Raw genomic sequence first — 144,179 nt, forward strand, 5'->3', positions numbered from 1 at the left:
TCAACAGCGTGAGCCAACGGACACGGTCGTCAAAATGACTGGCCGACGTCCGAAAATCGCGTTGCAACATGTTAAACAGCACACAGCTTGAAGCCTGACAAGATGGACAATTGTGTGATCTTGTGACCTCACAAATCTCAAGGAAATCTATCTGCCTCATAAGGTAATTGCTGAAAGTGATTACACTGATAGAATAGCTTTACACCACATTTTGCTTTGCCCCCTCTCTTCGTGTGAGTGCTTGTGTTCTGATCCAAGATGTCCAAACCAACTCAATTCTCTTTCTCTAATCACACTTTATATGAATAACTCAAATGATATTAACGAAATAAGATTAAAGATTAACGATCCCTGTCAGTGAATAAAACCATGCTGTAAATTCATTATATTGGCCAGTTAAATACACTTACGCTGCAAAGCAACATGGATTTAATGAGCAACAACAGGGTTATAGTGGAAAGTTGCTTCAGCAGCTTAATGTTTTGTTATCAGCCACGATACGCTCACTACTAAATTACTACTACAGGACAGATCCACATGAGCGGTTTTTCTGGAGAGTTTTATTTCCAAAAAGCAGTCAGAGAAAAATAAAACAAGCCAGTCAAGTACGACAAAACAAATCTCCCAAAGGGAAGAAAAAAAATAAAAGCTGATAACGACAGAAGGCCTGATGATATATACAACAGCAGACATCATTTTGGTGTTGCAGTACCAGTGAATCACTTGACAGACTCATGGTTTTCATCAAAACAAATAACAAAATAATGACTTTCTTTTAATGGACAGAGAAGGTTCTAAAAGTCAGCTAAGGCACACAGAGCCTCCCCGGAAAAAGAAATAACAGGGGAAACGTCAGTCAGAGAAATTTGTGCAACAGTTGCTCAACAATACATTCCAGCAAGAACAACAACAATCTGGCATGTGATTTTTCTCTGAGAGGCAAACAGGACAAGGTTGTTGTCACATCTGTCCAAAACACTGAAACAGGTTATGTTACTTTGATCAATAAACACCATCAATTCACTCTTTGTGGCCAGTTATCGGCACTCATTTTCATTTTACCACATTTGTATTTACATGTACAATACCTTTTAAACAATAATTTCAATACAAAATACCTATGTACATTTTCTTCATTTGTTAATAATCTTGTTACAAAATAGGACTTTCACATTTAGTTACATTTAATTAATTCACCTTTTTCCAAAACTGTCATTGATCTTACATCATAATAATATGTCTTGTGAGAAGTAATTGTTCAGAGCACAGTGGCACTATAAGTTCAAAGATGGCAGCAGAAGCCGGCCGGAGGAAAACAACCTAATCCCAGAAGCGCTGCAGACGTGAGAGGGAAGGAGAGATATCAGCTATAATACACACGTCTGACAAGAGAGGCAAGGTGAACTTGACATTAATGAACAGTAATGTCTCTTAATTAGACTGTGCAAAAACACTCCTTTAGCTCGTGTGGTCACTAAACAATGTTGACAATCACAGATGGAAACCTAATTGGCTTCAGATGAAACTTATTTCGAGGTAAAACAAATATGTGACCATACCTCTTGTTCAGGAAGTGCTGTGGTGCGCAGCTACCCTCGGCGTAATTAATTTGTCTCAAATGTTCGGAGATTGTCTTGATGGCACACTTCAAATGTAATTAGGGGTGAAAAGGTGCCATGGACCCGATCTAATAAATAGGCATTTTGCAATCAAGATACAACATAATATTCACTCGAAATTGTACATTATTGTCACAGCATGAAGATCACTTCCACTCACTATCATTCTGAAACTGACAGGAACCATGAAACACCAAGAAGAAGTTTCCTCTTCAATCCAGACGCTGTCCAGTGTGTTCGCTTGTGAACAGTGTTTTTGTTCACCTTCTCTGTTTGGTGAGGTTGTTAGTAGAGCTGACCTCTGACCCCACAGGTCAGGGTGGCTTTTTCTAGTGATGCACTTGGCACACAGCCATGTAAGAAACCAAGACAAGAAGATCTATTCAGACAGGACAACACTGAGTAACACACAGGTGCGGGCCATAAAAAGATACAGTATAGGTTCGGGGTGTTGGCCTTTGTAAATAAAGGCGGCTTTCTTTACAAAAAAATATTTATCATGCTGCCAAGGCAGCGTCGCAGTTATTTAGTCACTGACTAAAAATATCAGTATTAATATAAACTTATAAATAAATAGCGACTCATGGACTCACACCCCCGTCATTCACACAATTTTTGAGACTTTGTGTATAATTATGTACAACATAAAGCGTCGTTGAAATGACTGGAATAAAAAAATAGGCGACAGCTGAAACAAGGACAGGAATTTTAAGGTCAGCTTGAGATCATTTTGTTTTTGAGGCAAGTTGGCTAAAAAAAAAAAAATCCAAGATGTGCGAAACAGTTCCATTTTTCTCCTCTGCCTGACGCAACATCTGGGTGTTATTTAAGAAATCTACACTATGTGAATGTTACGTCTTAGAATACTATTGTACAACAACCACAAACATAGCATCTATGAATTTCATCAAATGTTAAATGTCTACATGGAGTTTCTATTATAATCCAAACTGTTGTTTATGCGTTCCTCTTTCTCCTTTTTGACACAATGTGACTGCTGCACACGGTTAGTGGAGCCACGACAGTTCCACAACCTGATCAGGCACTGAACTGAAGTTAATTATTCTGATCTACAAACATCACTGAACTATCTAGACATATCTAGAAAGTAACTGGCTTTAAGTTCTTCATTATTAATGGTGTTGCATTTGAGTCGTATCAAAATTAGTTTGGGGGTGTCTGAATACTTTTGTTGATGCTCATGATAAACCTTAAGAGGCACGTTTAATTCAGTACCTGGCTGCCTCCACACTAAGGTCTTACTGCAGCACAACCTGATCTGCTAGCAGGGTTGACAGTCGATACTCATGTGACCACTGTGCCCCATGGAGGGCGTTTAAAAACTGACTTCGTAAATTCATTCAGCGGCAAACTAAATGCTTGAAAATTGCAAACGGTTGATCACAGTAAAACTCAGCCATGAGAGGAAAAATAAATACACTGAGAGACTGAAATAGCAAAGCCAGCATAATCTCCTAAAAGAAGGAACCCAGTGGGAGATCTGAAAATCACTCCCCCTCGCTTTCTGTCCAGACACCCTCAACATCTCCTCCATGTTCTTTCTTTGCATTTCCTTCCACCTGCATCAAACCCCTAAAATAAATAAAAATAAACAGTGCCAGGGCCTCCTGTCCAGCTGGAGGCCTCGCTGCTACCTGATGCGACCGTCAGCGCGCGGTGCTCCCAATTTGGATTTGGGGTCTGGGCTCAGGGAGCTCCACGGGTTCTTGAGGCAGGCCTGCATGACGGGACAGGCAGTGGGGCCCACAGCGCAGACGTTGGCTGCCTCCCACAGCTCGCCCACCAGGCTGTCTAACCAGCGGTCGAGGTCCGGGCCGGTAAGGGCCGCGTTCCTTTTGGCCTGCTCCACGTAACCCAGGCTGACAGGGATGTTGAGCACCGGGTTGAGGCCGTGGAAACTCTGCTCCATGTAGCTGTTCTTCTCTGGCCCGTTGTGGAGCTTCAAAGTATCCTCTGGAGAAATGTGGGAAGGAAGAAAGAGACAGTGAGTCAGATAATCAGTGGTCAGGGAGACAGATGTATTGTAGAGGCGTGAAAAGGCGGGGAGATCAGTCAGCATGAGGAAAGAGAGGAGAAAATATCAAAGGAGAGAACGTGATTTGCAGTCTTATTAAATTAAAAAGTTAGAATTGGTAGCTAATTTTACTTGGATTGATTTGGACAACCGGACTGCGGTATATCAAGCTACTGCAATGCTGACATTTTGGAACATTAAGAACATCCAAGACGTGCCCTCATTCTTTCTTCCCATGACGGTCAAGCCCTGAAGGAAGACAGTAAACACAGACACGACTTCTCCTTAAAACACCTTCTCCACCCTGAGCTCCAGTGAAGCTTTAAATTCCTCACTGGTCCTCTAACTGGGTCGCTAGCCATCAGTTCTAAGCGTGGCCGTGGAACACAAACTCCCTCTCACCCAGATGTTAGCAGACATCAGCGCTTTTCACACACTGGTGAAAGGAAGACACAGTCAGACATGAGGTGCTCCTTCCAGGCAAAGCCGATGTTCAGCCAAAGCCTGCTACCGTAGCTCTGTGGTAGCAGTGTGCGCTATGCTTGCCTACTGCATCTGTGTAGAGCTTTTGTGCAGAAAAGCGTGTAGTCATGGCTGCGTGTGTGCATGCATGCGTCCGCTGCTGCCAGTGTGCCGCATAGAAGGCCACATCATAAAGTTTTACTGGCACTGCATGTAGGAGCAAAAACTGGTGCCAGACAAGGCAGTAAATTACAGGCGGGTGGATGGAACAGCTAAGACCAAAGCACACATTACAACACACATGGAGCAAGCCAAGCATACATAAGATTATTACATAATACCTATAATCTGCATTTAAACACAAAGAAGTAAATAATTCAGTGGAACTAATAATTATATATCCTTACATAATATATATGTAAAATATATTGATATGACATAACTCAGACATTTCTTATGATGAGAGAATTTAAATGCACGATCACTGTTTCAAATGTAAACCAAAGCGGAGCCCCTGACACCCAAGGCGACAACCCACACCTAACTAATTAACGATTTTGATGCAGGAAAACAGCGACCTCTGTGGCAACACGCGATAATTACACCAAACCAGAACACTGAACCTCCACTAATCTCCTTTGAGGTAGATAGCTTTACACCTGAAATGCAGTGTAACAAGAGCACATACCAGAAAACGTACCAGCTATAGCAGAATATCCTTGCTAGTCATCACACCAGACCAAGTGAGGCTGTTGTAGAAATGATTCCCTGAGCGCACTGAACTCAATAAGAGTACATTTTTATTGCTTTATGAACGCATCTTCTGATGTATAAGTGGAAGACCATGCTATTCGAATATCAAACACTCTTTAATTATGTATGAAGTGTACCTCAGATTTATACAGTGAAAATGTTCAATGCTGTCTGATGTAAATACACAGAAGGGGCCTACAGATCAGTGGCTGGTTTCTAAAGTAAAGTTAACTCAAATTAGTGCTCAGAGCAAACTGGATAAAAATCACTGCCCTGCATTTAACTTAAAAACAAAACCAAATATGATTATAACATGATCCGTTGTTGTAGAGTTGGGACCGTTTAAAGAGTCGCCAGCTTATGGCTCAAGGGTCACTGAAGTATTCTTGTTCTTATTTTTACCTTGAGGTAAGTAGAAGTAGAATAATTGATCTTCAAGACTTTAAAAAATAAGTGAAAATTGACATTACTTTGATAATATTTTTATTTTTTTCCCCTGCATAAATCAGTTAGTTTCAAGGAGACTGTACAATCTATATTCTTTTGTCTGCATACTAGGGCAGCAACCTGTTGTCCTTTTTCAAGGCTCAAGCTCATACATAGTAAACTACTCCTCTGCTTTAAGAAATGTAGGGTTTTAAGGTTTCATTATAGACATATACAACATCAAGAAATGATTTATTCTAGGAAAGATGCGATTTATTTTTTTCATTTTAGGGCATTAGGACAGCGTTGTTTGCTGTTATTAGAGGTGCTGTATAGAAGTTACAGTGACAGCATGCCAGTGTAAGGAAGCACTTTCTTACGAAAAATGTACTGAGCTGACACAGGAAACCTTCTCCAACTGCCAAATACCAATCAACTTAAACAACCATAAACCAGCAATTAATATTTAACACACGCTGTCGCACAACCGCCCCACTGTGGCTCAGGTCAGAGACAAAAGCTGCAACTTTATTTGTTGTTTCTCTTCACCATTGAAACAGCTCTGGGCGATTATTAAACTGAGAAAGACGTGATTATGCCGAGGCAGACTGGCTGCTTATGGATTAGAACAATGCAGTCGTACCCCTTATCCACGCTGACTGATTGATTTAATTGTGTCATTGTTTTTGGAGGGCTAAGTGTGCTGTTGTTTAACACTCTGTTTAGTATGTATGAGCAGCTTGCTGGGTTATTAGGGGTGACTTGATGACAAATAACCAGGGTGTGCGGAGGCCCAGAGGCTTGATTAGAAAGGGCATCGCTGCAAATACAAGCCTGTATGTGTGCGCACGTGTGTGTGTGTGTGTCAGCAGACATTTTGAAACACCTAAATCAGCAATCATTTAGGTGTTCACAGTGAATGTTAGTCTGTGGCACAACGCTGTTGCCAGTGGAATGGCAATTCAGTGTAGAATACAGACTGCGGTAAATTCAAGAAGAAGACAACACATTTAAGTAAATTAATTGGCAATTTCAGAGGCAGAACATGAGACTACATCTAAAAAAATGTTCACCATAAAATCATACTTTTGGACAAGCGCTATGTTCTGAAATGTGGAGTAGAAAAGCATAAAATAGAGGTACAGTACCTCAAAACTATACTCAAGCAGTATTAGAGTGAATGTTACTTTCCACCCTACTGCACTTGACAGTACAATGATACAAAACCCACAAAATACAGCTTCGTAAGTTACAATCCAAGTCGACTAGGACACAGTGTCAACAATGACTCAATGATATGAGGATCACAAACTGTGCTGCTGTATTAGATTGCACTCTGAAGGTCTACCCACAATACATGCAGTGTGAGGCTAAACCCAGAAGTGCAGAAAAGTGTTCATTCAGAATAATATCTATCTGTACTTTTTTGACGAATGATCATCTGTGGTTGAGAAACAGCACAGCTGTGCAATAAGCTTAGCAAGGCTATTTGTACAAATAACACAATCAATAGTAATTTTGTGTTATGCTAAGACTGAAACAAATGGGAAGTGCTAGTTACAAATAAGCCTCATTACATCCACGGAGTATCTCTTTCTCACCTTGTCGTATGGGCTGGTGCTTGTTAAAAGCCAACGGTGCAATAAGAAAGTGCATTTCAGCCACAGGGCTCCAGTGATGCAGGATGCGGACGCTCCACACACCAGGTCGCAGAGGCTGGTTGAGAGGAGGGCGATAGTGGGTGAACTCTGCACTGGCATCAATCAGAATGTCGTAGGTGGCCGCGATGACGTTCGTGGGGTCGATCCACACGACCGTGACGGTGACGTTAGGCCCTTTAGCCCACTTCTGCATGCCCACTGTCTCATCCATGGGACCCATTAGGCCGCCAAAATTTCTGAACATACGTTCTTTGGCGTCCCACTCTGTACCGATCTGAAAGTGGAGAGAAAAAATAAGAGAGAGGAGAGTGAGTGACGGAATGGGGTAAGAACAGAGACAAGCAGAGAAACAACAGCACAAAGCACAAGAGATGTTCGTATAGAAATTCACTCCAAGAACTGCATATAGCACACGGTGATTATAAATAAGTAATACACCGTGCACGCATCAGTCAACCATAGTATTCAAACAAACCAATATCTGCACTAAATTATCATGGGGTGTAATCCTCAGCATGCATTTTTCATCAAACAGCGCCACAATCCAGCCCCACCCTCAACACAGCCCTTATATAATGTTGTAATATGCAGAAGCTGACAAGCCTGATTGTATGGTCCGGCACATTTGACTATATTTGTTCACTCGCTGGTATGCCCAAGTGTATCTTTAACAAAGAATGCGAGAGACAGGCTGAAGAAAGCGTATGGCTACACCCCAACCACATCCCCAAGGGGTGAAGATCAAATGCATCCCTGTTTGCTCTCTGAACACATTTTATAGTGATGGGAAGAGAGAAGCAGAAGGCAATGAACACCAGCATCCAGTGTGAACAGTATGTGTCCTAAACAGAATCTACAGTAGAAAGGATTACAGCCTGAGAAAAAAAAACAAAAAAACAGTGGAACTCACTGATTATATGCAGACACAGCGACCACAGGCTTTCGACTGAAAAAAAAAGGGGAGTCTAGGGAGGAGAGCTCATAAAATGAGGTTTCAACGCTTCCACAGAGACTAGAAAGATGCATCCTCCGCATCAATTTTGAGATAAATAGACTGAATATAAAAATGTAAAAGACGGTACCAGTAATTCAAATATGTCTTTGGCGAATTATAAGATATACAGCTCTATTGGCTGTAGAACATGGAAGGAGCTGCCAGCACACAACCCACTGGAAGACTGCCAGTGAGCAACAATGAGACATTTTAAGGGACTGTAAGTTTACATAATTAACACTGGGTATACACGTGTTTGCAGGTTATTGGTTATGTCTTATGTCAGCTTATGACATGACAATAAGAATTAGTCTATATCAGCTTATATATTTCAGAATTTTAGGGAAAAAATGAAAAGAAGGCAGAACAAAGGCAGGAAGACAATCTGCCACAACAGGAAAGGCGCATGATTACAGCTCATTGCCTTTAATGTCTTCATAGTGGTCGACACTGTAACTGGAGAGATCTGTGCGAAGCTGTGCGGTATGCAAAAAAGAGAGACGCGGAGAGATCGAGATTGATGAGGGCGACAGAGTGATAGAGAGGGAGGCAACACACACACACACACACATGCACGGAAAGGAATAAATGTCTGAGGTGTTGGCGGAAATGTGAGAGGGATGGCGGCTTTGGGAAGCGCTCATCCTTACAATGGCAGCTGATTAACACAGCCTCACCCGGGTGGACGATCAATGGCTGACTGGAATTGACTCTGTATTACATCCTCTGAGATTGCCATGTACAGTATAAATAGACGCTGCGTGCATAAATGAGACGCACAGAGAAGGTGTGCGTGTCTTGAACATCCGCCGAAGTCACCTCGCTTTCATCTGAATTATTGGACTGACCTCTGCCACACATGCCCCTTGGACCTTGATTCTTTTCTCTTTAAATGACTAATCAACTCTCTTGTATGTCACCTGAGTAGCTAATTATTTTATTCAAGGCTGACTCGCTGGCACACACTGCACCCTCAAATTGATTGTCAGCACTCTCCTTTTAAGCCACAGAAAGAAAAAGGCGAGAGTATTGACAGTGGACTCTCAGTGTATTCCACTAGGAGAGAGCCTGCAGACGACTGTCTAAACACTGAGTTGTGAGAGGGAGATTGGGATGTTTACATGTGACATGTGAACATCCCAATCTCCCGCCTTGTAAAAAGACCCTTAGGACTTGCTTCTGATTCTGGCCTGTAGTCTGTTTGGCAACAAACATCAGCTAAGTGCAACATGAATTATGCACAGCTGGTGCTGCAGTCCAAGTTGGGCAGCTTCCCTTTGTCACTCCAGAGACTACACCAATACACACATACAGTGTATACGCACAGGCTAATAAGGTGCACATGCAACTTGTCTGACTGTTTGTCTGCCTCATGACCAAGCTCAATCAATGCCCCGTTGACCACAGAAATACTGAGTAGAGGAAGGTGATTTTCTCCTACATATATGTATTGACCTATACCATTGTTGTCACAACAGCTAAAAGTTTGCAAAGGCATTTATAAAGTTTGACCTTTTAAATACTACCGGTATCACTCTCGCCGTGATTAAAGTCAAAGTATCTATAGGTAATAGAGGAACCCACCAGTAACAAGAAACTCTTTCCTCCAGTATGAAAGTGGGTCAAACACGGATTAACTTCTGTCCCATTTCAGTTTCAGCCTATAGTTTACGATGACCTCCACACTCAACCTGTCCCTTGCTGATTCTGCCCATTAAGCTTTGGCTTAAGACCAAAACCCAATAAGGCCTTAGGGCCGTTCACCAAGTCGCTGGCTTATTACCTCCTTTCACTTCTAGCTGTACTTAGAAGAATATTCTTTTGTGGAACTAGTGCTGCGTTGGCAAACTCATCATGACTCAAACCCGTGTTGTCAATTATTCTATTTCTTTACCAGTCTGGCATTCTGTTTACTCACACTTTCCACTCACTTGGACTAATTAGTCAGAATTTCCACTCCTAACCTGCAATTACTAATAGCCACTGCTAATTTCAAGAAGATGTAACCCTCATTTATTGGCTGCTGTTGTCCTGACAAAATGAAGGAGAGACTGAGTCTGATAATGACTCGTACATTATACATTTCTGTCTTATTGCTTTTGTCCACATATGTCTCATCATTCACGTCTATTACCTGTATTACTTTCATCCTCTGCTCAATTCTGCGCCTGACTTAATAGAAATCATAAAACACTCCCACCTCATAATACAGCTCTATTCCATTGCTTTTCAGTGACCTGGCAACGCTGCAAACCTTTGCTCCACGTCACCGGCTGGCCGGCGCCTACTGTCTGACACTTCCATTAAATAAGGCAGGTCAATTTGATCAGCCAAGGTCACGGACAGTCCCACTTTACATCTGGCCCTGCTTAAAATCACAGCCCACGGATGTCCCTTGAGGGTTCATTCAGTGGCTTATTAGTGCCCCTTTTGGTGAAGGGGGGTGTAATTAAACACAGGTGTACACCAGGAGCACCAGACAACACCCCAGGGGCACCGACTGAACTAGCACTATGGGTAAGATGGATGGACGCTAATAAAGATACACAGAGGAGTGATGGGTGAGGAAGGGGAGACGGAGCGCAAAGAGACAGGAAATTACATTTTCTGTAATAAGCACACAAGCTCAGAGAGTTGTGTGACGCATCAAAACAGATTTAAATGAACAATTTAAGATCTTGGGAAATTTACTTTACATTTTCTTTCTTGCTCCAAGCTTGATGAGAAGATTGATAACACATTCATGTCTGTGCACAAGATGTAAAGCTACAGTCAAACACGATGACTTAGCTTAGTATAAATATTCCATAAAGTGGAAATAAGCAGTCTTTGTCAAATGTAGGAAAAAATATCTATTGACTGATACTGCTTAAGCTCACAGGTGAACGCGGTATATTTACTGTATAAATGAGGACACACTGCATGATTTTTTTTGCCAGATTTTACCCACAATTCCCAGTTGCATCAGTCTGCACTAGCTGGGGACAGTTGGTATGGATATCTGGCACAAAAATCTGTTAGTGTGTGACGGGAACCGACCTGAACTGACTTCAGTCTGAGTCAAACAAACATGTTTAAACATTGTGAACTGAATCTGGATGCCAACAGCCAATGAAAAAGAGAGGGTGGGACACAGGAAATAGTTGGAAGACCTCTCCTGTTTGTGGTCTTTGTCCAGGGCATTGCAATGATGTTTATTGAAATTCAGTGAGTTGTAGCCATGCCGGACAAAAAAACAACGCGAAGTGGGCAGGTACAAGGTTAATCTCAACTTTGAGGTGACACAACTGACACAACGGACAATGGGACCAACTGATCTAGTTGACTGACATATAACCCAAGCAAAGGGTCCATGACAACCAAGTACACCATGCTGAGTGAGCTTGGAGCATCGGCTGAACCCAGATGGGCATCGTCTTTTTTTTTTTCAAACACAGAGCGGTGACGGCAGTAAGGGCTAGTTCTTGACAATCCATAATGACAATTTATGGTCTTATTATTTCACCCATTTCCCACCATTTTAGGTGGGAAATATACAAGTGGTATTCCTTAATGTATATAGATGGGGTTTGACAAAATTAAAACCAAAATCCAAACCAGAAGTCCTCTAATGTTTCCAGTTTGGACTATAAAAAATGAATGTTAATTCCAATCATTGTAATTTCTCAGGCTGAACTTTATGGAGTTAAATGACATTACATCATAATACATTCTACCTACCGTGGTGTGTGTGTGCATGTACAGTGCAATACTGGACACACTGTGTTAGAACTAGAACAAAACCATAGGTAAAAAGTCCTTCTACTGTATAAGGTTTATCCAGCAGAGCATAAAATATACTTCTCAATGTCAAGTGTGACTTGAGGTGAAACACTAATTTTAACTGTGTGGGCTTTTAGTGGTCCTCTACTAAATCGTGCGTTAAAAAGGCCCATGAAGGGAGCTGGCAGACAGCAACGGGGGAGTGAAAAGAAAGACATATCCGTTTTATTTTTTATATTTAAAGATGGACAGGGAACACAATGTTAAGCCAACCATGGTTTATCTAGCATATTCCAGTGTATAGCCTTGGTATAAATGGTATCTACCAAGTTGACAAAAGGCACCAAGCTGAAGGAGTCTTAAATAAGCTCTTTCTGCTCATGTTTTGAATGACAGATGGACGAACTGAGTGACTGACAGCCACCGCACAGTGCTAGACAGCGAATGCTTTCTAAGGCTGAGCATCCAGATAAAAGCCACAGCTCACATCACTTCTCTGTCACTCGCTGTTTCATAGACCAGACACACAAACGGGGCTTAGCAAGGGGGAGCAGCATGGCAGCTGGGTGTCTGGATTTCTTTGTATTCGCTCAGGAAAAAAAAAAAAAGGTCAAACAGGGTCAAAGTGTGTCCAGGTGTATGGGTGTTCTACATGCACAAACAAAGTGAACAAATTAATTCACAAATGTGTTGACATTTCTGCTTCATACGTCACCGTGCATGATAAAGCAGAGAGAAAGGTCAATTTACATTCACTCAGTTAATTTTGTCCTTTTTAAAAAGACACTCTGCCGCTGTCACATCACAGCCGAGTGGTTATGGCCTAAACAGGCGTTGTGGTAAACAGAAACACAGATTAACATAACAAGACAATCAGGGGAGGCATTCCAGTGTGAAGGTGAGAAGACGTTCTATTAGAAAACAACAAATAAGCAGCACATGAAGCACTCATCCCTATAAACGTGGATGAATTTAATCAATTTAAATTTTACAAGGCCATTACAGGCACCAGTCTAATTGTGTGGAGATGCGGTGCTATGAGTTTTGGCAAGGGTGCCATTGCAGTGAATATAAGGTCACCATGGCAATGAGCTGTATATCTCACCCCTAATTATATGCCGAAGAGCTGTGTGTTTCCTGTATGGTGCTCAGAGTTTTAATGGAACTCATTTTCTGACGCTGACAATGGCTGACTGATTGTTTTGTAATTCATGCCAACAAAGTGACTTAAATGCAAATTAATAATGAGCGCTAAGACACACACGCCAATACGCTGACTCACCTCTGCGAACTGCAACCTGCTGAATGTGCTGGTGGGAGGGGTGGTTAGCTTAAAGTTCTTCTTGGGCGCCACCCAAGTTTCCATAGTCTCCAGCTTGCTCGTTGCCAGGTTGGTGGCATGGTGTTTGACCAGGTAGCCCTGAAACTGGTCGGCCAGAAAGTAGAGATGCACTGACACCGGGTGGCCCATGGGGAAGTACCTGGCACAGCATTGAGAAAGTGAGAATCCATTAGCAAACTTGATACGTGCTGACCTACCTACTGTGCTTCTTTTTCAGGGCTAATACTGTAAGAAGAGAAAGAATATCAAGATTAATCTAGATAGCGTCTGCAGGGAGGCCACCTTGGTCATGCTAATGTGGCTGAATGCTAATTTATGCTTGCAGTGAAGGTTAGCGGAGAGTCAATGTGCTCTGTGATTGTGTGACAAGGTGAACATTAATTCAATGACCTTTAACAAAAATCCAATTGGTCAAAGACATGTGTCGACTATGATTATTCGCATAAAGGGCTGCTGGCGGTTTCCTATGCCCACACTTGTGTAACTTCACTTTTCTTGTCTGTACGTGACTATTACAGTCGATCAAATATAAGTTATGGACTGGTGAACATTTAATTAAGGCCTTAGGACCTTCGAAAACCTCTGGGTTAGTAAATAACAGACCTCTCCTGTGCTAATTATTGCTTTACAATGTGCTGGTCGCTTCAACATGTGCTGCAGTTCTGAAGTGGAAAGGATGGATAAAGATGACATGTGACAGTCAGGACCACAGCAGCCTGAAAAAATTATAGAATAGTCATGGGCCGTGTTGGCAGCAGGATCAGATTAGTCAGAGTTCTGAACACACACAGACACACAAAGCCCAACCAAACACGCTATTAGTCTGCTGAACAAAGTTGAACTGGGTCATCCAGCCAGCTGAAGCCAAATGAAGGTCTTGCCCTTCTGATTAGTCTGTTGTTTATTTGTGTGTCGCTTCATATGTGGCAGAGGGTCGGCCCTCGGGGCGGCCAGCCGGAGTGACTTCTGGAAAAATAAAAAAGGGGCCAGGGTGGGCACTACTGGGGAACACTCCACAGCTGCTCTCTGCACACGTCCTGACTCCTTCTCGCCCACATTTCTTATCCTTCTGCTTCCTTAAACTCCTCTTTATTCTTCCTCTTTTACGCACACACAGCTTAACACACATGTTTTTTCTCCCTGCTCCCCCGTGCCCATGGCCTCATCAGTATTCCACTAAAGGACCAGGAGTCAACCCGTCCTGGTAAACGCTACCCTGACAAGCAGAACAGCAAATATTTACACCCACACGGATAGCATTGCACACTCCCTCCTCTCTTGCTCCCTTTTTCCTCTGTCATTCTTTTCTTTATTTTCCCACCTGCCTTCTCTTCACTGCTCCTCTCTCCTCCTTTCATTCCCTCCTTTCTGTCCTCATCCCTCAGCTCTCATTCCCCTCTGCCCCGTCTTTCCCATAAGAGCTGAGGCTGCCAGTGTGAGAGGGAGTGAGAAGGGGCCGGGGCGTAGCCTGCACAGAAGCTCTATTCAGGCTTTTACTCCACACTCTCTCCAATTGAGTCACAGCGGGCTGCTAAAAGAGCCAAATCGCTCTCTGTGTCCCTTTTCTCTCTCTCGCCGCAGTCACACACTGAGGTTGACCCATCCGTCTGTTTGTTGCACATCTGAAGTCTACAGGCATACAAAATATGTGGCCACACACACACCATATGTGGGCAGAATTGAGACATCAGAGGAGCACTTAAATAAGACTGTATTTCCACATGCAACTTTGCTGCGACTTGCTCTAAGCAAAGTCTTGATAGGTTTTAATTACTCGGCTTGTTGAGTAAAATTCCAGATCAATAAAACATAAATAAGGCAGCTCCAGGCAGGCCCTGCATAGCCTCACCACACACATTGTGCATTTAATTATTACACTAATAAACCAGAGTGAGGCTGAATTATAAAAATCACAAGGCAATTTAGTTTTTATTTCTCCTTTTTGTTCGGCTTGATGTAAGTACTGCCTTACTGCAGCAGTGTGACTCATTGTGGCTCACATTATTTATGTGCTATACTTAATTTTTCCTTATATACTACTTAAAAGTTCACATATTTATCTAGCACCATCTTCAAAGTTATCATCAATTCCTTTATACCTGACTCAGATAACACGATTTATTATTCATGGCTTCCATCCAGCAATGCTTTTGACATAAGTTAAACACATCAGGCAGGACTATTATGATTGTGTGACATTGTGCGTTAGAATATGACACCCTATTAAACCTTGTAAAACGTAGACCATGGTGTTAGACTACAATATTATATCACAATATACATAATATTGCATGGATATTGGTTAGCCCCAGTTTTAGTCGCCCATGTGTTATGATTATGTTCACTTCACAGACATGACGTTAATCAGAAAAGAAAATAATTACCAAGATGAAAACAATGTTCCAGATGGAAATGATATGTTTTTGGACTTTTTATGAATCAAAATGACAAATATGATGATGTATGGACAACACTGTAGGGAAATATTCCTAATTATTATTTTGGGTTATATTTTACAAATTGAGAAATTTTGTTAATGAGCAGACAGAATCCTCAGTCTTGTTAAACAACATACTGGGATTTTTCAAAGTATTAATCTTTTGGAAAACCAGGCACTTATCTGCTTGACTCCACTCGAGATGCACAACCTGAGACAGGTGTTGGCTAAGCTACCAGGCTTATTTTGCTCTAATCGTGACAGTCATTGCGGTAATATACTGTATGTACGTAGTGGAGGTTGCTGTTCAGCCGGGCCCAGCAGAATAAAAATGTGATTCACAATTTGGACTAAGACGTGCAAACACCGGCTGTAATGGAAATCCTCGATAAGTGCCAGCGTTCAGACATTTATGTAAACTACATTTTGAATTTTTGTTTGCATATGGGGACTTTAAACATGACATGACATGTCCTGCACTAAATCCTCCTTCATGACTCTTCTAATTTTCAGGTTTTGTTGAAACAGCATCAGAAAGGTGTTAATTCAACTGGATGATCATTCTGGAGGATATAGTTTGTGAAGCTATTAAACCGGATCAAATTAAATACAGTGTTTCTGTTATTTATTCTAGCCCACTGACTAAAATGGGGTTGTCAAAATAACAGAGACATGTGTCAGTACCACACATTAAAATTCAATAGAAGTACAAACCACCGCCTCCAAAATGGAACACAAATGAATTAGCTCTCTCAGTTATTTGAAACAAATGCTGAATACCATAACCTTTGTGAACGTTTGGTGCAGGACTGTTATACTAGTACTAGGATATATTCATTTTCACTAGTGAACTAATGAACTTGCAAGTGAGTGCATATTTACATACACACACCACACTGGCACAAGCAAAACCAGAATACTAATGCTCTAGTTATACATACAGACATGTAGATATTTACAGTAGTTCTAAAAGTTTCCTTGATTTGTGACCTTTACCTTCCTAAAAAACTGCTGCATGTTGCTTGATTTACCTGCAAGACTTTACAGAACACCCACAATGCATCAGGGATGAGGTTTAGAGGGGAGTTCTGGCACCGGATGCCTTGATGTACTGGAGCCCTGCTTACAAGGATCAAACCATCTCAGCGCTCAAGCAGTGCGCTCCAACTGAGGCAATCGCTTTTGTGTTGCATCCGGGATTTGCTCTACAACAGTAAAACTCACTCCGTTTCAACTGATGGCTTTTGAAACTTTGGCGACAAGAGTTTTCTGGAATCGCAGCTTGGATGACTACGAACAAAAGCTGCGGCAGGTCAGATCACAGTTTGTCTCCATATATTGTTAATACAACTCTTTCCCCTCATGCTGTTTTCCATTTAGTTTCTTTTATCCTGACTCACGGGGAAAAGTCATCTTAATGTCTGCCGAAGTCATTACGATGAACATAAAGATGCCAGAACATCTAAAGATGTATATTTAAAATAGTAGGTGTGTTTTCTTGATCTCGTCTTTGGAGAGAGGGCACACTGGGATGTGTGGTCCTTTCTGTCACACTTACATGAATTAGCAATTTACACCTCAGCACTCTGTTTTGAACGTGCGTATTTAATTTGTCACTGTTTTTTTTTAATCGCTTTGTGTCTGGGTCTTGTCACTGTGCAAATAAACAAAAGGAAAACTAAAATCATCCTGCACCAGATGCTACTGAAGACATATGCTGATGAAACCATTTCTTAGTCGTGTACACAAAGCTAAAATGTTCCATTTGCCCATTAAATATGAAACCATGGTTTGGTTTTCCTTTTTCATTTTAACCACATACAGTATGTTAACAGCACTTTGGAATTCATACATTTCCACTAATAATACGCTAGCCTAAAGGCCAGCTTTCAATGATATGACCTATATAGCCTCATTATCTCAGGGATAAATTGACAGAGTGTCATATTGTGTTACACAATGAATAGCATTACCAAGAGCCTAGCTGCTGATTGGTACTGTCTATTGTTATCCTATTTCCATGACATGTGATCTATGTGAGACGATGCATCGGCAGAGAGAAACAAAAGACTTTCAGGGACAGCATGTTGTGGTTTCTTATGCTAATATGGGTGTGCCTGGCTTTTGAGAGTAAGCACAAACTCGAGTGCACCTGTTGGATGTAGGTGCAGGTGTGTGATGATAATAATGTGTTTGTGTGGACAGAGAGCAGAACAAATGCATGAGAACTATTTGCATTTATATAGGTGAATGTAAGCAGGGACTGTGTGTGTCCATATTGGCATGCATGCACGTTTTTGTACAAACCTGCAGCTGTGATCTCTGGGGTTCCCCTGCAGCGAGGCGGCAGCCCTCGCCAGGCCCAGCCGAGAGAAGGAGTGGTAGTACGTGAGCTGTGCGTCCGACAGGCTTGCCACGCCATCTGGCTCGTCGTACACGTTCTCCCAGTAGGAGCGTAGAGCCGGCGTTCCCTGGGGAAATGGTCCAAACAGGTAGGCATCCAGCTGGTTCACAATCTCCTGGTTCACGCTGGCTTCAAACTTCCTGGCAAAGAAGGTGGGCCGCACCGTTTGCTGCAGAGGCAGGAGGAAGGGAGGGAGGGAGGGAGGGAGGCAGGGAGGCAGGGAGGCAGGGGAACAGAACAGCAAAGCAGGGATGGATGAGATAAAGAGAAGAAAAAAAAAGAAGCAGATTAAGAAATGGTGGTGCACGAGGATGTCAGGGGAACAAATGAGATGTGTGTGGAAGTGACATGTTGGCAGAGAAGAGGAAAAAAACGCAGATAGGAGGTGGAGTAGCGGTTGTAGCAGATTAAAATTAGGATCTTTCATAGGTGAATTAATTATATGTACTGAATGGTATGTATTACATCAAAGCTACTCTCTCCTCACTCTCGCACTCTTTTTTTTTTCTTTTGCGGCTCAAACTGTGTCCTGTGCGTCTACGGTCTCCAACCTCCAGTGTTCATTTTAAAACACTACGGTTGCAAAATAAAGTGTGAGGTGACATCATAATCTGCAGCTCCGTCTACAGCCACAAAAGGCTTTACGTGACTATTTTTTCCATTGGTAAAGTAAGCTAGTACTTCTCAAGACCTGTAAACGGATTTTGGTATGTAAACTGAGTGCAACTGCTTTTAGGAAAGTTTAGTTTAGGAAAATTTTGTTCTTGGTAACTTACTGGATAAATAAGCAAGAGAAAAGATAAAACTAGTAGGCATACAGTACACTGATGAGCTAAAACAGTATGATGATCCTATCTGATATGCTGTTGGTTCTTTGTACTGAGGAAAATACTCTACAAGACCTCTTAAGGTGGCATTTGACACCAAGACTTTAGCAGCAGGTCAAGCAAGGACGAGGTGAGGTGGAGCAGCCTTGCATCGGACTTGTTCCAGCACAGCCCCAATGAGCTGGATCTCAGTGAGGTTAATCAAATCACGACGCAATTACTATTGATGAAAGGATTTTGGGTGCATCACTGAATCTGCAAGCCGCTCATTGCCTCAGCTTTCGACAGCTCCATTACAGGAGGGACACTCGGTATTAGCAGGCAAGGGTATTTGTCTAAGAAACCGAAGAGAGCGACACAAGCCTATACCTCGCAGCGGTATGATTTCACAGGCCTGTCCTTTTCTGTATTTATCCATTCATTCATCATCCCCTTTTCTTAACAGTTCTTTCAATCACCCTCTTTGTCCCTGCCGCGCTGTTGCTTGTGCGGTTGATGGGTGCATCATGAAATCTGCCGCCTCCACAGCTTGGCTTACGCACAAAGACATCTTTTCAGTTCCAGACACCAAGCTATTTATCAATAGTCACCCGGCACCAAACACATCAGTGTTACCTGCTAAAAGAAATGGGAGACCTAATCATTTCGCGGAGTTCAGCCTTTTTCACGCTGCAACAGCAACTGTGGGATGCTGGTGCGGCTTCACACAGCACCAGGTGATGCATTAACCCCTCGATATCAACTGAAATGCAAAGGAGGGAGCCTCGTTGTTCATACATTGTCAGATTTTGTGTTCGGACGTGCCCTCCGCGCAGTCATTTGAAAGCACCAACCTGTCACAGCCCATCTTTCAAACAGACTTCCCTTTGTTTTGTAATGTGTTTAAGAGTAAGGTGCATTATTCTTAAATGCTTTACTAAACAATGATGCACTGAGACAAAAGGCACAGCAACCCCTCCTCTGGTGAGTGCACTTAAAAGTCACTATGCTGGCAAACATGACAGTTGTACCTCGGATAATTATTCTGGAAACTAAATTCTACTTTACATGAATGCACCATCCCATTTGCTAAGGCTCTGTTAAATGCTGGGACCTGGCTGGCTTCTGGAAAGGCTGCTTTGTTCCCAGGGTTGGACTTGACTGATACCAGGGTGCCAACCAGACCCAGCGGCAGTGCCAAGGAACCTAGGGTAATGCGTTGGCACTGAGCTGCCAGAGACTGAGGCGAGACAGACGGCCTCCGACGGGTTTGGCGAATGGAGAGCTGAGGTCAGTGCGCCGGCTGGTATGTGAAGAACAGGAGAGATGAAGTGACTCACTGTGCTTCAAGGATATGACTTAAAGTGATATTTACCCGAGGCAGAAATATTTGCAGTCACTCTGTACTGCAACCTTCAGTTTTCAGGAGTGCATTAAAAGTCCAACTGCAACACCAACTTTCTCTGGGGTCCTGGAGTCACTTCCACTAATTCACTTTCATTTTAAAACACTAGCCAACCCTCATCTCACTCATATACCCAAGGCAAAGAGGATCTAATTACTAGTTGTTTTTTCCCCCTCCTTTCAGGGTCATACTAATCGAGACATCATTTTGCACATATTGACTGTGAAAGCTGTGAGGGCCCACTGGATGCTGAGGTTGAGAGGACAGACCTTGAGGGCAGAGAATTTAGAGGTTGACTGTTGCTGATTTCCCACAGTGGTGTGTGCCCTGCAAAACATCCACTGATGGTGAGGCATTTGTTTCACAGTCATTTTGTCTATGTTTGAGGGTTTGTCTGTGATTGATCTATCTGGTGTAGATCAGCTGCATTGTTTTCTTAAACCTTTTTTTGTTCCTTCACTTTTACCAATATCGTCCGTTGTGTTAATAGCTGTAGAAAAAAAATAATCTCATGAATCTTTCTTCTGCTGCAGTGAGCATACAGTATGTGTGATTAATTATGTCATCCCTTGAGAGCTGCTCTCCACCCTTCTTTACCAGTAAAGAGTAAATCCCCTAATAAATGTTTCACATTTAGAGAAGAACCCTTTTACCCCAAAGATGGATATTTGGAGAATTAATTTTTGAGGCTTTTAAGCTAAATGTGTATGTTGCAATAACAACACGATATTTCAATACTCAGTTACATCGGGTAAGGACACACCGAACCGGCTTTGACGTTCCCTCACGTCACCTTTGTCTGGGCTAAAAAGTAGCTCTTGAACACACCGCAAAGGCTGCAGCCACTGGCCAGCTGGAATATACATTCTGCACCCGAGTGAGAGGAAATAACTCTTCTGGAAGAGCTTCTATGGGCTGAGAGGCTAGCAAGAGCTACAAAACGTCGTACAGTGAAGGCCTCTCCGGAATCAGGCTGATCGGCTGGTCCATATTTTAGTCATTCCAGATGATCATGTTGCTGTGGGAATATTTCTGGATTTGAATGTTCAGATAAGATGACTGGTGCCAACACTGCAGGACAGGCCAAAACACTAGGGCTACAGTGTGAAGGTCCTCAGAGGCATCCTTATACAGATATAGTCCGTTTTTCCCAGTTTAACATAAATAGTTAATATATATCACAGCCCACCTAGTTTTTTATTAATCTCTTTAAAAAACAACAACAACATTTTATTAAAAAATGAAGAGACCAGCCCTGAACATATGAAAAGCAATGATTTTCCACAAATTTCTCTCTTAGCATTCTCGGTGATGGATCACAAAAGGCTGCCAGAGAAATGTCAGTACGTTAGTGTTGCGTTTTATCGTTACCTGGAAGCGATGGAAATCTGCGGGCTTGAAGTCGTTGGGAGAGCATCCGCACCAGTCCACGATGTGCTTGTACTGACACTTACAGCCCAGCTTACGGTTCCAGTTGGTGATGCGCAGGTTGTTATCAACCATGCTCTCACAGTGGGCGCTGTTCTCCAGCACAGTGTGGAAGAACGACTGGGAAATGAGAAACAGAAATGGATCGGGAGGAGGAGGGGGCAGAGGGGTGAGGCGAAGACAGAGAGACGAAATTAGAAAATTGTATACCTTTATTTTTTTTGAGCCATCCAATTCACGAGAGGAAATAGAGTAGGAAAAGAAACACCCAGCAGCTCATGATAAACATTCAATTTCCCCAGAGATCATTCGATTCTCATCCAATCCTTGTACCCGGCTGGAAAGTCAGCCTTTACATCTTCGCTTCACTTTATGATTTTATGTTCGCCTTTGACTTATTTTTTCTTCCCTGCACATCTAACACAGCAATGAAAAGAGAGCGGTGTATATAGTCTCTCTAAACGATGCAGTGAAAGAGCAAAGCAGTGCTTACCTGTCAGTCAGATTAAGAAACACTTGAACCTGTGAGTGTGGAGTCTGTGCGGTGGTTACCTCAGCAGGCAGCAGTGTGTAGGCGTAGAAGCGCTTCATGTTGGTGACCAGGTCGTCCTTGGAGTTGATTACGTATTCCACGAACATGCGGTTGAGAAGGAACCAGTCGGACCCGCCATCCACGGAGATGCCTTCTGGGATTTTACGGTCACCCAGCCTCCACATGTGGGTGTCGCACTCAAAGAACAGGCGATCAAGACCCTGCTTCCGGATAAACCTAACAAACACACAAAGGTGTGGTCACAACCCTGACTACTGAATGTATTCAAATATACAAAGCCGCTTATCATGGTTTTGAATTCATCTTTGGTTGTAAAAATATGAAAATTCGAGTGGCAGTCTTTTTAAGAAATAAACACACACACACAAAAAAAACACTATTTACATAAAAACAAGCTCCATAATATACAGTTCTACATAATCAGCGGCTCATTTATATGTTCTCCCATTTTTTGGGGGGGCTTTTTGTAAACGGGATTCTTTTTAGCTTTGCTTGTCAAAAGAAGTCCTTGTTTATTGTGAACTGCAGTGAACATTACTTTCTTGAAGGAGGAAAAACAACTTGCAATAAGATCTTTTAAATCTGCTCTTGAATTTACATTTATTACAGAGTGCACCTGAGCAGTACTGCCGTATTACAAAAGTTGTAATTTGCACATTTTTTTGCATTACGGCACAATCTGTCTGTCGTGCTTGGCTCCGAGCAGCTTGACAAATGTGCAGTTCGCACTTGTCACTGCACAGTTCACGGCGAGAAGAGTGACACCACTGCATACACAATGGATGGTGTTACTCCTGTGAACATATCAAGTGGTAGATGGAAGGAGTCAGATTCAGGACAGCCGGGTCACACTGTTCCCTCAGTTCTCTGAAAGGTGACAAAGGCTGTTGACACACTGAAATAGCGGTCACTGGCACACACATACGTATGCTATACTGCGCATAACTGTGCTAAAGAAATTTTCGAAATGTACTTCTTTGTCTTAACCAATGCATACACTGCTGGATATTCTTGTTAATAAAAGTTTGAACCAAGAACAAAAAAGCGTCACCGCTATCACTCAGCACTCAATAAAATTCCATGACTGCAAACACAAAAAGGTAGCGCTGAGTCACGCTGACTCATCCATCCATGTGGGCCTTTTTTTTTTTCATGTGCTTTGGGGTATTTTTGCCGAAAGTGTTGGGTGACAACTGGGCGGCAAGGCTGGTGTCAGCAGAGGTGGGTGTTCTCTGGCAGTGACCTCGCTAGCTCACCCCACCAAGAAGGTTAATTAATGAAGCCACAGATGGGAGCTAATTGTATTATGATTCAGTGGCCACGCTGTGCTGGCAGGAGTCCGCCGTGTCTGCACATAGGTGATGATGAGTGCACGTGTGAGTAAGACAGAGAAACACAAACAGAGCTAGCGAGAGGGAAGTCCACACAGTGTGGGAAAGATGAAGTCAGAAAATGTGCATCTTACCTAGCATTGTCCCTGCCATGGGACTTAATGAAGTTCATGTCTCTGTATTTGGACAGGAAGGCCACCAGCTGGTTATTGGTCCTGAAACGGAAGAAAATGACTTTATGTTTGACAGGAAATCATCTGAAGTCGAACACTGAGTTTGCAGCACGGTTTATAATATGACTTTTAGAGGAGAACTGAGCACACTACAACTGTCCCTGAGTTAATCACTGTTATTATGCCAAATGAAGTACATACGGTATATTAAAATAAAATTATAGTATACTGTATTTCGTTTTCAGACATTAATACTGACCAAAAAAAACAATAACAAGTGCTTATTTCATTTGTTTCCTGACTTTTTCATGGTCATAAATAACATTTAACCAGCTCTGAGTTCACTTTAAAGCTACCACAAATCCTAGCAAGGAATGCTTCAGGATTTCAAAGCAAAGAAAGGCATGAGTTTTCATTTCCATTATTTACAATGAGGAAACAGAACAATGTCTGTTCATTAAAAAAATGAAAGGACAGCAAATGGAGTACATCTAAAAAGCATATCCCCACAGTGCTGCTTAAGCGGGTCCATAACCACTTGAAGACAAGATGAAATTAAATTTATCCTTTTCTGGTGATTGTATTTTTTGTTGTTCGAAATAGAATTTGTTTTCTCCCTTTGAGACCTAAAAAAAGAAAACTGGTTTGCATTTTAAAATAATTTTAAAATCTTTTGTTTATATTGCGGTGTTATTAATAACCATTTCCGAAACAGCGAAAGACAAATAAAGCTGTATCATTACATGAAAAACCCTCTTGAACTCATACATGAATCCACTCCGCTGTGATTTGGGGTGATTGGCTAGCTTCGCCCATCATATAAAGTTGCTCTTGAAAGATGGGTGAGTGGATGGCAGCCTGCAAAATCTTACAATTTATTCCTCTCCTGATCAAACAAAGCCAAGCGAGCGAGCTGGAAGTGCAGGAATACATTTGGCTGTATTTGATTTGATTGAAATCCTCCTCCCCGCAAATTCAGTCTCACTCGGAAATGCTGTATGTCACTTTACAAAGGCAAAAGCCACACGTCTGCTTCACTGTGACTTTAAGGGCTGGGAACCTGTGGTTTTCAGATCTTGTGAGTGATTGGAGTCTTTTATAAACACACAGTTTTCTGTTCAAACTTGGTTATTTCACATATAAGAGCTCAATGGAACTGGAACTGAAATAAAAAAAAAAAAATTGATATACACTCTACCACTGTCCCAGAATCTGATCGTGCCAAACCCACAGACATAATTAGGGTTGGTTTAGTGTTTATGGGATAGACTTAATTAAAATAATAACTAAGGATGTTTAACATTCCAGACTATAACTTTGATAGTTGTGCGTTTAGTCAGACAAGATTTGGGACACATGGAATGCAACAGTTACATAATTTATGCAACAATTAACTTGTTAAGATAGATTCTCCAGCGTCTATGAATCACCACCAGTACAGTGCTGTGAATTCTCTTTGCAGCGTGCTCGGATGTTTGGAGTTTCCGCGTCACACATGTGCTAGCTGCATGCTGGATCACCACTGGCTTCCAGAGCATCTGTATTGTAACAAAACCGCACTTGTTAAACTGAGATTTAAGATGAGAGCAGAGAAACTTCCCTCTCAGCCTTCCAGGGTTAAAGTCTGCACATTCATCATTCCACGCAGAGAAGCTCAAACATGTGAGGGAAGCAACAATAAACACATTTTATATTTTTTCAGTTTAGGGGGGCTGTAAGTTATAGAGAATTACTTGTTCAAGGGCTTTAAGTCACATACTAATCAACTGAAGACCTCGACTGCTCTCAGTATCAAACCCTCGACCCCTTCGCTCTGTTAAAGCTATTTAGGATTATACAAAAGATTGTGCTATCCATGATTTTGATGAATGACTTCACGCTGCTCATACATTGTAGAGCAGTCTACTCCCTCATACACAGGCCAGACAGGCTAAAAGCTTTGCTCTGCAGGCTATGCCCTAGTCAATGGTTCTAACATTTCATCTGTGGTGGAGCCTTTCTTGATGGCTTGGCTTGCCTTTCTAAAAGAGCAGCGAGGCTCAAGGATCAGGAGGGGGAGGGACAAGCGCATATTAATGTCATTTTCTCTTGAAGGAGCAATTTCACAGCCTGGGGGGCTTATCTTAGGAGGTCCTGAGCCATAAAGCCTAACTGATGATGTGCCGTACAGACACATGCAGTTCTCTCTGTCTCCACTTCCCACACAAACGCACTCATGCTGGCCGTGTATGCGCTAGCATGCGCACTGACAACACCATATACATGCACACAGACACACAAATGCTTGCAGGCATACACACATACACAGAGTGGGGGGAATTCATGTCGAGCTCTAGATTTGCCACCTGAGTGGTCACCCCGTCCACTGGGTCTAGTTTGCTTACTGTCGGCCCTGTGGCTGCTCCGTCTCACAGAGGTATTCGCACACACACACTCGCACCAACACTGCTGTGAGTTGTATCACATCCACGGTCTTACTGTCATATTCATAATGTTCTGTTCACTAATCTCTTCCACAGGGAAATGGTTGAATGCCATAGCTGAGAGTGAATCCACATGGTGAGATCATACACTAATCATCGATGTTCTCGGAAAGACTACAAATTGTCCAGTAACTTAGTAAATTATAGTCCCACTAGAATTTTTCAGCAAGATGTCGGATGTGCTGGCTTAGTTGTACTGTGTTACAAAAGCTTTTTTCTCAGCGGGAAATGGCACGTCTCACTAATGGAACAAAGAAATAATATGAGATGCAACACTTTTTCTCTCAGACACAGATGACAAAGTGAGAGAGATTAGAAGATACGACGCCTGCAGCCAGTCACCACCTCACAAAGCTAAGACTTCTTAAAAGCTGCTGTAAAGTCTATGAAAGGGTCTTTAAAGAAAGGAAGGGAAGGTAAAAGGCAAGGAGGCTGTGTAGATAAAAGCTGGGAAAGAGGGCTGTGCTCTCTGACAAAGCAAGCGTGTAACTCATCCTCTGGCCTCTCTGGAAACACACACACACACCCACATATACGCAAACACACACATCTACCCCTCAACACACAGCCCCTCTGCTGGTGTGAGGGGCTCCGTGATTGCCTTTGAGAGCCATCCATGCGGCAGGATGGACATTATCAGGGAATTAGAGGGGAAATAATGCTTGTCTCCAGTCCCACTGATAACAACAGCAATAGTCAGGGCAGCACAGAGCAGGGGAGCCCCCCACATTCCTGCCTGCAACAACGCAGCGCAGTCACAATGGGAAGACAAGTCCTATTCTGTGACCAAAATTACTGCATCTTAAGTATGTGCTAGTGCAGCTTGTACAGCCAGACACATTTAATAGATTCTTGATAAATAATGGGGTTTGGCTTGTAATAAATTAACAAAGGAACTGGAAAAGTAACTCGTGTGGTTGTAGGGATTTGCAGTTTGGCAACAGCAGGGCATCTGCTTACTCCAACATGTTTTTCTGTGCTAGTCCATAACGATAATGTAATGCTGATGTGTTTACTTCTGAGGAAGAATGTCTCTTTTTGCTGGATTCTCTTCCTTAAGAGATGAGAAAGGATTGTCAGCTAAAAAAAAAAAAAAACAACAACAAAAAAAAAAACAGCTGAATGGGTTTCAGTTTGCTGCTTGAAGACATTAGAGGAGCAAGGGTGCTCACCCACTCAAGGGCTTGAACCCTGACTTGCCACTTGAAAGGAGCACATTTGCAAGTTCAACTCTGTAAATCTGCACTGCACAGACCTGGTCAAACCCAAGCTGTGGTTAAAAATGCACTTGCTAAGCAAAGATACAAGAGGGCAATTTAAATATTTCCATATTGCATGGAACCAGAACCTGCAATTCCTCCCGTTTCCCTTCCCAAACTGCTTATTCTCGCTCCTTCGCCTCTCCCTGTCATTTCTGCCTCCCGGCTCCCTCTTTCGCTCCATCAATCGTTTCGTTTCCCAACAGATGGGGCTTAAAACCTCCACTGTCAGCCTTTTTCTCAACAACATCACCCTCATGCAAATGAAGAAGGCAAAAGACGGGGAAGAAAACAGTGTCTCGGTGCACGCACCCGCAAATACCTTTAATCATGCACTGACACACAGACAGGCACACAGCCAGGATAAATATGCACAACTGTACACAGACAGGTGGGGAAAAACACTGAACCATCCAGACGGCAAGCCACAAACTCAGATGTGCATACACTGGTGCAGAGACACTTTCAGGAAAACAGACATGGACAGCATGTCAGCAGAATTCATCGATACGGTGAATACGACTAACGCAACAAGACTGAACCCGCCCGCGAACAAAATCCACATTTGCTCCAGCATCTTAGCTCCAGCTGTGGAGACATCAGATCCAGCTTCTTTTCACCCAGTGGCCATTACAGCTTGTGTAAATTCAACTGGTGGACATCTGGCTGTGCAGACGAAATAACTCTCTCCTTAATAGGAGGATTTTAATTGGCTGCCGCAGAGCTACATCAAAAACCCAGCAGACCCTCAACTCCCACAAGGACCATAAGCTCACATAAAAAACTACAAGTTGAGAAATTTCTTTTCCAAGGGGCTATTTTCATGACTTCACGTCTATCTTTTAATTACATTTTACGGCCTCTTAAGTGGGATGTTTTCAAGTAAAAAGATGACTTTCAGACCATACTGTACACAACAGGCCTTGAAAGTCAATAGGTATTGACCCTGGGCAATTAAACTGTAATCAGTTCACAATGTAACCCATTCAATGGAGTGCAAGCAGGAAAGCATGCACTTGGAAGAGAAGGTGTGAATGAATAGCATTTCAGAAAGCAAGGCTTCTACTTTATTGATCTGTTTGGTTTGGAGTGACTCCGTATTTAAACCACACAGTTAACCACAGAAGCTCAGACTAGTGTGTATTGGATTTCTTCCGCTATTGTGGTGACTGACTTCTTAAAGAGAAACCATGTCCAAAGAAGCTTGTGGCCTACACCTCTAAACTGCACATACACCGTCACTCTTAAACCTTGCATTACTGAACTCCCCTTGGTGTGTGGGTCTCCTCTGTTACCTGATGGGGTAGTCAGCAGCACTGAGATTGATGAAGAAATCCCAGCTCCAGTCCCTCATTGCCAGCAGGTCAGCCATGCTGCGAAGATACATGGTCAGCAAACTGGCTCCACCCCAGATGGTGGCCATGCGCCAGGGTGTCACCCTCACATTGGGATACTGGCTTGCAAAGGACTGTATCTGCCTATGCAGGTAGTTGGAGCGCTGAAACAAAGAGATAGATCCAAAAAGGTAATGTAATAGACGAATATAAAAAAAGCTTTATAAAATGGACATCATGTTTGCAGGCTCTGTGTGGCTCACCTGATCAACATGTATGTAGTAGTAGTGGGAGGTGTGGTAGATGGCTTTGAAGAGGCGCTGGAACTGGCGGGAGGCTCGTCCATGGACCACCAGGACAAACGCTATTCTCACTGGCTTCGATGGAATGCGCTCAGCAGAGTCCTCATCCCACTGGACATTCACATTGGCTTTACCTGCGCGGGTATAAACACAGCGATGTCTACATTTAGGCACCCACAAATGTGAATGTCAACCTGTTTTTCACTGCGTTTAATTAACGTGCTGCTGCGTGGAAACTTCATCAGTAATATATTCAGGGGTCGTTTACATGTTTGATTACTAAATCAAATCTGCCGTTTAATGGAAGCAACGAGAGGCTGCACAAACAGTGCTATTAGTCACTATATGATTGGGGGCTCCTGTAAGTATCTTAGGAGAACAAAGGAAGCAAATGAAAAAGCATAATGATTACAGTTAATAATGATAATTAAATGTTATTCTTTTATTAAAAAATAAATGGAAATAGCTAAACAACAAGGTTGCTAGGCAACACAGTGAATACCAGTTTGAGCTGTGATTAGCATATTCATTCTAATTAACTCACTGGGTATTTTACATTGTGTCTAAGCGTGACAGTCTGAACAGAGGACTGGTGTGTTTGATAACTACAAATTAATATGATCTCTTCAGAATATACAGCAGGACTATAATGAAGGCAATATGCCTTGAAAAATACAGACGGCAACAGGAGGTTGATGACTTCCTTTCCCACATTAGGTGTTCCCTGGAGACCAAATTTATCAGTATGGCACACAGCTACAAGAAAGCTGCTCTACATCTGAGTTTTTGATCAATAATATAAAAAATAATCATAATAATAACTACACAAGAACAGAAATAGCTAGCTAATCCGCCATAAGGGAAAGAACCACAACGTTGTGAGTCAGTCATCCATTCAGTATGTGACTGGATTGGAACTGTGACCATCTAAACCACACAACACCCACTGTAACTACTATCCTCCCTCTGACAGGAATCCTATGAGCCATTCCGCTGGGGTTTTCAGGGTGGAGCATGGCTTGACAATGTGCCATTATTCCTTCCAGGCAAAACTCCCAGAAGATGCCTTGGATTTCGCACAAACGACAACAAGAAGAATACAGGCTGGCTCTGGTCGCGGCCTGCCAGGCCACTGCAAGAAGAAATAATTCCAGCAATCTCTGGAGAGCCATCGCTTAGCTTACATAGCCCCATTGTGTGGTTTTGTACCACCCTCAACCACTAAAAACACTTCAGTCTTTAAAAAAATAAAAACTTCCTCCCTGAGCCGTCAAGTCCACCGACATTATCATAGACATTGTTTGTTTTTTGAATCTTCAGTTATTCCAGCAAATGTGCCCACATAGCTTATGAGACATGTTTGTTAACAGAACGTGCCTTAAAGAGATTAATGACTATAATTTGGGACTTCAGTTCCCAAGAGTCTGTCTGTGGTGCTGGAGAGGAAGCAGCGGGAATATTGAAGTGGAGGCTGTTTATTCCCCTGAGGTGACATTTTCTAGAAGAAGAAGAAAAAAAAAAAGAAGCCCTTCCCAGCTCCTCTATACGTCTGGCCCTGAGGTCCTGTAATTACTCAAAACTTAAGGACAAATGTCCAGCATGACTTCTCTTTATGAGCCGGGCTAAGAACGCATGGTCCCTCCCATTCAACTAATCTCATTCTTTCAAATTTAAGGGCAGGTGTCCAACATGGCTTTGGGTGAGGGTGAGGTTAATAACACACCCTCTTAGCTTCAATTGGCCGTGGCTCCTGTCATTCACTCACACTTATTTCTTGTGGCTTTTTCTCTCTCGCTGCATGTGTGTGTGTGTGTGTGTGTGACAGCTCAGGGGGAAATCTGCTGTGGGCCGTATCAGATTGAACTGTAATTGGTGGCCAGCTAAGAAGGTTCACTGGTTTGCTTTACACACGGATAATTGGCCAGTCGCTTCACAAAGCAGTTTGAGAGTGTGTGCTACGCCAGCTAGCTGAACTAATGAGCACCGCTGCGCGCGCGCGCATGTGTGAGCTTAAAGTCTATCGTCAGTTTTGTCAAATGTGTGTGTTTTTGTACAGAAGGGCTTCATGTGCAGTACGTCACGCACCTTAAAAGACAGAAGAGCTCAAAGGGGGAAAAAAAAATCATCCTTCCCTTTACCATCAATCTTTTAAACTGCCTTTCCCTCATCTGCTATCACCTCACTCTCTTCTTCCATCATCTTGTGTAACTTCCAGCGCTTACCCATCCTCCATCTTAACTGCTGGTATGAGAGGTTAGAACAAGAGCTGAGCTACAGTATATCCCAGAGGACTTGTACTAAATTGCATTTGAAAATGTCTCAGGGATTTTTTGCAGCTTGAAACTATCTACAAAGCCAGGTTTGCAGATTTACACGCATCAGGCATAGCATTATGACCACCTTCAGAATATTGTTGCTCTGTCACTTGTAATTTTGACAGTGTGTTCATCTCTACTTATTATCACTGATGATCATTGTCTGGTCTATAGCTGACGTTTACACATACACTGATCAGGCAGAACATTATAACCACCTTCCTAATATTGTGTAGGTCTCCCTTGTGCCTCCAAAACAGTTATGACTCATCAGAGAATGGACATGGGCCTTCTGAGGATGTCCTGTGGTGTCTGGAAACAGAACGTTGTTAGTGGGGGCCTTTGGGTCCTATGGGTTGAGGGGATGGTCCTCTGTGGATCATCCCACATATACTTGATGAGTTTGGGATCTAGTGAATTTGGAGGCCAGGTCAACACCTTGTGCTGTTTTTCATGTTTTTCGAGTTGTTCCTAAAGCGTTTTTGTGTGTGTGTCTGTGTCATGCTGCATCCTACTGCTGCCATCAGGGAGTGTCATTGCTGTAGGGTGGGGGTATTGGGGTATAGTTAAGATAGTCAGTGTTATGCTTCCTGTGTTTAGATTGTGATTACAGTAAAACTTATCAAGGTGAAACTTTTAGCTGTGTTTGAGTCAGACATGTTCACATCAGTGCCGCTACAACATCCAGTAAGCTGGCAAATCCAGTCCATCTAACCCTAACCCTAACCCTAATGCTAACCCTAACACACTGAAACACCTGCCTGCCAAACATGGTATTAAGCTCCAAGAAAGTCGTGTTTTGCACATGAGTGCTTCTGCAAACAGCGTCGGGTTATAATATAACATTTTCAAGTGTTAAGGAGATGATCTGACCTGCATACTTGTGTATAATTTTATTGTATCAGCCTTATGCATTTATTTGTTATTCATATTTTATTTTCCATTTTACTATATAGCATTAAAGTGATTTATTGTTTAACATGTGTGTTCTGATAGATACCAAAACATCTGGTTAGGTGCCAAAAAATTGTCTTTAATTTGTAAGGGGATCAATGAAGAACTGGATCAATAAGCAGAGTTGACAAATTCCCATCATTAGTGGTAGTTAGTAACGCTGTCAGGGCCCTTTTGTGCTGGGCAGAGCTGCTGAAAACAGCGGCCGTGTCTCTACAAGCAATCCCTTTCACATTACACACAGCAATTTGATATTCAAAATATTGATTACTGCAGCTTTAAGTAGGATTTACACTAATCTTCTTCACTACAAAGCCATTAGGTTACGTTAGCACTATATTGTGATAAGGCCAGTTAATGCCCCTGCTGGAGCGATGCAGCTGAGTCGCATCATTATTAGAAAAGTTAGCATATGGGAGTCAAAGAGAGTGAACACGTCCCTCCTGTATTCAATGATGCTAATGCAGAGCTAACACGTCTGCTAATCTCGCCATGGCCTCAAGGACAGAATACCGATCGAATCAAATTGGACAATTTTCTGTTAACAAGGTTAGGACTTGAATTGGGATGGGGAACAGAGGAGGGGGAGAGAGAAGGAGAGGGAGATAACACATTGGCAGGCAACAGGCAGGCGGACGGAGAGAAAGAAAAGTGATTTAATTTAGCTGTCGTGTTGTTACAGCCCAGCCACCAGGGGAAAGCCCTTTTCAATTTCTTTGTCTCTTTTGATCAAACTGTCAGTTTGAGTGGGACGGTAAGTTGCTGCGGAGATGACAGGAGCTTAGGCACAGACAAACGATACTCCTGCTCTCGGGAAGGGGAATGCACAAAAGTTGCTAAGTCACTGTGCCTCTTTGAGTTATAATAACACGAACAAGAACCGGGAAGGTATCTGACTAGAACAGGCAGGATGCATAATAGCTTTCTCCGCCTCCCCTGCTGTCCACGCTGCCTTCAGTCCACTCCCATGTGTGTACACGCATGCATGTGTATGGGATATTCACTTATACGCGGCCGCTGATGCATGCTGTTCACTGATGGCTGCAGCCACAACAGATTTTGTTTACAGAATCCACCACCAGACTGCAGATGTCCATAAAGTCTTAGGAAAAAGTGTGTGTGTGTGTGTGTGTGTTGTGTTTCGGAAAAAAAAGAAGAGAAAACCTGTGTTCTGTGGCCAGCTCGACAAAACAAATGGAAAAAGGAAACCAATTTGGAGAGAATACAAGCAGCATCCCAATTTTCTCCAACAATTTATTCACCAATTACACATCAGTAAAATTGGCATTTCTTGGCTTTCGTAAAAAATCGCAATTACAAGAACAGGAAATATTTCATCATGTGCTAAAGCCTGACCTTTTTTACCCAATAACCATCCATGTACCAAAGACTGTGAGAGGATATAATGTGTGAAGACTTTTTTCATTTTATTAAATCTGCTAGACAAATCCGACAAGACTCTTGACTACTGACGTCCTTGTTTTGAATTCATTTTTACAGTTAAAACCATGTAAGACAGCTACAAGACGCAACATTAAAAGGACCCATGGATGTTGAATTTAAACGATTTGTGCACCCATATGTGCTGTTAGTGTTCTTCTTCATCCACTTAGCTTAACCAAATAGGTTTTATTTTTACATTAGGGTGAACAGCACAGCTAAAACAGGCAAACAATGAGGCGTCGAATGCCCTAAAAACCTATTTTCTCAATCAGCTTACTCACTATGAGAAATGCGGATGAAGTGACAAACACTTCTGCCAAAGTCTGAACAGTTGGGGGAATTTCACATCAGAGATTTCTGTATTTCTGTCCTCACTGGTTTGAAGTGTGTTAGTCTGAGTCAATATTTGAATCGAAACGCGTTATGTTGTCGGCAACGTCAATCAAACCTGATCAAAATCTATGCAGGCCTCATAAAGAATACTAGTCAGAGTAGTTTTTGCGGTCACATTCACATTAAATTTGAATTAGGGGTTATTTTTCTGCTTATTTAGTCAAGAAAATGTAATATAGCAGGGAAATATTCATGCCTTCTCTGAGTCTTTAGATATATTTTGTACAAAACATGGTTTCATGTGTCAGAATCATTTAGAACTGAGCAACGAAATGAAATGCCCCCGCACTGAAAAGCTTGATGTTAAATATTCACTGAGACTTTTTTTGTGACTGTGCTGACTCTACAGACATAACCATTTAAATAAACTATAATCACTCTAATTACAATGATGGACTTACCTTCGAGTGGGCAGTAGCGGGTGACCTTCTCAGGCATTAACTGTCCCTCCTTGTGTCTGCAGTACACCTCAGCAATCTGTTTCCGACACTCCTTGCTCTTGGCTCTAGACAGAGCTGAAATGGCTTCCTTCCCACTGATCTCGCACTTGGGTGGCTGGTCGTAGGTGACCTCCAGCGTCGCTGCAGTCGCCTGCTTCCTGTGGGGGTGTTGGTGTCTGTGCTGTGACAGGGCCTGCTGGGCCTGTGAGGCACGGTAGTGCTGCCGCGCTCCTCCTGCGGCGCCATGACCACCTGGGTAGGAAATGTTGTTGCCAACTGCCAGCGGCTGGTGGCCTACAGGCAGAACTTCGTTTGAGCTGCGACCCAGACTTGGGGGGTTGCCCCGCCACGCCTGCTGCTGGGCGTGGGCCTTCTCCTGGAGATGCTCTCGCTGCTGCTTACTGCTGGTGGCCCCTACAGATTGCCGGTGCGGCTGTGAGCGTGCACCAAAGTTGCTATTGTCTATATTCTCAAAGTCTTTGGGTACAGAGTTTTCATTGTTGCTGTCGACTCTACTTTTCTCCTTAGGCCGGTGGGAGTAATATCCATCCTGGATAAAGAGAGACAGAATAGGAGGGGAAAGAAGGGGAAGTATTGGGTAAACAGCGGGGAAAGAGGAAGGGGGAAGCACAAACAAGAAAAACAAGATCAGAATTGAGTGAGAGCAGCGCATATCAAGTGTCGGATTAACAATCAATGTGGCACGTATGAGTGGGCAGCGCTGCACTGAACCGTGAGGCATGAAATGAAGTAGCAAGGTGCTGTGTAAAAGAACTACAAGGTGCAATCTAACTGAGGTGATGCAGGGCTGGGGGCTCCGCAGCTCCATGCCATCATCAGATTAGCCCCGGTTTCAATTAAATTCTCCCTCAAATGGGCCCAGCACTCCGTAAACAGATTACCAAGAAGGGATAAAGGGCCTGAACATGACTGTTTGTGTAGACATTTGTGTTTCTGCATGTGTGAGCATGCGTGTGCACTGTTCCTTTTTTACTGGAACCACATGAGAATGGGAAGAAATTGTATTAATGGAGTGATGATTGACTGGAAAAGGCTGAACTTGTCAGTGGTGTGTGGCTGCATGAGATAGTGGGTGTATTGTCTGTGAGTGTATGTGTGTAGTGTGTGCGAATGTCTGAATGTACAATTTCTCTATCTTCCTAGTGGAATGGGCCGAAAGCAAAGAAGGGGCAGATGGCATAAAGAGGAAAAAAAGGTGATGGTGAGGAGTACAAGACGAAGGAGTCAGGTTTCATGTGGTTTGCTCCTAGGAAGGGCTGGATGGTTCCAGTGAAATGAGCTGCGAAGCATCAAATGAACAAACCTAAGAGAGCGTCCTGACCGCCACACCACGCTAGACAACACAAAAACCTGAACAAAAAAAGGCAAGGGGGGAACAACGTGACAAACAGCAGCCGAAGAAAGATAAAGCCCATAACAACAAGGATCCCAGATGTGTTCCTCCATTTACAAGACACAGAAATAGAAGAAAAAGAGGATCGTGTGTTTGAGTATGAGGTATGTAAACGAGAATGGAAGCGGAAGAGGTGAGAAACACGAGGGAAGCAAGTGAGATGCTATTGTGAGGAAGCAGCTTAGCATGGAAATGTCTTTCCACCCTTAAAGCCGGGGCCTGTTATCAGCCTACCAACCTCTCCTTTCTGTAAACACCTTTCACAGGTGCAATTACTAAAGGTGGTCGGATGACACACTTGCACACTCCGCGGGACAGGAGGGGATGATATTATACAAGTGAAACAAGAAACAAAAAGCTGGATGAAAAACAAAAGGAGAACAACAAACTTATTGTCAGCACCTTTAAGCTTCTTCCTTGGCAGACGGTTCTCTCAACACTGGATACCTTCCTGCCTCTCCTCTCCTCCCCTATCTTCTCCTCTCCTCCAACTCTTTGCCTCTTTCTCCTCTGCCGCCCTTCACACTTCCCGATTCCACCCCTCCGCTCCATTCACCTCTCATCCCTTATGCTCCGATCGTGCTTCTCTTCTCTCCTAATCACTTTCCTATTTCACATCTTTCGCACCTCCTTCTCTCCCTCTTTCTCACTTCCCATTTTATTCTCCTCGACTTCATCTCGGCTCCCGCCTGTCATAACCTCTCCCCTGCTCCTCTCCTCTTGTCTTTCTCTGCTTTCTTCACCCTGCCAGTTTAAACAGACCACGTTTGTCTGAATGGCAGGAGCTGCTAATCCTGCGTGTAACAGCTGCTTAGACCAGTGATCACCTAAAGAGAAATCCCTACTTGCAGAGTTTCAAAGGGAATGCTTTAGGAGGCTAATCCATGCAGTGCAAAGTCACTGGATGTTTGCAGAAGCAAAATGAGTCTGTCTGCATGCATGATTATGTGTGTAGAGCGCATGCTGTCTCTGAATGTCTTTTTTTTTTTAACACTTCAGTGTGTCTGTTTAATGGCGAGAGAAAGAGACGGTAGAGTCAACATATGTTTGCCCTGGAGATACTCCTGCTTTGACTCTGACTGTGAGAGACTGGACAAGGTGAGGGACCCAGTTAAGCTCCATGTTTAATTGTGCACATCTATGAAGCCAACAAAGTAACTTTTGTATTCCTTATTATGACACATTCAGGTACTACTGCGAACATTTGCACCTTTTCTGTCAATGTCTTTTTTACCAGCTCTTTTCGTTTTCAGAATATAAATCCTTATCATCTATCTTTATTTCCATTTTGTTAACTCCGTGTCCCTTTCTCACATACTTATTTCCCTGTATGTGCAAACTTGGCGGTAAACCCGATTCGGAAAAAAAAAAAAAAGCTGCAGAGTTCTGACAAATTGGGAAAAGTAAAGACAAACAGCCCAATCAGCCACAGTCAGGTGGGGATGCCGAGATATTCAGATCCCAATCATTCAGCTTAGACAAAAGCAGCAAATCGTCACAATTTGAGATCCTGGATCCAGCAAACATTTGGCAGTGCAGCTTTAATGAATGACTCACTGGCAATTATTGGACTCGTGAAATTGTTCTTGATGAATTTTGATCATTTGACGGATTCATTTTTGAGCGTCGGCCTTGAGTGCTTCAAACTATTTCTTTGAATGCACCCCAGCTGACTGCAATCAACTTTTTCTTTCCCACAAAGATTTTTATTTATTGCAAATTAATTGACATGGGTAAGTGTCGGGCAGGGTTAGCCCCACGTGGCCTGCAGTGGAAATGAGTAGTATTTGTAAGTGGGCACTGAGGAGATTTCTCTGGATAAACAATCTTCACACTGTGCTCACCTCTCCCTACCCCTCTCCCTCCTCCTGTGAGCAAAGGACTCCAGTAGCGTTGTTGCTCTTTAATCTCGGGGACCGGCTCTAAGCAGGAAGCGGTGGGGGACAGAATTAATAGCGGTGGCGGCCACTGGAGATAGGGCTGCAGATGGGGCTGAGAGCTGGGGAGAGCTATCGATTGTTTCAGGGGATATGTTTTCTACTCCCTGGGAATGTCAGGGAGGCAAAGCCAGGATTGCCTGGCACGCGGTGAGCAGGTTGTGCAGACACGCGTGTGCACGTATAGAGTGAGCTCCCTGAGCTCTGCTGAGGAGTGAGGAAAAAGCAGAGGAGGTAAACGTAAGAATCATCCATCACATGTAGGTACATTTAGAGAGAGGCCTGTGGAGCTGGGACTTTCAGCACCCCCTCTGGGGATGGTTTAGTCCATTTCTCAATACGGAGCTGGCCCTTTCCACTTTCCCTCATTTCCTCTGCCACAGGGGGAAATATTTCACCTGTCCTTTTTCTCTCTTTCTCTCTCTCCCTTTCTCTCCATGGCTCGCAATCTCCTGTGCAGCAAAGGAAAAAAAAGCACATATCTCTCTCTCAGCACCTGTCCAGCTTCACCCCTCTCCTCCTCCTCCCCCTCCTCCTCCTCCTCCTCCAACTCCCCTGTGCTGTATCATCCCTCGCTCTAGGAAGGAAAGCAGTTCATCTGCTCCACCCCCTCCCCTCCTCCCTAATGCCATCATTTGCTGTTGCGGTCCCATGGTAGATGTGAGGGAGACCAAGGCAGCAGCAGATATCAGTTTCAACCCACCCTCGCAGCTCGCTTCCTTTAAAAGACGTTATTCCCGTGGGGCCAAGCTGGGATAAGCCACTGTGTGTGCCGGCAGCCCGCACTCTGTCAACACAAGCTGGTGCATGGGCAGCCATGCAGACACCTATACCACAACGCACATGATAGCACATAGAGTCAAGTTTATTAAGAAACACAGTACAGCCTGGGTGTGAGTAGCCGGGTGCTGCGTCACCGCGGCAGAGTGTGGTCTAGTTTCTGCTACGGCCGGCCTGCCATGTGGCTAACGAGTTCAGATTAATTACCTGAACTGAATCCCTGTAATACTCTGAGCAAGATGTGGCGTCTGGCATGATAGGGAGACTGATACACTGACAGACTGGGTTCACAGCTGCTCTAGCACCTCAGGACACCTCATGTAGAAATAGGCCAGGGTAGAGTGGGGACAACCTAATGCTTAGTGACTCCTTACAAGTCTTACTTATCATAGCTTATCAGCTGTGGAGACTGAGGGACAAGAGCAGCTGGTCCTTTCTGTGAGTTTAGCTTTAAAGTTTGTATGTAGGAAATAGGGTAAAGAAGATGAGTTGTGGAGAGATATTTTCTGATGTTTAAGTTAGGTGGATGTAATTACAGTATCATGTAGGCTTTTCTATTTCTATTCTACTCTCTTCAAGTTATGAGCTCTGCAACCTTTCCCTTTCTTCCTTTGGCCAATCCCTTCAACCTCCTTCTTTTCCAGAGGCTAAAACTGGAGAATGCTGGTCACATGTAAAGTGAGTGTGTGCGTGCGTGTGTGTGTGTGTGTGTGTGTGTGTGCACAAATGCGTGATTAGCGGCAGCTCTGAGCGAACAGTCTGAGATTGGTATGCACAGAAGCCTCTTGTGCGCCCTGTGACAAGCCCCGGAGCTAAAGCGTTGAAAGGGGAGTGTGTCTAGAAGACGCACACAGTGAGAAGTGCTGAAAATGATTTAAGTTCTCAGTCTAGGAAATAGAATTTGGAGAAGGGAAGCACAGCAAAAATACATTTAAAGGGTATCTATTTATAGGAATCCTTAAAAAAAGACACATAACCGCTATTCTGGTTAAAACCACTGAATAAAGATTAAAAAAAAAATCCTGAGCCAAAGGTCTGGGGAGACTTGTGTGTATTTAGAGGTCAAAGGTGAACTCACAAAGTGCTGTAGAATTCTTCCTGACATTCTTGGGTTGTGATCATCTGCCATTATCAACTATTTTTGCATGCATGGATTTCAACTGGACAAAAAAAAGAAGTTCCTCTTCCTTACGAAATAAGGAAGTAAAGCTCAGCATGAGAAGCTCACAATACTTCTTGAGTCTCTGGGGAGTTTTCTCAAGACAACAGTGGACTTAAAAAAATACTTTTGCTTCCCTCACAATACGTTTGCATTCCACTGCAATACTGCAGGTCTCCCCAGAGCTCTGCTTGGGTATATACTGTATTATTCTCTGTCTGCTTAAAGAAATTATGTTATTTGATAGCCGAACCTGTGTAACCTCGTCCAAATCATCCTACAGACATGATATGATTATGTTGGCTCATTAGTCAGCTTCTCAGTGGGGGAAAGTACAGGCTGTCATGACAGTTCCATCACTCTCACATGGACTCGCAGCTGTCTAGATGAGATAAACAGCAATAATGTTAACATTAAAGTACCAAAATAAAGAAATGGACATGCTTTATTAGAAGATGTAAAAGATGACAGTGACCGAGGCCCCATTCGGGCCTTGCATTAACCTCCATCATGGATGCAACTGGATCACAAGTGGGCGGCTTAAAAGTACATTGAGTACACACCCTGGATGCACTGGTGAGGACGCATCTGAGTGATCAGATCTCAGACCAAATGTGGAGGTGGTCTGGGATGCATTTGTAGTGTGAATACACTATGCATCCTGGGTCACATTAAAGACTACCCATTCAACAGTGGTCCTCACTTTTTGCCTCATATATTTACAAACAACTAAACAACACACAAACGCACAACCACTATTGTAAATGGTGGCCTGGAAAGGAAAAAGCCCCTTAAGTGATATCTGTTAATTAGTAATAAGCATTTTAAAGGCAATATTCAGTCATTGGAGCTATTAAACCAATGAATGAATGTAAATGACAATTAGTAAATGAAAGTATTGAACATTAGCACTCATGTTGTGTTAAGTTACATATTTCCTAAATAATTACCATTGTCTTTAGTTACCTTTATTACTGGTGACTTTTTAATAAACACCGACATCAGCCAAGCGATGTTTATTTGCAATCGGACCGTGAAACAGAGATCTCAGGTGGTGTCTGGGGACACACATGGGGATGCCTTTTAATGCCAGGTGCAACCGTAGGAACAGTAAATCTTGCAAGTCCTGGATTGCCCCGGACAGATGTTAAGGTCTGAATGGTCATGATATCTACAGGCTAATATCAGAGTACATATGATCGTTTCCCACCTGAGCATGTCAAACTGGAGCTAACTTTAAATTTAGATGAACAAAAAACACTGGATTACCTACTTATATTTCATGTTTGGCTGACACTAAACACTAAAGTGGGGTAGCTACTAGTTCTGTTGTCACTTCATGATTCATATCAGGGTGGAAGGATTCAATTCAGCCGTCACTATTATTTTCTGGATATTCAGGATCACGGCAGCCCTGTGACTTAGCGTACTGGTACAACTGAATAAAAAAGAAGCCGTTGTTCCTTTTTCAGTAGTCTTCACTTCCATGACAAAAGAAAAAATGTCAGCAGCTCCTGTTCCTCCTTGTCCTTGTCTATATTTCTTGTACTACGGTTCTATATTTTTAAAGGAAGCTTAAGACTGAATACATTTTTGGCTAAAGCTACTACCGTAAAAGGGTTGGTACATTAGAGTGCGTCATATAGTATGTTTGGGTCTACTATGTATTTATGAATGATGATGATTTCTTCTCATAGCATGTTATAGATTTGTATTAAAAGCTTTTGTTCAGGAGCTGTTTCTCACTGCTTTGCATCTTTATGCAAAGCCAAGCTAATCTCCTGCAGGCCCTAGTTTAGTGTTCAGCATAGGATAATGTCAACCTTCTTATCTTACTCTCGACAAGAAAGCAAACAAGAATTTTCCCCAAAACGCCAAACTATTCCTGTGAAAATATCGTTTGCTGTGGCTGGACTTACAAATGAAATCATCATAAATTTGTGTGCAGTGTAACCAAAATGTGTTGCTACAGAATGCAAAAGCACCGTGTGGGAATGGGAAAAAACATAACTAGGGGATGTTTGAATAAAATATCACAAATAATGGGATTTTTTCACACAGGGTTTCTTCTGCCTCCATCCACCAGATCCTGCACCAGATATTTAATACAGCCACTTCTGTGCCTAATTACCTTCCTTTTACATTGCAAACAATATTTTGTTCTCCCTTGCCACAAATACCTCATGTGTGTTGCTATAAATTGATATTCCAGGCTCACACTCTGTACTCTAGTCTGTCTCGGGCCTCTGAAATCTTGGAAATCAAGCTAATTTATCCCTTTCACTTACAATAGGCCACTCCAGATAAGAGAATCAGATAAATGCTTAAAATGTAAATGATACACTTAATGGGCATAATTTAATTTAGAAACTGCTCACTGTTGTAGAAATCATCTGAACTGCTGCAGTGGAAAAATAATAAAATACAGTAAAATACTAGGTTGATATCAACATTAATCACTCACGAACTTTCCCTCTAAATTGAATAGAGGGTAAATAGAGTTGAGAAATTACCTCAAACAACCCGTAATAATTTTTCTGGGTGGGTAACAACTACTGGGAAACTCGCACTGAGAACAATTACGGAGCTGAAACGCCCAAATCATGAGGCAAAAGTGAAGCCGGCATGCCTGAGACTCACAAGGTTTGGTTTGCCTTCTCCCCCAAAAAATCTTTACTTGGCATCCCAGCAGCTTACACACACAGATCACACACACCGACAAACACACACACTAGTCAGTTGTGAGGCTGCTTTAGCGCAAGTCACATTTATCCTGGGGCCTGGGTGTGAGTGCGTTTGTGTTTGTGTACATGCACATCGTTGTGTGTGTGTGTCTGTCTGCTGTAGAAATGGAAGAAGCCCGAAAGAACATTGAGTTCGAGTGCTGCATACCTATGTACAGTAGAGAGAGTTGTAAAAAAGAAAAGTGCAGTTTTAAAAATTACATGAAGTGTAATTCTCAATGTCCATTATGTAACAAAATAACAAAGTTTGCTTTACGTAGACAACATGTATCCATGGTAGAGGACCTATTTTGTCTTATAAAAGGCGTTTCATTGCATTATTGAGTTTTTTCCTGGAATGGCTTATTATAGGCATTAATGCCAATGGTGATTTTTACATATCCTTAGAGTCAAAGAATAATTGTGTAAATTAGTCCTACTTCAGGAGAAGAGAAGAGCCCGTATGAAAGCCTCTTGTGGGTATTAGCAGTAACGTTCTAGTTCATGGGTAGCAAAGTTTTCAGAAATGGCGAAATAATAACGGCCGTATTACGGAGAAATGGAGAGAGATTACAATATGGTGCCTCATGCTTTTAAATGAAAATTGCTCTATGACGTCTGCACATGTCTGCACATTGACAATGCAATTGGCAATTTAAAGATGTTATATAGAAAATTACCCACATTGTTAAACTATTATATAAAATATATGTCTACCTATATATATATATATATATATTTGTGACAGATTAACAATGTGACTTGGAAGCTGCCATTATTTGATTGTCTCTATCAACACTAAAACCTAAATGGGCTAAATCATATTAAGCTCCTGTCTATTTCCTCTTAGACTTGAATCTTTTGCAGCACAGCTTGTGATCACTGTTCTGACTTTACAATAACTGTTTTGCATCCAACAAAGCTCTCTGGTTACAACCCGAGGTTTACAACTCAATACATCGCCCACAATTCAGTGCTCAAACCTTTTTTCCCCTAACTTCATTACTGCTGAAGTCAGAGTCTGTTTGTAGGATCCAGGTCTATCATATATGCTCTCTCACTCCTCTGAACCCTTGATTCCCCCTCTTTCATTCTCAAACTCACTTCCCTTTCTCTGTCTTTCCCTCGGCCTCCCCGCTGGGTGAACCCTGGGAATTTCCACTTGACAACAGGAATCTAAATCATACAGCTTATATACAGTATATTAGGACTATATCTCTCAAGAGCATGAAAGCCCCTTAACAGGCCATGAGAAGATACTGGCAATTCTCCCACTGTGTCTCTGTACCCTCTTCTCTCTCTTATACGGGCCTCTTCTTTTCCTCTTTGAATAAATCCCAGAACTTTACATCTCCAACTTTGAATGGGGCCCATCAGGCGGTTTCTGAGCCATATCTCACAAGGGCATGAAAAACCCTTACATGCCTACCCCCATCCGCACACCTCCCTGTTCAGCCATGAAATGACACCCCTATTTAATCAATTGTGAATCATGAAATTTTGCACAAGAGACCCCTTTTCTTTGCACTTGACAGTGATTGAACTGCACAGCCATGCAATTCCATTCACCACGGCGATGAGAAGAAAAGAGAGGAGAGGAGGGGCTGTGTGTCTGTACAGTGTGTGTGTGTGTGTGTGTGTGTGTGTGTGTGTGTGTGTGTGTGTGTGTGTGTGTGTGTGTGTGAGAGAGAGAGAGAGAGAGAGAGAGAGAGAGAGATGTAGGCAATTTCCCCATGGCATCAAGGGCCCCCGATGAATGGCATCGCTACACAGGGTCCCTTCTATGCATTGAGGCCACATGGTCAGACAGCAAAGTGGAATCCTACAGCTGATCTGCAGGGGCGCAAAGGAGGTGCAATATCCAAGAGTGAGTGTGTGTGCGTCAGAATTGAACGTCACATACGTTTTACATCAGCCCAAATCTGACAAGGGCATAAGATAACTGAGGAAATGTGGCAATGAGAGAGATTACAAGTAGGAGAGGAAGGAGGGAACAGTGCAAGATAATAAAGACCCAGAGAAAAAGAGAGTGGGTTGGGGGTAGGGCACCCTCTTTCTTTCCTCTGCATGAATGTACTGGTGGGAACAACATGTGAGCGTATGATGTAAGGTCTGTAGTGAGGGTGTGAGGGAACATAGCTGGGATGCCGGGCATCTGCGTGACACATCGCAACCCCGCTGTGACCCTGATGCAGAGGTCACGGGAGATTCAGTCCTGTACATCAGGGCAAAACAGAAAATGACAAGCTCAGTCAGTGTGTTTGAGAAGAATAGTCCAAATTTATCACAGTGGCGTGTTTTGGTTTCACTTCCACAATGCAACCACAAATTCTGCCAGATGCACATTATTTTGTAAGATAAATATTATTTGATAAGTGACAAGAATATTCCCCGATGACCAACTTGACTGAAATTGAAACCTTTTTATAGAAAGTATCTTGCAAACCCACTGCACACAAACACACTTTTTGTGAATGAATTCACGGCAAATGTTTGCCTAATACGCCTAGTCAAAGCCAGTGAAACAAAAATGTGTCTTTTTGTGTAAAAAGCTCTTTAGGACTATAAGGTCACAGGTTTGCATCCCCTTGTGTCCATGGCTGAGGTGACATTAGCAAGCACCCGACTCCCAAACCTCTCCCCAGACACCCACACTGCTCGTGCTATGTGAGCAAATGGACGGGAGAAAGTGCAGAGAAAAGAAATCTCCCCATGAGGGATCAATAAAGAAAATAAATAAATAATATTACTGCTTCTTGTAAAGATTTTATTACAGATGCAAAAGCAATCAATCCTACTGGAGAAGACGGTTAGGATTATATTTTAAAAGTCTCTTACTGAAGATATAAATCATAAAACCCTAAATATGAATAGTTTATGATCCACTTCACTTGAGCTAAAAACGAATAGCTCCCTGAACCTTAAACAAATAGAGTTATACAGTTTAACAGTCATTCGATCGACTTCACTCAAAATTAAACTATTTGATTTTGTCCAAGTAAATATTTCAAAAATGATTTGATTACAGACTTCCAGAGGCTAAATCCTGTTCTGCTGACTTCCCCTTTAATCACAAGTCTGACATATTGTGCATATTTTTAAGTGAAATGACAAAAGACAACTATTGGATAAGTTCTTCATCTGACGCCATCAAAACTGATTTAAGAATATATAGCAGTGAAACTCATGACACTTCCCCAAGCCTCATCCAAAACTCTTACTTGAAAATAAAAAAACAACTTGATTAACTGCAGAGGTAGACACTGGGTAGCCAACGTCTGGATATATAATCAGATCGTTTCTATTAACAGCGACAAGAGCACAGTGACAGGTTTAAAGTTCCCGGATTAGAAGATGCAAATCTGCACTCAAAATGTCACGTTTCCCCCTGTCATGGCCTTACTTTCAACCAAATGTAATCACTTTTCTTCACAACCCAAAATCAACACTTTCTGGTCAGTTTCAGGGCAAACCTGATGCATCATCTTCAGTCGTTCTGAGGAAAACTGCCTACGTGGATAACAGGAATCATGGAAAGTTTACTGAATAAAAAGGTTTCTGATAATTCAGACTACTGAAACAAACCTAGCATGGAAACCAGTCTGATTTTCTTTCGACAACACAATATATGCAGCGACAAGATGGCCTGGAAGCCCTCTGTTGGGAACTGATTATACTTCGTCAAAGATCTGCCAATCACATTATTTAGGCGCACTTTATGTGGTGATGGAGAGAAGAGTAACAGCGACGTAGTCATACACGTCATCTGAGCACCATGGAATTGAATTTGTCTACAACAAAATAGTTCTGATTGGTTGTCGGACTACCCAGTTGCATGCAGAGGTATGTATTTTTTTTCTGTATTGGTTGAAACCAAACGACGTGTTACCAGACTCCACGCCAAGCTGAAACAAACCTTTCCTAATATTTCTCTGCTGCAATGGGGATGTAAGGCACCAGTTAATTACATGTGTTAATTATGTTTTGCTTTATCAGCCTCACGCACAACAGACGCTCATCCTTTGTCACACATTTTCTTCCCCTCTTTCATCTGTATTCAGTGTCAAGAAGAATCCAGCTATGGGGAGAAAAAGCACCTGACTTTATCAGGACTAGACAATAACTTGAGGTATTTTTCTGGGAGCACGGTTTTTCAGACGCCATAAACTATCAGTGACCTCTGATAATACAAACACAAGTAGCGCGCATAGACGTTAAGACCCTTTTTGCTCTGTTCATACCTTCAGAGGTAATGAATTTCGGTGCAAAGATAGACTCACAATGGGGTGAAAAAAAATGATGAAAAGGTGGGGAGGAGCCACCAAGTTAATCACCAGAGGCTGTGTGTGTAAGCTTAAGCTTGTCCTATGAGGACAACTGCACAGACAGCTGAAGGATACTAGAAGGGCTGGACAAAAGAGTTACAGTTAACAGTACAAAAGAAAACCATTGAGCTCAGATTGCATCACATGACAAGTTAAAAAGGTGCCCAAGACATTTAGGTTTCTGTGTCGAGCGTCTGTGATGAGTGTGAAGAGCTCAGGGAGGATGACTGAATCGTCAAGACGTTTCAGTTCTCTGTATAAACAGGCCTTTGTGCTGAAGAAGCTTGGGGATTGCTTCAGACGTCAGTCACAAATGTCTTGGATCCAATTTTCAAAAATATTATGAAGATTGATTTAATCACTATGATGATTATAAAGATACTTAAATTAGCATTTTCTGTAAGAGTCAATCACAAGTGTTGAAACAAACTACTTCATAGAAAGTGTTATTTTTTTTCAACTCGGAAAAAGTTCAGAGCTGTTACAAACTCAAATACAGGGTCGTCATAAGGACTTGATGACTCACAAAGGTGGATACTGATGCAACACTTTGGATAGTCTTTTCTTTTCATGTTTAACTGTCAGTTTTGGAAAGTTACAAACCTCCAAAATCCTGACATGAAAGGGCTTTCAGATGTTTTTAAAAATGTTTCAGGACATTGACACATTTTGTGGGTTTCTCCAGCGTGTTTGGAGGAGGAACCTGGTGGATCATTGTGGTCCTAATGTGACTCAGGGTACTTTGGTTGAAGTTTAGGTCAATGATGAATGAAAGAAAATCACCATCGTGACGAAGATGCAGTTTTAACATAATGGCGAGCTGCTTAATTTATCCATTTTTATTTCATTTTTTTTTTACATGCAGACCAAGTCTGTCAGCCTACACCCTGTTTATGTCCACTACACACATCACTGATTATACTTGCTGTTCCAAAGTCATGTTTATTGGCATTTACACAAGCCTGTTAGCTACTGTAGGGTTGTGAAAAAAGAAAATGCAATATGTTGGTTAGATTTTGCCCATCGGCCACTATTTGCTTAGCACTGCATTACAGTAAGAGGAAGCGAGGCCCCCTCGAGATCTCCAATTATTTCTAGAGGGGATATTTTGAGTCTGGTCACAATCTTTTAATGACTTCTTGTCAGTCAGACAGAAATGGTTGCGGCTGGGTTGCGGGAATCAGAGGCAGTGTGTGGAGGAAGTCGTTGTATACGCTGACAGAACCGGAGGTGCGAATCTGTCAGGGTGCAACACAAATGTTTACTGAAGCAGAAATACTCTAAAAATGACTTTTTCAAAAGTGTGGTTGGTTCAGTTGTTGCATTTGCATTAGCTTAATGCATTCTGCATCGTGAGAAGTCAAATATTTGTCCTGAATATAATTTCCCAAATGATTATAATCAATTCATTTGGAAGTCACATCACGTGGTCAGATTTGCTTTTGCACAACAAATGCAAACAGCTAATGACTTTTCTCAGCTGCGATACAGTGAGAGACACTGCCACTGTGTAAAAAACGTCTGCGCTCACACCACTCTAATAATCTTCTGTTTCAGAGGAATATAGTTGATAACTTTCAAAAGTCACAGAGTTAGAACCGAGTTATCTGTCTAGAGGAATGACAGCGAGATAAGGATCAGAGGAAAACAGGAAGAGCAGTTGGAGGGGGAGAAAGTGAAGGTGAGGAGTTAAGCACCTAAGCCTGCAATAACGAGAGCACAGACGGCTGATAGCATCTCTTGGTCTGACACCCAGATCATTAAAACTTCCAAATGACTGAAGGCCCCGTCATCCAGCACAGAGGATCCTGAGGCAGCAACAAGATTTCAGACTTTAAGCTTGTTTAATAGTTTTAAGAACCTCAAATGGAGCCACGGGAAAAAAAACAACTGTCCAGCGATAACGCGGGTGAAAATTTTGTACACGTTCTGTACATTCTTGTATAATAATATAATATTTCGGGTCCAGTTACCTACACTGTTCACAAAACTGCTTATCACTCCAGGCCTATCAAAGTATGATTATGAAGTGTTTCAAGTGGTGATATGGTGTTTCAAGTGATAATATAAATATGACAGAGAGCAAGTAAACCAGAGGATTTTGGTGGAAGAGTTCAAAAGAGATTACTAAAAATGTTGGATGAACTCACATAAGACTGTTGGTAATACAGTGACATTGAAGCAGCATGCTATCACACTCACAATGAAAACACTGACATGCTGATGTTTAGTAGGTATGCTTTTCATGGTCCCTGTCTTAGTTTGACATGTTAGCTTGCTAAGATTTGCAAATTAGCACTAACTGCAGTGAAGCTAATGGAAGAAAATATTAGTTTTGCATAAAAGGATGTGTGAAACCAAAAAGGAGAATTTCAGATTTCGATTTGATGATAGCACTAGGTTCACAAAATGCCATGATGTTCCATCTTAAGCATCACAATCGGGTTCCCGTGGTGCAGTCTACGCCGTGGCCTGACATGCTCCTCCCCGGGAATGCAACCATGTGTCGCTGTATCGCAGACCACATCAGCTGCGACTGGTCTGAAATGCATTTGTTCATATCTTGGCAGCAGAAGCACAGAAAGCGCCCCGTGGATCGACTTCTAACACACCGTAAGCCTGGTCACCGCCTGGTGTTTTAGTGGTGTAATTATCCCAACGCTGGCATATATTCAAACACAGGTATAAATGCTTTCTCCGACGTAGCCCCTTGCGGCATAAGCTCCACGTAGACCCGTTGCGTGAATTGTTTAGACAGTTCACTTTGCCATCAATACAGTCATTGTACAATGGTGGCTAAAAGTTTGCTGGCATTTATTGTACGTATGGGTGAATTCTGAGGTCATTCAGGGACACTGTCTCCATCTTTCTGTTATCTATTCAGTACAAAAACAGCCCCATCCTTCTCTCTTCGCCATGTCTTTAAATCTCCTGGCAGCTACAAGTGGCTTTTTACTGATGCCAAACTCTGAGTGGACAAAGTGGATTGTCGTCATTACCCAGAGGCTCACATGTTCATTTTTAACTCTTGCGTGGCTGAGCAGGTGGACTGATCTTGCCCTCAGATTTTATGATCACTTATTCATATCCCAAGCTTTTTCACTATAACTTTGTGATTATATTACAATAACATGCTGCAAACATAATGTTTATAGTACATTGTCCCAGAGCTTCTGTTAACTTGTAAAGCACTCAAAAACAACAGGGATATGCTTCTCTTCCCCTTGTTGACTTTCCAAACACTAATCCCACCTCAGCACAGCATGGAGTCCCCAAAATCCCACCAAACCTTTTAAACCTGACATCAAAAGCCATTTGTTGCCAGCAGGGCAGCCTAGCCAGGCCACACCCAAAACAAGTCGCAACACAAACTGGTGGTCAAATTACAAAGCGCGCCTCCCCCATTTCTTTCTTTAAAGGGCACCTTAATATCCCCTCCACCACCTGGCTGGCATCAAAGCCTACAAACCCAGCGCTCAGGAAGACACATCAGCAACATTTCTGGCTCTCATTTCCTTCTCCACAGCGGGAGAGAGCAGGGACATGCCAAAGCCCCGGATCAGCATGAAAGACGAAAAGACACAAAGTCCCTTCTGCAGCCAATAATGCCCGTAATTTGTCCACAGATTGAGGAGGAAAGAGACAAGGAAAGGCCATCAGACAGCACTCATTCAATTGAAAGCACATTTAAGAGCTTGCATGTGTGTGTGTTCTTATATGCGTGTCATTAGCAGCGGTGTGTTACAGCCATCTTGCTTGGCGGCGGGGGTTACTGGACACCATGACTCCTTCAGCTATGACTAACACAGCTGCGGTCAGCACAGAAATGGTACACAGAACCGGACAGATGTTTCCACACATGCTCACACTGACAAATACATGATGTAGAACTGCACATATTGGGAAACTCTGCTCAAAGAATAAAAATAAAAAATCCCACACAGCAGAGACACACATGCTACTTCTTCACTGTCTCTCCTCCAGTATTGCCTGCTGGCCTTGCACGGCCTCCACACAACTCACCATATGCTAATTGGTGGAAGAGAGCTGTAATTTGTAAATGATTTAACCTTTTAATAGAAAAAAAGACGAGGCTGGCTACAACCAAATCCCTCTGGATGTGAAGCCAGAGAAGGAAAATAAGGAGCCGTGATTTAGACATCATTTAATTGTACCGTCCAATTATCTGTATGGTTCATGTGCTGAAGTGATTTGTCTGTTGAGTGTGTGTTTATGCCTACATGTGCATTTGTTGGTGGATTCTTACTTGAGGACGAGTGTGTGCGCTTGTGAGTGTGTGTGTGTGCGTGCGCGTGTGCGGTTTTCAAAACAAGCTGGTGCCAAGGCTTAGCTGATAGGCTAATTAAGCTCACCACAGGGAATAAATGTTTCCTCTCTGCCTGCCATTTGTCACACCTGGCACGGAAATGTCACTAGGAAAAGAAACACACACACGCACACACACACCGTGAGAAGCAGACACACGCGGTGGGAGAAGTGCTGAGGCGACAGAGCTACTGTTAGAAAGTGGAAGAAAAAAAAAAAACAAAGAAGAGGGAGGCTGAAAAAGAGACAAATGAGAAACAGACGTAGAGCAGACGAATCAAAGGTGAAGGGAATAATTAAAAGACACTAAAATACACTTGATCAAACTGTGCCGAGCCTCATTCGAATGAAATGTCTGCTCTATAAAAAGTGATCAAGTGCTTCCTTTTATTCGTGAAATATTCAGAAGAACAACAGATTGAAAATTAATTAAGCACCGGTAACTCAAAGAAATCATGACACCTCATTGCTAATATGTTAATTAATAGGATGAAATGCAGCCAGGGTCTCCATCTGGACTTGAGGCAGGGAAGAAGCAGTTTTAGGGCACGCTCCTCTGAATCAACAACCCATTGTTTTTAATGAAGTTATTATTCTAAAGACTACGCCTAATGTCATACTATTTTCTGCACGTACCTATAAAGGTGTACCCTCTTTCTCTTTCTTTGTGTCAGTTCTCAACCCCGACCCTCCCCACCCCTCTCTTTTGTTCATTTCCTCCTCTCTCTTTCATCAAAGGAACTCAGCATCTAACCCCTCTCATCCCTTCCCTTCAACATTTTTCTTCTCTCGCCTCTGACCCCTCTTAATCCTCCATATATTTCTCTCAGGTCTGGTCTACCGATAGACCTCTTTGCGTCGATAAAGGTGTTAAAAATTCTTAATATTTAGTGGTGGCCAAACATGCATCAACGTGCATTTGCAAATATAGTCCCCACCGGCTCAGTGTTCATCCTGGCTGTGAATGAGCAGCTGCACGGTTCAACTACAAAATCTAAAAACTTGTATTTAGTGTATTTGTTTTTTAAGTTTAGGAGATGCTAACACGAATTAGCCTAATCAAATGAAACCTGTCCTTTCAGTTCCTTTGTGATATTTTCTGGTAATTGTATGTAGATTCGGTAATGGGACAAAACACTGGTAAAAAAACAATCTGTCAGTCAAGACCCTTGTTTGATTTGGCAAACGCTTGCTTCGGACTACGCAATACTGTTGCCTGACTAGAAGTCAATGAGACCGAAACATGCCCTCTCTACCCTTTAGCCAATCTTTTTCCTCGCCATGCTCAGTGTGGAGGAGCACTCAGCTCTGCTCCTATTGGTTGCTGACACACTGCCGTTTACCGTGATACACTGGCACAATGGAATAAAATGATCAATAGTTGTGCCTAACAAGCACAACTTCAGGTGGATGAAAGTAGTGGTCAGACAAACCTCCCTGCAGTGTTATACTTCGGCTTCCCCTCTTTCAGACTCGCACACACCGGCAGATGAGCTGCTTCACACGAGAGATCTGCTATTTATTACAGGTGTGGCAGCTTAAGTGGAGCGTAGCCCCGCGGCCATTGTAACACTATCACCAATAACCACCAGGAGAGCACAGGGCGATCACCACACCTAACACAGTCCTCAGGAGATTTAAGGCCGGGATAAACAATGATGGCAGAAATTATGTGAAGCCTTTCTCAGCTGAAATTTGGGAGGACTGAAGAAAAAAGCAGCTGCAACCCCCTCTTGTTAGATTGAAACAAATGACCTACTGTTGTTGTTGTGGCGAGCAGACGTGAAATAGACGCCTTCTGAGCAAACACAACCTGCCTGGATTACACAGTGCGGGAGTGTGGCATGCAAGCGTAGAAGGGTAGCTCGCTTTCATATCAGCCCGCTTCAAAATGGAAACTGAAACCGCCGTTCATTTGCAAGTGATTATTGCCCGACAGATTAGATAAAAACCTCCCTTTCAGTGCGGAAGTTTTTCATTGTTAAAACTTTGATGGAATTCAACTTTCAGAATTAATAGCAACTGAAAGGATCGTGCACAAACTGCGTGAGGAGGCATAATGGTGTAATGTTGTCAAAGCATGTGGAAAATGCTGCGGCTGTGCAAGTCGATGGAGACTGCGAAGCCTCGGCATTAGGGATGCTACACCAGACTTGATCTGTTTTTTTTTTTTTTTTTCCTTCATCCACTGCTGAAATTCATGCATGCCACATGGTGTTATTCCACGGATCACTTCAAAGGGAAATAAAATCAAAGATCTCGTACTTTACGGAAGCGCAGCGGCATCAGAGGCTCCCAGATACTTGCCTTTTTCATCTTTGTTCCATGGAGTCCTCTTATCTGTCTCTTGTCAACATGTCACTTAGTCATCCTTAACTAACACCAATCTTAGTACCAGCTGTCCTCTCTTCCTTCTCCTCCCTTCCTCCCCCTTTCGGCTGCCTCTCTTTGTTCATCCCCCCTCCCCCCCCGTGTTGACAATCGACACATTACCATCGCTGTCATCTGCTCTAATACACGCTACATGGAGTCCGACAGCGCCCGTATGTCCCCATCCTGTCCAGCACAGCAAAAAAAACGTCTGCCCCATATGGAGCTTCCCCACAGGGGGAATGTATCTGTGACGGCTGGTGGAAGTCAATGAGGATGCTAGCTACATGATGCTAGAAGAGCAGAGAGCGACTTTCATAAAGCTACTGTACAGAAATGAGGTGGAAACTTAAGCTGCTTAAACTGCAAGGTGAGACTATTATGTTGAAGCTCTGTAGCTTGCCGTCCTTCCTTTCTTCTTATCCTCACATTTTCATTTTCATTTCATGGTTTTTTCATGAAAAGTGAAGAACAGAACATCGGCCGTGTCAGACAAGTTACGACCTATCCAACTTACTTCGCGTGACACTTTCTGAACTCCTTACAAACTCTCTCCATGTACTTGAGGTGGTTAATATTAGTAGAAAAAAAAAGGAAAAAGGCCAACTCGCTATGTTGTCATTAAAGACCAATGTTCCTATGCAGCAGTGATAAAAGAGAAGAAGAGCAGAAATCAGACAGTATTCGAGCTTGCGCCTCTTAATCTCCCCTCCTCCGGCTCAGCCTAACTGACATTTTCTTAATTTATTCCTCTCAGGATTCCAACATTTTAATTAGGTCACACCAAATCTCCTCCCACGCAGCGTTATTCCGAAAAACTTTTTTTTTTTATTTTTCTATTTCATCATGTTTGTCATTTGCTTCCTTCGTCTCTCATTCTCCCTCTTCCTTTAGTTTTCATACTTGTCACTTCTACTCAGTGGGTTATCTCGCTAATGATGCACGGTGGTTTTCCGACCAAATCCTGCTGCTTCCTAAAGTAAAGTAGTAGATACATAATTGAATCGCGGAAATAAATAAATGAGCATGTTTAAATAAGGAAATCGATTTTCACTGTGTCTGTGGTGGAGGTAGATTTGATGATTTGAGAAAAACAGTTTAAGTGCTTTATACAACTTTTACGTGGCTGCTGTGCCTGATGACTGCATGAGTGTATATATGTCTATGTAGGTCAGTGTCTGCAGTATGCGTGGGTGTAAGAACATGTTTTACATAAGTGTCTCCTTGAGACCTTATGAGAAGTTCCTCCAGCTTACATCATTCTCCACCGATCTGTGTGTGTTTGTTCTCTACTATAAGAGGAAATATGTCTAACCTGTAAGGTGTCCTCTTTGTGCCAGTTTTGGCTTATCTCCAGCCTCCATGGAAACAAGAGGATATTACTTTTCTACAAAGCATCTGACAAGGCAAAATGCTTTCCACGATTTCCATTGGCACAGCAGGACATATACTGCGACTTAAGTGCTTTGCTGAAGGGGCCTAGCACAAAACAGAGGTGGTGCCTGTCTGGTTGCAATTCTCTTTTACGATCAGTCGGTAGGTGCAAGTGCCCTGACATGCCAAGCTGGAAGTCGGCTATTAAGCCGTGTTGGGGTCGCGGTTAAATGTCTTTTGGTGGGCTGTCACTTGTAGTTCTGACAGTGTGTTCATCTCTACTTATTATCGCTGATGATGAATGTCTGGTCTATAGCTGATGCTTAGACATACACTGATCAGGCATAACATAATGACCACCTTCCTAATATTTTGTAGATCTCCATTGTGCCTATGGGTTGAGGGGAGGGGCCTCTGTGGATCATCCCACAGATACTTGATCAGTTTGGGATCTAGTGAATTTGGAGGCCAGGTCAACACCTTGTGCTGTTCTTCATGTTTTTTGAGTTGTTCCTAAAGTGTTTTTGTGTGTGTGTCAGGCTGCATCCAGCTGGGGATGGCTGCTGCCATCAAGGAGGGTCATCGCTATGGGGTGGGGGTGCCTGGTCTGGTCCAGGTGGGTGGTACATGTCTAAGTAACATCCACATGAATGCCAGGTCCAAAAGTTTCCCAGCAGAACATTGAACTGTAACAGGTAAATGTGTAGATGTCCATTAATTCAAGTCATTGCCAAACAAGTTCGCGCAATGGTGCTTTCCAGCCATTTAGACTTAGATTTAGACTTAGATAAACTTTATTGATCCACAAGGGAAATTGCCTGGTCACAGTAGCTTAGTTGCACATAAAGAAACACTCTTAAGAAGCACAAGTAAAAGAAAGATTAAACAAAATTATACAAAATATAAGTAAAAATAAAAATAGTATAAGTAAAAAATTTTAGTAATGCCATTTTTGCGCTCACACACCAGTAGCAATGCGTTTTACCACTGTCAGCAACTTGTTGGCCAGAGCTGAGGTCGAGGGTGTCGCAGAATTCACTGTGACTGGTGATCAGGAAGAATGAAACAGAATCTAGGAAACGTTTCTGATTTACACATAAAAAAAAAGAAACAAGCCGTTCAGAAGAAAGATTACAGTCAACAAAAAAAACATGGATCAATGGCAAACGGCAGACTGATGTGGTACTGAGTACTGAGAGAAGAGAAGAGAATGAGGGACTGCAGTCCGTAGACCATGCATCACACGCATGCATTGACAGTGTTTATATAAATACTCCGGAAGGGCACACAAAAGTTCCACACAAACTTTAAAAACAGTCTGTTGGTACTTATCAGCTGTGCTCTTCGTTGTGTGCGTGAACGCATGCGTGCACGTCAAAGAAGTCAGAAACTCTAAGAACCAAAAGGAAATCCCTTTTTTATGTTAGCTTTGACATACTGTGTGATGGGACTTATTCATTCAGGGACCATGTGAAGTCAAGGGACGATGTAAAGCGGGAACAAGTGGATCAATAAGTCAGTTATGCATTTATTAATTGTTCAGAAATGTCTATAAAAAATACGTTTTCTGTGTATCTTCTGTGTTTTGGACACCTAGCTGGACATGATAGGCAACATATTTAAATGGGACTATAGATTCTGTAGCTTTATGATATCTCTACTGAGTTATAATAATCCTGCCACTGTTTCCGACACTTTTTAAAAAAAAATAAATAAAAAATCTTATCTCAGAGAAGTATCAGGCCCTCATCAATGCCAATCAGCACTTTTTAATATTGAACAAAAGCGTGGGATTTCTCTTTGTAGTGAAAGCTGATGTTGAAACACTGAGATCAGCCAGAGAAAAAGGCAAATGAAAGGGAGAAACACTAATTATTCATTAAGCTGACACAGTAATGCAGTTTTTATAGATCTTTCACTGGAGTCTTCTTTACAGTTCCGTTCTTTCTCTAATGTCCAACATAAGGCAGAGGAAACCCCTGTGTTTCATCAATGAGAGCACCAAGAGAAGTTCCTCTTAAGCATTTCCTGTTTTAGTTTTTGTCTGCTTCTCCTTTTCCTGTTATGAAGACTGTATATAGCCAGGGGAAATTCATTCACGTCATCCGTGTTGCTCACATGCGTACTCCATATATACACCTATCAGCCACTACATTAAAACCACTGACAGTAGAAGTAAATAACAATGACCATCTTGTGACAATGTAATGTTCCACTGAAAAACCTTTGAACATGGCGTTCATGTGGATGTTACTTTGACATGTACCACCCACCTAGACCAGACCAGACACCCCCACCCCATAGCAATGCCACTCCTTGATGGCAGCAGCCACCCCCAGCAGGATGCAGCCTGACACAGGCACACACACAAAAACGGTTTAGGAAAAAACATGAAGAACAGCACAAGGTGTTGACCTGGCCTCCAACTTCACTAGATCTCAAACTGATCAAGTATCTGTGGGATGATCCACAGAGGCCCACAGGACCCAAAGGCCCCCACTAACAACATTCTGTTGCCAGACACCACAGGACACCCTCAGAAGGCCCATGTCCATTCTCTGATCAGTCACAACTGTTTTGGAGGCACAAGGTAGACCTACACAATATTAGGAAGGTGGTCATAATCTTAGGCCTGGTCGGTTTACAAAGTACATATGAAAAGACTCAAACATACGCACTCAGCCCCACACACACCTGCCATTTCCACCTACCCCAAAAACATATTTACTGGGTTACAGAGTCTTCTCTTTTCCTCTGTTTAAGTGATATAGTGACTCTCCAGCCCTCCAGAAGAATACCAGCAAGATCCTGTTCCACCACAGCAAAACCACCAGCAATCAGACTTTCCTACCACAACGCAGAGCACTTCAAACTGCCATACTGGTTCGTTGACTGTGCTCTGATACTGATCCATAAGTATGAGCTACAAGGCCCAAGGATCACTAATCCTTGACCTTCTAAGAAAGATAAGCTGAGAAAGTCTGCCCTATCTTCACCACAGTGCACTGAAGGATATGAGGGCTGAGCTCTAGCCTTGTAGTCTCATGTGCTCGAGGGTTTGGCTAAAGCCGCTCTCTGCAACTGCAGACTCTCCTCTACAGCGCCGCATTGAGAAGAGCTTCAGCCAGATGAGTGCAGTAATTATGTGGTTGGCCTTGGCAAGTGGCGGAGACTAGCTGATTATTGGTGCAGCAGAAGGACCGGACACTGAAAACTCTGCAAGCTATCTACAGTGGTGCAGTGTGTGGCGAAACCAGACAGGAGTTACACTGACCCTGTCTGAGAGTACAACTGTTAAAGACCAGCACAGAGCAGCCTGTGTGTGTGTGCGTATGTGTTTGTTTCTGAATCATGCAGTGGCCACCTCAACTGAAGAGTCTATGGCTGAAGGGTGGATAGCTAAGGTCACTGGGTTCAGTCAGAACAGTTAAAACGCACATAATATGGATTATCTGACAGCCCTTCACGTTGTTGTCCAGTTTGAGTGAACTAATTCTGGAGCACATGTACCTCAGTCAAACACACTGACTTCACTGTTCCTCCCTGTTCCCACCGTACTGTAGAAAGATTTAACGATTACATTATCGTTTTAAACAAATTCTAATACAAAGTGACGGATCAGGACTAATGCTTACTAGTACATGAGGAAACCATATGTGCTTGTCACCACAGTAAAGACAGCTTCTGCTGTGCTAATCACTCCGACATAGCAGATGCACAGACTGAGGCATTATTGGCAAAATTAAAGCTACTTTCCCTCGATTCACAGTGTGAAACAGCTGTCCAAAATTTGAGAGCGTACGCTACAGAGAAACAAGAGAAAAGGGGGGCGGAATGGAGCAATGGCCGATAGCCGTACCCCAGGGCAACTCAGATCAGGTCCTCTAGAGTTGAGGATTAGGTTTCTGATCCTGATTTTAGGCTGGATTTTGAGCTTTTTCCTCAAGCTGGGCCCGTCTGAAAGTCGGGGTTTGCTCAGTGATGTCATATTATTTGTGTGTGTATTTGTGGGGGGAACAAAGAGGCTGAGAAATGTGCTCATGGCTGTCGCTTGGTATTCAGAGTACGTTGTAGCCGGTGCCAGCCACAGAAGGAGCAGTTAGCCAGTCCGGCTGCATCAATTTGTCAGCATATCCCAGAAAAAATCCTCTTGGGCCCCTAAGAGCCAAAGCAGGGTACTGGCAAGAGCGCAAAGTGCCTGGGGTGACCCAGCAGGCACTAAATACACACAGCTGTACACTGATACGGAAAATACCAAAATATGCAAATATCCTTCAAAATGAGTGCACACTAACTGTGACAACCGTTTGACAAATGTACATATTTGGCCCCATTATCCTATTTAGTAGTGTTACAACACAACAACATAAACACACACACACAGCTGCAGCGTTATATTAGCAGCTGCTGTGGAGAAGGGGTCAAAAACAGTGCACGTCACACAGGATGTGTCCTCTGAATCATTGGGTCCGCTGCAGGCTGAGGCGACATGTGGAGAGAAACACACACACAGACGCACACAGACACACACATATATATAACAACAGAGAACTATCACCTTCCCTGACCTTTGATGTTCAATGCCATACGTACGTGTACACACACACACACACACTCAGAGGGTGTTGTGAAATCACAATGCCTCATCCATTAAACATATTCTGTGCGTGATATATACAGTATATGCATTGCACACTGACAACACAGGCCCGACTAGGAACAAGTAACAGTTTGATCTCGGGCATCTCTGACACTCGACACGCACTACATTCATAATTCAGCGTTTACAGTGTGTGCTGCTGCGCCTTCACTTAGAGATTATGCTCTTACTCTTCTTATTGGATTAAATACATGTAAAGGAATTTGGCTTGATGTGTTTGGTGCACTCTAACACACAAGGTATAGGAAAGACCGGATGAGCATGCCAGGGCACGTACAAAAAGCATGACAGCGTATAAGATATGTGAGAAGAGCAGTGGAGCGAAAGCTATACATGCAATCTATATCTGTCGCTTTGCTATACATGAGGAATATAGCAATAAAAAAGAGAGAGCTAAGTATTCAATCACGTAAGTTGATAGGAAGCTTGTGATGCCGTCACAAGATGCACATTAGGTAAAATATTCCACATACTAAATTTAGACCCTGCTTATTATTGGGCTTTTGGTCCTGGCTGTTCATCATATACGTCATATATTTGAAGGTCCACTTACTTCCTCATTCCGGTGCTTTCAACCATATCACAGAGGCCTCATTAGCAGATTGTGCTGTAATGAATAGGTCGGACATCTACAGTTCCATGACTGAAACAAGTGAACTCCATGTGCTCATTGGGAACATGCTGGAGGGGGTCATGTGTTGTAATAGTAGATTAAGCATCACTTATCTCTCTCATCTAAAATTGCCAATGTTAAAAGCTGCAGTGTTCAAGCAGCCAGAGACCGATAATTGGCTTTTGTCTAATTCAACTCCGGGGGCAACGGCCAGTGTTTTGAGCCTTCCAGTTCAGCCCGGACGACAGATAATGGATACTGAGGCTAAGACTTCCTGTTCCGTGGGCTGGTCAGTTTTCACAGTCCGACTGGCTAACCTAGATTTGACAGTTAGGTTGAGCATTGATGTCTACAAAGATGGGAGTTTATCGTCCAACATCAGTTTAAAATGGCTACAGAAGCTTTGTATAAGGTACTTGTTTGACAAGGTTGATGTGTTAGCTTGCTTGCTAGGATAGTATGACAGGGCATTCTGCCTTTTTTTTGACTGTTTTCAACCACAGCACAGTCAAATGTGACTTGTCAGCATGACAAACAGAGAGAAATCAGAAAGCTTATGATACCAAAATCATGCCTTGAGATACTGCACTTTCATATGCAATTATCCAAAGTGGATTTATTCTAAACTGTCAAAGTAACAGTACGGAAATGGCAGACAGTCTACACAATGCATGCACGACGCACGCACTGACATAGACAGATCAGAAACCAGGGCACCACATAATGATGTATTGGGGGATATTAAATACCATAATCTGGTTTCCAAGTGCTCTCTGTAAATGTCACATCCCGAAATATGATCAAAACCAAAGAACACTTTTAAAGGAATAGTTTGACATTTAGGAAAATCTGCTTATTCACTTTCCTGCTGAGAGTTAGATGAGAAGATCAATACCACTTTAATGTCTGTACAGTAAATACTTAGTTGAAGCAAGCAGCTGGTGCCAGTTAGCTTAGATCGGCAGAAAGTCTGGAAACTGGAGGAAACGGATAGGCTGGCTTTCCCGAAGGGTAACAAAATCCCTCACTAATGAACATCTTCTACTATAAACTGTTTGTTTATGCCATACAAAATATGTGCATCATTGTAAATCTATACCTTTTCCTGTGTTTACAGGTATACAATACCTGAGCTTCACATTCACTGCATAAACCAGGCACCACATCAAATGGAAAGACTTTTGCAGAACCAATTCAGACTCTAATACAAGCTATATGCCAAGACTATTAAGAGAAAAGTGAAAGAATAATAAGAATGGAAAAATGCAACATAATAGTTTAGAGAAGCTAATATTCCTCCCGCTCATTAATCTCCATTGCAGCCACTGGCCATAATGGCAGAGAAAATATAGTCCTATTCCTTTGATTATTCTTCCCACCTTACAGCAACACACTCACATCAAGCAAATAGTTACCAACTCATTACAGTCCTGCTCTATTGCTGGTAAATTGCAGTCATTTGTGTCTTTTAGGACTTGAGTGCTAAGCAAGCAGACGTGCCCTGGCTGAATTATAATTGCCTTGACCAAATCTCTTTCTCAGCAGTTAGGAAAAGTATGGCCGCATACTCGTGTTTACCTCCAGAGCACATGCACATTCAGGAGGCTAATATGAATGAACACACCAACTCCAGGTAGTGCTGTGCATACACAAGCTTGCTATTTTGCATCTACAGGTATGCTGTGCGGTTGGCGTGCTCACGTTTCAACCCCACAGAAGCAGCCAAGCCTTGTCCAGAGACAGTCTCAGAAAACCATTAAGCATTTATGAAAGCTACCGGAGGACTGCCGAGAGACTTACTTGGCCCTTCGTGAAAATAAGACGATTCGCCCATACACCAGATCAACTTGAGTGATCACGAGACTTACATAAAAGGATTGCTGCAGGCCTATTTGCAGGAGTGATTTCGTTTGCAGCATTTAAAGGGAAACTCGAGGTCAAAGAGAGAAGTCAAAAAAAAGCTCTAACCCCCCTCACTCCTGCTGGAGTAAAGACTGCCCTTACAGAGGGGAGAGTTAGAAAGAGAGCAGTATTGTTCTTTGAGCTTACACACACAAACTCAAACTGAGTGCTGACACCAATAAGCAGTCAATGATTTTCCTAATGATTCTCTTCTGAGGAAAGCCAGTTCTCATGGGGACGGTTAAAGCACTCAAAGCCATGTGTGAACTCACATCGTACTCACACACAAGCAGGAAAACACACAAGTCTGAAACCCGCCCTTGCATGCTCTCACCTTCCTTTAACCTCTTCTTCTCTCGGTGTACGTGTCCCGATTAACCATCTGTCTCAGTCTGTATCTTTTCCATTCCTCCGTCTCATAATTTAAAAAGTTGCTGAACCACAATATCACTCTTTTTCTCTCCCATGCGGTGACGTGAACGTGCACCCACACCCTCACCTTTACCAAGCTGCTTGCACTGCACACTGAGGGACAACACAGAGGCCTTTATACCCTGTGGAAGTGTTATGTGTATGTGGGAATGCACGGACATGTGAGTATTTTGCAAATGAATGGACAGAGTGAGAAAGAGAAAGGACTAAGCTGCTGCCTGTCATAGAGCCACGGATGCCTTACAGCAAGTATGTAGCAAAGAGGAGTTTGACATTGCGCTCACACAATCGCCCATCCTAATTATCTACCCTTCCTCTGCCCCCTCCTCTATGCTCACTCTTTTTCGTACATTGTAATTTCTGTATACCTCTGAGGCACGCCATGCAATGAAATGGAACGGAAAATCGAAGGATAGCTGTAGACAGACGAGAAGGGTGCGTAGTGGTGGGCACAAAATGAGAGAAAAGTAAAAGAGAGAAGAAATGGAAATAAAATAAGTGGAACAGAAGCAATTGACGAGAGAGAGAGAGAGAGAGGGAGAGAATCTAGTGAAAGAGCAGGTCAACTCTGGCGACGGCAGTGTGGAAGCGTCTGCAGAGCGTTGCTGATGTGATGGCACGATGATGATGGTGTTGATGATTCACCGCTGGTAGGAAATCAGAGAGAAGAACGTATTATTATCACGCAGCTCAATTACACCACAATTTCTCCCCGGCAGCGACAGCCTCTGCGGGGCTCCTCATTGATGCTGATTTGGGAGGCCTGCGGCGTCTGGAGGACCATGGAACGACTCTGCGGTGCGGTGAGACATCCCCACTCGAGATGGGAGAAGGAGAAGAGAGCAGGAGAGGACGACCGGGGAGAGGAGGAGTGCGATGAGGAGGGGTGAGGAAGTAGTCAAGGAGAAGGGGTACAAACATGACGGCGTTAATGCGGGACCTCGCATGCTTTGCACTTAGAGCTTTCGGCAAAGTGGAAGCAGGCAGGAAGAAGAGACGGGATCTAAATGCACTGCTGATGGAGAAAACACCTGTTCGGTAATGAGTATGAGCTCTCCGGCTGGTCCCGGTGGTTTTACATGAATACTGAAGAGCAGCTATTCAGGTGGTGCACAGAGTGTTTTATAATTTTATTTACTCTCAAAGTGTGTGTGTTATGCATGAGCCAGGAGGGATGGAACAGACCTCTGTGTGCGTGCTCATACTGTAGATGTGTGTGTGGGGGTGTGTGTGTGTGCGTGCATTTCTGAGAGGGAGACTGTGTGGGTGAGATTTTTTTTGTGTGTGATTCGGGAAGGATACAATTTCATGATTTTATTCATTCTGTAGGTGTGCGACTTTTGCGCGGAAGAGACGCTGGAGTGTGGGAGGGTGTATGCACATTTAGGCTTTTCATGTGGGCGTTTGCATACAATAGTCGCTGCTGTCTCCAGCGGACCTTCCAATATCCGGCACAATGGCTGCCCTCAGGCTCAGCTCAACTGCTTCACTGACCTCACGGTGAGGGATTACCCAGTAGGACCTTGACCATGAACCTAAACCCTGACTTACTTGCATACAATGCACAGGTGATTGTGCTATGATCATGATATGTGCAACATTTTGGGTCAAATACAACACTTTAACCTTTTATTACAGCAGATATTCACCGCTAAATGTATGATGCAATGTTACTAATGTATGTTTTATGCTTTTTCTAGCTTTTATGCTGCACTAATAAGTATTTAATACTAAGAATCCAACGTGTTATTATCAAGGAGTGATTTTAGGACACCTGATAAACCTACAGCCTGGACCAAACAGCGACTACCTGGTGAACACAGCAGAGCAGCTAAAGATATTTAATTCATATTTGGGACTTGGTGGAGACACACTAGAACTTATAATGGATTAAATGTTAAATTTTCATTCACAGGAGGAAAACAATCCCAAACAAATTCTAATGTAATCCCCAATATGTTTGATGATAATAGAGTATGTTTGAATTGTCAAAATAATCAACTCTAAAGGTTTAATACCTAGGTGAGTTTATGTAAATTTAAATTATAGAGGCATTTTAAATTTTAACTACAACTGTGTTTTCTTGACAGCAGCGAAGTAAACAGCCACATGCTGCATCCTATAAGTCGTGTGCACTTGTTAGCCGTAAGAGTAAAGACGTGACATTTGCAAGTATGCTAACATGCAGTTTAAATGTGCTAATTAGCTATGAAGCCTGTAAACTGACATTAGCAGTATATTAATGTGATTAGTCTGATGGTTCATTCAATAAGCCAAGATGGAGGTCAAATCATGTTTGTAAGTCTAGCATGAAGGCCCTGTCATTGGTGAGCTGCTGTCCACCTCAGTATGTCCATCTGCTCTGCTCCTAATAGAAGGCTGACATTATCGCTTATTGCAAGGTTTAATTAAACCTTGGTTTGCATATACAGAGACGCATGCCAGACATTTATTGTGCAGGCTTGAAGCAGTGCTAGGAGGTACCACCAAGAAACAAACTGATTTACAAACCATAAATGTTGCAGGAAAATGGAACTTCATCCGAATAAAGAAACTTTATCCAAATGTGGACAATACAACAGAAAAAAAAGTCTGCAGAATCACAACCAGTTTGTAAGTGGAAATGGGAAACAGGATTATTTCCTCAACTTTAGTCTAATCCTAAATGAGAGTGATGCTCGATAAAACCTGCTTGATCAGTGTCTTGGCACCAAATCCTAAACTTCACCGACAGAGGAAAAAAATGATAGACCTGATCCCTGTGAGAGTGAAGGCCATTTAGACTCAGGTTAGTTTCCAGAAACAGTCTCCAACCACATTGTCTTTGCCAGCCAGGCCCAAGCTACACTAACAAGCCTTCAAACCAACCCGGGTTCCCTTGAGGATTACGCCTGGATTTGAGTCGACATTGGATTTGTAGAAGGGATGAGACGTTTATCTTTTCTTTTTTCCCCCCCAAACATTTCTTCCTCCAGCTTTCTTCTGTCTCGCATAGGCGTCTCTCTTTCTCCGCCTGTCTGTATCTCTCCTTCTTTCTCTCACTTTCTCTCTTAATCACAGAGACAAGTCTTCTGGGCTGTTGGCATTCAGCTCCAGTAGTGAGAAGAAGAAAAAAGGAGGAGGAGGGAGAGGAAGAAAAGCGCCGCTGTCAGTTCCTCTCCTCTTGCTCCACGGGACTGGAAGGACAAAAGCTTTCCCTGACAGGCCGGATCGCCCCTATCTCTACCCAGCCGTCATGTCATCACCCTGTGTCTTCACCATGCTGCCATGTACTCCTTTCTCTTTCCGTCACAACCCCCTCCTGTCTTATTAGAATAACACACAATACATGGAGATTAGTGTGTGCTGTGCTGCGAAGGAAATAGCAAGGCAGAGGCTCATGCTCAGTGTCATTAGTCAGTGTGGGTGTGATTACATGTTTACGTGTATTTGCATTTTTCACATGTGGATCAGCGTGGCTGCATGTCAGCAAAGCAGCACTGTAGCAGTTTCAGAGAAGTGGGCAATCTGACGTATGCTTACCCATTGACAATGCTGTCAAGTGTTTTCTGAGATGCGACCATTACAGTTGAAAGAAAATTCACTCTATAGTGGCTAATGATCCCCTACAGAAGTCTATTCACAGTGAATGCTGCACGAACTACAACAGAGATGCTATACACACAGTAGCACTGTGATTAGGGCTGAAAAGTCAGCAACAAAAAGGCCGTAGGACTGCCACTGCAGGGAATCTACAACTTCACAACATGCAGCACCTCCCATTCTTGACAACACAAGGAGAAAACACCTTTCTCCCAAAAATCCCATTCTCCACATGTCTATCGAAACCCAAACACGAGGGTTATTGATTGCCGCTGGCCTGAACTCACTCTGTTTTGTACATCATCACGAATCAATTTTTTTCGAGTTCAAGAAAAGGGCTCTTGCATGTCAGAGGTGAATTTAATTCTATTTATGTCGCAGCTTAGTATGACCACGATTGGGAATCACATCAGATGTGTAGGCTACTGTGCACGAGACCAACCGACCCATGCATCGAACAGGGAACTGAGTGATCACACTAGAACTGGATATAGAAGGCCAAGCATGCTTTGGCACATTACAGATCGTGAGCAGTTGAGTACACAGTTTAAATCTGTATGGCATAGTAAGAGATGCAATTGAACTTAATTTACAGTTGATCATGATCCTAAAGGTATTGAAAACATTATTTAAAAAAAAATGCTCCTTAGCATGGAACAAGATTAAAAAATGTTGCTGTAATTTTTCGGGTTAGTTTAAAAAAAAATCTGATTCAAATTGATCCTCTATCCTCTTGTTAGAAATCTCGCCATGTTTCTTGTTAGACATCTCGACCAGTTTCAAATGACCAAATCTCGTGAGGCCGTGCAACAAGATTAGGCGATCCAAGAAGGAGATCCAAAACATGACAGAAGCTACTCCGAAGCTAAAATATTGTGGAAATACCAATAATCTCTGGAATCAGTGACAACATTAGTTTTGTGAAAATCTATTTCATAACTCAGGAAAATTGTTTAAAAACCAAAATATCTCTAAATGAATGCATACGGAATCCAAGTGAATTGGGACCTTGTAAATCAGAATCTAATCAATCAGGAATCGACACCCAGCAACAACCAGCCCTAGTAAATTTGGTCTTTAAACCCAAACTCTCAGCCACTTCTTTCAAACATCAAGCATTGCTCTTGGGCTACAACAAGGTGCTGATAACTATATAAGTAAAAGTATCATGTAGGAGATTTCTCTATACCAACTTTTAGGACAAATTAAACCACGATTAAAAATGTAAGACTATGTGGCTGATTTCATTTAGCTTTTGCTGTTGATGCACATATCACAATTTCAGATAAACCTCGCACCAAAGATTAGGGACAAAAACAAGAATGCAAACATCTTGTGAATGTCTGTGATCCATGAAGAAAATCATTGCTCAGAATCACTGGTTGAGAAGAGAAATGTTCAGGGCCTCTAACTTCCATTTTCTTAGATCAAAAGAAGTCTTTCTTTTTTAGTTCAGACTGAGCTCTAAGACACATGCTGTGTGCATGGGCTTAAAAATAAAAAAAAGCCGATCATGGCAACAGGAATTCTGAGTCATTTGTTCCTAAAGACCCATTATCACACTATACCTGAAAGCAAATGTCTAGTAAAAACGTTTGTTAGAATAGGTCCTAAGACCTGATCAGGGCAATGTTATGTAGTTCATGCTCAGTGTCTTATAGCTTTGTTAGTGCTAATCTGTTTTATTAAAATACAGTAGATCTATTTAAAGGGATAACCCTGAAACTACCAAACAGCAAAGGAGCTGAGTGATTGGCCCAATAACCCCACCAAATGGTGATGGTCTAGTTCGAACCTGTGTTTCAGTGTGTGTGTGTGTATGTAACCTTCTAGATATCAACATGGATACCCAAATTCAGATAAAACTAATTCAGCCCACATGCTCCCACCCTTCGGCCTCGTCTTCCTATCTTTCTCTCTATGTCTCTCTCTCTCTCACTCTTTCTCTCAGGGCTGTCTGCTAAGCCTCTTACCTATGGGATTATTGGCAACACTAGGTATTATATAGCTTCATTCATCTGGATGATGTGTTATTAATGTGTTGGGGAATGAAACCATCTGTAACGGCGGCAGAGGAAGAGGGGAGGATGAGGAGAGGATCGGGGTGGGGGGGCCTAACTGTCTCAGCGAGGCAGTAGAGATGGCTGGGCTGAAGTTGTGGCATTTGTGTGCAGAGGCGTAGTTGACACAGAGCAATGCAACTCTAATTGGCGGTAATGGCGACCTTTGTTTGAGTAGACTTGACAACAGAGAGACGAACAGGATTTATGGTCTTTGATTTTACGGTTTCACAGATGAGGCACATGGAGGCATCCAGCTGAGCACAAAGCACACTCAGACGTACGGGCATATACAGAATCTAATGTGTTCAGAAATGCACATCACAAAAAAGACACACAAGTTAATTGTCCTTCTGATTTGTCCCTTTCAGTGTCAAGGGAAAAGCTGAATATTTAATTGGAGACACAACAGATGCAATTCCACACGGAACACAAGGGTTCATACGTGTTATGTTATCAACCCAGCCTTGGAGTGACATGTTCGACATATTTCTGCTATTTTTACCTCCAGTAGTTTTTAAGGGAAACCTTAAACAAGGCACACTAAACTGATACTGAAGAATTAGCAACGTCAAATACCAACTTTGGCGTCCCATGAAGTCACATGCCAGCACATGGCCATAGTGTGCATTCGTCAATCACACCCAGACTCACTAGGAGTGCGGATATGGTTACAAAGCATCGCTTCCTTACTATATAGCTACTTCAAATATGTCTGACAGATTACAAATGACAATGGGATTGTCAGGTTTCTGTCTTCTGCTTGTAGAAGAAGAAAGAAAGAATATCTTCCTGTGCGTGCAGTTCCCCCTTGACTTTGCTGTTTGCTTAGTTGTTTCACTTTCCTTTTTCAGTTTCCTTTCTTGTACACTGAGTTGTTGGCTTTTCTCTTCTTCTCTTTTGTCATTAAGGATGAAGATGCGACTATGTCCATTATTCAAATTTTATTTTGTCAATAAGAAAATAGTAAAAAAAACAAAAGTCCAGTCATGTCTCTAATATAGTCCTTCTCCGTATTTGTCTAACTAACAGTGCTAAAGACATGACGATTTAATAAGCAAGTGTGGAGAAAAACAGCAAAAGAACATCTCTGACAAGCATGAAAAAGGAATATTAAGCTTTTTAAATGACTCAAAAAAACGCATCACCTATCATTCATTTTCTTTACAGACTCTGGTAGCGACCCTGCTCAGCAGTGAGCTGGGAAAAAGATGACATGAAGAAAGAGGAACGACCACACATGCTAGCTTCTTTGCAAAAATTTGCCTGGGGAAGAACATTTTTTGCAAAAATTTCCCTAAGGAAAGACCTGAACTTGGCCACGAATGCACTACTTGCTAGACTGTTTGTGTGAAAAATACTGTGCATGTTGTTCTGCTATTAAACACCCAACACAGTGTTTGCTCTTAATGCGATGATGCAGTTATGCAGTTGCCCTACTAAACATAATATGGTAATGAACTTGCTCGACTCTCATCTCCTAAGCAAGAGTCAACATAAGTGACAGGACTATGTGAGTCATGCATGCCGTGCTTACAGCTCCCGACTGTATGTGTAGTATTTTTAATGGTGTGACAACTTTTGAATAGTTGAATGGCCAGTCCGTCTTTACATGTCAGCAAAGACACAGGAAGAATGCAAAGAGAGAGAATGAAATAAAAGCTGCTGTCTCTGCACTAAACAGATTACATACATACCACAAAGAAGAGGCCTGCAGTACATTCAGCACCTGAGCCAGAGGTAGTGTTTTGCAAGGATGTGTCTGTGCTATGGTTACGCAAACTTTCAGTCCACAAACTATACAGCACATAATCTTAAATTTTGAGATTCCAATCTGACAGTGACATTTTGTTATTTTAGTAGCATCAGCTTAGTAGAATAACATGACAGACGTTTAGCAGTATTTCCTTATGAAAATGAAAAAAAATAAATGTTTTTCTCCATTGCAGGAAGAAGTATGGTGTCATGTACACAAATTACATTTCAACATCAAAGTGTGTCGGGTTTTCAATGCGTCCCTTTCAAGTCTGAGGTGCAAACTTCTTCCCTTAGATCTGAATATGTTCCCATTTCTCTCTGAGACTAACAGCACTTGAAAACGAGGTTCCCTGTGTGAGAAATCCCAACGACTGATGGATGGAGTGATGGGCAGGCAGTATTTTACGCTACCTTCATTACAGGTTTTACAGAATAACACTTGAACAATTGCTGTAATGATTGGGAAATTTGAAATTTGAAATCACACAGTGTATCTTCTGGGTGTCTCTGGACTGTAATTATGCATGTTCACAGGTCTGTTTAAAGCAGAATAGCTCACACTCCAAGACGATTTACTTTTGGGGAGTGCCAATTTAACTGCCAATTACCACCGCGAAAGTGGCTTTGATACCATACAAAAACCGACACTGACAGTGACTGGCGCCTGAAGTGGTGCGGGAACAAATGACACTGCCAGGAACGCTATTTGAGAAAGGGCTGAATTTGAAACGAGCGCAAGGTGAGGAAGGTGGTTTCATTACAATGTCTTTTAGGGAAAGACAAATGAGAAGGCTGACCTAAAAAAAACTTGCACCATTAAAATATGTCGCACCGACAATGGTGCAATGTTGTATTACATACAGGACATGTGACAGGTCTGTCACTGTATAAAAAAATAAATTGTTTGCATGAATGTGACGTTCAGTACGTTTGGTATCATTACAGGGAGTAATGTATCCTAATGTAGAAGGAGATGACTTATACAGCCCTTGTTACATTTACATGCAGTTCATGTCTTGGAGTGATCCTCTGCGAAAGTTTGTAACTTTTGTGATATTTCTCTTTTGGGTCAAAAATTGCCAGTGAGAACTGTTTAAAAAAAATGGACAACATCGGCCTTTGTGAAGTCATCAGTCACGAGGAGGAACATGGAGACAAGTCGGCAACACTTCTTACGGCATGGAGAAGAAGTGGGCTGTGATGACGACATCAATGCTGCTTTGGATCTCCTTTCTGGAGGTCCAAGACTGTGACTGCTACAAAGAAAGGGTATCCGTCGAATTTAAATGAGTAAATTTAGCAGGAGACTACTGTACGTTGAAGAAACATATGTGAAGGTTTTCTAACTTAGGCCATGAACTTATCAATCTTCCCTCGTATTATTGCAGTTTGTGCAAAAACAACAATAGCATGATTCTGGTGACGTTGCATTTACAGAAAGCCCCTCTCTGGAATATAAGCGATAGCCTGTTATATATACTATAACTATAAGTTAAATTCAATTCAATTTTGTTCATATAGCATCAAAAACAATCCAAACTGTCTCACGACACAGAATCCAGGGCCTTAAACCCCAAGAACAACAGGACCTTGAGGAGAACCCAGCTCATATGGAAGCTTATTTTTTATGGGATGTAGTGTTATATTTCTGAAAAGCTAAGTATATTGTCACACACACACAATAAAAATGTCTAATTAAATTTGATTTGCCTCCATGTTCACATTACGGGTTAAAGGCAACATCCCAAACACGCCAGTGCCTACAAACACACACATACAGACACAGGCCTTGTAGCCATGAGTGCCACATCAGCTGCAACTGCACACCCCATGTCAGAAGCTGTGTCAGAGCGTTACGTGAAGATTCGAAAAAAGGAAATGAGAAAAAAGAAACTCATCCTTTGTGTATGTGATTGTATGTTTGTGTGTGCGCGTGTGTGTAGATATGAATTAGTAACCGTATGTGGGTGTGTTTGCGGGGAGCTGCTTCCCTGCATCTATGTCCGTACATAATTTTGGCTGTTTGTGAGAACGCTGGTGTGTGTATGTGTGTGTGTGTGTGTGTCGGTGTGTTTGTCGGCGTGAGTCAGCGCTGCGATCATGGACACAGTGGGATGAATCACTTGTGGTTGTGGTGTTGGTTGGAGAATAAATGGTAGCAACAATGGATTTCAGCAAAGCTCCTAAAATACGTGCACGTGTACAGCGCATTGTTACTTGTTCTGTGCGTGATTAGAAGTTACGCAATAATCCCAGCATGATTGTTTTTTTGGAAAGGTTAATTCTGCCAGTCTTTAACTCCATTTGGGTGAAACTGTGTCCCTTGCCATTAAATTGCAAACAGCTGCTTCACTTTAACTTGAAATAAAATAAGATTCAGCTTTAAATGACATAAGAAGGTTAATGTCAGACTGCTCGTGGCCACATTTGGGAGCTCTGGTAGAGCTGATAGGACAGGAAGCTCAGACGTTCTTCCACATTTGTCTTCTTTCATTTCTGTTTTTTTCACTGACTCAAAATGAACAAGGTCTCCTGTCAATCGCAGACTACTAAATATCTGCTGGCACTCATGTCTTTGTCTAAAAACAACCTGTACCATACTGTAAAAACAACCTGTACCATACTTATTTACCATAATATTTATGCCACGTGCACTTACTGCCTATTGCACTTCTGGTTAGATGTTAAACTGCATTTCGTTGCTCTGTACATGTACATGTGTAATGACAAAGTTGAATCTAATCTTGAATCTAATCTAATCTAAACTAGGTCTGCAGCATGTGTGTCACTGTGGGAAAAACTTAGACGGACATCTTAATAATTCAATAATAATTTTTAGTTAACCATGTCATGCTTCACCGTGCAAAAGAACAGCACAACACATTCCCCCAGATGGTATATATATATATATATATATATATATATATATATATATATATATAAAGCCACATTTGCCACAGGAAAACTCTGGAAAACGTGTACATCCAAGGTAATGCTGCGTCTGTTAGCATGACTAAAGGGGAAACTCTTTACAACGTGTGTGTGCCGGACACCTGCTGGGCACACGGGGATCATGATGAGTATATGACTGCTGCGGAAAGAAAGCGCCGACGACCAGATGTGAAGCTTGGAGCCAGACTCTACTGAAAGCTTTACCCAGTCTGCTGCTGAAGGTAGTGTTGGCTTAATTCTGGCACATTAGCAGTTTTTCACATCCATCACGAGGACCGCCTTAATAAGCACCTATTAATAATAATTGTGATGCAAACTCTTGTAATAAATTAATGTCAGGAAAAACATGACAGACTAATTAATAAGTGCAGATATTTCTGATGAGGAATCTGCAACAGGTAGGCTGTGTGAAAAGACACACTCGCAGCTGACATGATATCATTCACGCAATTAAATCCGGAGATCTATGTAAGGCGGTGGCGAGAAAAATAAGCCGTGGTGCCTGTCGGACAAGAGAAGAAAATGTCTGCACTTTCTAGCAGCTTTTCCCTCAAAGGACACAACAGGAGACAGCCACTAATGACAACTGTAGCGCCTGCCTGCTGGGATGACACAGCCAAAGCTATGCATAATGTTTCCATCCAACACAAGTTATCACACAGAATTTCGCTATTGTCAAAATGTAGCTTCTGGCTCATTTCTATTCTGGATCAAAGTGCTGCTCTCCCCTCTTTCAGACGCGGTGCCTCATATAGCATCAGTTGGCGCTTATGCGTCACCCTTAGGCTGGACAACTCTGCCTTGCCAAGTCACACACACACACACAAACACCCACACACACGAACCACCCACAAGGGGAGGAAAAAAAAATGAAAATGCAGTGATTAACTAGTGGAGGGAATGTTTGTGTGTGTGTGGCCAAGGGCGACTGATTGGGTTTTTAAGAGTCCAAGGGCCACAGAAGTGCAGGGAGCGAGTCGACAATCTGACAGGCATGCAGCAGGCAGGCTGACTGACTGGTGGGCTGACTGGCATATAGGCCGCGTGAAGCGCTTTGAGGCAATAGGGATGAAAGCCCTGCTTTAAAAGGTCATGTGAGCAAATCTATATGTGTTATATTAGTGAAACACATTCGGACAAATCAGCTTTGATGGAGTGTGAAAAAAAAGGTTCTGACACAAATGCTCCACAGTTCCTGTTATGTACAATACAATAATTCCATGCAATACCCTAAAGTGCACTAATATGAAGTCCATGCAGGGTCACACGGGGATATTGTGTTGATATTTCAAAAAGGATTCTTTGACTATCAAAAAATAGACATCTGACTCCAATATAACCCGTCCTTGGTATGACTTTGCACTGCGGAGATGCCGGCAGGTCGGACACACAGTCCCACCAGATGCAAAGAGTGAATCACTGTAGAATCTGCGGAGGAGACAGATGATACAGTGCAAGGCTCCGAGTGACTGGCTGTCAAACAGTGTATCACACTACATCACCGTCGGATATCTACTGGTTGCTCGGTGCCTGGGAGCAGCACACACTTGAACGGCTGGCAGCTTTTACGAAGGGAAACTGCCGCACGCTTGCCAGGAACAACGGTGTCCAACTTCTTAAGGGCAGCCTAACTGCATGAGAGACCACGCGAGTTAAGGAGCTCAGTTTTTGAGAATTTTAATTCCAGACACCAGGTTGTGAAAACGAATCACATGCTGAGTGGAAGAACACAAAACCTGCTCGGAGTGTGTTAGCCTCCCGGGCACAGAGCTCAGTCAGTGGAGTCTGCAAATAAATATTTGGATTTCCAGGAGCCAAATTTTTAATTTTCGCTGAGCTTAGTGTGGCATTTAGAGCCCCCCGCTACTGAATGCTCCACGGGCTTTAACTTGATTTATTCCTCTTGTCTGCAAGATGTTCATTGTGCAAGTCTGCATGTTTTGCCCTGTTTGGTCTTCATAACTAACTTTGTGTTCCAAGGTGCCACTACCAATAAAAGCGTTCATGTTTCCACAAACAACAGATGACTCTCATCTTTGTGCGCTCATCAAAAACTACTCTGCAAATTGGGTTATGTTTCAATTTGGCCTTGCTGAGAGAGTGCTGCTGAGCCAGGCAGCTCCTGTAGTTGACATGAAACGCCAAACAGACATTGACAGGTATAGGCTACAACCAACCGGAGTCGGTAGCTCTGCTATTCAGGCACCTTCACAGCTGCTCTCTGATGAAAGGATTTGCCCTTTCATGCCATCAGTCTACCCTGGGGTGAACTGCGCGCACAGTCCTGAGATTTTCTACTCAGCTTTGGCTTTTTCAGCTGGAGTCTGGACTGGACTGCGTTCATTCAAACGGAGAAATGTGGCTCTGCGAGCGAGCACTGAGCCGAGGATGCTCGTGTCGCCAGCGCCGGGGAGAGCTGTGCATCTGCCTGGCTTCAGAAATCCTATCATTTCCCTGCGAGGCAGCCTCCAGTCAAGTAACAACAATCAAGCACTCATTCATTTAGAGGCCCTGCCGTGCGCTTGTCTCCCAAAAGCGTAAGCTGGAGCAGCTTTGACCTGCCTGCCAGCCCGTTTCATCCCCGGCGAGACAGCCTCATTTTCAGCGGGGGATAAGATATGAATGCCTCGGCAGCGCCTCTGTCTTACCGGCTGCTGTATGTGTCGAGAAGTCCCCCTCCCAGGCGGAGGAAGATGCTGCTGCTGCGGCCGCTCGTCTCCGTGCTGGAAGTAGTCGCTGCCAGCGGCTTTGTTGCCCGCGACCCGGTCCCTCTTCCCCCTGCCGTTGGAGCCTCCGTTCTCTCTCTCTTCGCCGGAGTCGAGGCTGCTGAAGTTCCACACAATCAGCGTCTGCACCAGCAGCACCGTGAGGGCTGCTATCAGGGCGGACCGCGACCGGCGGGCCAACCTGCGAGCACACAAGCCGCCAACCATCTTCGCACCGGGCTGAACGGAGCTGGAGGACCGTCTGTGGCTCTGCGCAGCGCGACGGGAGGAAAGAGTGGAAGTATTGGGAGGACGAGGAGGAGGACGAGGAGGGAGGGAGGGAGGGAGGGAGGCTGAGCTTACGGTGGCGGAGGCGAGGAGGAGCGTCGAGAAGGAGAGGCACAGGGCCACCGTGTGGTGAGACTCGGTGAGGTGATGCTCAGTGACAGACGCACCGCTCCAGGCAACTGTATGACTCTCCTTCATGTTCTCACTGGGCCCCAGAAAGTAGTCCATGTCTTTCCAAGACGGAATTCTGATAATGACCAAGTACCTGCAAATGTTGAAATCCTCACTATCATCATTACAAGGCAGAGAACAGTAGGACTGATGGGCCTCCAGGGGATCCTGACAGACACGTAGCCTACTGATCCCAGCAGGGGCATAGGCGTTCTGGGTCCCCACAGATATTTAGCCTCAGGTTGCTTTTAACTGATTCATACACCCCAGCGGAACTTCTGTAGGGCCTCCCTAAGTTTTGGAAAGATTATCTCAGTTTTGCACGACGCACACTGGAGCCCAGCTAGACTCCAGTAGGAATATTCTTTTTTTTTTTTTATCCTCCCCTGCCTTGCAGGAGCTGTGACTCCCACAGCATGGAGATGGTGATTTGCCCAGACAGTTCAAAATGGCCAGTAATTGTCATGATGGGGGTTGGTCTTCTGGTTGACTGTCTTTTTAACCAATATGCCAGCCAAACATTCACCCTAATCTGTCAGTCAATTAAGTCTGGACCAGTGATGGAGTGAAAATGGTGTGAAGTCTGGGCGTTAGTTAAGATCCTAAGCTCCCTCTGAAGCAAATAAATTCACATTTTAGAAGCTCTTAAAAAAATCAGTCATCATTTTAATGTTACCTTGAGTGATGTCAGAAAACTTGTTTTTTTTTGGCTTCTTTTTTTTTTGTACTATTATGGCTGGTTGGTTGCAAACAATAAGGAGAGCTTATTGGGACAGACAGAGAGAAATTTAATGACGTATCAAGAGCTTGTGAGAGTAAATATTTTGATGGTCGGGCTCGAAGAGGCATCATAGAGCGGAATCCCAGATGCAGAAAGCTGATAGTGTCTAGAGGCTGGTGGTGGTGGAGGAGATAGGCTGATGGAGACCCTCTGGACCTCCGGGATGAGGTGGAGACATGGAGGAGGAGGAGGAGGGCTGCTCAGAACTGACAGAACTGCAGTGAATTTAAAACGGTTTAGGATTGAGAATGCGGGCAAACAGATGAATGGAGTAGAAAGAGTAGTGACAGTGAAATCGAAGTCCTTTAGACTGCATGGGAAAGCGGAAGTGATAAACGTAGCAGCAGAAAAAATAAACCCGAAATAACCGTGGAAACTGGTATTGAACTTTTGCTTAAGCTTCATTCAGTCTAGCAGCCTCGTGCACATCTAATGTTCCTCTTTCATGTCAGCCACTAAAATGCAGGAAACACAGATATGCAAGAAACACCACACCGCTGTGATATGACCCAGTGAGTCCCATTTCTCCTTGTAATGTCAGCAATTTATAGTCATAACACGAGTCCCTACAGGCCTTTTTATACACAGCAGGCATTCTGACTTGTCATAGTAGAAGAAAAGAAAAGGTCTTAATAGAAACATTAACAATTCCGCTCATGTGACCCTGTAAGTCACAGCAGTGGGACAGCATGAAGAATACCAGGAGCCCAAAACTGAAGACGCTAAATGGAATTCAGCCGACATCATTGATTTAGTTATTTACTCCTGTTCTCTTTCAACTGTGACAAGCTAAAATGTCTTCTGTAAAATGCGCCCGATCTGTCCTGACATCTAGCAGGTCCAGCAAACAATGTTTAATTCATTTTTTTAATTAGACATATGGTGCTGTTGAGGTCAAGATCTCATCAAGGGGACATTTGTAGAAAAGACGATACAAACAACTGCAGAAATGTAAACAATACTATACTATTTCCATGCACAGTAGAAATCTTTTTAAGATTAAAGAAAAAATCACGAGTGACATTTAAAATCTTCAATTATTTGGAATCTTTATAGAGAATTAAAGCTTAAATTTCATTTTAACATGTGGTGCAGTTAAAACTAGCATGTTAAGTTACAGATATCATAATTGGTTCTGCTCCTCAGAAGACAGATTCTCATTATTTCATCTGACGGAAAAGAGTAGAAGCTACGACAGCTATGAAATATTCCTCGTACAGCTGTGACTGGGTTTGCTAGCGGACATATTCAATCATTTCATATCATGACTTCCAAACAAACCTACGCAGACTGGTGTTCACCTTGGATTTGTCACTGCATAGCTCACATGAAATAAATGGCATGCACGAGGACACATTCTAAATGAATCAGCGCAAAAATCCAAAGCTCTTTCCGTAACACTTGAAATTCTGCATACATGTAGATCAGTGTGTTAGTCACTGTGCTTGGTGATTACAAAGGAAGATTATACAGAATGAGCATGCCATTCAGATTAAAAGTTTCCAGCACCTGCTGAGAGTTTGTGTAAGAAGATTTGTAAATAACTCTCAAGTCCTACTCGGAGATGAAAATAGTTTTGGTCTGATAAAACTGTCAGCTGAATTCTTCCGAGTGATTCAGAGATGCTTGTTAAACACGCTTCCTGAGCTCCACTGACATGGAAACACCATGAGTAACAGACAGAGAACTCTGTCTGTTACTCATGGTGTTTCACCTACACGCACACCCACATTTCAATTATTCTTGATTTGTACAGTAGGATGACACTGATGCCAGAGTGAAGCCCTGGAATAGTTAGAACATGAATGAAATGCATCTGAGAATAATCGGAAAGTTCGTCTCATGACTCAAGAAATTCTGTTCCAAAAGTAGAGCTGAGGTACTGCAGATAAAATAAACTGACATGTGAAACTCATCTGCGACTCAAGTAAGAGGAGTGTTGAACTCGATCAGCCAAACATAGATCTCTGAAGGTGATGCATCTGTACTCTATGATCTGGGTTAAATAAAACTAAACTATGAAAGTCTGTGTAATTTTGCTTAGTTTGCACTGATAAAACTCACAATCACCAAAAGTAGTGGGTTTTACAGTCCTGTCAAGAATAACTGTACTTTTGATCAACACGATCAGTCACAACATTAAAACCACTGATAGGAGAAGTAAATACTATTGACCATCTTGTGACAATACAATGTTCTTCTGGGAAACTTTTGGACCTGGCATTCATGTGGATGTTACTTAGACATGTATCACCCACCTAGACCAGACCAGACACCCCCACCCCATAGCAATGACACTCCTTGATGGCAGCAGCCATCCCCAGCAGGATGCAGCCTGACACAGACACACACAAAAAAAATGGTTTAGGAACAACTAAAAAAAAAACATGAAGAACAGCACAAGTTGTTGACCTGTCCTCCAAATTCACTAGACCCCAAACTGATCAAGTGTCTGTGGGATGATCCACAGAGGCCCCTCCCCTCAACCCATAGGACCCAATGGCCCCCACTGACAGCATTCTGTTGCCAGACACCACAGGACACCCTCAGAAGGCCCATGTCCATTCTCTGATGAGTCACAACTGTTTTGGAGGCACAAGGGAGACCTACACAATATTAGGAAGGTGGTCATAATGTTATGCCTGATTGGTGTGCAGTATGTCATCTGATCCATTAATAAATCTGCTTATACCTTTGCGGTAACACAGTAGACTGAATGTTCTCAATAGAACTTTGACGAATGTTCATTCATTAATAAACTAACCATGCTTGTCTTGTCAAGTTACTTTGGGGAACTTGATACGCATACACGAAAGCAGGACAGAACCTCCATGTTTAATCAACGTGAATTTGAACAGAACTTAGATTGTATCATCTGTATGCACTAAAAGACTAAAATTTAATTGGGAGACTGTATACATGCCGGCCTGGAAATAAAACTCATCCTGAGAGGAGGCTGCAGGCAGGTATGCCAGGCAGACTGACAGCAGCGCTGGTAGTGTGACTCAGAATACTTCAGGACAACAGAAACAGGGGAGCAGGAGATCCCCTCCAATTTTCTACTAGAATTTTTTGTTTTGAATCCCCCTGTGGCCGTCACACACGTCAGTATAGGTAAAGAGGCTTTGGGCATGCTGACACATTCAAATTCTCCATTCACATACACTATATTACCAAAAGTATTCGCTCACCCATTCAAATGATCAGAATCAGGTGTTCTAATCACTTGGCCTGGCCCCAGGTGTATAAATTCAAGCACTCAGGCATGCAGACTGTGAAACAAGACATTTGTGAAAGAATGGGCCGCTCTCAGGAGCTCAGTGAATTCCAGCGTGGAACTGTCATAGGATGCCACTTGTGCAACAAATCCAGTCGTGAAATTTCCTCGCTCCTAAATATTCCACAGTCAACTGTCAGCTCTATTATAACAAAATGGAAGCGTTTGGGAAAAACAGCAACTCAGCCACGAAGTGGTAGGCCACGTAAAGTGACGGAGAGGGGTCAGCGGATGCTGAAGCGCATAGTGCAAAGAGGTCGCCGACTTTCTGCACAGTCAATTGCTACAGAGCTACAAACTTCATGTGACCTTCAGATTAGCCCAAGTACAGTACGCAGAGAGCTTCATGGAATGGGTTTCCATGGCCGAGCAGCTGCAGCCAAGCCACACATCACCAAGTGCAATGCAAGGCGTCGGATGCAATGGTGTAAAGCACGCCGCCACTGGCCTCTAGAGCAGTGGAGACGCGTTCTCTGGAGTGATGAATCACGCTTTTCCATCCGGCAATCTGATGGACGAGTCTGGGTTTGGAGGTTGCCAGGAGAACGGTACATTTCAGATTGCATTGTGCCAACTGTGAAATTTGGTGGAGGAGGAATTATGGTATGGGGTTGTTTTTCAGGAGCTGGGCTTGGCCCCTTAGTTCCAGTGAAAGGAACATTGAATGCTTCAGGATACCAAAACATTTTGGACAATTCCATGCTCCCAACCTTGTGGGAACAGTTTGGAGCGGGCCCCTTCCTCTTCCAACATGACTGTGCACCAGTGCACAAAGCAAGGTCCATAAAGACGTGGATGACAGAGTCTGGTGTGGATGAACTTGACTGGCCTGCACAGAGTCCTGACCTGAACCCGATAGAACACCTTTGGGATGAATTAGAGCGGAGACTGAGAGCCAGGCCTTCTCGACCAACATCAGTGTGTGACCTCACCAATGCGCTTTTGGAAGAATGGTCAAAAATTCCTATAAACACTCTCCTCAACCTTGTGGACAGTCTTCCCAGAAGAGTTGAAGCTGTAATAGCTGCAAAAGGTGGACCGACATCATATTGAATTCTATGAGTTAGGAATGGGATGGCACTTCAGTTCATAGAATGAGTAAAGGCAGGTGAGCGAATACTTTTGGTAATATAGTGTATTTTCAACTGAAGTTACGTGCCAGGCTGTCAGTTTGAAATATTTAGTAAATATAACTACTACATTCATATGATATACCCTCATACCTTTGTAATCTTTGTGGCTTCTCATGTTGCTGTCTTCTTCCACTAAATAAGTAATGCAGAGGATCTGATGACGGTTCTGCTATGGTCCTTGCCTGCTCAGCTATGTTTACTATATAGCAGCTAACTTTGTCTGTTGTTTGATTCTGCACATGTGTTGTACAAGTTTATCAGACATTTTCTGCTGAAAACAGCATTAATCAGTGCAAAGTTTTGGGACAAATAAACTCAAACAATGAGCTTAAAGACACTGAAGCGCTACATGGAGCCAAGGAGACACAGTAGGATTGTGTGACCATATTCCATGCAACACATCACTTGATCCACGGGTCCGTGGTATTTTGATTAGGGCTGCTTAAATGATTGCACATTTTAATGACCCCATGAGGCCCTGAAAACCCCGACTGACACCTGTGACACTGTGATAAACAAGACCCATCACGTTAATGGTTTGAGCGCGGCGATGTTAAAGCGCCAGCTACTGCGCAATTGCTTCGCCTAATCGCTTAAAACTGACAACTCAGTTTGATGCCAAGGTTACAGTTCTATCCGTCTTACATTCAAGTGAGAATGGAAGCTTTTAATGAAAGCTGCTGTACTGTGCAGAGAGTGCTTTTCATTTACCAAGATGCGACATTCTGTACAAGGGATCGTTACATCAGGGTCTGTGTACTGGTAAATGACAGAAAAGCCAACTGCCTTCTCCAAGCATTTGTCATGTTTACTCGGTGGTGTTTAATAATCTTTATAAAGGCACATTTAAAGAGGCCTGGACTGACTGAAAGAGAAAAACTTCGGGGAAAAAACATAATGGCTACCTCGATTCTTTTGGTCTTTTAAGTGGTGACTAACTGCTCCGACCCTAGGGAGGCATGGACTGTTCAAGACCTCTGAAGGTGCCCTGTGGTATCTGGCACCAAGATGTTAGCAGCGGTTCCTGTAAGCAAGCTGTGAGTTTGAGCCACCCTGAATCAGACCTATTCCAACTCGTCCACTAACACTCTGTCACAGGTTTAGACCACAGTTTGGCCCAGAAGCCTCCATGTGGGCACAAGATTTTGGCCCTTGCTAAAACCTCACTCAAATATTTACGCCTAGCCATTTATCCAGCATCCATCTATTGATTTTTCATTTAATATATCCCAGTCTCTATTCACTTCACCTGTGAACGTCTCAGCGGTGCATGTTCTCCTCATTGCTTGTTTCTTTGTTTCATGTTTAAAGACAGAGCTGGGCTAACTCCCCGCTGACTGTGAACCAAGGTTCAGAAAGCTTTGGGGCACATACTGGGAAGCAGAACACTCTCAACACTTTATTTAATAAAGATGAATGACCACGGACTCTTTCATGAAAGTTATTCAGTCTTCATTGTTTGAGCGAATAAAAAAGATTGCACAAGTGACACACACACAGAGTAGCTGGTGCTCTCTGACAAACTGATAGCTGGTTAGATGTTAAGGTCAAAATAAAATAATTGGGGAAACAATAAAGTTGTCAGATGCAAATTCTGACACCCGTCAATGTTTTGTATACATTACTTCTAGAACTGGGGAGTAAATTATATACTGTACTGTCTGCTGAAACACAGGAAAAGAAATGATCGTTTTGCTCTCCACACTGTGGTTTTAATCTCCAGGGATTCCTTGACTGACAAAGAGACAAAGCACGCTTGTCCAAAACAACGGCTCAATAGGAGACAAAGGAACATATTTGTTTCAGAGCGCGAGCTGCTGACCTTGTGGTTTTTAAGTCGACAAGATAATTAGACATTCCTGCCATTTTCAGACGTGCTTGTGAGCTTTTTATAGACGTTTATTTTCAACTAAACTGCTCGTTAATCCCGTCCCTCTAGACATCTCGCATAGCGAAGCGATGAAACAAGAAGCAATCCGACAAGTCTTTCCAAACTTAGGGAAAGTGAAGAGGAATTTGTCTGTGTCCATTATTTTGCATCTTATCATCCAGCTAGGCAGAAAGGAGTGTTGTGCCGTTTGAGCTTGAGTGCAGCACTTGTCACATAGAAGAGCTGATAGTTAAAGCATTCTGCGTGTTCAAGGGTCTAATCTGTATTCTCATCACACGGCTTTCTTAAAGTATTTTAGCATTTGAATTGCCACAGAAAATTATTAACTTGGTGGTATTTCTGCAGGCAAACAGAGCTAATGCTTCAGAGATAAGGCTGCAGACCACAGACAGATAAATGTTGAATTGAATTTCAAAATGTCTTTATATGCTCACAGACACTCCAAAGATATATCTGAGCGTTTTTATAAATGTTAATTCTTGCTTCATCAAGAAGAGTAAGGGACAGCAGGAGGTAGGAGAGGCTAGCAAACTGCAGAAATGTGAAGTCGTTAATTACAAGAGATGAGAACAAGGAGGAGACCACGGGAAGGCGATGAGCGAGGAGATGCACATAAATGAGAGCAAAATGAAAGAAGAGCGAGATGAAGAATGGTTAAGAGACAAAAATAGATGTAATTGGAAAGTAAGGGCGAAGTCAGAAAATGGGAGAGAGAATAGATAATATAATCAGAGCACGGCAAGTGTGCTTATAGGTCTCCTAAATTAGTAAAGAGTGAAAGAGGGCGATGGATGAGATTCGGAGGAAGACGGAGAAGAAAAACAGGAGTTTTTATGAGCTCAAGAGGACGAGATTAAAAACAGAGAAGGAGAAATAAAATAAGACGAAGAGCAGGCGCATGCTCTTCTGGCAGCAGAGCCACGTCTTCCCCTCTCATTAGCTGCAGCTCCGTTGCTTAGGGGACTGAGTGGGCTGACTGTCGCCACGACGATGGTTACCATTCCCTGCGGCAACAAATGCTGATTTTAATTAAAGCGGACCTCTTTGTCACTCCGACAGACAGACGCATACACATCGACTGACCAGAGTAACTTGCTGGGAGACTGAAGCAAGCATGCTGCCCATCCCCACAAAACACCCCGCCTGTGTCTTCTGAGGTACCAATAACTGAGACAGAGAGGACAAGGGAGACAGATGAGCAGCCAGCTGGTGGAGTGAGTCTGGGACGGGGGGGAGAGGAACTGGGTTGGGCGCTGCACAACATGACTGCTGAAGCCTAAGGCGTCCTGCTGTAGGACACCCTCATGCACTCAGCATTTTATGTAATCAGGCAGCGTGCTGACTGGAGTGTGGTAGAACACAGAGAAACATAGCAGCAGACAGGTGTCCTTGACAGCGATGCCCCAGGGGACCAGAGGGAGCCTTTTTTTCTCCTACTGTGATACCACATGAGGCTAAAGCAGCAGACATGGTTCATACATGGCTGTTTCCACTGCATACACTGGAAGTAAGAAAGATTTACAGACTTTTGTACACAACTGCAAAGAGCTTCTGCAGAGTTCATGCTACATTTAAGTTGTATAAGTAGTTTAAATTGGCACCAAGTGATCTGTACTGCCTGTGTGAAAGACTGAAAATGTCATAATCCTAAAGAATAGAGGGCCGTTTGGTTCTGATTTATTTTAAGAAATGGATACCAGATTGCCTGGCTTAACAAAAGCTGTCCTAACAGTCCTGGGTAATTAGCATACTCCCTCTTGTAGTACTGCAGTATAATCAAGAAAATTACGTTATTCAATGCAACCACAGATTACACTGTAAACATACCTGTTCAGGACTGGAATATCCACAGTATGGGAGCTAAGATGCATTCAAAGTGTTGAGCAGTCGAGTGATTGATTGATCTTAACAATCACCGAACAAAATGTTGGACCTGCCCTGTTATCACTGTACTTCATGTGTGCCATGCGAGAACGGGAAACTTGACAGGTGTAGCAACAGTTACTAACAGGCCTGGGTTTATTAAATGATCACTTAGAGACAAGCTAAGATTAGTTATCACCTGTGTTCTCTGTCCCTGGGAATTAGCAAGCACAGCCAAGGATCACAAATGTCACTGCAAGGTTATTAACAGTAGAGTATTAGAACACAGTGACAGTTTAGTGATTGGCTCATTTGGTAGTTGGGGATATCAGGTCAGTTATGGTGGTCTCATCAACCTGCCCAGAATCCGTGGCCTGCAGTTATCCACTCCTACCTGAATGAACAATTCTCCAGCCTCAAGGTGCTTAAGGTTTCTTCCCGTTAAAAGGAGTTTTTTCCTTGCCACCGTCGCCTTCAGGCTTGCTCTGGCGGTTTCAGGCCGGGTGTCAGACCGGATTTTGTAAAGCATCTTGAGACAATTTGTATTATTATTGACGCTATATAAATAAAATTGAATTGAACTGAATTAAGCTTCTCTCACATCAGACAGCTTACCCTGGAGGAACACAGCACTTCTTATCAGGTGCAAAGCTGAAATCACCACCAGGGAAAACAGCCCATCCACTACAATGTGAAGCCGCAGCTTCAAAAGGCTAAATGGATAAGGAAAGTGAAGAGAGCTGAAAGAACATTTCAGCAAGACAGCACAATAACGTGTGGTTTGAAAAGAGAAATACCATCACAATATGTGGAAAAATGTTTGCACACAAATGTTTGCTGTGCTGTTGGAATACAGCTAATTTAAATGTTTTATGCACCTTCTAAATTCCTTAGGAACCATCCTGGTTCTCAGTGTCCCCTTCAAAGACCACAGTCAAGTCTGTGGATGTTCCACCCATCATTGTTACCGATCCATTAAATATTTTTGTTGCTAAGCAACAAAAGGTATCAGATGCCGTGTACACTAACCAGTACCAAGACATTTTTAGTCGAGAGAACTGGTGACTGACTTGAATAGTGTGGTTTATAGTTGGCATGTTATACATAATTTAGGGAAAGTGCTGTTTAATTCAGAGTGTTCATATTTAGAAAACACTCATGTCTGCACCTCTGCAAGTTGATCACAGTGATTGGGAATCACAGACACTCGTAAACCAAGTAATAAACTTTGCAGTAAAAAGGGTTGATATACCTTATTGTACCATTTGCACTACTGTCCATGCACATCTCAACAAGCCGCTACTATATTACACTACCGCCACTGTTGTACATAGGTTGATTTTATATAATTTATTTTATAGACTATGTATTTTATAACTGCACAGTTTCTTTTATGGTGAAAAAAAAAAAGGTTTTTGATTCTTGTGTGAAACAGAGAGAATTCCTCTTGAATCTATTTCAGTTTATTTGTTTATGTACACCAGATTTTGTTCACTTTTCCACTTCAACTTTTCCACTATTTCATTCCTTGATTTTATTCCACTCTGTTTCCAGTGATACTGAAGAGACAAAATAAAACTTAATGCAGAATAACAATTGAAACATACACAGAAAAATCAAACCACATCCAGTTCCCATAGAGATTTGTCGGGGCCTTATTACGTAGTAGCTGGTAGCTGATTCGGTGATCTAAAGGTGGAAAATGCCTTCTTGTTAAACAGAAAAGTTCTATCCAGAATGATAGATTACTCAAGGCTGCATCATGCCTGTGACTTCTGAATGTAAAACAGACAGCAGCAGTTTTTGACAGAGAATGGAAAGATGAACTGTGAAAATGGCCTTTAAGAGAAAAAAAATCCATTTGTAATTCATGTCGTACTCACATAATTTAATTTATGACGGAAGAACATAATCATAATGGGTAATCTGTGCTAATTTTAAAAAAATTAATGAGGCTCGACTGCAGATACATCCGTAAGTTTAATCTTGCAATGCATTAGGAAGCAAATAAAATGACACCGGTATTATCCTTTGAAAAAACCCGCTGTATAGGAAATGACCAGTTTCATTCTAAAATATCTATACCCATTATACTGAATGGATGAGGTCTGAAAGGTGGAGAAAATCAACACCCACTTTTGTTCTTAAAGCCAGCAGACAATAGAAAGCCATTTTTAAAATACTGCATATCTAACTGTGGAACAAAATCATGTGGAACCGACCTGGATTACTGACTGTGATGTGTATTCAGAGCGACTGAAGCCATTACCTGTTATCTTTGTTCTGATAATTGATTTGTTCTCATTGGTAGGCGTGAACCATTATGGCTATAAAGTGGAAAATGCTTTTTTCTTGCCTTGGCGGAACAGCAAGCACATAACACAGCTGCTCGGTGTTTTCGGTGAACAGAAACTCAGACCAGACGGTTTGAGTGAAATCGTTTGTTGGTCTCCCAACATGCCCACCATCACATACTGTTTTCTGTTAAGCTGCTGCCTTTCTAGTTAGTTTGAAAGTGGAGAAGAAAACAAGATTTAACAGGACTTAACAGCACATCTATGCTAATATCTCAGTGTGGTTGGTTTCACAATTATGCTGCATGCTGGTTAAATAACAATAATATTGAAAGGAAATGTAATCCATTGTTGCTTTTCACTGATGCTTTAGTAACGGATGTGTGCAAAACTTTGAGCGCCCTTTTACTTGTTGAACACTTGTGAGGCCTCGATTAATAGGTGTGGCTTGTCATTACGACAACTGGATGTCATTTCCAATTCCATAAACTCTTCAAAACTTGTGGTAACACTAAACAAACCTCCTATAATCAAGTGACTGAGAAAATGAGAATGAAGCTAATTGATGCCTACAAAGTGGAGAAGGCTTTAAAAAGATATCAGATCGCTTCCAGATTGCAATTTCCTCTGTCATTTAAGAAATGGCGGTGCCTTCTGGGCAGAAAAGCAAAACCAAGCCGCCCCGTGTGATGGCAGAAGAGGTGCACCTTTTCACTCTGCAACATCAGTGCACAAAGCATCTACATGAAAGTATAATCTGAAAGAAATTTCATTCCAAATGCCAGTGTCTGAAGAGTGCAAAGCCACATCTGGATGAGCTGGATGAGTCAGTTTTGAAGTGGTATGGACTAAAAAATCAAGATCTTGGGCCACTATTGTCAATAGTTGGCTGCGTTTGAAGGGGGAAAAAAAGAAGGATTGATCAAAGAATGTTGAAAATATTATCATTGTCATTATCAGATTCAGAAAATGTTATTTGTCTCCAGGGGGCAATTTTAAGCACACAGTGTGTGTGCTAAAGAAGAGTCTGTGGGAGGGTGGGGCGGTTGAGGAGCAGGATAGATTTGAGATAGACGAAGGTGGCCTTCCTCCTCTGAGTTCTGCAGGCGGGGCAGCGGAGCCGCCGTCCAGAGGGGAGCCACTCAAATGCTGAGTGGAGGACGTGTGAAGGGTCTTTGGTGATCTTACCTGGTAAGCGGAGTGTCTGCTGGCTGTTGGTCGTGTATGTGTGAGAGAGTTCTGACATTCAGGTCAATGATCTCAGAGCAAACCAAAACAGTGCTCTGCAGTTTTTATGATTTTGAACTGTGTCAGTAAAGAAAGTGAAACAGATTATAAGCTAACATTTGCCCAGCTGTCCTGGCCATAACTGTGGGCACTGTTGAGCTATTTCTAAATGCATGCTAACATGCTAACAATAACAGTTCTATGACGATGATCGCAGGAATAATGTTGGCCATGTCAAGCTTAGTCTAACATGTGAATAGTTGTTTATTAGTACTAAAGTGCAGCTTATGCTGATGAAGCATCATTAGTTAGGTAGATATTTACATATTACTGTAAAGGTGCTAATCGATTTGCATTCTCTCGTATAGTTAGTGACACATCTTTCTAAATCACAAACATTGCGCTCTCATGGTGGCACTTCAGGATATAGACAGTTCAAAGCATCTTGTGATAGCACCACTGAAAGAGTCAGAGGATCACCAAGGCTATTACAATTCATTGACTGGGGACCGCGCACGTCAGTATACATTTCTGTAGCAAACCATCAATAACTGCAGAGATATTTTAGTCTGGACGTTGGGGGAGAATCAACTGACCAAAAAAAATAAACACTTCCAATGCGAGGTACAAGCACTAGGCATAGATATTTGAGTTAATGTTCTGTGTAACCTGCATTCCATTTGCTACATGACATGAATGACACTTGACTAACTTGCAGCTTTTGTCTGTCAGCACTCATGTTGTCTATTTAGGATGTGATGTAACTGGCTGTGTCCCTCGTTGTCACCATGATAGAATAAAAGCCACAGACAAAGGGCAGCTTTAACTACTACCTTTCCCTCTCTGTGCCAGACTGTATGGATGTACTGTCAAGTAACCCGTCAGTAGCATTAACCTTTGGTGAGTAGTACAGCTCTGAGTATTATTACATCTATTAATATTGATATTCTATGACCTTAGAGCTCTTCTGTTTGTCCCGAGTCACTCTGCAAACTTCCTCTCCCAGGAACACACCATTTTACAGAACAAATATACCCGTGTGCAACTTCATTAAAGCACTGAATAATTTATCCTTGCCAGATCCAGCCCCTTCTGTAGTTTTTGCTGACAAGAGATAACGTAAAGCACAGTTGAATGCGACTGAATGCGTCTCCATGTCTGACAGACGGAAACGACTTTTGGTGCATTGGCATTTGCTCCTCTCTTTTGAGCATGAGTTATTCATATGACATGGAAGCCAGTGGATTGTATCAAATGGACTGCTTGTGACCTCTATGTAAATTGGAGGATATTAGATTTCATATGACTAGCCCTATCAAAGCTTCCCTGCACACAATCATAAGATAATCAACCACCTTTGAAGGTGCCCTGTACTACCTGTCACCATGACATTTTTTAAGTCCTATAAGTTGGAATCGCCACGGATTAGACTAGTGATTGTCTCAGAACAGCAGCACATGTCATGGTCTGGGACATATTAGATGGTGAACAGCCTACTAACCTACGAACTGTGGTCCAGCATTAATGCTGAAAGTCTGACTAACAGAAACTCACAACTTCCAGAACTTAACGGATGTGCTCCCAACACCTCGGTGCCAGACACCACAGAGGGAATCCATAGGGTCTTGCAGAGTCTGAGTCATGGCAAACAACGAAAAGGGTATTAGGCCCGGGTTGGTCACAATCTTTTGGTTCATCAGTGTATACTCTGAAGAAATCATTCATTCGTTCATTCATTTTCTGTAACGCTTGTGGGGTGGCTGGAGCCTATCCCAGATGTCATTGGTCGAGAGGCGGGGTACGCCCTGGACAGGTCGCCAGTCTATCACGGGGCTAACACAGAGAGACAGACAACCATTCACACTCACACCACTGTGCGCCCACTTGATTGAATTCCATTTGAAATATACCCAAATGCCTACACCAGTAGATTTTAAAATGTATCACCCTCATATCTGTTCATTAAATAAGAAGCTGGAGCCAGGAGCTGGTTGGTTTTATTAAAACAAGAGAAACAGAAATCCTGGCTCCGTCTAAAGGATGACACAATCCAACACCATCATTAGATCAACTGATGCTTCTTGGGGAAGTTGGTGAGAGGGCCAGCTCCCTCCACTCACTGTAAGTTCCACTTGACTCAGAAACTACATCAAAGTCTTCACTCCTTTTTCACTTTTCAAAGGTTCAAACTTTTCCTCCTCCAACTACACCACACAACCCTGATTTAAAGCCTTTTTCTTCATATTCACTCAGCTCCAGGCTTTTCATCTGTCTTCAAGGTTAAGAGATTGTCTAACCATCAATTGGACTATGGCAGATGTTCTTGCTCCCCCTTCTGATTCTCCCAGCTCTCTCCGTCTCTCGAGGGGTGGGCTCCACTTTCACCCACGGGGCCGTTTGCTCTAAGGGCAGGCGAAACAGAAGTACTGCGCCGTCTTCGATCTCGGTGAGCATTTCTTGCCTTCGCTTTCCCCACAGTCCTCCTGTGACCAAGCAACCTTGATAAAAATAGTAACACCAGCAAAGATTTGAGAGAAGCAAGAGACTGTATTTATATACACTATATTGCCAAAAGTATCGGCTCGTCTGCCTTTACACACATATGAACTTAAGTAACATCCCATTCTTAATCCATAGGGTTTAATATGACGTCAGCTCACTTTGTAGCTATAATAGCTTCAACTCTTCTGGGAAGACTTTCCACAAGGTTTAGGAGTGTGTTTATGGGAATTTTTGACCATTCTCCCGGAAGCGCATTTGTGAGGTCAGACACTAATATTGGACGAGAAGGCCTGGCTCGCAGTCTTCACTCTAATTCATCCCAAAGGTGTTCTTTCGGGTTGAGGTCAGGACAGTCAAGTTCTTCCACACCAAATTCGCTCATCCATGTCTTTATGGACCTTGCTTTGTGCACTGGTGCACAGTCATGTTGGAACAGGAAGGGGCCATCTCCAAACTGTTCCCACAAAGTTGGGAGCTGAAACATTCAGAGTTTCTTTCACTGGAACTAAGGGGCTAAGCCCAGCTCCTGGAAAACAACCCCACGCCATAATCCCCCCTCCACCAAACTTCACACTTGACACAACGCAGTCAGACAAGTACTGTTCTCCTGGCAACCACCAAACCCAGATTCGTCCATCAGATTTCCAGATGGAGAAGCGTGATTCGTCACTCCACTGCTCTAGAGTCCAGTGGCAGTATGCTTTACACCAATGCATCCAACGCTTTGCATTGCACTTGGTGATGTATGGCTTGGATGCAGCTGCTCGGCCATGGAAACCCATTCCATGAAGCTCTCTATGCACTGTGCTTGAGTTAATCTGACGGCCACATGAGGTTTTGAGGTCTGTAGCAATTCAGGATCTGATATCCAACAGATGCAATGAGTAGCTTCTCATTTCTTAAACAACCATGTCGATAGACACATCGCATGGTTGTGGAAAAAATGTTAGTCTGTTTGAGAAGGGTCAAATCATTGGCATGCATCAAGCAGAGAAAACATCTAAGGAGATTGAAGAAACTACTAAAATTGGGTTAAGAACTGTCCAATGCATTATTAAAAACTGGAAGGATAGTGGGGAATCATCGTCTTTGAGGAAGAAATGAAGAGGAACGAAGAAAGAAAAAAATCCTGATTGATCATGATCGGCGATCACTTAAACGTTTAGTGAAATCAAATCGAAGAAAAACAACAGTAGAACTCAGGACTATGTTTAATAGTGAAAGTAAGAGCATTTCCACATGTGCAATGCGAAGGGAACTAAAAGGATTGGGACTGAACAGCTGTGTAGCCTTAAGAAAACCACTAATCAGTGAGGCTAACCAGGGGAAAAGGCTTCAATTTGCTAGGGAGCATAAAGATTGGACTCTGGAGCAATGGAAGAAGGTCATGTGGTCTGATGAGTCCAGATTTACCCTGTTCCAGAGTGATGGGGGCATCAGGGTAAGAAGAGAGGCAGATGAAGTGATGCACCCATCATGCCTAGTGCCTACTGTACAAGCCTGTGGGGGCAGTGCTATGATCTGGGGTTGCTGCTGTTGCTCAGGTCTAGGTTCAGCAACATTATGTGCCCAAAGAATGAGGTCAGCTGACTACCTGAATATACTGAATGACCAGGTTATTCCATCAATGGATTTTTTCTTCCCTGATGCCGCGGGCATATTCCAAGATGACAATGGTGGTTCGGGGAGCATGAGACATCATCTCAAACATGGCCACCACAGAGTCCAGACCTTAACCCCACTGAGAATCTTTGGGATGTGCTGGAGAAGGCTTTGCACAGTGGTCAGACTCTCCCATCATCAATACAAGTTCATGATCAAAACAAGTGAACAAGCAGATGCGTGTTGTAATCAAAGCTAAAGGCAGTCCAATGAAATATTAGAGTGTGTGACCTTTTTTTTTTTTTTGGGCCAGGCAGTGTATGTGCCAGCTACAGAAGCCCTCAGAGTGGCAACTTTCAGCTACGCAGGTGAGAGAGATTATACGCTCCTACTGGTATGGCTGATTAGCTATGACCTTTACTACAGAGGCTGCAACATGGCAAATGACTGCCTTTAGCTCTCTTAAGTCACAGCTATGCACCACTCATTGAAGATTAGTCTTTATTTTTTGGTTGTTCTGCACTTATTATTATTTTTTTATTATTATTATTTTTAGGGGAAAAAATACATCAGTGTGTGTTCTTCTAACGTCCTTACAACATTAACGCTGCATTTTTCCTGGTAATATGAATTCAGAATAAATTATAAATAAAACTAAATATACAGACAGATGGCCTGAAAGCGATGTCTTGCCTCTTGATATTTACAGTAAGTACAACCTTGGACTCAACATGATTTTGAACACAGAGGAGAAATATCATACCAGTTTTCAAAGTTCCATCTAAAGTTTGCAACAAACTCCAAGAAAGGTCAAACTTTAATGCCATATCTGATATTTTTGACTGTGGTAATGGTGGCACTGCAGAGAAAGCTCTGCTGAATTCAGCATTAAAACGCTAGCAGCTTCCAGCCAACTTCTCCCCAGTCAATAAGATACTAGTGTAAGTGTTTGCTCTCAAATAAATAGGGAATTCGTTCCGTTGTGTTCCTCCTCCCCCCTCGACTCTCCGCCGCTGCTGCTGCCGCGCTCCCACTGTTGCTGCTGGTTAACTTTTCTGCCCAATAATGCAACAGAGTGGACTGCTTATCGATTTGTTTGTCTAGATACGAGTCAACGCACGCTCTCGGCGGAGCAGCGCAGTCAGATTTCTTTGCATTGTGTGGCAGCCCGCGGTGTCGATGCTTCAAATTAGCGACCGACAAGAGGGGGAGGAAAATAGACCATGTGTCAGCTAATGACAAACATTGTACATTTTCAGCCGGTTTGTTTTCTTTGTGCACTTGATGAGGTCAGTGATGAACCTAATCTATGAAATGCTCCTCACACTGACAACAAGCAATAAGTCTCTGGCAGGAAGCATTTCGTGCATACGGTTGGTCTTCCTCTGTGAGCACTGTGATAAATGAGAGCTATTATGGTTGATGCATGTAATTTTGTGATGTGGGCTGCTAATATTGGACTGACCTGACAAATATGTAGTTTTGTTTTCCAGCCCCGCTTCCTTGCTGACTCTTTTCCTTCCCTGTGATACGCTAGTGAAGAAGGAGACATTTAGTTCATCTGATATCCAGGTGGCTAAGTTCCAGAAAGGGGGCAAAGATCTATTATGCGATAATTGGAGTTGCCTTTTAGCCACAGGGGTGCAGGTGTGTGTGCTCAGAGAATGACACATGGATTTGTGTGTTTGTGTGTGCATTAGGGTTGGGGTTGTTGGAGGCTTTCATCTCAGCAGTGCTTTAAGGCCAATATAGCAAATAGCGCAGACTGACCAGCTGCTTGGCGAGCTGTTCAAGCGCCAGCAATCACAGGCTCCCTCCAGAGCCACCACTGGCTGCCTGCCCATCTCTTTCTAGTTCTCTCTCTCTCTCTTTATCTCAGCCTCTACTATCTCTGTGCCTCTGCCATGCAGCTATCTTGTTCTTCCCCGTCCTGTCACTCAATTAAGCTCATCTGTCTTTCATTTTATCTTAGCCTTTTCATTTTAATGTTAAATAAAACAGGACTCACCTCCTGTCTCTGCCAAAATGGGCAATTGCTTTTGAGACCGCACATTAGATGGTTGTCTACAATTCAGGCATTTGTCTCCCCCAAAGCCTTATTTATCTAATTCTACGCTACGGGTGTATTCATAATTGTCTCGACAGTCACGCGGCGAGAAAGGCCAGCCAGTTAGCGTGGGTGGAGGCATCCTTACACTCACACAGATTCAGCGCTGTCAAGGTCCTCCCGTCCTTAGCCCATAGCCCCTGGACACGGCTGGTCCTGTTGTCTGAGCAGATTAACATTTAAAGCGCTACAAAACCGCACTCAGACAGTAAAAGCTCACACACGTGTTCACACGTGCACGTTGCAGACATATGCACAAGCACGCCAGTTCGCCAGTATGAGGGTGTAGGCTGTAAGGAGAAGCGGTTGCTGTGGTGCTGCAGGATACTGGCCATTGATTACGGATACTGAAAGATATAAAAAGCACAAAATGATTCTTGACTTTTTTACAGATTGAACCAAAACTGTTTTTCGGCTTGAAGTATGTTATTTGAGGAGTGAGTCCAGCTGAGAGTGTCACTCACCTCGTCCAAGGACCCCCTCATTAATGTAACATACAGCAGTCTGTTTCTGGTCAGTGCTCTGCAGCTTTTTGGAGTTGAAACTGAGTGCCTAATTTTATTATCTGAAACCGAGGAACAATTGGCACTTGCAAGCCTTCGTAAAGATAAACAAACAACAGCTGTGTTTATGCGACTGCTGGAGTCTGCTCAGCTTATAAATAAATTCTAGCTCAGACGCAGCCATTACTGTCTTGTGCAACACATCACGCCAAAAGGACAATGACATTACAACGTCAGTAGCAGCTATAATAGGAGAATTAGTATAATATGCTCCAGTTTATATATCATCATTGTAAGTCCAGTGATAACAATTACATTTGGCAAAACAAGTGTGGCATTCAACTAGACCAAATTAAAAGCATTCTGCTCTCTGATGCAGTACTCAAAAGTATGATGTAAACAATGAAATAAACAAATAAAAAGCAAGAAATTTTCTTCCCCTCTCTAAAGATTCTCAGTGCATTTAACAGCACCGTGAAGGCTGTTGTCTTATGGGATAAATGCTAAAAAGGCTGTTTTCCTACATAATTATCATTTCTCTCTCTCTTTTGTTGCAAGGACACACCAGGCTGACACAAATGTTCACCCCCTTTTTTAAAAAAAATAAGTAACGTAAGGCCTGCGTATCCCCAGATAGTTGCAGCTTAATTACAGATCATCCTTTCTACCATGATTGTGTAGCAGTTGTTTTCAGCCCTGTTGGTTGAAACGCAAATGAGCTTCCACTGCTCACACCCCTTTCCTAGAAGATGCCTGTGCCTTTTCTTCCCGAGCTAATGGCAGAAGAACCATATTGCAGGTAATGAATAAGCAGTATTTCATCTTAATATTCACACTCAAGAGCTAAACCAGCCAAGCGTGGCCAGCTATGCTGAAGCCAAGTTGCCTTCTAAGTGTTGCTCCACTCGTTGATGCCGTTACATTACCATCCATTTTAAGAACAAGACAAACTCACGTGACTGGCCCTTTGGATTGGTAGAGGGGCCTTGCACGTTTGTAACTTCATATCGCCAGCTTCCATCGAAAAAGACTTGTAGCCTGATGTTTTGCTGGTATTATGAACACACCATTACATGTTTGAACCAGCAGGAAGCAGTGTTAATTCTTTTATGATGTCCCAAGGGGCTACACACCTCAATAGTTTGCCATTCACACTCTTTTTGATAGATGAAGGAAAGAAATGAGGGGATGATCTTTTATTGTACTGTCTTAGTCTCGGTGCAATGTGTAGCAAGGAGGTAAGACCCACACAGACAAGCAAGACTGGATAAAAATTCAGTTCAATGAGACTTACAATGATGATAACAAAAAAAAAAAAAGAAAAAGCTACAGACTGAGGCAGGGTAATCCAAACAATCCAGGAAGAAATGCAGGGAAAACATCCAGGGAAGAACACGGGTACAGCAGAGTAAGCTCAACAGAGAAATCCAGGGTGAGTGAACAGACAAGCTGACAGGAAACAAAGGCAGAGACAGGACTATATATACCCACGGGCTGAGAGGGTAACAAGGGACAGGTGAAACTCACGAGGGGAGGAGCATGCAGACTAAAGACACAAGGCAAGACAGGTGAGTGTGATCCCAGAGGTGGAAAGACAAGACAACTTCGGGGAAGGAAGGGAAACATGGAATGGACAACCAAATAGGAAGTCCAAAACTCAATGATATGATGTCTGTACACTGATACCCTTTTTAAAGGCATACTTTAAATGAAAATATATTTTACACTGGAAGCTAGTACATTAATCCTCAATGTTTCTTTTGGCTTGTATGCTTGTTTTCTCAAATCTTTAATTTGCACCAGAACAAGAAAAGATTAAAATAAATGTATTTACCAATATATAGTGACGGTAGGTGGGTTTCCGACAACAGTTTTTAAATTACTTACAATGGAAATACAGAAAATTTGAAAGCAATCTTGCAGCGTTGATGAGAGGAACATTTGTGTCTGCTGTAAATACATAAATCGCAATGTAGTCCTTGCGAAGAAAGGGACTTGATTGTCGTGTAAAGTTTGATGATGGAAACCTTGTATTGTCATTTTTCTTGAAATCTGGGTAGAATTGTTGCTACATTTGGATGGAATGCCTGTGTGTCATCCAGGAGGGATTTGTGTTTTACTCTGATTGACAGTGATGGTGGTGGTTTGACCAATTTATTTGGGTAAATGCTAAGAAATACATCAGTTCCAACAGGCTGACAGGGTTAGAAATGTATCTGTCTGCCATCACTGTAACTAATAACTCATCTGGATCCAGGATGGACACTGAGTTAGACTCTCTCTTTCTGTTTGAGTGTAGCAAGAGGTGACAGGAGCTGCCAAGGATTGATATCAGTAATGGTTAAGTGGAAGTCATTAGCTTAAAGCTGCTCTCTACCCTCCAGTTTCGAAGTGGAATAGCTCCAGCAGCTACCAAATGTTGAATATTGTAAAGAAACAGACATCTAAAAGGTACGTAACGCTGCTTTTAAGGACTGCAGGGAATACAACAGTGTTGTGGGTGACACAAGATAAATGTAGTCCATATAGTCCTCATGCAAGTTGACTGCCTGTTGTCTAGAATTAAAATCTTAGATGCTGCTTCAAATAAAGGGTCTAAAATTCTTTTGTTTTTACATCTGTCATTCTTTACAGAAAAAAATAAATAAATTCAAATTGCTATTCAGACTGAATTTACTCTCACGGGAAATGTGTGTTCAGTATTATAAACACTGTTGAAAATGACTCTTGAAACCCACAGTCTATTTTTTGGTCGTGACTATCTCCGATCCAAATTGCCAGCTGCGACTTTGAAGGCGGGCTGAGTGCGTGCTGCTAAGTGCTTGTTGTTTGTAGCTGACTTTGAAGCAAGGTAATGACACAAACATCACTCAAAATGCAATTACATCCCCACCCCTTTTCTTTTTGAGACCCAATGGAGTGTTAAAGTGAATGAAGGGAAATGTAGTGTGAAACCAGTGCGGCTGCACAGGCCGGGCTAATGGAAGCCACAAATGGTTGGACAGGAAGTAGTCTGTCCATGAGGACCCTCTCCTCCTCCGCATCGTCTTTTAAAAGTCACATCACGCTGATGGAGTGGGTGAATGACGCATTGAGGACTCAGTCAAAGTCAGACAGGAAACACAGAGGATATGGAGGATACTTCACATGATGTTGAGCAATGTTTATCCAAGCCACAAGTTGGGGTGAAGTGATTTGAGAGTGGGAACATCTACAACTGGATATGTTGTTACAAGGGGACATGACTTGAATATGGATACTCTAAATGAGATGTGTGTGTGTTTATCCTCTGTGTGTGTATGTGTGTGTGTGTTGGGGGGTTGTCACTATTAATATCTTTCAATTTAATCACTGTTTTAAGTTACAGTCATAAGCTGCATTCTCTTACATGCTGCAAAAACCCTGAGTAAGTAGAGACAGCTTCAGTCAAATTCTCCAGAGGGACCGGGAGCAAGAAAGAGATGGGGACAGGGAAAAAGAGATGCAGAGAGAGGACGCACTGTGGAAACATATAATATATAACACACAAAAAAGACAAAAGAATACAGAGAGGACGGGGGAAAAAAAGGAGAAATGAGGAAGAAAGTATCAAGAGCGGCGATCTCTGCAGAGAAGCGGGTCTCTGAGAACCACCGAGGGACGGAATGGAGAGAATAGCCTGTATTGTTTTCTCTTCCCTTTGATTTTCTGCCCTCAGCAATAACACTCCCCCCCATATGCTCACACACACACACACATATAAGCACACATACACATGCGTATGCACAAATCCAGTGGCAGAAAAATTCGAGGTTTGCTCTTCCTGTAACCAGAGATATTTATGTTTCACTGTCTGTGATCAAAAAGAAATGTCCTCTTGGCCTTTTAAGGCCCGTATCCTGGTTACACATAAAAGCCTCTCTAAGCATAATTTGAATGTTAATATTTGAGATTTAGCACTTGACACTGAAAATGATGTCAAATACAAATAGTAAAAGGAAATACTTTGGGTGCTTATACCAGAGACGGGACCAAGTCGTTTTTATTCATATCACAAGTTAGTCAAGTCCCAGGTCAAGACTAACAAGTCCAGAGTCACTTTTTATATCTCCATTTATTTATCAAAACGTGATAAAATATGTTGCAAGTGAAAATGTACAGAAACAAGTGCCATGAGTTTGGCAATGAGTGCCAAGACATGACATGTAAGTTATTCTAGCTCTACCTAGTTGCAGTTCCAGTCCCAGCGCTAAGCTAACTGGTTGTTGCATTTAAACGACAAAAATATGGAACAGCTTATTTTAGTAGAGCACCGCTTTATACGCCTGCAGCTGACCAGAGGGAGACCCTGAAACATTTAGCATCTTAGTGGATCTAAATTTTAACATCCCAGCTTCTCCTGCTGTCTCCTGCTACACCACACAGAGAAGCCACTTATTGGTGAGATACTGCATCTCAAAGTGTAAAAAGCGGGTTGTGGAAATGAGAGAGAAGGAGTGAATGTGGACATCATTATCCTCAATAAATCAAGGAAAAACTGTTGACCTTGAATGCTCTGAGCATCGTGAGCTGAGGATATGTCAACACGACTGAGTGCACTGAGACTTATGAACATAAATATCACGATTTAATCTTATAGTTTAGATTTAGGCCATCCAAGTAGTGCCCGTTACCACTGAACCACCCACTTTCGCTGGTTACCATTCAACAGGAGTTCTCCTGTCATCATCCAAGACCCCAACCGTCAACTGTTCTCCCTGCTAGCCTCTGGGCAGAGGTTTCACGGCATCTGGAGCAGAACAACCAGGTTCTGTGACAGTTTCATCCCACAAGCCCTGAAACTTCTCACTCCTGACACCTCTCTCTGGACTGCCCCCTGGACTGTTGCTTGTATTCAAATGGACAAAACATACAATGTGCAATACAGTGTGGAGTATATTTAATACCAAGAGCAATATACATATTTGTATACACAGATATCTGTAAAGAATTATTTTGTTATATATATATATATATATATATATTGCATCTATGTATGGTTACTGTAACAACATTTCATTGTAATGTGCACTGATGATGTATAGCTTTCATGACAATAAAAAGAAGTCAAAGAGAGGATGTAGATGTAGAGTATGTAAAATCGAGGCACTCCAGGCCATATCTCCACTCCTTGTGAAGGCCTGGTGGAGCTCTGAGGGGTGCCGGGCACGAGGACTGGAAGCTGTGCCTCTGCATGCCAATCAGAATCTCTGGAGACACCCGATTCCCCCAATCCTTCTCTCTCCCTCTCCTCTCATCTCTCTTTTTTCTCTTGTCAGGAGAAAGTGAATGCTCAGGGCTACACGTGTTAAGCAGATGTGTGGGAATTGGAGAGAACATCAAGGTTAAGAGGAAAGGTGCACCGAAAACCCCAGGCAACTCCGCTACCTGTGTAAGTATTTATGTGCAAGGGTCTCGAGGGAGGAGGGATTTATTTGCATATACAGGTGTGTGCTTCAGAGAAAAAGGCAGGCATTTTTATTTGGGCTCTTTTACTTTTGATCATGCATGTACGTGCGGGGTTTGTGAGTGCGAGTCCTGGTGATCACATCTATTTTGTGGGGATAACTTTATTGTGCATTTATATTACTATTAGTATGCTTGTGTGGTACATAACGGTGGTACTGTAATTATGATTGCAAATTTATTTCTATGCATATGTGTTCACTTTTGCACTATATTTATATGCATGAATTCATATTTGCTTGTAAATGTCTGAAATGCATATTTTATTCATACAGTAGATCAAGGTAATCTTGTGTAATAAGGTAAAAGTATACGTGTGTACTATGTATGAATATAATGTGCATTTATTAAACAAGTATATGTCTTGCAACTGTACAAGAAGTCTAACCCTTCCATCATGAGGAAGTTTAATGTTACAGGATGTTGAGCTGGAGCCCTGCACTCTTCCTACATTGTCTGTCAGATCCATGATCCATGATTAAAGCTGTGTGTCTGTCTCTATGTTTCATGAAGATGATGATATGATGACACAACAACTGCTGTTCAAATGTATAATTTTAACCAGCTTCAAATCTTTCCCCGCCACGATGACACATTGTTTCTATGGGAACGCGAGATGGTGTGACTGTTTTTTTCCCCTTTTTTTTTTTTTCTTGAGACATACACAATCCTATTCTTGTGATTCCTGTAAATAATTCGGTAAAGACAAAAAATGGCTAAGGTAGTGCATCAGGATAATCTAACTATATCTTCACAGCATTAAACTGGATCCTAGTTGCAGGCAAAGAAAAACCTGCATATCACTGTGGCACAGACTGGCCTTTAGCAGCAGCTTTGCATACATATATGTGACCTTACATTTTAATATGGAAACTTACTTCACTGTTTATGAATTTCTATTTACTGCTGATAATGGACTTGGAGAGTCAGGCAAACCCTGACGCTCCAAGCGTTGCAGCATCGTTGACTGTATTTTCTTTACAAACACATGAGGGGAAAGATGGCCCCATCTTTATACTATCAACATTTTTATGTTGTTCTTGTTTCATTTGGAAACCTTTGTGGTGGGAAATATACACGACGGTTACCTTGGCATCCCGAGCTTAGAAAGCACGCTAGTGACCAACATTCAGCTACAAAGAGACGGGCAACAAGCAAATAACTTCATAAAGTTATAAAATGCAATAAACTGCTTTCCATTTGGTTGGTGCCCCTTGGCCCTGGTGGACAAGACATAATGAGTCATCTTTATTTCTTAAACCTGTACCGTTATTGCGATGGCAAATCAAAATTAAAATTAAAATGGTCTGCAGTGTCAAAGATTGTACATACCAGATGTGACAGTGCAGGTGACATACAGCCAGTCACATAATCTACAGTCCTACCTACACTGTCCAGAAAGAGGTCTGATTAAGTAAAGACATCTCTTCTCTGCACGTTAATGCTGCGCTCAATGTACTGGCCCCTAGAGGCTTCATTTAAACTAATTCAGCTTTAAGGCAGAGTGAGATGACATTTAACTTCTTTCATCAACTTCTTTTGTGTTGTGAAAACACAATGGCGTTTTTTTTTTCTTTAGTTGGCGGGGCTTAGCTGGAGGCAAAACAATCCAGAGGAATATATAGTTAACTCTGGCTAGCAGCTTCTGTCGGCAGTAGCTTCTGTTGTTTTTGACAATGGTGGAAGAAAACGCAAGTTTGTCTATATATATATATATATATGCACGGATATATACGGTCACTCACTCCCCAGAGCTGAGAGTGTTACTTGAAAAAGCTAACATTAATAGATGGGACCAGATTGGCCAACCCGTACACAATAACACAATGTATGGATGATCTGACAGGATTACCAACTGTGCAACGGTCGGACACTTGATAGAGAAACCAAGTTATTGTGAACAAAAGCAACGGCTGTGTCTTGACAGCTAACAGCACTTGCGTGGCTAGGTAAGTAACCTACATCTGGAATTTGTCAACCATGAAGTTAACTACGAATGTGCTATATGCAGTGTTGGGAACGTTACTTTAAAAAAGTAATTAGTTATAGTTACTCACTACTTGTTCCAAAAAGTAACTGAGTTAGTAACTGAATTACTCTATAATAAAAGTAACTCGTTACCAGGGAAAGTAACTATTTGCGTTACTGTTAAAAAAAAAAAGTTGCTATATGTCAAAGAATTTGGATTTTTTTGAGCAGTTTTCACAAGTCAGTTGAAATGAGTAGAACAGACAGGTGTTTGTACATAACTTTCGATATTTATATATTTATATATATATTTTATAATATTTATATTTCGATAGGGTTTAGACAGCGAGCTATCATCTGTGGTGGAGGTATCGGTGTTTTTGGCCACTAGCTTTGTAGATGCGTGTGTCGTTGTGAGACCAGATGCTTCATTAAATTAGAGTTGCTTACAACGGATGTCGAGAAAGTCTTCGCTCCTGGACATAATGTACACATTACATGCAAGTTCCTCCCTTTGACCACAATGAATTTTTTTATTTATTGAAGTAGTGCTTATATCTCCACCTTGAAAAATGCCAACTTTTCATCGGATTGCTCCTGACTCGCCATCTCTGTTGCTTCATCGAATCTCTGTTTCGCTGTTGTGTGTGTGTGTGTGTGTGGCGCGTGTGCTGGCATGTGTGTAAAAACACTGGCTCTGATTGGCTACCATGAAACATGACTCTGCCTTAGCCAATCATAATCGCTTACCTCGTTATTAACCCACCTCCTCACTAGCGGTGAGCCAGGGGTGCGTTCGGATTACACAGTTTATTCAATCAATGCATAGTAACGCACCGCATTTAACCTCCAGTAACGTTAACGGCGTTGTAACGACGGGAAAAGTAATTAGTTAGATTACCCCGTTACTGAAAAAATAACATCGTTACCTAACGCCGTTCTTTTAAACGGCGTTATTCCAAACACTGGCTATATGCGATAATTATATAGGCTAATGGATATGCCAACAGAGGCATGCTAATGCTAATAGGCTAGTGTAAAAGCAACATGTTGTTAGCTGTGTTGTGTTTAGTAAAATATGAAGTAAATGAAGCTTGCTACCAAAGTATCAGCGTAGCTCATTATTTTAATGTTTTTAACTTTCTAGTGGGAGCAAAATGCTATTTTGTGAAGGGACACACAAGCATGTTTGATGATCGCCTCTGTCCAATCCTCTCATTTTATCACATTTAACCACAGGTTTTTATGATCTTTTTGACTCAGAGCGACAGCTGGTATGCAACGTCGTGACGTAGGCCGTAAAAGAGTCTGCACACCGAAACAGGTTAATCAAAGAAGAATAGGAATTTGTGGTAATATTCAAAGGATGATGTTTTGACAGAACTCCACTGCAGCGTTACAATGCGCACTTTAAGTAAAACACCACACATGGTTGAAAATCTATCATACCTTGCAATTCTCTTTCGCAGTCGGAGTCTTGATGACTATGAAAGTAAACTTTTGTGTCACCACTTACACGGATATGAAAGTGTTCCCCCAAATTAGGCAGAAAACTGCCTCTGGAACCAGATTACACAGCAAAGTACTTCTAGTTGTAATACAGTGTGGAGTTTTATCAGCGTAGCTTTGGTTAATTTCCAATGCACCATGCCAAGATAATGGTAATTAGTGAATCGGTGAATCATCCTCAGTCACGATCTGCAGATGTTTCATTTTTGGGCTTTAAAGGGGATTTTATTAACTGATGAAGCCAGATAAGACCTTTCTCATTTCCTGGGTCAGACTTACTGATTGAAAACATATCTCAGTGTGTGCACATATTCTGCTGAATGCTTAGTTTTCATGCTTCGTCCATGTGCATGCACAAATACACAGAACATGAATTTACATCCATGTATATACACAGGAAATGATAAAACACACAGAGCTGTGCCGTAATTGTAAGCACATCGTCACACATGCTAAACACACATCTTCTGCCCTTCTTTGCTTTCCTTCCTCAAACAGACTCCATCTGATGGCAAACATCCTAAACACACACACACATACTTGGAAAGCTAACATCCTTCTGATTTCCTTTTCTGCATAATCAAGCTTGGACGACATAAATTCTAGTAGCAGCATGTAATATTCAAAATTCCTTTAAGTGCCCAGAGTGAATATGGTTCACCAAAGGGTATTTGTATCTAAGCCACATGACGCTCAGAATCTCTTGTCTCTTTCCTTCTCTGGAACAAAAGACGGGTTAACCCAAAGAAGCCCGACTTTTCTTGCCAGACAGACTCAAAGCCATGCACTGGTCCCAGCTGTCATTCTGCAGCCATGCGGAACAGAGACAAACAAACAGTGGGGGCTGCTCCGTCTCTGAACGCAACCCATCGATCATAACACGGCACCGCACATTTCCTGGAAGAGGGAGACAAGATGATGCGGAGAGGGAGAACAGTGGAGCCTGTGCACTTGTGTGTGTATACAATATGTGTGTGTGTGTGTGTGTGTGGATATAATAGAGGACTGAAAGACATTCTGGAGACTTAGATGTCCTCAGAGGTGCCACCGAGACATCTGCCACCTCCCAACTTGGTCTCCTGATGCTTCCTCCAGCCTGTGGTCAGAGTTCTCATTCCTCCACCCACCACATTCGTAAGGAGGGGGCAGCACTGTTGGAAAGCAAATAGAAAGTAGGAAGTTCCAAAAAAGACAGTGATTGAAATTAGTAGATGGGGAATAAACTGGAGGAGAGATTGGAGTGGGTAAACAGTACTAAGGGTTGGGAAAAAGAAGTGGGATTAGAATCCCAGCAACAAACCCTTTCTCCTTTTCTCTCATCACATCCAGGAGCTATCTTCATTCCCCGATTCCCCCAGCTCTTCACTTGCCTTCATTCCCCTCACCCAATCACCTCCAGGCCGTCTTTACTCTCACCACCCCATCCTCAGTCTTGGTGAAAAGTTCAATCTTTGCATTTTCATTGTGGTTGCCCACACCAACCCTGTAGCTCATGAAAGTTTCATCTCCCTCTTGCTCTTTCTCTCTCTCTGTCTCTCTGTCTCTCTCTCTCTCATCCTCTCGTCATATATGCATCCGTGGCTGGTGAGGAATGATGATGAGAAAATACAAGGCAAACAGCAGAGGTTTGCCACGCCAGGCTATGTGTGTCTGCTTGGGGGTGAATGACAAGAGCCTACATAGAGGAAGACTGGAGTTACCTTCATATCTATGCACATTGCTCTGGGCTATGGATGCAGCTGCTGTGATTTGAGGCATTTTTGCTTCACTGGTACAAGGACCTTTTGGGAAAATGCCTCCAGTGGACATCGCCGGACAAATCTGCTGTATGCTCAAGAGACATGGCTGAAATGGCTAATATGACTTTGCAGACACAAACAGGGACTGTGTGTGACTCCTACGCATGCCAAGCGAATGCATGTAGCCGTGCAGCCACGTACGCACATGTGCACAATTGTAACATTTATTCATGCTTGCGTTATCACAAAACAAACACGGGCATACAAAGTACAGGCCTAGGCTGTGGTGTGCCAGCCCGGCTATAAAAAGGTTCCTCTGCAGAACGTCAATCAAGTGTTGATGCCACTGTGGCAATTCCTCAACCCAGTGGTTACCAAAGCCTTCCTATCCTCTGGGATGAAGAGCCATTACGAGGGAAGTGCACACATAAGTACAGGTCAGTGTGGCTGCACTTGAAGCATGTCTACACAGAAAGCCTTTCAGCCATGTTTTTCAGGTCCATCTCACAGATACACTATTATTTTAGTGCAGCTGTTGTTTACACAGGTGGTGCATCATCAGTTTAACTACTAGTATTGGACAATTTGAATGTTAAAGTAATAATTCATGTGAATATATGTATTCACTTTTATGGAAATCCATTGAATATTTAACAAAACATTTCACTCAGACGCATAAACGGTATTGCAAAATAGCATCACCCTCTACACAACACTATAAATAGGCAGGCAAGTACATTCAAGACTGTCTCTGTCCTGCTCCAGAGACAGGCTGAAGAGGTCATTTGTCCCTCAGGACATACAGCTCGGTTCACCCAAAATATTTGGGCCGTTCATCCTGTCCTTTGTTCTGGACTGAAGTATGTCAACAAACTAGCGGACCATGTCACCAGTCAATATTGAAGCATGGCAGAAATAATTGAACATGACTTCAGCTAGCATTTCTTTTCAATGTATCCCATATGTTGAAAAGAGACATTTAATTCCTCTTGTTAGACACTTTAGCCACTCAGATGTGGTTCAAATCACACCACCAATCTGAACAATCGACAGGTCTTGTCGTAGATGTTCTTTTCTACCCCTGGAAGTCAGGTTGAAAAGGTTGCCCATGCAACCTGATTTCACTTCAGATCAAATGACGAAGAGGCTGTACCCAGCTACCGCTCTCTCTGTATTCGGATACATCCAAAGACACTTTATCTTGCTTATTTACAGTCACTGTTTAAAGCCAGCCAGAATGCTAACGTGCATGTATTACGGAAAATGGGAGGGAGAAGGAGACGGAAGGCAGATAAACATCACATACTAAATACCGAATTACTGTAGGCCATCAGAATTTAGGAGGAAACATTGCTATCATATATCAGGGTGAGAGCTGAGTTTCTCCTTGTTGATAGAAGCACAGTTGCCCATAATGAATTTTAAATGCCAATGCCTACTGGCTCCGTAGTTCTTCTTCACTCCTCCTTCCTTCCTGTATCTCCATTTCTTTGTTTGCTCTTGTTCATATCCTTGGCAGTCTTTAAACCGCTCTCAGTTGCCATCTTTCTTCCTTTTAATTCCAGTTCAGTTCAGCTTATCATGGGCCTGTCGTCAAACATCCTGTATGACAGCAAGCTAGAGGACTCTGGAGGCAATTACCCAGTCTTTTTATAACCCCAAAACTCTCATCTCTCTTCACAATTTTTCCTTACACCTTACTTGTTGATAGTTTCAATACTTCCCCAGTCTTATATGTGCTACAGTTAAAGATACTGCTTTTAAATAGCTGCTCTCGGCATTGCTCTTGGCAATTATTTACCTCCATCCACACTTTAGGGATGGATGCACATCAGATTTGTCCATAGAATAGTGAGAGAGTATTAATTTAACTGACAAAGCATGAATAATGAGTCTGACACTAATATATACATATATACAGACATGTACATTTCTTATAGTCTAGGATAAAACAGCTACCTAAAGAGAGGGGTTGGCTGGTGATGATGACCTGCATATAGATCAATAAGAACATTTAGTTTACTGTAATATTAGTTAAATGGGATAATGAGTTTACTGGGCAGCTCTGTCATTCCAGTGTCAATGCACAAAGAGCTCAGAGTTGATTCAGAGTTGAAATATAGACTGAAGATGAGTCGTCTGTCAATATGGCTTTGTTCAAAATTCAGGCTAATCAGATTTGTTTCTAAAATCAGATCTCAAGGACAGACTGTCCACACTGTTATTTGCAAGTGATCAGAGTGGATTTGTGTATCCAGACATCACATACCTTTCTTCATGGGTTGCCGTGGTAACGTCTATGAAGTCATCAATTATCCGCATACGCTAGTTATGTGGCTTTACGCTGTGGCTGATTCTTAGCCAGCGTTTACAGAAGCCAGCCACATACTGTTGAACTACATGCTAGTGGCAGCATGGGATCTAATCAGTATTTCCTGTCTGGGTTTGTTAGATTGCAAGCAATACAAAATTGCAAATGTGAGTGGTCAGAGGGCTTGGACTGAGCCTGGGGTTTCTACAGTCGAATCAGATTTTGTTCTTGCAATCTGAAAATAGCCTGAGACCGTTTAAAAGGTGACGTTGTTGATGAAGATAACGAAAGAAGGTTTACCAAAACCACCATGGGTACATACTAAAAATGTAGGCATATGTACAGAAGATAGCAGACAACATAACAGACTAAGTAGCACAGGTCTTCTAGTGGTATATGGTGAAGACGCCTTTATGACTGGACAGCAAGTCAAGACTGTCGTCTACAGGATGTAGGCAAACACATTTCACGATCAGAATATCACATAAGTTCCACAAGATGCAAACCCATAGTGAACCTCAAGAAGTGAAAGCCAGTGGCTTCAGGCCAAGCTCTATGGCTAGGTAGTACACCGGAGAAAATTTAATGAAGCAAAACCTCTGAATAAAGTAGCACAGTCCACAACTTCCCTAACAAATGATGTAAAGCATGCTTCATCTGTCAAACATGCAAACATGCGGCTGGTTCTGCTGCATGCACGGCTACCAGTGGAAATGGCACAGAGGAATTTATTGATGAGTTCTGCTGACAGAAGCAACAGAATACATTTAAATGCGAACAGGAGAATTATGTGAGCTCCGTTTCAGCTAAACGCATCCATCACTCATTGGACAACATTTCATCCTTTAGTAGGACAATTATCCTGAGTTTTTAGAGTGTTCACAGTGAGCAAAGAACTTTTTATGGTGCACAGGTGGAATATCCTCAACTGTCAAGTCAGTCACCTGATCTCACTCTAGTTGTATTCTCCCATTTTGTTTCAGACTAAATAAAGCACAGACACCGAAGAACTAAAAACAGTCCAAACGCTGGATTGTAAGGGCACATAAGACAGAGAAGACAGGTACATGGCGAGAGAAAGAGAACATATTAAAGTGAAAAAAATAAAACTTTCACATTGTGGAGAAACCTGTTCCACCTCAGAGGAACCGCACAGGAGGAAACAGTAGGGCGAGTTGTTGTTTATTTGAAGAGAATAGGGAACAAGAAGGCTCATAAATCAGAATGAGGAGTTATCGTAGGTTGGTGCTGTGCTAGTGGCCATCTGTCACAATATGTAGCAAGGGAGGGAGGACCCAAGTGCAAGACACACAGTCCAGAAAGGCAGGCTGAGCAACTCCAAGAAAATTTAATGACAACTTACAAAAACAGGGGAGAAAAAAAATAGGTGCTGCAGAGATGGCAGGGTAATTCAAACATATAGATACAAAAACAGGTATAATCCAAAATCTGAAAGCAAGACAAGAACCCAAGAACACGAGGGACTGAAGAAGAACACAAGGGAACATACATTCAAGGGTGAATTTACAGAGGTAACAGCTCAGGGGAAAGTATAACAGATGACAAAGAAGAAAGGGAAAGGCAGGACTATACACCGATCAGCCACAACATAAAAAACACAGATAGTAGAAGTAAATAACATTGACCGTCTTGTCACAATACAATGTTCTTCTGGGAAACTTTTGGACCTGGCATTCATGTGGATGTTACTGAGACATGTAGCACCCACCTAGACCAGACCAGACACCCCCACCCCATAGCAATGACACTCCTTGATGGCAGTAGCCATCCCCAGCAGGATGCAGCCTGACACAGGCACACGGTTTAGGAACAACTAAAAAAAGCATGAAGAACAGCACAAGGTGTTGACCTGGCCTCCAAATTTACTAGATCCCAAACTGATCAAGTATCTGTGGGGTGATCCAAAGAGGCCACTCTCCTCAACCTATAGGACCCAAAGTCCCCCACTAACCACACCACAGGACACCCTCTGATGAGTCACAACTGTTTTGGAGGCACTACACAATATTAGGAAGGTGGTCATAATGTTATGGGTTAACAAGACAAGTGTAACTAAGGAGGGCAGAGCACACAAGGTGAAACCAATCAAACAATCAAAGAGAGGAAACACAGGAAGTAAAGCAGGAAGCACCAATGAGGAGGCTTATAAATTAAAAACAGGAAACACAATCCAGTGATCTGAACTTCGAACCCAGCATTAGGTTTTTATCTATTAAATCTGCCTCCTTGTACAATTATCTGCCAGAATAACGCACTTTAATAGCTGGATGTCAACCGAAGAGCAGCTCATTAGAGTTTGTTTTGGAAAATACTGAAAGGGAAACTATTTTCTATTTTATCATTCAACTATATTGTTTAAATCCCATTAGTCTTTTATCTACATGCAAACTTGTTTTTGATAATTACAGTTGTCTGGGACTTTCTCACAGTGAATGTGTTTATGTTCACATGAGGCATCCAGGGGTCTGTTTTCCCCTGCAGGAAAGAAATTGTTTAGTTAAGATGCCGTTTAAGTCTTTTGCTTTTCCAACACCAGCTAATTGTTTCCACAAGGATAAAACTACGAGTGATACAATGTTTCCAACATCCTGGCTCTGTGATAAAATTATATGTCTGCAGTCACAACCTGTTACAACAGTCGTTCCTCTGCATTAATCCGGGAGGTGTGCTGTATCGAATGACTTCACTTCCATTTGGCCATTATGGATATGAAGATATTTTCAGACATTTTTGTGCAGCTCAGCTGAAGCGCTTTGTAATCAAACGCTGCAGCCTGAGGCGGAAGGGGGGAGAAGTGAATCAAAACAGCTCAAATTCTCAATCATTTTCAGCCCTCATTGCGAGCAGATATTGATGGGCAATGATGTGTGTGTCAATTTGACCAGAGTTCTGTCTCCTCATGGCCAGACCGAGAGGCACCCACGGCGAGAGAAGGGAGTAAGGGGAGAGAGCTTCGAACGAGACGTGGAAGTGTGTGTGGGGGGGGGGGGGGTGGATCAGGATACAGAAATGCATCAGCAGGCAAAATGGATGAGCGCATAGATAAGGAGGAAATAAAACTGTGCGAGATGTCAAGGGAGAGAGGGAAGGAGAGAAAAGGTGTTTGAATATAAGCGGCTGGGAGAGTCGGAGTTTGAGGGGGATCGAGGGGGTTGCCGGGATGAGATGAGTTCGTCTGGGCTACAAGAGATGGATTAGTGTGTCTCCTGCTACCTGTGCGGGGGTCAGTGTTAAACTGCCAGAGCCAGATAAGGGCTTGGCAATAGCTCGAGTGTGGGCAAGCATTGAGTGGTTACCTCATTGATTTAGCTGGAAGAAAGCACAGAGCGATGAGCAGAGTTCAGACCTATGCAGCTGTTCATCAATGTGTCAGGGCCTACAGCGCCCACGGAGGCCGGTCTAGGAGCGTATCACCTGAACTAATGTTGCTCACTTCAGCACACACTCATCATCCACTAGAGTTTTATCCTACAATGCACATAAAAATATAATGTCATCCCAAGACACTTTTACCCGCTGGTTTCCTAATTAGATGCTTAACATACGCTTCACAAATGTTGGACCATGTGCACACAGTGTACACCCTCATTTTTAGTGGTTTCTGCCGAAGAGGTAGGGTCTGAGAGTGAACTGTGCAGACATCCAAATTCAAAAATACTAACTTATTAATCACCCAAGGGCAATGAATCCTTTTTACAAGGTCAAAAAATGAAATATGTAGAAATTTTGACTCCAACCCAAGTCCAAAGAGTCAGAAAATTGAGATGCTAGTTTGAAAACGTATTCTACCGAGGTTGGAATATAAATTGATATCATTGTTTCATGTTGGACTCACCATGAGTTTGCATTATTTGATCTCTAATTTACACGGCCTTTTGAGAATTTTACCTGGAAATGAAAAAAAAAAATAATAATAATAATAATAAAACAAAAAAATCCACTAACTGTCTTACTTTTGCAAAAACAGCCAATGAATTTGCAGACATGTTGCCAAATATTCAATAATCCAGTCAAGCGTTGCCCATGGCTGTAGTTATGTGACAGCTCGGGGTCTGACTAATATCACATTTTACTAGAAAGTTGTTTTCTTTCCAGTTCAGACTTAACACCACTTTTTATTTGAAGTTGGAACATTTTAACATCTTGGCTGCAAACTTGCCACATGTTACACCACCACCTGTGATGAACTCACGCCCACTTGATTATGTTTATTTGCATTGTCTTGATGAAAAATCCTCAGGCTGTACTTGTCCTTTTTTTTTAATAACCTTGTAAAAGTTACTTAAAGCAACAGTTCAGCATTTTCAAAATGTTTTTATTCACTTTCGACAGATATGACACTGTACGTTTAAAGATTTTTATTTAAACAGTTTGTATGAAGTCATTGTCAATCACAATGGTGACTGATCCTCTGATTCACTGATGGGATTACTGCAGTTTTATATATTTACATTGTTGTCCAGGGTGTACCCCGCCTCTCGCCCAATGACAGCTGGGATAGGTTCTAGCAGACCCCGCAACCCTTAACAGGAATAAGCTGTTACAGAAGATGAATGAATGAATGAATGTGAACTGAATGTCTATGGTGGCATTCAGGGAAAACATGCCATATTATAGATATCTGGAAATGAATACAGAAGGCTAAATTGCCATCGGATGATCACCTGTAGGTTCAGAGATTGCTGCTAATGCAAACTAAATATTTCCCACTGGTACATTAACTCACAAAGCACAAGCTGACCTTTATTAAGAAGCACCCACAGGAAATGCAGTGCATTTGTCAGTGAGATTAGGACTCACCAGTGTCATTGTCTGTTGCTTATACCACATCTTTTTGAAATATTCCAGGGAATAATGACATGCAAAGGAGCAGTCACAGTGAGCTGTTGGATGAAGAGCTGCGGAACACAGACTGCACACCCCAGCGCCCTTAGCAAGGCAACCAACTCCTTGAGCTTGGTTTATACTCCTGCTGCCATTCTACTCGTAGCGTACCTCGTAGGGGGCTACGTTGGTGAAAGCATTTATACCCTCTCCAGTTACGCCACTGAAATGCTAGGCTGCAGCTAGTCAGCTGTGAGTTTCGCTCTGTACTTCACACTTGGAACATGTTGGAGTTAATAAATGTTGATCAACAACAGTTACTTTTACTTAAGTCATTGCACGACAAAACATAGAGAAGACATCTGAGTCGATGGTGTGCAGGAGGCTGAACAGGGCAGAATTTTCTGAGAATTAAACTGGCATTTAAAGTCAATCACAGCTGTTGCATATCTGGGGGGGGGGAGGGGGGGGGGTCCACCGTAGGTTGCAGCGTAGGGTCCGGAGCTGTACTGTAGCTATGCTGTAGAAGTGACGTTCAACTATAAACCAAGCTTTACTGTGTTTTGCTGTTAGCAGAGTCATGCTATGTGCAGAATAAAATCAACTCACGGCTGCTCACAGAATGATGAAAAAGGCCAATTGTTGTCTAAATTCTATGTAAAAAAACAAAACACTGCACCCACACTTCTGTGACCTCTACTATTAACCCACATTAGCTATTAACACTAGTAACAATTGTTAATGCCAGTACAACCATCACTGGGATATTTGAGATCGAAACATCAATACGAAGCTACAGCCAGGTTAGCTTGGTCAGCTTCATTTAGCCTAAAGGCTGGAAGCGAGCCAGCTCTATTAAATGGTAAGACAATGTATCACTTCCTTCATGATAGACATCATAGGAACATGGCTACCATGTGAATATGGTCTATTGCCATAACTTAGAGATAATTTGACTTGAATAAATAAAATGTGTTTATTATTTCGAATAGGTAAGTCTAATTTTTGATGTTGTCTTTCATTTCACTATTACAGTATTCATGTTATTCCTTTCTCCCATTTTTTGTCCTGACATTAACAAGACAAACAATTTGGTATATTCCAACATATAACATCATTAAGCTGAATCAATTCCAATGGACAAAACAAAATGCAACAAAAATCCAAAATGGCTCCAAAACACACGCACAAAGCTGCGGATGCACAGACAGTAAACACACTAAAACACAAGGCTGTACTCACCGGGGAGAAGCCTTTTATTTTCTTGTTTTTTTCCGGGCCTAGTCCTGTCCTGACATTTGTTTTGAGGGTGGTGGTGTCGGTGTGGAGCGGGCAGTGGGAGGTTGATGCTGGGAGAGGAACGGCCCAGAGTAGGATGTCTATAATTACATATTGATTTCTCGGGGGCTGCTGTTCAGCTAGCGTTGTGAAAGTGTAGAATAAATCACCCGGCCTCTATGATAGCTAAGTATTTATTCTTTTTAATTCTGTTTATGGTGATCTTGATTCATGCCCTCCAACCCCGGTCACGCCTCAGAGCGGCTGGACCCTTCATGTCAGAGGCGGATCACGGTGCAGGGCTGTGTGTACTTGTGTCTGTTTAAGTGCAGTTGGGAGCGGCATTTGTGGACTGGCGGCTGGTTTGTGCATTCACCAGTGAGTGTGCTAACTTGTACGTACAAATGAGGCTACTTCGATTGAAGGACTCCTTACAGTTCTGTTTCTTATCCCAGTCTGGGGATTTATTTGGAAGGCTTTACTCTCTTTAATCAGAAAGACTGACAAGAATAGTAATACCCACAAACACTGGAGGTGACTTTGTAGAAATTGCTTCGCTGTTAGATATGAATTATTGGTCACCAAAGACTAAACATAAATGTCGGAGTGTAAAGATCAGAAAACAATGCTAATTGTTGCTAATTAGCTAGAAGTAGGGCAACATGATCGGGGTGAAAAAAAAAATAGTAGTTTGTAGGTAGAACTCAACTCATTTACAGATCGTATTAAAGACAATTTAACAGACAAATTCCTGCTAAAGTAAGAGTTTACTGATCCAGTGATCATTCTAAGTGAACTGGAGCAGTACCCGGCATATGTTCTGCGCAGATGAGTGCATTTGTTCACCTCCACCATTTCTGTCCGTCTGAAGACAGGTGTGTATCATCGTGAAGGATGAGGTGGAGGTGAACAAATGCACCTTTCGGCTGACTTGAAATGAACAATTTCATTCCAGTCCTCCTCTTTGAACTCAAAGGCCACGGGCTTCGCCAAATGCGTACGGAGTACACGGTAAGTGAGGTGTATGGATTTGTGCTTAGACTTACTTTACTTGACAGCCGAGAACTGGGTATTTTATATTTTGCTTAGTGGCACTCATCAATATTTGTACATTACAAGAAATGGTGACATGTGCTGTGTAATGTTTCTCCTTTTTCTTTTTTTTTTTTTTCTTTTTGCAAAAAACATTAGAAACCAGTGGCACTTTTATCAGCTAGAGATTCAGTGATTTTTGGAGTCGTTAGAGACCAAAACTGAGCAAAAACTAGTAGGAATATTGTATTATTACAAATGCATTTCCAAGTGAATAGTAATGTTTTAATTTTTTGTCTTCTGGATGTTTGAATGGAACTAAATGCAACCATCTTTATTAATAATATGGTTTGTCATTTATGTTTAGAGCTTGTTATGCTAGTAGGCCAAAATACTGGAAAGCAGATATCCCAGGTATTAATATTGCTGGTTTCTATGAATGAAATGCACAGAAAAGTATATTATTTTTTTCATTGCAAGTCACTTGTGAAGGACTGATCCATTTGTTTCTCAAGACATTCAACATTTATTCTCACAGTGTCTCATTTATTATAAGGTAAAATACTATTTATACATTTTATTTCACTTACTGTCTGATTTCATTGTGTGCGTCTCAACACCTCAGCAGTTGTAGACACCATCTACAAAGTAAGATATTATGTTGCTGATAGAAAACACCCATGAAACTGCCAGCTTGTCACTGGAGCCCGCTGTCATTATTCCTTTTTGCTGACAGATTAGGCTGCACTGCGGGCTGCGTCTCGTCATTTTTTTTTTCAGCACCTGAATTTGATCAAGATGGAGGCACAATGAGCGGCACCATTAACGTGATTTATAGTTTCCATCATGGTCCTCGTGGCTACCAAACTTTCAATACTCTCACCTCGGTGGGAGCAGTCTGGATCCGTGTTCCTGCAATGCATATCAGCGCCTCATGTCACATGGACAAAGCGCGCGTGGAAACACACAGAGACGTTCACTCAGACGCAAGAGATTGCTCGGCGAGAGCAGCGCACTTCTCCCAAGGCCAAGGAGCTTGTGTAACACACTTCATTTGACACATTCATCGTGCAGCTTGGGCTTAAAGCATTGCACTCGAATATAAACTGAATGCATTTGCACTAAAATAAGAGAACAAAAACATTTCAATAACCCACGGAAAAGACACTCGTTTTCTCTGTCTACTGCGGCTGCACGGGCAGAATGAGTTATGGCTGGAAAAAAAGAAGAGACAAATCCAATCCACCAGAGCTGTCGTTGTGCTTGATGAGTATAATGCCACCTCAGCTCATCCCTCAAACTCTCACTTGCTGTTTCTCTAGCCGAGCCACAGACGCTCATTGCTGTTTTGCTCCTATAGTGACCCATCAAAGTCAAGGTGAGGTTTCACTCATGTCTGGCGGTTTTCAGCTATTATGTCTTAGCCAAGGTGAGGTTTATCAACTGCATCGCCACAACATAGTGCAGTCAACAGCACAACACTTCACACATGACGAATAGAGCGATCCAAAGTGGATCGAATGTGTAATCTGCCAAGAGGGGGAGGGAGCGGCGGGAGGAGTAATCAGTGACTATCACGTTTTATGATGGATATCCTGCCAGAGAGAAGGCTGAGCTGCCAGCTGCACAGAGGTATTACAGTACATGTTCCATCTAGAGTGATGCCTGACTAACATTACCCGTGGTAAACTGAAAGGACTTTCCCCAAGCAAAGTTGCTCCTAGAATGTCACAAATCCTTTATAGGAATGTCTGTAAATACATTTTAATAAAAAAACTGTCAGGTCTCATCAAAAATTTTGCCCGGCATCAGCAAAGTTAGCAGTCACCTCGAGAAATTCAACAAAAAATAATAATATCAATAATAATAAGACGTATCCAAAACACTATCACAGTATATTGTTACTTTAAAGCAGCAACCACTTGAGCATGAACCCGTCTGTGACCTCCTGGCGTCATCTGCACTGGTCAGCTTCATGCTCAAACGACCATAAAGGTTTCTTCATTTAATGCAGCAGAGCAGTGATTTGTAATTGTGTTACATTGCTGGAAGTAATGAAACACTAAAATTGATTTTCATGCCCAGTACAGTAAGTGTTTACACATTCATTTGTTTTCTTTTGGCGAAACCAATTAGCCGCTGATATAAGATATAAGATACTATGGTTAAGAATTATGATCTAGTTTTCTTTTTCTGTGTGTTATGTATCAGTCGTGATGCATCCACTCAGTGAGTCTGTGAAGGTTCTCAGTCATCCAGATCATGGTACGTCCGAATAATAAGCTAAAACACCGAAAACTTGACGCGTAGGGTTTCTTGAAGACGTTTCACCATCACCCAAGTGTCTTCTTCAGTTCTAAAAGACTGGTGGGGAGTTGGGCCGTATCGGTTAGAACGCGTAATCAGTTGGATTTATATTGGGTTCGACGCGCCTTTCCATTTCATTTTCATCAGAAATGCTTCACTGTCTTCAGTAGCTGAAGGATCCAACCGACTCCGAGTCAGTGACATCACTTCAAAATGGCGACTCGTTAGCTAGCAAGCTAGGTAGACATTACGAAAAATAAACTTCTTAAATCTTTGGTTTTAGCAAGTTTTTAATATTTGACTTTAGCAAAGGTCTTTTTTCAAATATAGTTCGTAGTACCAGGCAGGGGTCGCATTATCCGAATATTTTCCTTCATTGACCGTTTTTTAAAACTTTAATGGAAAAATCTGAAGGCAATCTGTTATCTTGACGGATTGCAATTCACACCCCTGACCACTTGGTGGCGAGTGATGTTATTAATTGGCTCTTGTCTCTAATCGCAGTTTGCGTTCCAAACATCGCAGAACTTTTGTCAGCGCACAATTTCCTGGTACACCGATTACACTGTTCTGAAAAAGTACTTAGTTAATGGAAATTTAATGAAAATTAAATGCTATTGAATGTCATTATTATCATTTTTGAAAATTAAAGTGATGGACAAAAATAGATTATGACGGGATTTTTATGACCCTGTCAGTCAAAATGACAGACAACGAAAAAGTCTAGCACAACCTCTGGTGCCAGGACTAACACAACACAGAGGACAAAAATGAACTACTGGAAATACCGGGTCCCTGGAGGTTAATAGGAACATCTGTTAATGACCAGATACTTACTGTGATCAAAGGAATCTGTTATCTCGTACTAGTCAATGTAACTTTCCGTTGGCATTGAAGAATTATACTTGTTGCTGCTTAATATGGAGCCATGAATTTAACATTTCTCATAATTAACGAGAAATAATCTATTTTTAAAACTGTTGTAATTGTAGAAAACATTATGCTTTGTGATGGATTAGACTGATGGTGGGCTCTACTACGTGTTGTAAAAGTCATCTACTCTTCTCCATCTTCTAATCACATTATTTAAATTCTTGCCTTGAGGCAATAGCCGCTGCTTACAGCGTCAAATCAAATATGCTGGGTTTGTCCAGGAATTCGAGTTCTGCCCAGCTCCACACTAAATGCATCTGGTACTTCACCACAGCCTGTCAAGTGGACAAGCAAATCAGTTCATTGGAGGCGTGCTGCTGCTGGTTGTTCAGCTGCTAAAAGAGGATACAAATTTTCATTTTTGGAGCTAAACTAAGCATCTGGCTTGTAAGAAATGACTACATCAGTGATTCAGACAGAAATGTACCATTTTGAAACATTCCCTCGATGTCCTAGTGGTGCAACTTTAATTCTCCGCCTTCCTGTTTAGGTTGCCTGGTTCTGAATGACGTGTTTATAAGAACGATCAAAGAAATTCAGTCATACCAGACTGCGACAGCTGTTCAGATGTATTAATGTTTTTATTTATGCTTTTTTAATTGTAGATGTGTTCTTGCTCTCGCATTTTTTTCCCCACCACAAAACCACAGTAGCCGTTTTAATCCTGGCTATAGCGGAACAGAACTGATTAATTACCTGTGTTCATTGCCTAGTATGATCACAGCACAAATGTGAGTCATAGTTGTTAAATGGGGTTGGCAGAACAATCAAGATGGAGCATAGGTGCATAAAAATACCGGGTTAATCAAAATTCCACCAGGTTAAATGTATGTATAGAACTTTTCATCGCCTGAAAATCACCAAAACACTCCTTACGGATTTTGCATCAATTTCCCTTTCATTCAGAACTGAAATGCTTTTTTATTTTATGACTTACTTTCAGGAATCTAATGTAGTTTTAAGAGAATTATACAGACTCACTTGTGTCTAATTTGTAATGAAGCATGTAGGCGTTTACATGCCACTGTACATACAGTAGGTAATAAAGCGCTGCAAGCATAGTGTGCCTTTGTTTGCAAAGATAACGTCATTTAAATTCAGCTGGGGGTTTGATATTCTTGTAGCAACAATGTATCTGCTGAGTGATCCATATTATTTAAATGAGCCCTCTCTAATGTGAAGATTATTCAGTGACACAAGCCCCATGGGCACACCTGACCTGCCATCCCTCTCCCTCTGCTTTCTGACGAACGCTCCATCCATCCATCTCACCTCCCTCTCTATCTCCTCCCCCCGCCGCTTCCTCCACTCCATCTTGTTTTTGTATCCCGTCCAAATGTTTGGCTCCGGCCCGCTTTGAATCATTATGTTTTGTGTGTGAATTAAATGCAACGGGTGAGTTATGCATGGATAAATAAAACATCACAATGTGCAGCTTTTATGATGCACATAAGACAGATAATGTGTGATGACAGCCGAGGGTGTTGATTGGTCACCTCTGGCTTCTCTCTTTCTCTGGCCTTTCTCTGTATTGGATTTCTTCTGTTTTGTTTTTGCCAGCAAAGTAATTTCACCTCAGCCCACAACTTTATTTACATCTCCCCCAATTCCCTCAGCAATAAAGGCCACGGCTCCCGGCAGCTGCAAGGACATATGCTTGAGTGGGGCCTTGCTTTTTACGTGTGTGTGCTTGCGCATACCTGTTTGCAGTATGTCTATGTTTTGAATTCCAACAAGTCTGCACGCACACATTAGATGATGTTGATAGTTGCAGAAATGTCTAAAAGGGTGATTTAGCACATGCCAGAAATTCTGCAATAAACCCCGCTCCATGCAGACCTTCAGCCGTTCCGTCTCTCTCATGTCCCTGAACCACGGCTCTCGGTCAACACCTCCCCAAAGCCCTATCAGAACTTTACAATTAGTTGATTGAACCTGCCTCCAGTGAGCCATCTGCCTGGGCACACGGTGGAACTGATGTCCTCACCTGCCAGAGGCAATTAACTCTAAATACGACTCTCTCCGCTCATGCACCTCAATTCTCCTCCCAGCTGAGTATAATAAGGTTGAGCTACGTTGAAGTTGGAGAGGGGGCGGGAAGCCTGCTCATGGCCCCCAGAGGGTGATGGGTAATTACTTCCGTCAGATTTATACTTGCAGTCATGCAGAATGGTGGACGACTGTCTTCGACCCTTGTAGGCAGGGGAAGCTGCAGAGTTTTTTTTTTTTTTTTTTTGGCCGCCCTGGGTCAGCTCAGATTGGTGGGTGAGATGGAAAGGAAGAGGGGGAGAGTGGGGAGGGCAACTGGTGGCGTGAAGAGAAGGTTAGGTGATTAATTGGAGGAGCAGCTCAGGGTCAGCCTCCATTGTTGGGGTGATGGGTCAAATGAGTGCGTTACCTGATGCATGGCTCACCTCCTGTCCTCGGATATGGCGGAAAGATGAAGTTGTAACTCAGAGCAGCGCAAAGAGGAAGAGAGAAAAGCTAAAAAAAAAAAATAAATAAATAAAGAAAGAGAAAAGAGGAGAAAAAGAGGAGGACACCGGAGAGACACAAACACAGATGTGGTGGATTCTGGAGTCCCTGTCTCTCAACTGACATTTCAATTAAATTGCTATCGCAGGTGCCAAGAGTATTGTTGACTTCATATCTTGCACTGATATATATTTTTATTTTTTTTCATTCTCAAGGATTTGAATTACTTTAAAATGTGCAGGAAATGTGCACAGCTAGAGCAGGTGAGGATATAAAGTACCACAGAAACAGTCTCAAGCTTCACTGACAAAGATGTCAACTATTACAAAAAAAAGACGGTAGGTACAACTCGGGCAGTTTTTCATTTAGAAAAAAAATAACGTAACAGCTCTAAATTAAGGTAATTCCTCTTCGCCGTTCTACCTGTAGTCACTGACACCCAAAGTTTTTATCTTTTTTAAAACACTCCCCCGGGTTTCCGTGAATGTCACCGTTCTCCCGCTCAGCCATTAAAGTCGGCCTGCAACATGACAGATCTTTGAAGCCGCGCCTCCACTCTCCGCGGCGATGCTCCTCTCCTTCCTGCCTGAAACAACGAGCTCCGAGAGCCGTGCCGTGTCACAAGCGCTGTATTTCAAAACAAATTGTGGTAACACTGTTGACAGTGGTGTACGTCTTTGGACTATCCTCTCTTTATTTCTCCCACTCTTTCTCTCTCTTTCAATTATTCAGAAACGTCATTTTATATGGTGTTGTATACCCCTGATGTCCTTGAAGAAAAAACAATGAGGATCTACAGAATGCTAAGAGGCACATGGGCGTATCATTGATAGCAGCGGTGAGCTATCAATCTTTGAAACAGATGGCCTATCACTTGCATGGCTTTGTCCTCGACATGCCTACTACACGGCGCAGAGGTGACCTTTTAAAGATAATGCACACTAAATATGATGGTATATGCTTGATTGACTTTAACATGAATGGAGTTTTTGTGAAATGGAAAAGCGGTGTATCTGTAGTACTTTGGTGACTGTGATAACCTCTATTAGTGCAGATAATTAACATTATTCCGTATATTTCCGTGCCCTGTTTTCTTGGAAGCTAATGAAAGCTGGGACGAAATGTAAAATAAATGATTAGGCCTTAACCAGCTGCCCATTGTTACAGCACCGCGTCCCGCTTATCAACCGCTCCATGTTGGCTTTCACAGCACAAGAAAGAGCAACCATGTCAATCCTCATTAATTCTCCCAGTAAATTAGAGGCAAAGTAGATGATAGGAAATTAATGTCTGCAAGGAGATACTTAAATTATTCAACAGTAACAGGATTATGATGAAAGATCCCTGCACCGACTTCTCTCTCTGCCATTCCCATCTATTCTCCCCCCTCCCCTACCTCCCCCACTCCCTTTTTGTGCTTCCTCTTTCTTTTATTTGTCGCATGGCACACATCGCTCAGGAGATATAAAACCCTGCTTAACACTAATGTTGTACCCATTATTGAGGGTTTGGTTTTACGCTCACATAATCTTACCTTTAAGTTGTATTTCTTTTGGTTACATCTTTATCTTTTAATCCTTAACATCTAGTACACGTGTTCACGAGTTTCTTCTGTCAGGAGATTATGTTTTCAGTCCTGTTTATATTGCAGTATATTTAAAAACCTGAAGACTGTTTGTGGAATATGGTGGAATATTCCTTTGCCAAGAAATTTTTGTTGCAGTCCGTGGACTCGTGTGTTGATGCAGAAGATTTTCTCAAATGGTAATACTCTAGTTAATTGTTTGTAATCGCAACTGCGTTTCAACTGAATGTCTTCCACCAGTTGCCTGCCAACCAGGAAATCACTGCATTTGGTCAGTCTTACCCTATAAAATAAAAACTTTCTATACAATGTTTAGGCTAACTGTGTGGATTCAGACAACAGCAGCAATGGAAGTGTCTCACTCACATTAAGAATACTTGACAGGTGTGATGGGGGAAAAGCATCAACATCAGATCTGACCAAAAGTCAGAAAGTCAGATCACCATAGAAAGGAAATATTAGTACTTACACTGCTGCCTCTGAGCCAGTACACACGTTTGGGCAACGGATGCTGATCCACAGGGAGACAGATTAAAGACAGATTAAATCCAGGGAGGCTAATGTTAGCATGTCAATGCTGATTTTAAGTGTCTGCAAAAACTCCAGGCAATCAGAAGCCGGCTTACTCATATTTCTTATGTATATGGGGATATGAATAATCAGAGTTTGTGTTTCACGTAAACACCATACACCATAGACTGTATGATTGAAAGTGTGTGATACTGGTGCATAAGTATACATAATCAGTGACTGCTTCCTCACTTATCTGTATTTCTCAAAACTGGAATGAGTTTATATCAACCATAGGAAACTTTGCCTACGCCTCTGTTGAAGAGTTATTTCTGCAATATGAGATGCTACTTTTTTGTCAACCAAACACCAACAGCTCTTTGTAGCTTTAGGGAGACGATAACAAGCTGCAAATACAAACGACAAGACAGGTGGAGATGCCGTGGACACATCTGACGATGTTATACAACCATGACTACAGAGAATATAGGTTCTGCCTTGAACAGAAATGTGTGCAGCTTTCACCTAAATCTGTGGATGGTAGGTGGAAGTGCAAAGAACACTTATTCAGCAGTGACTTAAAACAGACATAGAGAATCACAGCTTACCACCACGCAACAACCACAATGAAAAAAAGGGAGCTGAAAGAGAAAGAGAGCATGCAAATTTAAAGGAAAAGAGAGTTATTGTTCAGCAACTCCATCTTTAATGTAGATAATCCTGCCTTCATATGAAGGCACTTCTCGTGTTGTGATTGAGGTACTTTTAATTAGGGCACATTGTTTTGTACTTTGAACCTGGGCAAAGCCCCAAATCTTGGCTCCCACATTATGTGGAGAGAACAATCCTTGGTGACCAAATGTGGCAATTTAATTGGGCCTGGTGGGCTGCATTGGCAGAGGTGCATGGCACCTGGTAGAAGATTAATTAATGCTTTTCCTTTTTAATGAATATATAGAAGACTCAATTGCTCAATGAAACCTCTTTTTCATTAAATTTAGTTTACCGTGTGTATTGTCTCTATCCAAACCAAATAACAAGAAGAAGGAAAATGTGAAGCAGTACTACTTTTTATAAAGGACGGAACTATGTGCAAAAAGTACCTTTGATACTAAAGTGCAAATAATGAGACTGAAAGACTTCTAAATCAAACATACAGGCTATATTTTGGAATGCGAGTTATGAAGGCAACTATACTAACACTGCACTTTGTTATTACACAATGTGGAGGAAAGGAGTCCTCAAATGCAACGGCTCAGCAGACTGAAGCGTGCGTTTGTAAAAAATGTAGCCACAGGACCACGTCCCACCAGCCGTCGCTTTGTCCTTAGCTGACACTGCAGCTTGACTTCAGAGCAGTAACCCGAGGCCATAGATGTGCACTGGCCGTGCTCTAATTATCAACTCCATCAGTAATGCCCAATTAAATATTCATACAGTATATGGATTCTAGGAACATGACACCAATATGGAATGTTGCCCGAATTTAACCTCAAGTGACCGGCCCTGTGAATTTTTAACTTTAACATTAACACCATAATGTGCTCAGGCAAATGCTTGTTGGTAGTTAATAATATTCCAGGCTCGCCTCATTTATAGTAGTAAGGTACATATTTATTTTTCCCTAAGCTCACCCATCCGAACCCTTATAATTAAACATTATTTTGAGTAACAGTAATTCCATACAGTGAGTAGGCTGGGTGTAAATAACCAGTAGAACAAATAAGAAAAGGTTCTCCTGATGTCAGACCGCCTGAGGGTGGGAAGCATTTGATAAATTTGCTCTTAAATATTATGCTAAAAAAGGCAACTGGAACAAAGGGACGCAGAGAAGCTGATTCATTGTTTTTTGTCCTGGGGTCAAAGAAAGAAAACAAAGAGGGGAAGAGGCAGGATGAACAATGGGAGGGGGTAATTAGACACTAAGAGCAAGGAATCCTTCACAGCGGAGTGGTCCCCGCCTCAAAGATATCCTGTTTTATTCAACCGTTTTCCTGCTCATAGTGAAGCAGTGTGTCACCAAAATGTCAACAAGCAGCAAAGGATGTGTTACTAATGGCTGCTTATTTACAAATCCAGCAGATAGAGAACAAAATTAGCATTCATGTGGAGTCACTGTTCAGATGGTGAAAACAAGCCTATCTTTCGTTTTAGGTGTGAAAGAATATCTAGCTCCTTGGATACTAAATGCAAACATGTTTACAGCTTAAGCTAGCTATTCACTAACTTTGTCTGTTTAAATGTTTGGCACAGAGAAGGTACTGTACAGCTGGTTTATCTGCTAACACAATGGGCTGCCGTGACACAATCATAATCAGGGCAGTAAAATGGAACCGAAACATTAAAGCTGCAGGCAGCAAAACCAAAACAATTTGCTGAAAGATGCTAAAATGCTTTCAAGGGTGGTCGGGTACTGCAAATCTTTGTGTTACTTCTCTGGTTTCCTCACTACGAATGATCCCTTTCACATTCAGTTAATCCTCTTTAGAGGCATGTCTAATAAAACATGTCAGTTATAGCAGCTTTAAAGTTCAACAGTGTGAATAACTGGTGTTTCAAGAGGACATGTTGGAACTGATACTCATAAAATCACATTGTGTTGTGAGTTTGATTCAGTTTGAAATATTTTCTTGATATAGGTGATTTGTTTTTGTATAATATTTACTGTAACAATTATTGCTAATATTTTTAGCTAAATATAGCTAATAAAGTAGCATTAGAATTAGAACATTTTCCTTTGTCTAGTGTGAAATAGCATGTTTCCCTGTTGGCCAGGGGTGGGTGTGACATTCTGTACAGTTGGACCCATGAAAAGACAAAAAGCAACCATGGGTAAACAAACACACTTATTTCATAAAGCAAAAGTCTGATGTGCAGTGACTTATTCCTCTTTTCCTCTGAGAGCCCCGTTGTTGTCCAAAAAATATTAAAAACGTGTCACTGAGCCACGCTGCTGCACTAGCTGGCATGTTACCTCATTACAATGAACACGGGTACTGTAGCTTATTATGGAACAATACATCCTGCTGCTGTAAGCATTTACTGGGGGGACCAAACCCGCTGTTGAAACTCCCGCTTGAGTAAAGTCCCAGCTCACATATACTTTCAGAAAATGATCCAGCTTTTATTAAACAGGCTGCATTTTGACCAATTTTTAAAGTTTCATGACATGAACAGGAATTTATTGGCTTGGGGCCGTGTGCAACAGCCAAGGTTAGAAATTTGTAAGTATTTCAAGACAAAAAGAAACTTAATACAAATGAAAATGCAGAGATTCCCTTATCATTTAAATGCGGGAGTTAGTAGTTTCTTTTTTGATTTTTCTTTAATGTTTGCTCTCTATGTGAAATACTGTGCTAAAGACCAGCTGTGCAAGCCGACATCAACCAAACGTGATTTTGCAAAAACTCTTGAATAATAAACACGATTGCAGGTTATTTGCTTGGTAGCTGAATCTGTCTGTGCTGTACCTACTGTCCGGGGTTTTTGAGGCACCCCAGAAGTTTCTCTCTGAGAAAATGTCTCCACTGGCAGAAAACTCACTCACCCGTGACAAATCTTCACCTCGCTCAATGAACTAAATTTGTCATTTTTGGTTGAGAATGACATCTGTCTTCACGGTGGCATTCCAGGCCAAAGTGGAATAACTGTGGGGAAGGTGAGTGGATTGGAGCATATTTCACATGTTTCTTACTTTAGCTGCGCTTTTGGGAGAGGCCGAGGCTAGAGTGTCCTTATCCCTTAGCTGCTGTCATCTGGTCTTGCTCCGCGTTTCCATATCACCATTTCATCTTTTCATCTTTTCACTGCTTCTTCCCAACCTCGGACGTCCCAAGAATTGCAAAGAAATGGATCCATGACCCATTTATGAACGTCTATGGAGAATTGAAGCTCAACTCCTTGAGCTTACAAATGACTGTGAGGATGAAAAGTATGCTTGACATCTCTGCCAGCATTCTGGATCAAAGTCATGGCTGAGTATCCTGAGGTAGCCCTAAAAGCACTGAAAACATTGCTTCTATTTTCTATCATACCTCTGTGAAGTGGGGTTTTCTGCAACAAACAAAACCTTAACTGAGGAATAAACTGGACTTTAGATTTTAACACAACAACAGAACCATCTAGTTCCTGGAAAACAACACTGATGCAGTGGTACGGGAGAATTACAATTTTTTTACATGTTCATGTGAGGAAACTGTGCGCTGCACATATATATTTATAGACCAGTCCATGATGGTTCTGTGGAGCAAAACCGTTTTGAGACCCCCTGCTTTAGATGTAACCATCTGAAATAAAAATAAGCTTTTGGTTGGTAACTCAGGTCCTCACATAAGAAGTGTACACACAATAAAAGACTACCTGTGATGTGGTGACGAGATACCATGTAATTGTATGAATTAAAGTCAACAAGTTATGAAAAAGTATATAAGAAAAGCCCTAGGTGATGCAAAGTTGGTGGACACCAAGTTGAACTACTTTCAACTTTGAGGCGACGCAGTAGAGGCGCAGATCAATGGGAGCGACAATCAATTGAAATATGATACAAACAAAGAATTCCCCAAATGTTTACAGCATTGAAACACAGTCCACAACTTTGGTTCCTACTAGGGGTTGTACAGACTAGTCAACTTGTCAATTAGTTGACTTCACTGTAGTGCCATGACACCTTAGGCATCAAGTCGACTAGTCACTGATAACGTGACAATAACAGCATAGATGCCTCTGAGAAGACAGGTGAGGAGCCCAGTGGGTCATTGTAGCAAACTAGCAGCCGTTCAAATGTGTGTAAACACTTCATGAAGCCCATACTACCATGACATGCAAAATATGTCAGTCCTAAAATACAATGAAAGTACTACTGTAATGCACACTCGTCGAAAAAGGCATCTGCTAATGCTAGCAGAAGAATGGTCCAAACCCTATCAACAGCAGTTAGTTAGGGAAGGCTGGAGGAGAATAAGGGAAGGAGGCTGTAAATCAACAGTTTTCTGGTGAATTTCATTGTATAGGTTATTAGACCTTTAGCTGCAGTACATGGAGAAAGGTTCCGAAAAATATCCCACTGTCCTATTAAATGCTATGGATGGTGCTGACTTGCAGCCCGTTTTTATACAGGCTATACATATCTGCAGAGCACAGTTTGTAGCACATGAGCTGTCTGTTCTCAGCATACGTATGGTTAAGAATATAAATTTCCACGTTTGGCAAAACATTACTTTCTACTGTGTTTTTATTAGTGGCCTCATCAGTGACTAGTTGGTGTGGACCTGACTTTCATTACGTAACAGCTGACTATAAAAAATCTGAACTTGTGCTTAGTTCCTACCACCAAATTCAGACTTGAGATGTTGGGTGAACCCAGATAGAGCCACAGCCATAGAAGCTTTTTGTATTTTTGAAAACCGAGAGGGGTGACGCCAAGAAGAGCTAGAGCTGTCCATATACTAGCAATATTTTTCTGTTCTGTTTGTCTCACTTGGAAACGTTGGGGGTGGGAGACATACAAGAGGGTTAAGTTGGAAACCATAGCCTGGAACGTCCACTGGCAACCTGTCAGCTACAAAGCGACGGATTAAACGCTCTGTATGTGGAAGGGGTTTTAGATCGAAGCCTGTGGCCAGGTGCCACAGGTATGATTAGCCTCTTCGGGGAGGCAAGGTCGGAGAGCCCACTGTAGCAGACCAAAGAGTGTTTGTTGTGTTAATGTCTCTGGTGAGGAGTTCCACCAGGAAGACATGTATAAATGACAGTCTGCTAGAAAGAGTTGCAGAGTGCAACAAAGCAACAAAGGCAAAATTCTACACTATGCCATCTCAACATCATCATTAGTATTATTGAAATCCGCTGATTGGGTTCTTTGAAATGCCAAAACAGTAAATAGCACTGAATGTGAGGACTATGAAAAGCTCACAAATGGCTGCAGTGACACTTTCGTAAGGAAAGAAAAAACATACACATCATCATGGCCATAGTAACACACGTGAAACAACATCAATATGTGTTTACTGTCTTTCCCATTTCCCTCACACGGTTCAGAAGATGTCACCAGTCTTAAAGAAAAAACGCAAATTAATCCTTTACAGAGCTAACGTCTATTTAAAACCGGTAGATGGAGTAAGCCAGATGTCAGATGTGTTTTCATATTAGTCACAGCTCACTGGCAAAGGGGATAAAGTCGGCCACATCAACAGGACATGCTGGCACCTAGCCAGAGCTATCCAGACACACACAGACAACAGCCCCATCAACTGAATGACAAAGCTAGGTGGCTAAGATAATGTGATGTAATTCAGTGACAATGTATTTTCCTACTGAGCCATTCAAAATGCCATCTACATCTACGACACATGCCACACATGACAGGAATTTTGAGCGGATCAGAATTGAAGCCTTTCGACGGCGTCACATTCATATTGATGTTCAGCCGTGCAACCCCAACTTAACTTTTTTCTCCCCCTACCCCCTTTTCTTAACACCCTGTGTGTTGAATCAAGGAGAATAGAAAAGAGTATCATGCCCGTTTCAACTGAAACCTCAAGCGGTAGCCATGGCTCCTGCCAACACTGCATCACATTTTTGTTCTCACCGTCTTTGAATTGCAGAGCTTTGAAGAAATCTGACAGAGCACGCTGAGGGAGTTAACCGATGCACACCTAAGGGGTTATTTGTTAAGCTGTCTCATTTTTTTGTCAAGGTATACAGCTATTTTTCATGTTGCTATTGACATGACTGTAGGCCTGAAGCAACTTGGAAGGGTGCTTTTGAAAATAATGATAGCACAGAAAACATTTGTGGCTAATGTTTTGCATGAGACAAATTATACTCACTTGTGCTTCTGGGCAATAATAGTTTTTTGCCTTTGCACAAAATAATCTGCACACTTTTAGGACAATGATCCACAGTCAAACAACAATCAAACAACAAGTGTTGCTACATGGGAACAAAGTGTTGAGGTTTTATTCTCAAGCCACAGACCAGGCTGTGAAAATGAAATGTTTGATTTTTCAATGGCGTTCCACAGCTTCTTCGGTTTTCATCAGCAGCGCATATTTCACAATACCTCAGTAGTTAGTTACTCCAACCAATTTAGCACCACATGTCTACAAAGTTCAAGCACTGCCTCAGAGACCGAAAGTATTCAGCAGTGGTCAAAATTCTCCCATAAATCAATTTAATAACATAATAGTGCTATTTTTATTTATTTTTTTACAGACAGCTGATCTTCACGTGTAAAAGCAGTGCCCTTTCAGTGTTGTCTGCATTTGAAAATGTGCCATTCAATAAGTCAGTTGTGAGATCTTCATTTGAAGAGATGAAAGAGATGGTGCTACTTCTGCTTTAAAAAAAAAAAAAAAAAACTACAAAAGCCTTCCCTTTTGATAAATTGTCCGCAATGCTTTCATCAAGACTGGTAGGCTATTGTATGAAACCCAATATCTGTAGTCGCCGTCTTGTTGTGTCGTCTTGGCAAACAGATCATTAGCAGATTGTTGTAGTTGTTGTGGTCACATTGAAGTGGCTTTTCACAACCTCCAGGAATGAGAACAGAACAAAATGGATACACAACTTACTCCCTCTGTTTGTTAAAACTGACTGGGCACTATATTTTCTTTCTATTCCTACTTTTCAAGTTAAGAAACTGCTTGCAAAGCGCACACAGAAATAATAATGAACTGTATGATGCCAAATAGAAAAAAATATATAGGGTATATAGATGGCCAGGAAGGTAAATATAAATGGAGGGTTGCTGTATTATGTTAGCCCTGACAAGGTGATTTTTCCTTGCCGGTGCCTGACTCTGACACTGGGAGAAAAAAAAACGCCCTGCAAAATGAAACAAAAACACAATTGCATAACAGTCAGACAGAAAAAAACTGAAATTACAAGAGCGCGCGAGGTCAAAAGTCGGCATTTCTGCTGGAGCATAAATTTGGCTCATAGCAGGAAAAAAGAGTGAGGCTATGACGAAGGTCAGCTCTCTGGTTAACAAGGTCACCAGGAGGCAAGGCCAACAGTGTGGCCAATCCAGAGGCAGACATGTACTCCACTTTAATAAAAGACTCCCACCCAAAGGTCAAATCACTGGCTACGAAAATTGCCAGAGCTTTGATTTAAAATTTATTCTTTCGTTTCTACGAGAAAAATATCCACACGGAACAGGCAAATATAGTAATAATGAGGATTTTATTTTTTTATTATATTCCCAGTGCCAGATGAAATGGAATTTTTTAACAGACCTTGAGCAGGTCAGACAGGTCAAGCTTGTCTGGACAGACAGACTTGAGGAGTTCTCCAATAGAGAACTTTCACAGTGTAAGTGCTCTTCAAAGAGAGCAGGCTTTCTTGTGGAAGGTTGATTAAGCTGTTGTCTATGTGAGTATACTTTAAAACATTCAGAGTATGTTTTATAACTCATAGATCAGAGTAAAGTGGTCTTTGCTCCTGGTTTACACTCACAGATATTCACACTTCTCGTGCATCCGGGCGACACTAACGTCCTGAAATGCATCTGCTTCCATTTTGTAGCAAAAAAGAAAAGAAAAGAAAAAGCGCCCGGTAGCTCTGATGCAAGCAGTGTAAATGTTTACATAAATGTAACTGGAACAACAGTTTTGCAAAGAGAGGTATACAAGAGGTATTCATCACAGGACCTGTCTGCTGTTGACCCGCAGCCAGTCGACATGGTTTTTCATCTCTGAATTGCGCTGAAAATAGAGAAAAGATGAGTCACTACAGCGGAGGAGAAGAGATAGTGTTTCAATCCCAGCAAAGCAAAGAAAAAGAGTAATACCTGATGTAAATAAAAGCCGGTGACGCTTGTTTTTTTGACAGAATATTAAATATGTGAAATGAGATGAAACAGTGAATCGTGAAGCTGAAGCCATACCTGTCCTTGCAACAGAAGTGTAAGAAAGAAGCTCACTCATCTGTGACTATTTCCGTGTTTGGACTTCACACACACACACACACATCAACCTCCAAACTCACACATATGATTTATTACCCAGGTGTTGCCTTATCTCCATATCCGTGACACTGGTCCGGCCGCCGTAAATAACCTTGTGTCCCCTCATTAGTAGGACAACCATGCCTCCCCCGGCCTCGTTGGCACACACCCGCACACAAACGCACAGCGTCCCCCTGAGACGAGGCGAGATGTCACCCTCATAAATCTATGGGACGGCGCGGTCTGGCAGCGAGGGCTGGGTTGCTAATTATCCAGACACGAAGAGCTGGCCATGGAGGTGACCCAAGCACACAGATGGGGAAACCCAGAGAAGCACACAGAGATACAGGCTGATGGCAAAGCATTGTGGGTTCTCCACCTGTGGAGTGGTCTCCCCACTCTCACTTCATCACTTAGAACGACTCTTTCCACTGGATGCTAATTAGAGTTGTAGGGTGATACTGAACTGAAGGCAGGGCTGGACTTACATCGTATTCTTACTGGATGAAAACATCTGTAAAATGCTTAAAAATATACAAAATATAAAATTTTGTTACCTTCTGGACCATGTTGCTACCAGCAGAGTTCCTGCAGTAACTACCAAGATGAGCTGGCAAGCTAAAGGCTAATGAAGGGAAATACGGACAAAAGTTCAAGATTGTGGTGAAGCCATACTGCTTGTTTTGTCTTGTGGACTGTGACATGAGATCACAAAACGGAAAGTGAGCTTTCAAAAGGACACCTTCTTTCTTTCTGTGTTTGCTTACAGGTTACGGCACATCCTCAGTACCTGTGAGGAAGCCAGACCATGCTAATGTGTTCAACATGAATGAAGTATCAAGTGATTACGCGTACTGCGAAAAGGTGGGTGTTCCTTTCAGATCTATTGCATGAGTCTTTTAGTGCATTGTTTTTTGTACTCAGGTCCTTTTGTTTCATGCTCATGGCATAGTTAGTTACAGCAGGCGCTTGATTTTAGTTGGAAAGAGCTACTTGCTTAGAACCAATCAGCAAACAGATAACGAAGCAACCTCATTGTGATTATCGTAGAGTGTTTAGCAGCTAAATAGCCAGATATTTCCCTCAGGAGTTGAAGAGAGCCTTGCAGAGGTGAAAGGAGCATGGTCGACTTATATTTACCAAGTGGATGCAAACAAGACTCCGAAATTAATTCTAATGTTGCTCGTACTCTCATAGGCTTAGAAATGTTCATGTGTGTCAAATTTAAAACTTAGCTTTAATTGCTACTGTTAGAATTTTTGGATGCCTTTGTAGTATGAATATCAATTTCTTCAAAACATGCTTAAGTTGTGTAATGTCAGTGAACATCAAAACTGCATGTTTAGCAGACTGAGATGAAACAGCTGCACTGAATATGGAAATCGACATCATGGAGTGAATGATGCAGCGGCTTTACTAATGCAAGTGCAGCATCAAACCATCCTGGTGAAGAGCATAAGCTATAAAGCAAGGCTTTGGATTAACCAGTCGATCTATGTTCCAACTCTCACCTATGGTCTGAAATGTGGTTCCTGGCTGGGTTGATTCTTAGAGCTAAGGTGAGGGGTTCAGACATCCGGACGGAGCTCGGAGTAGAGCTGCTGGGACCACTTGAGGTGGTTTGGGCATCTGGTGAGGATGCCTGCTGAGCAACTCCCCTTGGAGGTTTACCATGCACATCCAGCTTGAATGAGACCCTAGCAAACTCAGAATTTGCGGTTGGACATATATTTCTCGATTGGCCTTGGAACACTTCAGGATATCTCAAGAGGGAGAGACATGCCTGGAATTGACTAAGACTATTGCTACCACAACTTAACCTACAAGTGGATGAAAATGGATGGAAGGACAGTTATACCTATCTTTGCTATGTTATACTTACATCATGCTAACTAGCTCAGAAACAAACAGCAATCTTTATGCCACTAGACAAATTTGTTTGTTTTGATTACATTGCTGATTCACAGTAACAATATTAAAGTAAAAATACTTTAAAACATTCAAGATGTTTGGTTAGTTGGGTATTGCAGCGCACAGTCACGGTCACTACAGTAGTCCCACTAATATGTGCTCTCCTTACTCCTTCAGATTGAAGGAAACATCTTGCAGACTGAAAGAGAAAAGGCAAATCGGTGCTCTTCTAAAATCGGCGAACGTTTTGGTATTTTAAGACAATAATCCATAAATGCAGACTTACAAATGAGTCAAACCACTTCCTTTCAGAGTTGGCACCACATGGCAGTCTCCCACCTGGCGCAGTCACGCTCCGGTGGGTCGGCTCGGTGGGGGGAAGCGAGAGCAGACTCAGCCCAGCTGCTGATAGAGTCACACTACTGCTGCTTTGGGTATGTTTATGGCGGCGGGTCTGACAGACAGGCGAAGGCGACCTGCTGTGCAGCAAGGTACCAGAATGGCGAGGTGCACGCTTGTGTGTGTGTGTGTGTGTGTGTGTGTGATTGTTTATGTGAGTGTGTGTAATGAACTTGATCAGCAGACTGTGAGGGGGCTGCGTGAAATACCAGCGAGGGTATGGGGGTGGTTTAGTTTGACAGCGTCTCTGTAATACATTTGAACACATGACATGATTTGATATTTTAGTAATTGAGAGAACAATATATTTATGTGAACACATTTTGCTACGCATATATGGAGGCTTTGATCTATCATGAAAGATGCAGACCATTACCAAGCATCTATAACAGTAAGAGATGTTTCTATTTCAGCTTCTATTGACTAAAATCTGTGGAATAAATCTGTTGTCAGGGCTTAGCTTGAGCTCAGCACATACAGTATGAAAGAGAAAAAAGGTATACACATCAAATATATCATTCCATGCTTCAGAGCTAGATGAAAGGTAGCTTCCTCTGTACATTAGGTTATGAATATTGAGTTATTTTCCTCTTGACCAGTCATACAGTGTAACAACAGTAGTATCCAGAATTATGATTACTTTACGATCCTTGCACTCGCAATACATGTCCCCTAGCAACACCCACTGCTAGTGCAGGGAGCTGTGTGCCCTTTATTTATCAAGGTGGAATCCGAGGGTGTGGATGTCAGGGTTGCTTATGGGCGTGTAACGGGACTTGGATGTGGGAGACCAGGGTTCGTGCCCTGTCACTGACATACAATTAACATTTGCTTTTTTAACCATGATCTAATGATTTAACTAGGTTTAACCTTGTCATTAATTTGCCTAACCCTAATTATAACCTCATCAAAGCTATTAAAAAAACCCACTTGAACTGAATGTTAGAACGACTTTGTAATTGCGCATAATCAGTGGTTTTGCTAATTTGTCAGTTTTTTTTAATGTTCCTGTCTGATGATAGGCCTGATAATAAACAACTTTACTTATCTGTGTAAAAATAAAAAAATGGAACTCGCTTATGGGTTTTCTTTTCTCTGAAGCTTAAGCTTTAAACAGAACACTGACATACACCGATCAGCCACAACATTATGACAATCTTCCTAATATTGTGTAGGTCTCCCTTGTGCCTCCAAAACAGTTGTGACTCATTGTTAGTGGAGGCCTTTGGGTCCTATGGGTTGAGAGGAGGGGTCTCTGTGGATCAGATACTTTATCAGTTTGGGATCTAGTGAATTTGGAGGCCAGGTCAACACCTTGTGCTGTTTTTCATGTTTTTTTTTACTCGTTCCTAAACTGTTTTTGTGTGTGTGTCTGTGTCAGGCTGCATCCTGCTGGGGATGGCTGCTACCATCAAGGAGTGTCTTTGCTATGGGGTGGGGGTGCCTGGTCTGGTCTAGGTGGGTGGTACATGTCTAAGTAACATCCACATGAATGCCAGGTCAGGTCCAAAAAAAAGGTTTCCCAACAAAACAATGAACTGTCACAAGGTGGTCAATGTTATTTGCTTCTCCTGTTGGTGGTTTTAATGTTGTGGCTGATCAGTGTATGATCACATTATGAAGTTGTGGTGTGCAAACATAGCTTCTTTACATACTAAGCAGACAACACTATTCTCCTGAGGGTAGCTTGGCCTGCCTGGGTGGCTCAGACATACAGATGTTTTTATCAGAACTTGGTTCTGACATCTTCCTATAGAAGACGGCTTTGAGGTTTCAGCAGTTTCAACCAGAGCTGCTCTTCTGTTGGATCAAACAACACAGGCATTGCATCCCGTGTAAATCAATTTACCTTAGGAGTAAAAGACCCTGATCTTCTTTCTTGGACTAGTTTTGCAAGGTATTAACCACTGCATACTGGCAACACCTCACAAGACAAGGCCATTTTGGAGATTCACTTACCCAGTCATCTGTCATTCTCAGTTTGACCCATGTCAGAGTTGGTCACATCTTTATGCATGCCCATTTGTCCTGTTTCCAACGCATCAATGTCCAGCAAGAATTTGACTCTTCACTTGCTGCCTGCCACCCCTTGACATGTGCCATTGTAATGAGATAATCTGAATATTTGTTTTTGACATTTCGTGCAGTGCCAGCTGTTTGTTTCTCTTGACTCGAGTTCAGCCTTTCATTTCCAGTGTCCCTCAGTTTATTGCTTTGTTCCACAATGTATCCCTCTGTGGATAACACAGGTCTCGGATCTTCATTTCATATCAAAACACGTGAAATACAAATCAACCCAGTGTGAGATCTTTGAAGTCATAAAGCCTAACCTTTATCACGTCTCTCTTGCTCTCTTTCGCTCTCTCTCCCACTCCCACTCAGCTTTTGTTTGAGCTGTTTCCTATTGCAATCAGGTCTGTGTTCTGCATGTCACGCAGCAGCTGTCTGCATTCTGACAACCCAATCAAGAGCACCAGCGGGGAACCAGTAGCACCTAGTCACACTCACAATGGGATTATAGTCCAGTTAGCGGTAAACCTACAATCAGGGCACAGAGCAAGTACCTTTACTATTTCTGAACTAGTAAAGCCATTTTCCCCCATGTTTTGTGCTCTTGCGCAGAAAAAAAGGCTGAAAAATAACACTGTTTTAGCCACAGCTGCTGAATAAATGGCAGACATTTATCCAGAGATTAGGTCTGATAATAAACAGGTGGTTGTGGTAGAGGTACATGGAATTCCTTATGTGGGCAGTGGTGGTAAACTATCATTGACGACACCCAGGAGAAGCTTCGAATCAAAGAATCTTTGCCGTATTAAACGGCCAGGAAAATCCACTGAAGCAAAAAAGTAGCCTTGTAGAGATATTCTTCCCACAGAGCAACCAAGCAGCAGGATTCAAGGGCTCATTCCTCACATGGACTGTATGTCGCAGTGGGTGGATGGAGTATGGAGGTTTGACTCCTGCCACCGCAGCAGTCATCTGACAAATCCACTTTAGTGACAATGCGCTGTGTGCTGTGGATAGATCTTCCAAATGCCACCCTCCCACCTCCAGGACCAATCAGAGACAAGGACCAGGCTCGTTATTCAGGACAATTAGCCAATGGGCTGGGTGTCCTCTGTCGTTACTCACGGCTCATTTGGTCCCAGTCAGATGATGGTGCCATGTCCACTCAGGCTTCATGTCACTCAGGGGGGCTGACACAGAAACGCGAAAGAAAGGGCCAGCTTTTGAGTTGGCAGCCTATCTTACATGTATAGTGTGTGTAATGTTTACATGCATTTATCTCTAGAATAGATGCTAACAAGCAGACGAAAACACAGCAGAATATTAAAAGAAATGGAGAGGTTGAGACATGTGGGTAGAGATAACAAGACAAAAGGCTAATACAGGAAGCCCATACGTAAAGAGATATTTTACAGCTCTTATCAAGCATGATGCGTGGCAGCCTCGCACGGCAGAAGGCTGCTGTGATGGAGCAACAACAAGTCATGCTTCAGGCAGCAATCATCTATGTGTATGTAAGGACACAAGACCGAACACACACACACACACACACACACACAGACAGTCACACGGAGAGAGATGAAACAGTGAATGCATGAGTAAACCAACACTTAACTCATCCAACAGTTAACACTCTCCCCCAGCAGTCTGGCATGAGTGTGTCGCCCAGTAACCCACAAATTGTGCATGTGTGTGTGTGATTTTGGCCGTTTACTGCGGAGATAGCCTCCAGTTTGGCCTCTTTCAATCCGCTGTGGTTTATGTCCGCAGCTTTGCACATTCAGTTTTGAAGGGTGTGATGTGGGCAAATGAAGAATTGTGATCTTATTCTCATATGAGCTGTTGTCTGTTCCTGAAATGAATCATTTTGGTTTCTAATTGAATACATAGCGAATGATAATACGAGAAAAACTAGTGTGAAATGGAATCTCTGAAGAATGTACATGCACTTTGTACCAAAGAACTTGCACTGTCAGGAATGATGATAAATCTTCAGAGGGGTTGAGCTTAAGTGATTGTGGAGGAAAATCTAGGATGGTCACTACTTTTAGGTTAGGTGCACTCTGGTAGGGCTGTTCTGCTGCAGAATGAATCATTGTCCACAAAGATCTAAACCAGCGGGTGTAGACTGGAGTACTAGGTGGAGGGTGGAGCTTATTTAGCGCGTTGTCCAACTCCAGAGTAGGAACGCAACGCCAAGACTTGACTATCTCCAGTACCATGTTTCATTGTGTCTTTCATACACAGAGGTATCAGTCTCTCTTCTGTTCATCTCCTTACATTACAGACTTCTGTTCCTGCCACAAATATCTAACTCAGATTTATCTCTAATTAAATTTTTTTTTTCAGCGGTCCAGCGTGAAGCGCTGGCATATCTTTGTCCACCCCCTTTGTTTTCCCATCTGAGAAGAGTTTTGACGAGACATACTTGATTGGAGCTTTGTGTTCTTCATTTAAGAAATTCTCTGTGAAGTTGCTTTTATATGTCAGTGAGCAAAGCTTGTTGCATTGATCTTAAATGGCGTGCTCACGTTTGTTCCGCCTGATCATGCTTTGGTTACAACTGATCCACAAAGTGTTTTAGACATTCCTGCGCTGCGCAATTAGAAACCTTCGATACAGAGAAAGCCCCTCTTTGAATCTTTGATCCCTGACATTGTCACCTAATTACAGTGCCATCTTCCCAAGATCACAGTGTTACTAATTAAGCACTGTCCTACTATTTTTTACAAGTGAACAATGGCTGCTAGTTGATTTGCTCAAATGAGCCTCTGATGAGTTGATCAAAGTGGCCTGTCGCCTAAACACTGCTTCAGCGGAAGGACACGTCTCGGAAAACCTGACATTTCACACAAAAGAGTGAAAGGAGTGAACAAGGTGAATGGAAATGGTGCACAGTCTGAAATATTTCTCCTTCACTTCACTTGTCAGAACCAGTTGTGTTTCTAAATCTTTACATGAGCAAGTCTTGGTATGGTCTCGTCTCAGACCTTTGGATTCGCATTCCAGTACAGGAACACATTTTTGATTTCAGACCTATGATGTCACGGTGGCTGACAAACACTGACTGATGGACAAGTTGAGATGACTCATCCTTAAAAGTGAACTAGTGATACATGTTTTTGCAGCTGTCTCTTCATTGTCTCCCTTTAAAATCTAGAATAGAATTTAAAATCCTCCTCCTTACATACAAGGCCCTTAAAGGCCTAGCTCCATCATATCTTAAAGACCTCATAGTAGCATATCATCCCAACAGATCACTTCGATTTCAAAGTGCAGGCCTACTTGTGGTTCCCAGAATTTCAAAAAAGTAGAATGGGAGGTAGAGCTTTCAGCTATCAGGCTCCTCTCCTGTGGAACCAGCTCCCAGTTTGGGTTCGGGAGGCAGACACAATCTCTACTTTTAAGGTTAGACTTAAGATTTTTTGATCAAGCTTATAATTAGTGCTTATCAATCAAGCTTAGTTATGCTGCAATAGGCCTAGGCTGCTGGGGGACGATGCACTGAGCACATGTCGTCTTCTCTCTTCGATCTCACACCGCAGCTCCTCTCCTCTTATTGCTTTTCTCTGGCACCGAGCTCCTGTCTTCTAATTTCTTATCCATTTTCTTCTGTATTACTACTCATGAAACTCTGTGGTACTACTTTATAGCATGTTAACTTCCTACCCGAATGAACAATTCTCCAAGCTGCCTATGATAGCTCTTACATTCAATCATTATAGAAGCTAACTCACCTGTGAAAGAAGAACTGCTGTCACTAACAGCTTTATTTATATTCATTATCAAACTGGCATGTAACATCATCAGCTATATGTTGTATTTGTATCACCATCAGATTCTACACGTATGCTTTAGTCAGATGTATGTATCTGTGACAGATGTATGTTCATCTTGTTTCTCCTGCTGTTCTCTTATCTCTTTTCTGTCTCTATCCGGCCGGCCTTGGGCAGATAGGTCCCACCGTATGAGCTGGGTTCTCCTCCAGGTTTGTTCTGTTAAAAGGGAGTTTTTCCTTGCCACCATCGCCTACATGCTTGCTCTGGGGGTTTCAGAACGGAATCTGTAGAGCATCGCTAAATGAAAAGAATCAAAGAGAGGATGGTGTCTTTACATAGCAACCAAAATAGTTAATCCAAAGGAAGAAAAGAAAAGACTGCAAATTAGTCTTTGGGAGGTTTTTGAAAGCTATCCAGGGTTTATACTTCGATCATTTTGTTTATTCCAGGGTTGTGCTTGAAGCATGTCTGAGAAAAAAAAATCATCTGTTCAGCACTTAATTAAAATACCACTTCGTCCGCAAACAAACTAAACCTGAAGGGCACGCTTTCCTCGCGCCTGTGGTTGTTTGAGTAAACCTGTTGTCAAAATGGTTTTGAAATGCGCACACTAAATAAAAAAATAGTTGTTTTTTGTTTTACAATGTAAAGAAGAAATTGACCTATCAAACTATTTATTATTTGCATTACATTATACTTTGAAAGAGTATTGCTTTCACAACGCTAGCTTAGAAATCATCTATCTTTCTACGGTTTACATTCTTTATTATATTTATTACCACATACGGTGTAGTACTTGTACATTTCCAAATAGTAAACTTTATCCTTGATTCATTATCTATAACCATTTGTCCTGTAGAGGGTCATGGGTGAGCTGAAGCCTATCCCAGCTGCATTGGCAAGAGGCGGGGTACACCCTGTACAGACTATCACAGGGCTAAAACACAGAAACAACTAACCATTCACACTCACATGCACGCCTATGGACAATTTAGATCCGCCAATTGCCATTATCAACTACTACTATTTGGACTGCTGGACGAGGCCAGAGCACCTGGGGAGCTTGTATCTGTGTAACAGGTGTAACAAACATATAGAAAGTTTCTGGTACAGGTTTCTTTAAAACCGCTATATGATCCTACATGTTGGAAAAGTATTGAATAATGTCTGGTGTGAGGGTCCAGAAAGTGTTGTCCAATCTGCAGGATTTACAAGCAGGTGAATATATTAAATGACTCCGGTTTCCATTAAGCATGTTGTGCCAAATTGTTTATCGACCCATATCTCAGCTCTGACACTCTCTGATTAATGGTGTTATTAAGGAGGGAGGAGCAGTGGGGGTGTGAGGATGACAGGCCATTTTGTGACTGCCCAAAAACAGTGACCATTAAAGGGTGTGCCTGTGCATTAGTGCATGACATTTAGAACATGTCCATTCTGCCACGCGTGTCCGTACACAAAATTAACATTTTAATGGACACCTGACCATGCCTTTGTGCTCACCGGTGCGTTCAGGCATGCAGTTTTTCTGTTGATGTTTATTACCAAGTGGGTATGTAGGAGTGAATGTACATGGATGTACACTGTGTACTGACAAACTCATCAAAACAGCAGCTTGATGTAGTCCAGTGGCGAAGTGCTCCTGCGTTTTTCTGCGGCTGTGGAGTAATTTCTCAGATAAACACATATGCTTGTGGATCACTGCAGTAAACACTTATTTTGAAAAATCATCTCCACTCTGCATTGCACTTCTTGCCAAATGGAGGTGCATTCATTCAGGATGACAATGGCCCTTTCAGCCTGGTTAAGTGTTCAGCCTGCGCTTTGAACAGCATGTTAATAATATTAACCACATGCCAGGGTTTTCGAAAATGACAAGCTATGTTCCAAATTTCAGCTTTTATGCTCTTTTCCCCAATGATGCCTGTGACACTGCAGTAGAGGCATTTTCCACTGCTGCCGTAATGACAGGGGAGGCGAGATGATGTCTCAGAATCATACGTTAGGAGTGATCAGTAGACCAAAACCATTGCCGGCAAAAGCACCCGCGCCTTTGCAGAGCCACAGGCGTCGTAGACGAAAGTTTTTACGCTGCTTTCCTTACAGCGCTCAGAGCAGTCCCCATCACTCTGTCTGCTTCTTGAAGTATCTGTCAGCTATCAGTCCCACTGGATGGAGCCTCGACCACTGGCTGTGAGCCCAGCCAGACAGAGATACTGTAGGTCTAGGTGACCTTTGAGCTGTGGCAGGCTGCAGTTCATCCGACACCTGTCTCATTCACATCTGCTGCAGGACCCATGGGCCGCCGATATTTCATGTGTGCGTACTTGCACTCATATGGCATGTGTGTAAGTGAGACAGAGTGAGAAGGAGAGAGTGAGAGAAGCGACCGTGCCTCACTACACCTACGACGGATCAGTCGAGGGGAGGAGAAAAATGAACTAATCAGCCTCTCCAGTGGTGGAATCTCTCCCAATTTATTTCCAAGCTAACAGGCGTTGGTTAATGAGCTGAAGCAAAGCATCCTCTCTCTTCCTCCTCTCTCCCCTCTCCTCTGCTGTTCCACTGGTGATTCTGCAGACCAAGCCAATTACTTCTGAGCGCACCCATTCATGTGCACACGCATTCACATTCATGGCAACGATCACACGTGTTCGCCATGCAGCTCGAAAAAGGAGAGCAATACAGCGCACTTGCATATTGATGTGCAGACGTGGTGAAGCCTCACACACAAACACAGACAGTCAAACAAAGCATCGCTGCGCACGTACCGAGCTCTTTGTTTGATCTGCCAATTACTAGAAGTCTGAGGAAGGGTAATCGCCCTGGTATTTAAGAAAACAGAGAGATCCAGACAGTGTCATTATCCAAAGATTTTACCAGACATAATATCTATGGGAGTCAAATGGAAATGAAACCTTGTTATTTTTTTATTAAGGCCAAGGATGCAGCACAGGCAGCTCTTTGTCTAAGGTATGACAAAATATACATAATTACTTGCAGAATTTACATATACAAACACACTGTGCAACTCATATCTTTATGCTCAAAGGGGAAAAGAAGAATTTTAAAAACCTTGTCAGAACAACGGGGTAGTTTGAGTATGCTTTCAAGGATGCACTTGCAGAAATGCAGTGACAGACTGCTCTCATAATTGACAGTACATCTGTCTATGTGCTGTCAACTTGAGAAGTTTCACTGTTGCTTTTAATAATAAAAAAAATACACCAACTTTGTCTCTGCATTATTACATTCCAGTACTCTGTGCTACTGAATAAACTTCATATGGTCTCAAACAAACACATATTCTATGCACAGCAGACGGAGCATGTTGCATTTTACAAAAGGTTTCCAACACTGGCAGCTATAGCCGCTGTTACTCTCTCCACCACAAAAACACTCTGAAGCTAAATATTGTATATCATGTATTTTTCAACCCTTACTACAAGAAGTCTGCCAACTTAAACTTCAATTCAACATGTATGTTCTCTGGGATGCCTCACAGCAAGAAGGTTGTGGACCCTCCAGAGGACAACAGTTACAGAAAATGAATGAATGAATATTCTCTAGGGCCTCTTTGGAATTATTATCAAAATAAATCAAGTTGTATGATGTGACAACCCTGTGATTAGCATCGCATCGTGTTTAGGGAGTGGTTTGGGTTTGAATATGTACTTAGTTGAGGTTGGGGAAACCTTAGCTTTGTTGTCATGACTACATTCCTTTACACTGCACATGGTAAAGACTATGGAATTACAATGGTCCCGAATTAAATAAAGCAGCACTGGCTGTTGGTTGGAATAAAGGAATGAAAAACAGTCTCGAGTGGTAAAGGATGATTCCGGTTTATTTCAGCCCGGCCTTTTTCCCCATAAATGTGGTTTTAATGGCTCTATCGGTCATGCTAACTTTGCACTCTGTCTTGCTTTTAT

The 144,179-nt window shown here is 42.4% G+C and overlaps 1 protein-coding gene across 1 annotated transcript; it reads right to left on the reverse strand.

Annotated features, from left to right (window-relative positions):
- Nucleotides 1-556: 556 nt before the first annotated feature.
- Nucleotides 557-75,853, reverse strand: xylt1 (xylosyltransferase I). Its single transcript, XM_084559128.1, has 11 exons — nucleotides 75,530-75,853; nucleotides 34,476-35,064; nucleotides 28,931-29,103; nucleotides 28,629-28,831; nucleotides 23,553-23,633; nucleotides 22,087-22,303; nucleotides 21,478-21,654; nucleotides 17,799-18,064; nucleotides 12,995-13,193; nucleotides 6,897-7,230; nucleotides 557-3,593 (listed from the first exon to the last, which is right to left on the reverse strand). The coding sequence occupies exons 1-11, from the start codon at nucleotides 75,812-75,814 to the stop codon at nucleotides 3,271-3,273; spliced, it is 2,847 nt and encodes a 948-aa protein (XP_084415254.1). The 5' UTR covers nucleotides 75,815-75,853; the 3' UTR covers nucleotides 557-3,270.
- Nucleotides 75,854-144,179: the final 68,326 nt, after the last annotated feature.

The sequence above is a fragment of the Chelon labrosus genome (genome assembly GCF_963514085.1).
Source record: "Chelon labrosus genome assembly, chromosome: 2".
NCBI lineage: Eukaryota > Metazoa > Chordata > Actinopteri > Mugiliformes > Mugilidae > Chelon > Chelon labrosus.

Bases quoted from the DNA above. Each gene is read 5' to 3' on its own strand.
- xylt1 (XM_084559128.1), bottom strand. From the start codon at position 75,814: ATGGTTGGCGGCTTGTGTGCTCGCAGGTTGGCCCGCCGGTCGCGGTCC. The intron at 35,065-75,529 runs GTAAGACAGAGG...CTCTTTATCCAG, and splicing joins CTCGACACATACAGCAGCCG to GATGGATATTACTCCCACCG. The intron at 13,194-17,798 runs GTTTGTACAAAA...ATGCTGTGCCAG, and splicing joins CCCAGAGATCACAGCTGCAG to GTACTTCCCCATGGGCCACC.